The sequence below is a fragment of the Salmo salar genome, chromosome 02, assembly GCF_965601325.2.
Source record: "Salmo salar chromosome 02, fSalSal1, whole genome shotgun sequence".
NCBI lineage: Eukaryota > Metazoa > Chordata > Actinopteri > Salmoniformes > Salmonidae > Salmo > Salmo salar.
Window position 1 is genome coordinate 76,294,379 of NC_138292.1, and position 128,122 is coordinate 76,422,500.

General features: G+C 43.9%; 6 protein-coding genes across 8 annotated transcripts in view; 3 read left to right on the forward strand and 3 right to left on the reverse strand.

The window, feature by feature from the left end:
• Positions 1 to 47,650: 47,650 nt before the first annotated feature.
• Positions 47,651 to 51,312, reverse strand: LOC106592666 (GTPase IMAP family member 7). Its single transcript, XM_045709865.2, has 3 exons — positions 49,794 to 51,312; positions 49,110 to 49,178; positions 47,651 to 48,975 (listed from the first exon to the last, which is right to left on the reverse strand). The coding sequence occupies exons 1-3, from the start codon at positions 49,807 to 49,809 to the stop codon at positions 48,020 to 48,022; spliced, it is 1,041 nt and encodes a 346-aa protein (XP_045565821.2). The 5' UTR covers positions 49,810 to 51,312; the 3' UTR covers positions 47,651 to 48,019.
• A 93-nt stretch (positions 51,313 to 51,405) lies between these two features.
• LOC106592646 (GTPase IMAP family member 9) lies at positions 51,406 to 61,298 on the reverse strand. Of its 3 annotated transcripts, XM_082967137.1 has the most exons (4): positions 60,822 to 61,297; positions 57,718 to 57,817; positions 56,632 to 56,724; positions 51,406 to 55,929 (listed from the first exon to the last, which is right to left on the reverse strand). In XM_082967137.1, exons 3-4 carry the CDS (start codon positions 56,708 to 56,710, stop codon positions 54,872 to 54,874), a joined length of 1,137 nt encoding a protein of 378 aa, XP_082823263.1. In that variant the 5' UTR covers positions 56,711 to 56,724; positions 57,718 to 57,817; positions 60,822 to 61,297; the 3' UTR covers positions 51,406 to 54,871. The 3 variants fall into 3 exon arrangements, with proteins under 3 accessions (XP_082823263.1, XP_082823264.1, XP_082823257.1); XM_082967138.1 differs by lacking the exon at positions 57,718 to 57,817 and having other exon boundaries at positions 56,632 to 56,712; positions 60,822 to 61,298; XM_082967131.1 differs by lacking the exon at positions 57,718 to 57,817 and having other exon boundaries at positions 60,822 to 61,295.
• Positions 61,299 to 78,243: 16,945 nt separating this feature from the next.
• On the reverse strand, positions 78,244 to 80,251 carry LOC106592601 (GTP-binding protein Rhes). The gene is made up of 2 exons (XM_014183941.3): positions 79,332 to 80,251; positions 78,244 to 78,946 (listed from the first exon to the last, which is right to left on the reverse strand). Exons 1-2 carry the CDS (start codon positions 79,984 to 79,986, stop codon positions 78,408 to 78,410), a joined length of 1,194 nt encoding a protein of 397 aa, XP_014039416.3. The 5' UTR covers positions 79,987 to 80,251; the 3' UTR covers positions 78,244 to 78,407.
• Positions 80,252 to 80,833: 582 nt separating this feature from the next.
• On the forward strand, positions 80,834 to 110,310 carry LOC106592609 (MYCBP-associated protein). The gene is made up of 13 exons (XM_082969474.1): positions 80,834 to 81,237; positions 81,928 to 81,949; positions 83,116 to 83,194; positions 83,562 to 83,724; positions 86,516 to 86,640; positions 87,327 to 87,519; positions 87,723 to 87,838; positions 87,912 to 88,056; positions 88,714 to 88,832; positions 107,291 to 107,415; positions 108,410 to 108,518; positions 109,264 to 109,435; positions 110,187 to 110,310. The coding sequence occupies exons 1-12, from the start codon at positions 81,171 to 81,173 to the stop codon at positions 109,279 to 109,281; spliced, it is 1,281 nt and encodes a 426-aa protein (XP_082825600.1). The 5' UTR covers positions 80,834 to 81,170; the 3' UTR covers positions 109,282 to 109,435; positions 110,187 to 110,310.
• LOC145864225 (MYCBP-associated protein-like) lies at positions 109,313 to 119,843 on the forward strand. The gene is made up of 7 exons (XM_082969479.1): positions 109,313 to 109,334; positions 110,234 to 110,376; positions 111,402 to 111,548; positions 114,738 to 114,854; positions 115,039 to 115,190; positions 115,496 to 115,617; positions 117,673 to 119,843. Exons 1-7 carry the CDS (start codon positions 109,313 to 109,315, stop codon positions 117,801 to 117,803), a joined length of 834 nt encoding a protein of 277 aa, XP_082825605.1. The 3' UTR covers positions 117,804 to 119,843.
• A 3,724-nt stretch (positions 119,844 to 123,567) lies between these two features.
• LOC106592558 (epsin-3) overlaps positions 123,568 to 128,122 on the forward strand; it is a 22,976-nt gene continuing 18,421 nt past the window's right edge. Inside the window, exons 1-2 of the mRNA XM_082967150.1 lie at positions 123,568 to 124,856; positions 125,264 to 126,041. The gene's annotated coding sequence lies outside the window, so the exon portion shown is untranslated. The remainder of the gene's footprint in view (positions 124,857 to 125,263; positions 126,042 to 128,122) is intronic.

Consider the following 128,122-nt stretch of genomic DNA (forward strand, 5'->3'; position numbering starts at 1 on the left):
TTTTATGGTTTTGGTGACCCTGTCTTTGAATTGACAAAACATTACACACAACTCTTGTAAATGTATTGTCCTAACATACTCTAAATTTATGCTTTCGCTGTAAAACCTTTTTGAAATCGTAAAACGTGGTTAGATTAAGGAGATGTTTATCTTTCAAAGGGTGTAAAATAGTTGTATGTTTGAAAAATTTGAATTTTGACATTTATTTGGATTCAAATTTGCCGCTCTTGAAATGCCTCAGCTGTTGATGTAGTGCACCATGGGTAGCACGCTAGTGTCCCACCTAGCCCATAGAGGTTAACACTTTTTTGGTTACTACATGATTCCATATGTGTTATTTCATAGTTTTGATATCTTCACTATTAGTATGTAGAAAATAGTAAAAATAAAGAAAAACTCTTGAATGAGTAGGTGTGTCCAAACTTTTGACTGGCACTCTAGATGGCGGAGGCTCAATCAAGCTTGTCGTCTTGACTACTTTCTCATGTCATTCTCGATGGCACCAAAAGTAAAAAAAATAAAAAAATAAGTGTTGATGGGGTGCAGAATGCAGTCAGACCATCAAATAATTGGCACATACATTACTCTTACAGAATTTCCATGTTGGTGAGGATATTGTAAATTTAATCAAAGCCTATCGGATGACAACTTGTTTTTAACCAGGACAGAAGAATTCATAACTGACTTTTTCCACCATAACATAGGTACAGCAGATCCACTTATTGTATGGGACACTTCTAAATGTGCCTTTTGCAATTCAATACTCATCTTTAAAACTAAAGCAATTTAGGTCAAAATAATTCATATTAACAAAGGAAATTGAAGGACTAACAGTACAGATAGATAGTAATAAAACTGTACCATAGAGGCTCAGAATACATTAAAGGAAAACCCAAATGGAAATGGTGGAACTTATTCAAGAAAGATCAAGTGTAATGTATTAGAAAAAATAAAGCGAAATTAATGGAATATGGGGGAAAATGCACCAAATTATTTTTTTTATCTTCAACAGAGAAATGCTACCAAAAATAATTTCAGAGGAGGAATGTCTTCATGCAATTAAAGCCTTTAAGTCTGGGGAAACTCCAGGGCTGTTTGGCACACCAGTTGAGGTGTACCAAACCCTTTTTGATGTACTCATAGGACCATTATTAGCATGTTTTAACAACACCTATAAAAAATGTTAGATTATCATTATCATCATCAAGAAGTTCTGATTTCATATTTACTGAAACAGGACCCAACTGGTAAATATTCAGTCCATTTAAAAAATTGGAGCCCCCAGCCTTCCGAGTGGTGCAACAGTCCAAGGCACTGCATCGCAGCGCTTGAGACATCACTACAGACCCCGGTTCGATCCCAGGTTGTGTCACAACTGGCCGTCACCGGGAGTCTCATAGGGCGGCGCACAATTTGCCCAGTGTTGTCCAGGTTAGGGGAGGTTTTGGCTGGGGGGCTTTACTTGGCTCATCGTGCTCTAGTGACTCCTTTTGGCGTACCGGGCGCCTGCAGGCTGACCTCGGTTATCAGTTGATCGGCGGGTGATTAAGAAGCGTGGTTTGGCGGGTCATGTTTCGGAGGACAAATGACTCGACATTAGCCTCTCCAGAGCCCGTTGATGAGTTGCAGCGATGAGACAAGATCGTAATAGGATACAATAGGATATCACGAAATTTGGGAGAAAAAGGCGGTAAAAAAATATATAATAATAAAAAGTAATTTAGAGGCCTCTTACACTTCAGTGTTGTGATGATACAATTCTAGCAAAATGCATAGCGCACCGAATTACAAAGGTATTCTCGAATATTATTCACCCTAATCAGACAGGTTTGTTACATGGACAATACATTGGAGATAATATAAGACAAGTACGGGAAACAATAGAACCTTGTGAAAAATCTGGGAAACCAGGCCCGGAATTCATAGCTGACTTTGAAAAGGCTTTTGATAAAAAACGACTGGAATAAATATATAATTGCCTGGAATATTTACATTTTGGAGAAAGTCTTATACAATGGGTTAAAGTTATGTGTAGTAACCTAAAGTGTAAAATAGAAAAGGGTGTGTCAAGGTAGTTTTGGTACCAGTCTGTTTAGTTAACATTACACTGTTGTAAAAATGACATGGATTATAAGCCGGCCTCCTTCAGCTCTTTTGTATGTTTCACCGGTACCCAGGTGAAGTTGACTTTAAGAAGGATGTTTGTGTTGTGGAGGTACATTTTACATTTACATTTTAGTCATTTAGCAGACGCTCTTATCCAGAGCGACTTACAGTATTGAATGCATACATTTCATACATTTGGCGGTTTTCCCAAATAGCACCCTATATTCCCTTTATAGTGCACTAGGGTCCTGGTCAAAGTAGTGCACTAGGGTCCTGGTAGAAAGTAGTGCACTAGGGTCCTGGTAGAAAGTAGTGCACTAGGGTCCTGGTTAAAGTAGTGCACTAGGGTCCTGGTCAAAGTAGTGCACTAGGGTCCTGGTAGAAAGTAGTGCACTAGGGTCCTGGTAGAAAGTAGTGCACTAGGGTCCTGGTTAAAGTAGTGCACTACGGTCCTGGTTAAAGTAGTGCACTAGGGTCCTGGTAGAAATAGTGCACTAGGGTCCTGGTTAAAGTAGTGCAGCAGGGTCCTGTTTAAAGTAGTGCACCAGCATCCTGGTTAAAGTAGTGCACTATTAAGGGAACATGGTGCCATTTGTGAAGCCTCCTACATGTGCCGATGTCTCTTTAGATACTTATCTGATCTTTTACCACATGTCCATTATTATCCAATGGAACGATGATTAATTAGTTCTGCATGTTTCCACATGTCCATTATTATCCAATGGAACGATGATGAACTAGTTCTGCATGTTACCACATGTCCATTATTATCCAATGGAACGATGATTAATTAGTTCTGCATGTTTCCACATGTCCATTATTATCCAATGGAACGATGATGAACTAGTTCTGCATGTTTCCACATGTCCATTATTATCCAATGGAACAATGATGAACTAGTTCTGCATGTTTCCACATGTCCATTATTATCCAATGGAACGATGATGAACTAGTTCTGCATGTTTCCACATGTCCATTATTATCCAATGGAACGATGATGAACTAGTTCTGCATGTTTCCACATGTCCATTATTATCCAATGGAACGATGATGAATTAGTTCTGCATGTTACCACATGTCCATTATTATCCAATGGAATGATGATGAACTAGTTCTGCATGTTTCCACATGTCCATTATTATCCAATGGAACGATGATGAACTAGTTCTGCATGTTTCCAAACAGGGAAAGAGAAACTGTAGATAACTGCCATGATTAAAAACAGACATGAGATGTGCAGGGGTTATTTCAGGTCAGGCTCACTAGCATGGTGACTATAGTAGCTGCTTTTATTCATCCTATTTCACACTTGTACATGTGTGAGTTGGACATGTGTTTCTTGTATATCCCAACACCCACAGAGAACTGGGGTCTTTAGACAGGGTCAGACATTATTAACAGCATTCCTGGAGCCATTGAGGTTAAGTGCCTTGATCAGAGGCACAATGACAAATATTTTTGAAGGTGGTTTGGAGCCTACCCAAAAAGAAGGGGTTAAATATGTGTCCGAAATATCTATATCTATCTATATATTTCCTGGGCTTTATTATACTGTATAGTCTACTGCAAGATATGGGATAGACACTTCAAAACCTTGTTTCTTATATTTTATTTTTTGACTGTATTTTTGGCCATTTATGAATGTGTTATTCAATGCATTTCTATGGGCTATAGTAGTAAAGGCCAAATTCAATATATTTTTTAATAAATATATTTTTATGCTACTTAAAGGCATCCTAAAATTCCAAATCAAATAGCTAATTGATCCATAGTATGACATTAAAACAATTCCATATGTCACCTTAGAGAGACCATGCAAGTAGAGATAAGAAGTAAGAAACTAGCAGAAAGGTTACATTTGATCAACCAACTGATAAGGCACTGTCACGGGTGTCGTTGGGTAGAGACGACCAAAACGCAGCAGGAATGTGGATGCTCATCTTGATTATTTATTAAATAAGGTGAACACCAAAAACAACAAAAACGAAGAACGACAGAAGACAGTTTAACAGGCTATAATAACAACAGCAGTGCTAAAGATAACTACCCACAAAATCCCCAGGTGAAAACAAGCATCTAATATATGACTCCCAATCATACAAAACAAATACCCTTCTGCCACGTCCTGACCAAATTATAATACAATTACTCCCTCTGCTGGTCAGGACGTGACAGGCACAGCATTGTAGATAACAACTAGACCATATAACAGTTGAACAGGGCAGAGACACGGCGTTGTCTCTTCCTGGATTTGACTACAGGTGTGACCTGAAGTAGACTAAACACTGTAGCTGGTGTTGATGTAATGACTCCCTCTAGACTCAGTCCTTCTCCTCAGGAGGTGCGTTTCCAGTATGGAAGTATGGAAATTCCAGTATCTGGGTACTCAGATTCTATTTACCTGTGTAAAAGTCAGTTTAGCTTACAAAACATTTGCTTAGCAACCGCACACCAACGTGATCTGTTGAACCCCAAAAAATTATAGTTTCAATATTTGCATAACCCTTGTGATTTAAGGGTAAAGGTGAGGGTAATTAAATCAGGATCAAATCCTCTGATCTCTTCAAGCTCATTAACGATAGGTTCTAATGCAACGAAATAGGAAAAAATGCCAAGGGGGTGAATACTTTTGCAAGGCACTGTATGCTAAATGCTTCACTCTCTTGCCTTTCAGAAGGATGTTTGTGTTGTGGGAGGTACATGTGGTTTTCTTCCCAAATAGCACCCTATTCCCTTTATAGTGCACTAGGGACCTGGTAGAAAGTAGTGCACTATTAAGGGAATAGGTTGCCATTTGTGACTCATACTACATGTGCCGATGTCTCTTTAGATACCTATCTTATCTTTCACCACATCTCCATTATTATCCAACTGAATGATGATGAACTAGTTCTGCATGTTTCCAAACAGGGAAAGAGAAACTGTAGATAACAATGGAGCAGAACGTTCTGTTTTCTCTTTTCCAAACTGGTTGAATGTCTATTTTTACCCTGTAACCCAACAACAAGTGGCTGATACTAACTCAAAGTCCTGCTGACTTCAGACTCTCTCTCTCTCTCTCTCTCTCGCTCGCTCTCTCAAATGTGAAATTAATCATACACAGACCAGAACACAGACCAGGGAGGGAGGGTAGTTGGAAAGGATATTACAGGAATTCTGGTATTTATATAACATTTCCCATAGAATACTTTTTTTGGGGGGGGGGGGGGTAGCTGGTCTCTGTATTACAGTTCTACCAATAATTCATACCACTGATAGACTATTATGAGCTGTTTTGACTGCAACTAGGCATTTATATAAGGTCATTTTGATTTTATACATGGTCATCCCTAGTTATAACCACTTATAACCATAGGTGAGTACATAAGGTGCTTCATCTCTGCAGATGAGCTGTGTATCTGGTCAAAATCACTGATACAGGCCCCCCTCCACCCTCTGATGATATATAGAAAGAAGAAAGCTGGATTCATATAAAGGTCCTATTTACCAAATTACTATGGGCAGAATTAGGTGTTATTGTTTGGACTGTTTGATTTTTTTTAAGGTCAATATTGTTACAGAAACAGATTTGTTATAAGAACAAGTTGATTTGACAAACTCATTCGAATGTGAATAATTGAATAAAGGTACTTTACCTCTGGAACTCAAACGACCCCAGTCGATAGATTGATGCTGTAGCTCTGCCACTTCCTCTGTGGATGATGTGTACTGAGAAACAGATATCTCTAACTTAAACAGAAATATTTTTATGGGGATTTGTATTCTTATGCTAATTAGATAATACTAAAATAAATGTGTGAAGCTTGAATTTTATTGTGCACACTATACATCCATTCCCCCTGTCACGAAGGGATATATGGCTGATTTAAGATGAAATCGTCAACCCTGTGTCACGTCCTGGCCAGTATATAAGGTTAATTGTTTTGTAGTTTGGTCAGGGCGTGGCAGGGGGTATTTGTTTTATGTGGTTCGGGGTGGTGTGTTTGTGTAAAGGGTGTTTGATTTAGTATTTTCGGGTTTTGGTTTATGTCTAGGTAGTTCTATGTGGAGTCTAGTGAGTGTATGTCTATGTTTGGTTAATTGGGGTTGGGACTCTCAGTTGAAGGCAGGTGTTGTCTATCTGCCTTTGATTGAGAGTCCCATATATTAGGGTGTGTTTGTGTGTGTGATTTGTGGGTGATTATTCTGTGTATAGCCTTGTGCCTTACCAGACTGTTTATTTGTCGAGTGTTCGTTTTTCGTGTTTTGTTATTTTGTATGTTCATTTTTGAGAGTAATTAAAAATCAAGATGAGCATTCACGTACCTGCTGCGTTTTGGTCCTCATTCACCGACAACAACCGTGACAGAACTACCCACCACCAAAGGACCAAGCAGCGGAGAAGAGGACAGAGGCAAGTGAGGGAGGAATGTTGGAGGCAGCCCCAAGAATTTTTTAGGGGGGGGCACAAGGGCTATTTGGCGGGGCGAGATTACAGCCCCAGGCCAGCTCCCCGTACCCTTGTAGGGCAGACTGGACAGGTCCCGTGCTTTGGGGTTGGGGCTGTGGTGAGGCCTGGGATTTTCAGGCCGGTAGGCAAGGTACCAGCGCCCCGCATGTGCCAGGGTGAAGTAGGCATCGAGCCGGAAGGGGTGATGCCAACCCTGCGCTCAAGACCGCCAGTGCGCCCTTTCGGTCCGGTGTTTCCCGCCAGACGCACTAGCATGGAGGTGCGTGTACATAATCTGGTAAGCCCAGTACCAGCACCACGCACCAGGCTACAAGTGCGTCAACCCAGCCTCGCCAGTCAACAGTCTTCATCAGAGCTGCCCGCCAGTCAACAGTCATCATCAGAGCTGCCCGCCAGTCAACAGTCATCGTCAGAGCTGCCCGCCAGTCAACAGTCATCGTCAGAGCTGCCCGCCAGTCAACAGTCATCGTCAGAGCTGCCCGCCAGTCAACAGTCATCGTCAGAGCTGCCCGCCAGTCAACAGTCATCGTCAGAGCTGCCCGCCAGTCAACAGTCGTCAGAGCTGCCCGCCAGTCAACAGTCGTCAGAGCTGCCCGCCAGTCAACAGTCGCCAGAGAGGTCAGACTGCGGTGAACTGCCGGAGTGGTCAGACTGCGCTGAACTGCCGGAGTGGCCAGACTGCGCTGAACTGCCGGAGTGGCCAGACTGCGCTGAACTGCCGGAGTGGCCAGACTGCGCTGAACTGCCGGAGTGGCCAGACTGCGCTGAACTGCCGGAGTGGCCAGACTGCGCTGAACTGCAGGAGTGGCCAGACTGCGCTGAACTGCCGGAGTGGCCAGACTGCGCTGAACTGCCGGAGTGGCCAGACTGCGCTGAACTGCCGGAGTGGCCAGACTGCGCTGAACTGCCGGACTGGCCAGACTGCCCTGAACTGCCGGATTGGCCAGACTGCCCTGAACTGCCGGAGTGGCCAGACTGCCCTGAACTGCCGGAGTGGCCAGACTGCCCTGAACTGCCGGAGTGGCCAGACTGCCCTGAACTGCCGGAGTGGCCAGACTGCCCTGAACTGCCGGAGTGGCCAGACTGCCCTGAACTGCCGGAGTGGCCAGACTGCCCTGAACTGCCGGAGTGGCCAGACTGCCCTGAATTTCCAGACTGCCCAGACTGCCCCGAATTTCCAGACTGCCCAGACTGTCCCGAATTGCCAGACTGCCCAGACTGTCCCGAATTGCCAGACTGCCCAGACTGTCCCGAATTGCCAGACTGCCCAGACTCTCCCGAATTGCCAGACTGCCCAGACTCTCCCGAATTGCCAGACTGCCCCGACTGCCCCCCGGCGATGCCAGACTGGCCCGACTGCCCCTCGGCGATGCCAGAGTGGCCCGACAGCCTGGAACGGCCGGAACCAGAGCCACCTCCAGAAATAGGTGGGTTGGGGAGGGGGGGTGTAGCACAGTGCCGTCGTTGACGGCAGCCACCCTCCCTTCCCTCCCTTTAGAAAAGGGGACTTTTTGTTGGTGTTGCTTGGGGTTATTTTTTGTTAAGGTGCTTCTGGGGTAGCACCTTTAAGGGGGGGGGGGTACTGTCACGTCCTGGCCAGTATATAAGGTTAATTGTTTTGTAGTTTGGTCAGGGCGTGGCAGGGGGTATTTGTTTTATGTGGTTCGGGGTGGTGTGTTTGTGTAAAGGGTGTTTGATTTAGTATTTTCGGGTTTTGGTTTATGTCTAGGTAGTTCTATGTGGAGTCTAGTGAGTGTATGTCTATGTTTGGTTAATTGGGGTTGGGACTCTCAGTTGAAGGCAGGTGTTGTCTATCTGCCTTTGATTGAGAGTCCCATATATTAGGGTGTGTTTGTGTGTGTGATTTGTGGGTGATTATTCTGTGTATAGCCTTGTGCCTTACCAGACTGTTTATTTGTCGAGTGTTCGTTTTTCGTGTTTTGTTATTTTGTATGTTCATTTTTGAGATGAATTAAAAATCAAGATGAGCATTCACGTACCTGCTGCGTTTTGGTCCTCATTCACCGACAACAACCGTGACACCCTGGTTTAGTCAACCCTGTTTTAGTCAACCGTTACATTACTTAGCACTTAATAGGCACTTTGAATGTTAAAATCTAAAGTATTTTTTATTTATTTATGAAGTTACACTTCTCAAAAGGCACCAAATTGGTCTCCTCTCCTCCTCCATCTGCTGTTTCTTTCTCTCCTCCTCCTCCTCTCTCAATTTTCTCTGAATCTTCTGGTACATCTCATTGGTGTAGTGCTCTCCTCCATTCATCTCTACCATCTCTTCTATCTTCCTCAGCAGCTCTTTGACCTGAAGACGGTCATCCTTCTGATCATTATTGAGACAATGATACTTTCCCCCACAACAGCTTTTCTGAAGTGGAACACAATCTTTTATATACTCCTTAATTGTTTTCCCGTTTAACCTATCTTTCAAAGTGAACAGAATTATGGCATACTTTGAGTTCTCTTTTCCAAATAAATCCTGGATCCACTTCACAGTCTTCCTTTCCTCCTCTGTAAACCTCCCCAGACTGATCACCAGCAGGAAGGCGTGGGGTCCTGGGACTGACTGTGCTATACTCCAGTCTGATCACCGGCAGGAGGGCGTGAGGTCCTGGGACTGACTGTTCTATACTCCAGTCTGATCACCGGCAGGAGGGCGTGAGGTCCTGGGACTGACTGTTCTATACTCCAGTCTGATCACCGGCAGGAAGGCGTGAGGTCCTGGGACTGACTGTTCTATACTCCAGTCTGATCACCGGCAGGAAGGCGTGGGGTCCTGGGACTGACTGTTCTATACTCCAGTCTGATCACTGGCAGGAAGGCGTGAGGTCCTGGGACTGACTGTTCTATACTCCAGTCTGATCACCGGCAGGAGGGCGTGAGGTCCTGGGACTGACTGTTCTATACTCCAGTCTGATCACCGGCAGGAAGGCGTGAGGTCCTGGGACTGACTGTTCTATACTCCAGTCTGATCACCGGCAGGAAGGCGTGAGGTCCTGGGACTGACTGTTCTATACTCCAGTCTGATCACCGGCAGGAAGGCGTGAGGTCCTGGGACTGACTGTTCTATACTCCTGACTATTTCCCTTTTAATATTTTCTTGAGACAAGGTTGTGTCAAAGATCCCCGGGGTGTCGATGACATCAATCTTCCTCACTTTCTCAGTCTGAGCAGTCACAGACACTGGAGAAGCCTCCACTTTAAACACCTTTTTACCCAGGTTGGTGTTTCCTGTTGCACTCTTCCCTGCTCCAGTCTCCCCCACCAGAAGTATCCTCAGATCTGCTGGCTGCTCTGAATCTGTGGAAATGCAAATTGTAATGCGGTTTCATGATTATGTTGGGTTTTGAAAATGTGAAATATACTTATTCATGTCAATAAGTACGGGGGGAAAATGACTAAATGACTAAAATGTAAATGTAATGATGGAGTGCTAAGGTTTAGAGGGTCTACACCAGAAGTTAAGGGTTATAGGAGGAAGGTATATAGTGTGTGCAACTAAACTTGGAATGTGTTGAGTACAGGGAAGCGATCACATGTGGCAGGCATTGATAAGGGAAGACGGGTGGAGATCTGTCACTGAGGGAGAGAGGGTAATGTATAATGTTTACATTATGTCAGGATATGTTATTGTTAGCCATCAGGGATCCTCTGGGAGGAGAAGAGACACAGTCTGGTACCAATAACCATGACAGCCTTGAGTTGGGGAGGAGTGAGTACTTTGGGGTAGAGGTCAGGTTAGATGAAGTGAGGAAGAACAGATATCACTAAGGTTCTGTCTAGCAACAGAGATGCATTGGATGTTCAGTTATGGAGGAGGAGACACAGCCTAGGAGAAAGGGTAAAATATCAGTGCTTGTGTGAAATGTTTTTTGTCTGAATTACAGCTGTAACGACACTTTGGGAAGAATTAAACTTGGTTAAGCTTCTCTCAACTGATAATTGGAACCTAACAAGTATCAGTTACTAAAATAATTCAATTAGATTAACAGTGACATCTTTATTAGCTACCAAAGTAAAATAAATGAACTCCATCGCAGTAGTGAGTCCGTGAGCCACTTTGTAACATGGACCATTACAGTAGTGAGTCACTGAGCCACTTTAACATGGACCATTACAGTAGTGAGTCACTGAGCCACTTTGTAACATGGACCATTACAGTAGTGAGTCACTGAGCCACTTTGTAACATGGACCATTACAGTAGTGAGTCACTGAGCCACTTTGTAACATGGACCATTACAGTAGTGAGTCACTGAGCCACTTTGTAACATGGACCATTACAGTAGTGAGTCACTGAGCCACTTTGTAACATGGACCATTACAGTAGTGAGTCACTGAGCCACTTTGTAGCATGGACCATTACAGTAGTGAGTCACTGAGCCACTTTGTAACATGGACCACTACAGTGGTGAGTCACTGAGCCACTTTGTAACATGGACCACTACAGTGGTGAGTCACTGAGCCACTTTGTAACATGGAACACTACAGTATTGAGTCACTGAGTCGTTTTGTAACATGGACCATTGCAGTAGTGAGTCACTGAGCCACTTTGTAACATGGACCACTACAGTATTCAGTCACTTTGTAACATGGACCATTGCAGTAGTGAGTCACTGAGCAACTTTATAACATTGAACATTGCAGTAGAGTCACTGAGCCACTTTGTAACATGGACCATTGCAGTAGTGAGTCACTGAGTCACTTTATAACATGGACCATTGCAGTAGTGAGTCACTGAGCCACTTTGTAACATGGACCACTACAGTATTGATTCACTTTGTAACATGGACCATTGCAGTAGTGAGTCACTGAGCAACTTTATAACATTGAACATTGCAGTAGAGTCACTGAGCCACATTGTAACATGGACCATTGCAGTAGTGAGTCACTGAGTCACTTTATAACATGGACCCTTACAGTAGTGAGTCACTGAGCCACTTTGTAACATGGACCATTACAGCAGTGAGTTCTTGTGCAGCTTGTTGTTTGCTCTTTGCATGCACATATAGGGGAACACCCCCCTATCCACATTGACGGGACCGCAGTGGAGAATGTGGAAAGCTTCAAGTTCCTCGGCGTACACATCACTGACAAACTGAAATGGTCCACCCACACAGACAGTGTTTTGAAGAAGGCGCAACAGTGCTTCTTCAACCTCAGGAAGCTGAAGAAATTTGGCTTGACACCAAAAACCCTCACAAACTTTTATAGATTAACAATTGAGAGCATCCTGTATCACCGCCGGGTACCGCAACTACACTGCCCGCAATCGCAGGGCCCTCCAGAGGGTGGTGCAGTCTGCACAACGCATCACTGGGGGCAAACTACCTTCCCTCCAGGACACCTACCCGGTGTCACAGTAAGGCCAACAAGATCACCAAGGACAACAACCACCCAAGCCAATGCCTGTTCACAACGCTATCATCCAGAAGGCGAAGTCAGGACCAGTGCATCAAAGCTGGGACCGAGAGACTGAAAAACAGCTTCTATCTCAAGGCCATCAGACTGTTAAATACTGTTAAATAGCCATCACTAGCATGTTAAAGGCTGCTGCCCTATAAACATAGACTTGGAATCACTGGCTACTTTAACAATGGAACACTAGACACTTTATTGATGTTTACATGTTTGCATTACTCATCTCATATGTATACACAACCGGTCTAAAGTTTAAAAACCCCTACTCATTCAAAGGTTTTTCTATATTTTTACTATTTTCTTCACTGTAGAATGATTGTGTAGACATCAAAACTATGAAATAACACATATGGAATCATGTAGTAACCAAAAAAGTGATAAACAAATCAAAAGATTCTTCAAATAGCCATCCTTTGCCCTGATGACAGCTTTGAACAATCTTGGCATTCTCTCAACCAGCTTTACCGGGAATGCTTTTCCAACAGTCTTGAAGGAGTTCCCACATATGCTGAGCACTTGTTGGCTGCTTTTCCACTCTGCGGTCCGACTCATCCCAAACCATCTCAATTTGGTTGAGGTCGGGGGATTGTGGAGGCCAGGTCATCTGATGCAGCACTCCATCACTCTCCTTTTTGGTAAAATAGCCCTTATCCAGCCTGGAGGTGTGTTGGGTCATTGTCCTGTTGAAAAACAAATGATAGTCCCACTAAGCCCAAACCAGCTGGGATGGTGTATCGCTGCAGAATGCTGTGGTAGCCATGCTGGTTAAGCGTGCCTTGAATACTAAATAAATCACAGACAGTGTCACCTGCAATGCACCCCCACACCATAACATCTCCTCCTCCTCCATGCTTTACAGTGGGAAATACACATGCTGAGATCATCCGTTCACCTACATCGCATCTCACAAAGACTGGAACCAAAAATCTCCAATTTGGACTGCAGACCATAGGACAAATTTCCACCGGTCTGATGTCCATTGCTCGTGTTTCTTGAACCAAGCAAGCCTCTTCTTCTTATTGGTGTCCTTTAGTAGTGGTTTCTTTGCAGCAATTCGACCATGAATAGCTGATTCACACAGTCTCCTCTGAACAGTTGATGGTGAGATGTGTTACTTGCACTCTGTGAAGCATTTATTTGGGCTGCAATTGCTGAGGCTGGTAACTCTAATGAACTTATCCTCTGCAGCAGAGGTAACTCTGGGTCTTCCATTCCTGTGGCGTTCCTAATGAGAGGCAGTTTCATCATAGCGCTTGATGGTTTTTGCGACTGCACTTGAAGAAACTTTCAAAGTTCTTTACATTTTTATGGATTGACTGACCTTCATGTCTTTAAATAATGATGGACTGTCATTTCTCTTTGCTTATTTGAGCTGTTCTTACCATAATATGAACTTGGTCTTTTACCAAATAGTGCTATGTTCTGTATACCACCCCTACCTTGTCACAATACAACTGATTGGCTCAAACGCAAGGAAAGAGGTAACAATCCTAGATGTGTGGGGACTATAAAGAGAGTATTGATATTTGGTATAACTGTAGAGGTAACAATCCTAGATGTGTGTACTATAAAGAGATTAATGATATTTGGTATAACTGTAGAGGTAACAATCCTAGATGTGTGGGGACTATATCTTGTATAAGGATGAAATAGTATGAAAAAATTCATCAAAATAACTTTTTTTATGAAAATATTTCAATCATTATTTTAATATGTTGGTAACACATTGTATGAAAGTGATAATGCCCTCGAAGCCGGTGTTTGAAGGATATATTGGCACTGTGACATGATTTACAACACCTAACAACACCCATGCCAATAACACTGGCTTGTCTGGGATTATCACTTAAATCAAAAAAAATTCGCAGCAATTTTACTTAAAAAAAATCTAAACTATAAGATAGTAATGCTATGTGCTATAACTGTCGTTAAACACAGTACATTCCCTTCTCAGGTCAACATAATGTTCCCATAAAATGTAAGGTAAGATGTAAAATCCAATTATATTCTAAACATGGTTATTTATGCATGAAGGTCAACAGACCTGGTATCAATTAAATATTTACTTAATGTTGTGCTATAGATGTTAATAAACTGTAGATTGTTGTACAACATTTAATTAGTAAGGTAGTTAAGCTGAATACTCACTTTTATGATATTTGACTCATTATACATCTGCCAATGTCTCTTAAGATACCTATCTTATCTATTACAACATGTTCATTATTATCCAATGGAACGAGGATGAACTAGTTCTGCATGTTTCCACATGTCCATTATTATCCAATGGAACGATGATGAACTAGTTCTGCATGTTACCACATGTCCATTATTATCCAATGGAACCATGATGAACTAGTTCTGCATGTTACCACATGTCCATTATTATCCAATGGAATGATGATGAACTAGTTCTGCTTGTTACCACGTGTCCATTATTATCCAATGGAACGATGATGAACTAGTTCTGCATGTTACCACATGTCCATTATTATCCAATGGAACGATGATGAACTAGTTCTGCACGTTACCACATGTCCATTATTATCCAATGGAACGATGATGAACTTGTTCTGCACGTTACCACATGTCCATTATTATCCAATGGAACGATGATGAACTAGTTCTGCACGTTACCACATGTCCATTATTATCCAATGGAACGATGATGAACTAGTTCTGCACGTTTCCACATGTCCATTATTATCCAATGGAACGATGATGAACTAGTTCTGCACGTTACCACATGTCCATTATTATCCAATGGAATGATGATGAACTAGTTCTGCATGTTACCACATGTCCATTATTATCCAATGGAACGATGATGAACTAGTTCTGCACGTTACCACATGTCCATTATTATCCAATGGAACGATGATGAACTAGTTCTGCACGTTACCACATGTCCATTATTATCCAATGGAACGATGATGAACTAGTTCTGCACGTTACCACATGTCCATTATTATCCAATGGAACGATGATGAACTAGTTCTGCATGTTTCCACATGTCCATTGTTATCCAATGGAACGATGATGAATTAGTTCTGCATGTTACCACATGTCCATTATTATCCAATGGAACGATGATGAACTAGTTCTGCATGTTTCCACATGTCCATTATTATCCAATGGAACGATGATGAACTAGTTCTGCATGTTTCCACATGTCCATTATTATCCAATGGAACGATGATGAACTAGTTCTGCATGTGTCCACATGTCCATTATTATCCAATGGAACGACGATGAACTAGTTCTGCATGTTTCCAAACAGGGAAAGAGAAACTGTAGATAACTGCCATGATTAAAAACAGTCATGAGATGTGCAGGGGTTATTTCAGGTCAGGCTCACTAGCATGGTGACTATAGTAGCTGCTTTTATTCATCCTATTTCACACTTGTACATGTGTGAGTTGGACGTGTGTTTCTTGTATATCCCAACAGCCGCAGAAAGATGGGGTCTTTAGCCAGGGTCAGACATTATTAACGACATCCCTGGAGCCATTGAGGTTAAGTGCCTTGTTCAAGGGCACAATGAAAAAAAAATCAGGAAGCCGTACAGAACAACACAATGGCCTGGATTCAATCCAAGGTGTGTTACACAGCAATATACTAGAAAGCTGACAATTCCCCCAAGGCAATTTCCCAATTCACAGAGATCACATTTATGGTAAATGCATACGAATGTCTGCAGAAGTTGCATTGTCAGCTGTCTGGCTCTATACCACGCCTTGTATTGAATCCCAGCCTATGTGTGTCTATACGGTATTGGATTGAATCCCAGCCTATGTGTGTCGATACAGTATTGGACTGAATCCCAGCCTATGTTTATTTATTTGTATTTTTTATTTCACCTTTATTTAACCAGGTAGGCAAGTTGAGTACAAGTTCTCATTTACAACTTCGACCTGGCCAAGATAAAGCAAAGCAGTTCGACACATATAACAACACAGAGTTACACATGGAGTAAAACAAACATACAGTCAATAAAACAGTAGAAAAATAAGTCTATATACAATGTGATCAAATGAGGTGAGATAAGGGAGGTAAAGGCAATAAATAGGCCATGGTGGCGAAGTAAATACAATATACCATTTAAAACACTGGAATGGTAGAGTTGACAGTAGATGAGTGTGCAAAGTAGAAATACTGGGGTGCAAAGGAGCAAAATAAATAAATAAATAAATACAGGAGGGGAAGAGGTAGTTGTTTATAGATGGGCTATGTACAGGTGCAGTGATCTGTGAGCTGCTCTGACAGCTGGTGCTTAAAGCTAATGAGGGAGATAAGTGTTTCCAGTTTCAGAGATTTTTGAAGTTCGTTCCAGTCATTGGCAGCAGAGAACTGGAAGGAGAGGCAGCCAAAGGAGGAATTGGCTTTGGTGGTGACAAGTGAGATATACCTGCTGGATCGCATGCTATGGGTGGGTGCAGCAATGGTGACCAGCGAGCAGAGATAAGGCGGGACTTTACCGAGCAGGGTCTTGTAGATGACCTGGAGCCAGTGGGTTTGGCGACGAGTATGAGCGAGGGCCAGCCAACGAGAGCGTACAGGTCGCAGTGGTGGGTAGTATATGGGGCTTTGGTGACAAAATGGATGGCACTGTAATAGACTGCATCCTATTTGTTGACTAGGGTGTTGGAGGCTATTTTGTAAATGACATCGCCAAAGTCGAGGATCGGTAAGATGGTCAGTTTTACGAGGGTATGTTTGGCAGCATGAGTGAAGGATGCTTTGTTGCGAAATAGGAAGCCAATTCTAGATTTAACCTTGGATTGGAGATGTTTTATGTGAGTCTGGAAGGAGAATTTCCAGTCTCACCAGACACCTAAGTATTTGTAGTTGTCCACATATTCTAAGTCAGAACCGTCCAGAGTAGTGATGCTGGACTGGCGGGCAGGTGCAGGCAGCGATCGGTTGAAGAGCATGCATTTAGTTTTACTTGTATTTAAAAACAGTTGGAGGCCACGGAAGGAGAGTTGTATGGCATTGAAGCTCGTCTGGAGGGTTGTTAACACAGTGTCCAAAGAAGGGCCAGAAGTATACAGAATGGTGTCGTCTGCATAGAGGTGGATCAGAGACTCACCAGCAGCAAGAGCGACATCATTGATATGTAAAGAGAAGAGAGTTGGCCCAAGAATTTAACCCTGTGGCACCCCCATACAGACTGCCAGAGGCCCAGACAACAGGCCCTCAGATTTGACACACTAAACTCTGTCGGAGAAGTAGTTGGTGAACCAGGCGAGGCAATCATTTGAGAAACCAAGGCTGTTGAGTCTGCTGATGAGGATGTGGTGATTGACAGAGTCGAAAGCCTTGGCCAGGTCAATGAATACGGCTGCACAGTATTGTTTCTTATCGATGGCGGTTAAGATATCGTTTAGAACCTTGAGCGTGGCTGAGGTGCACCCATGACCAGCTCTGAAACCAGATTGCATAGCGGAGAAGGTACGGTGGGATTCGAAATGGTCGGTGATCTGTTTGTTAACTTGGCTTTCGAAGACCTTAGAAAGGCAGGGTAGGATAGATATACAGTGAGGGAAAAAAGTATTTGATCCCCTGCTGATTTTGTACGTTTGCCCATTGACAAATAAATGATCAGTCTATAATTTTAATGGTAGGTTTAGAAATGTCTGACCTCTGTGATTGCCAACAAGGGTTTTGCCACCAAGTACTAAGTCATGTTTTGCGGAGGGGTCAAATACTTATTTCCCTCATTAAAATGCAAATCAATTTATAACATTTTTGACATGCGTTTTTCTGGATTTTTTTGTTGTTATTCTGTCTCTCACTGTTCAAATAAACCTACCATTAAAATTATAGACTGATCATTTCTTTGTCAGTGGGCAAACGTACAAAATCAGCAGGGGATCAAATACTTTTTTCCCTCACTGTGGGTCTGTAGCAGTTTGGGTCAAGAGTGTCCCCCCCTGCTTTCCAATCTTTGGGAATATCAGACAACACGAAAGAGAGGTTGAACAGGCTAGTAATAGGGTTGCAACAATTTCGGCAGATAATTTTAGAAAGAAAGAGTCCAGATTGTCTAGCCCGGCTGATTTGTGGGGGTCCAGATTTTGCAGCTCTTTCAGAACATCAGCTGACTGGATTTGGGAGAAGGAGAAATGGGGAAGGTTTGGGCGAGTTGCTGTGGGGGGTGCAGTGCTGTTGACCGGAGTAAGGGTGGCCAGGTGGAAAGCATGTGTGTCTATACAGTATTGGATTGAATCAATGGAGCGGAATGTTGCGTTTTCTCTTTTCCAAACCTGTTGAATTGCTACAGTATGTTTACTCTGTAACCCAGCAACAAGTCTGGCTGAATCTAGCTCAAAGTTCTCCTGACTTTTTTTGATCTCGGCACGATGACAAAGCATATTTCTCTCGCTCGCTCACTCTCTCTCAAATGTGAAATTAATCTGTTGTAAAGATTTTTTTCTTTGAAAGAAATGTGAGGAAAGGATTTTCTGGATTTCACATTGTTGAAATCTGGCGAAATCATACATGCAACAATGAGCTAACACTAACGACTAAAGGTTGTTCATCAAATGTCCATCAAAGGTTGTCCATCAAATGTTGTACATCAAACGTCCATCAAACGTCCATCAAATGTCCATCAAAGGTTAATAAATCAGGAAATATTATAGAGCACAAGCACTACACAAAAAATACTAATAATCACATTGATACTCATCTATATTTATACAATATATAATCCCTCTAAATCCCTTTCAGTAGGTATACAATACAAAATTCCTCTGTAAGTATACAAAATAGAAATTCCTCTATTGTAATTGTTAAAGTAATGAAAATACTCCCGAGTGGTGCAGTGGTCTAAGGCACTGCATTGCAGTGCTAGCTGTGCCACTAGATATCCTGATTCGAGTTCAGACCCTCTGTCGCAGCCGGCCGTGACCGGGAGACCCATTGGACGACGCACAATTGGCCCAGCGTCATCCAGGTTAGGGGAGGGTTTGGCCAGCAGGGATGTTCTTGTCCCATTGCGCACTATTGACTCCTGTGGCGGACATGGCCTTACTGCACACTGACATGGTCGCCAGGTGCACGGTGTTTCCTCTGACACATTGGTGCGGCTTCCAGGTTCGGCGGGGATTGTGTCAAGAAGCAGTGCGGCTTGGCTAGGTTGACCTTCGCCTCTCCCGAGTCTGTACGGGAGATACAGTTACAGGACTGTAACTACCAATTGGGGAGAAAAAGGGGTACAATTTTTTTTTAAATAAAAACAGTTAAAATATATATAATAATAACAAAATAGGAGTTTATTGATTTATTTTATTTAACTAGGCAGGACTAGATGGAGATGTAGTTCCTCTAATGTAATTGTCCTTTTGTTCTGAGACCCCATCCCTTCCCCTGGATTATGAAGTACAGTAGAAATACAGTAATGAAGTACAGTAGAGATACAGTAATGAAGTACAGTAGAGATACAGTAATGAAGTACAGTAGACATACAGTAATGAGGTACAGTATACATACAGTAATGAGGTACAGTAAAAATACAGTAATGAGGTACAGTAGAAATACAGTAATGAGGTACAGTAAAAATACAGTAATGAGGTATAGTATAAATACAGTAATGAGGTATAGTAGAAATACAGTAATGAAGTACAGTAGAAATACAGTAATGAGGTATAGTAGAAATACAGTAATGAAGTACAGTATATTACAACATTACTTACTGTGTTAATCATGTGGTGTTTTACACTAACACACACCAGGGAGGGATGGTAGAGGGAGTACAAAGACCAGAGAGGGAGGGTTGAGGGAGAACACAGACCAGGGAGGGAGGGTAGAGGGAGGGTAGAGGGAGAACACAGACCAGGGAGGGAGGGTAGAGAAGGAGAACACAGACCAGAGAGGGAGGGTAGAGAGGGAGAACACAGACCAGGGAGGGAGGGTAGAGGGCGTACACAGACCAGGGATAGAGGGTAGAGGGAGAACACAGACCAGGGAGGGAGGGTAGCGGGAGGGTAGAGGGAGAACACAGACCAGGGAGGGAGGGTAGAGGGAGGGTAGAGGGAGAACACAGACCAGAGAGGGAGGACAGAGGGAGGGTAGAGGGAGAACACAGACTAGAGAGGGAGGGTAGAGGGAGAACACAGACCAGGGAGGGAGGAAAGAGGGAGGGTAGAGGGAGAACACAGACCAGAGAGGGAGGGTAGAGGGAGAACACAGACCAGGGAGGGAGGACAGAGGGAGGGTAGAGGGAGAACACAGACTAGAGAGGGAGGATAGAGGGAGTGTGGGGGGGAGAACACAGACCAGGGAGGGAGGATAGGTTGAGAACACAGACCAGGGAGGGTAGAGGGAAAATACAGACCAGGGAGGGACGGTAGAGGGAAAGGATATTATAGGAATTCTGTTATTTATATAACATTTAACAATAAACAGAATAATAACAATTCTTTGGAAAATACACCCCAATTCAGCACTATGTGTACATTCAGAGGGTAGCTGGTCTCTGTATTACAGTTCTACCAAGTATTCATACCACTGATAGACTAGTATGAGCTGTTCTGACTGCAACTAAGCATTTATATAAGGTCATTTAGATGTTATACATGGTCATCCCTAGTTATAACCACTTATAACCATAGGTGAGTAAATAAGGTGTTCCATCTCTGCAGGTGATCTGTCTATCTGGTCTAAATCACTGATACAGGTCCCCCTCCACCCTCTGATGATATGTAGAAAGAAGTAAGCTGGATTCACTAAATACTTCTTAGAGTTCAGGTACTAAATACTTCTTAGAGTTGCCTTAGAGTTCAGGTAATTTTGGTTTTGTACACAGTCATATGATACATGGTATAGAAAAGTACAATCTGAGGTGAGTACACGGGGAACTATATCTCTGCAGATGATCTGTCTATCTGGTCTAAATCACTGATACAGATCCCCCTCCACCCTCTGGTGAATAACTTGTCATTATGTCTCCAGAGAAACCTAGATTCAAATAAAGGACCTATTTACCAAATGACTATGGGCAGAATTAGGTGTTTTGGGATTCATTTTGTTAAATCCATATTGATACAGAATCACTTAACAATGATTTAGATTTGTTAAGAACAAGTTGATTGACAAACTCATGAAAAATGTGAAAAATTGTATGAACCACCTTTGGGCTATGATCACTAATATACAGTATCTCACAAAAGTCAGTACACCCCTCACATTTTTGTAAATATTTGAGTATATCTTTTCATGTGACAACACTGAAGAAATGACACTTTGCTACAATTTAAAGTAGTGAGTGTACAGCTTGTATAACAGTGTACATTTGCTGTCCCCTCTAAATAACTCAACACACAGCCATTAATGTCTAAACCGCTGGCAACAAAAGTGAGTACACCCCTAAGTGAAAATGTCCAAATTGGGCCCAATTAGCCATTTTCCCTCCCTGGTGTCATGTGACTCGTTAGTGTTACAAGGTCTCAGGTGTGAATGGGGAGCAGGTGTGTTAAATTTCGTGTCATCGCTCTCACACTCCCTCATACTGACTGGTCACTGGAAGTTCAACATGGCACCTCATGGCAAAGAACTCTCTGAGGATCTGAAAAAAAGAATTGTTGCTCTACATAAAGATGGCCTGGGCTATAAGAAGATTGCCAAGACCCTGAAACTGAGCTGCAGCACGGTGGCCAAGACCATACAGCGGTTTAACAGGACATGTTCCACTCAGAACAGGCCTCGCCATGGTCGACCAAAGAAGTTGAGTGCACGTGCTCAGCGTCATATCCAGAGGTTGTCTTTGGGAAATAGACGTATGAGTGCTGCCAGCATTGCTGCAGAGGTTGAAGGGGTGGGGGGTCAGCCTGTCAGTGCTTAGACCATACACTGCATGAAATTGGTCTGCATGGCTGTCGTCCCAGAAGGAAGCCTCTTCTAAAGATGATGCACAAGAAAGCCCGCAAACAGTTTGCTGAAGACAAGCAGACTAAGGACATGGATTACTGGAACCATGTCCTGTGGTCTGATGACACCAAGATAAACGTATTTGGTTCAGATGGTGTCAAGCGTGTGTGGCGGCAACCAGGTGAGGAGTACAAAGACAAGTGTGTCTTGCCTACAGTCAAGCATGGTGGTGGGAGTGTCATGGTCTGGGGCTGCATGAGTGCTTCCGGCACTGGAGAGCTACAGTTCATTGAGGGAACCATGAATACCAACATGTACTGTGACATACTGAAGCAGAGCATGATCCCCTCCCTTCGGAGACTGAGCCGCAGGGCAGTATTCCAACATGATAATGACCCCAAACACACCTCCAAGACGACCACTGCCTTGCTAAAGAAGCTGAGGGTAAAGGTGATGGACTGACCAAGCATGTCTCCAGAACTAAACCCTATTGAGCATCTGTGGGGCATCCTCAAACGGAAGGTGGAGGAGTGCAAGATCTCTAACATCCACCAGCTCCGTGATGTCATCATGGAGGAGTGGAAGAGGACTCCAGTGGCAACCTGTGAAGCTCTGGTGAACTCCATGCCCAAGAGGGTTAAGGCAGTGCTGGAAAATGATGGTGGCCACACAAAATATTGACACTTTGGGCCCAATTTGTATATTTTCACTTAGGGGTGTACTCACTTTTGTTGCCAGCGGTTTAGACATTAATGGCTGTGTGTTGTGTTATTTTGAGGGGACAGCAAATTTACACTGTTATACAAGCTGTACACTCACTACTTTACATTGTAGCAAAGTGTCATTTCTTCAGTGTTTTCACATGAAAAGATATACTCAAATATTTACAAAAATGTGAGGGGTGTACTAACTTTTGTGAGATACTGTAACTAGCTAAATTATCAAATACAATCTTAGTGTTAGGGTTTCACAAGGCAATTCAGAGAAGGAGATTGTAATTTTGGTGCTCATAGAATTAAGTCATGAGTGCATTCAGATGCGTTGTCCACTGTAAAACAGTGTTCAAAAACGTTGACATGAGTTTAATGATATGGAAATGTGAAGTACACATTTGGACTAACAGATGTTTGGCTTGCTTGTAAGACATCAAAGTGGTATTTATTATAATCCTCAGCATCTCATCTTTCAAAATACATCGAGTCCTCATAATTTACAGGATTTCCTTCACTCTGACAAAAATGACAGAAGTTGCCCAATTAGCGGGAGGGATGGGGGCAACTTCTTGTCATGCTGGAGTTCAGAATGGCTGACAGTTATGGTGGAAATATTACAAGACTATATTCTATACTGCTTATGCATTTAATGATCGGACCAGTACATTTCTATTTTGACTGTGTGCCTGACTCATGTCTCTGGTCTTTAGGCTAACAGCCATTTGGGGGTAATCTTGTGATAAGGCTAAATCCTGCCTTTCTGTATACTGAGGGCACAGCTGTGTGGAAAGGTACAGGAAGAAGAGAACCATTGTATAGCAACAGCAATAAGCTTTCACACTTCTGCTGACTGCTACATAGACAAAGGTTGTACTTTTTTATGAAAACTGAGACCCAACTTTGTTCGTTGGGCTCTTAACTCTGCATCATTGAGTGATTTTGTTAACCGCTCCAGAATTGCAATTCTTATAATAAAAGTTGTTGTTTGAAGAATGTACAGTCTCTCTTCCTTTTGATTAGAATTTCCACGACAGTCAAAATCTATACAGATCTGTGAAGAGGAGACCCTGAACTCTGTCATGTAGCCTATAGCATGTTACTGTACAGAAACTGCCTTCCACTTTAGGTGTTTACCATTTTCAACCTATATATGAGTACTGAGTGTAAAGGGCTAGCCTATAATGTATATGGGTACTGAGTGTAAAGGGCTAGGCTATAATGTATATGTGTAGTGAGTGTAAAGGGCTAGCCTATAATGTATATGTGTACTGAGTGTAAAGGGCTAGCCTATAATGTATATGTGTACTGAGTGTAAAGGGCTAGGCTATAATGTATATGTGTACTGAGTGTAAAGGGCTAGCCTATAATGTATATGTGTACTGAGTGTAAAGGGCTAGCCTATAATGTATATGTGTACTGAGTGTAAAGGGCTAGCCTATAATGTATATGTGTAATGAGTGTAAAGGGCTAGCCTATAATGTATATGTGTACTGAGTGTAAAGGGCTAGCCTATAATGTATATGTGTACTGAGTGTAAAGGGCTAGGCTATAATGTATATGTGTACTGAGTGTAAAGGGCTAGGCTATAATGTATATGGGTACTGAGTGTAAAGGGCTAGGCTATAATGCCCGAGGGGGTGTAGTATATGGCATGAGCAGTAAACTTGCATAACAGTTAAATACTCTCAATTGACATAATAGATATGTATGAAAGCACAATAGTAGTACTCACTTGGAAGATCACTTCTTGCCCTTCTGTTCATCTTCTTCCTTGCGTATGCACTTGTAATAGCTGCAATCTGTAGTTTGCCAGCTCCAGTGGTTTTTCTGTAAGTCTTGAAATGGCTGCACTCTATAGTTCTTATTGGCTACTTCAACGGGTGTGGCCTGAAGTACATCATCTTGTTTATGTAATATTAGGTTCTCTTATTGGCTAGCCTACTTCTACAGGTGTGGCTTGAAGAACAGTAAACACTGTAACTGGTTTTGATGTAATGACTTCATCTATTCTAGACTCACAGTCCTTCTCATAATGAGGTGCATTTCCAGTAAAGGGCGTGGCAATGTAACTTTGGTACCAGTCTGTTTAGCGAACATTATACTCTTGTGAAAGAAGTTATACAAAAAAATGTATTTGCTTAGAAACCAAATATACTTCTCCCATGGGCAAAGAAACTCAACAGGGGTAATACGAATGTTCAAATTGTTCAAACAGATCCACAAGGTTGATGGCGTCATTGAGCCAAAAGTGTTTAACATATTTAAATCTATACGGTCCACGCTTCTTTGAAAATAAATGTAGTAATTGATCAAGACTACAAGACTATTATTATGGTGGGAGATAATTATTCGGTTTTAAATACCTTGTTAGGGTTCGTTCCTTGGTCCTTGTCAATCATAGGCTCCTTGGTGAAATTAGCATTATGACAATATATTTAATTAAATCATTCAAAAACCTTTAATGCAATTGCAGACAGAAGTTGACAATCAGGAACATAGCACGCATGTTTCCGAGTAAGTTCTGCATCAAAGAAAAGGTCCCATGTTATTTTATCAAACCCGAAGTGATGTCATTATCTTTTACTCATGAGACCAAAACCATGCCTAAACAGCTATATAAACAAGGCTTTTAGTGTGTTATCTAAAAGCTTAGCAGTAAATGTCCACGTTGATGTATTGTGGAATATCTGACTAGTCTCTTATCTCCTACACTCCCCTGCAGAGTTCTGTCTCAGTCACACATTTCTCAGAGGGGTCTCTTTATAAGAGGCAGAGAGAGAGAACTAGAAACAACTGTGGAACAATATTAAAACCTCAATGTGTATATATATTGTTAATCTGTAGTCTAGGACCCTATACATGTAAGGAAGGGTCTTATATCCCCTCCCCTTCTATTAATATAACATAAGCATAATCAATTATTCTAATACATCAATAATTATGTACAGCCCCAATCATGACCCCAACCTCAATGGACCGTAAAAGGAAATCACCCTACAAACTATCACCCTTGTGCACTTAAGGAAATCATGAATACCATTGATATAAAGGAATTTGTGGATATATGGAGGCTTAAATACCCTGACCTAGTGAGATATACATGGCGGAGGCTTAATCAAGCTAGCCATCTTGACTACTTTCTTATGTAATTCTCACTGGCACCAAAAGTAAAGTGTTGATAAGGGGCAGAATGCGGTCGGACCATCAAATAATTGGCATATACATTACTCTTACAGAATTTCCATGTGGTTGAGGATATTGGACATTTTATCAAAGCCTATTGGTTTTTAAACAGGGCAGAGGAATTTATAACTGACTTTCCGACATAACATGGGTACAGCAGATCCCCTTATTGAATTGAAAACTTGTCCTGGTAGAAAGTAGTGCTCTAGGGTCCTGGTAGAAAGTAGTGCTCTAGGGTCCTGGTAGAAAGTAGTGCTCTAGGGTCCTGGTAGAAGGTAGTGCTCTAGGGTCCTGGTAGAAAGTAGTGCTCTAGGGTCCTGGTTAAAGTAGTGCTCTATGGTCCTGGTAGAAAGTAGTGCTCTAGGGTCCTGGTAGAAAGTAGTGCTCTAGGGTCCTGGTAGAAGGTAGTGCTCTAGGGTCCTGGTAGAAAGTAGTGCTCTAGGGTCCTGGTAGAAAGTGGTGCTCTAGGGTCCTGGTTAAAGTAGTGCTCTAGGGTCCTGGTAGAAAGTAGTGCTCTAGGGTCCTGGTAGAAAGTAGTGCTCTAGGGTCCTGGTAGAAAGTAGTGCTCTAGGGACCTGGAAGAAAGTAGTGCACTAGGGTCCTGGTAGAAAGTAGTGTTCTAGGCTCCTGGTAGAAAGTAGTGCTCTAGGGTCCTGGTAGAAAGTAGTGCTCTAGGGTTCTGGTAGAAAGTAGTGCTCTAGGGTCCTGGTAGAAAGTAATTTTATTAACGGTATATCGGGCCATTTGTGACTCATCCTACATGTGCTGATGTGTCTTTAGAAACATTATCTTTTACCGCGTCCATTATTATCCAATGTGTCACGGTTGTCGTCGGGAATGGAGGACCAAAACGCAGCAGGAATGTGGATGCTCATCTTGTATTTTGTTTTAACCAAGAAAACACCAAAATAACAAAAGAAGAACGAACGATCAACAAAACAGTCTTGTCAGGCTCACACACGCAAAACATGAAACAATCTCCCACAAACACTAAACCAAACAATTACCCATATATAGGACTCTCAATCAGAGGCAACGAGAAACACCTGCCTCCAATTGAGAGTCCTGCACCCAAACCTAAACATAGAAAACCTAAACTAGACAACATGCAGAAATACAACCTAGAACAACTAACCTAGAACATACACCCAAAACCAAGGAACACATAAATCAAACACCCCTCTAACACACACACAAAACCCCCACCATACAAAACAAACATCCCTCTGCCATGTCCTGACCAAAATACTAAACAACTACTCCCTCTGCTGGTCATGACACAATGGAACTATTATAAACTAGTCCATTATTATCCAATGGACCGATGATGAACTAGTTCTGCATGTTTCCACATGTCCATTATTATCCAATGGAACGATGATGAACTAGTTCTGCATGTTACCACATGTCTATTATTATCCAATGGAACGATGATGAACTAGTTCTGCATGTTTCCACATGTCCATTATTATCCAATGGAACGATGATGAGCTAGTTCTGCATGTTACCACATGTCCATTATTATCCAATGGAACGATGATGAACTAGTTCTGCATGTTTCCACATGTCCATTATTATCCAATGGAACGATGATGAACTAGTTCTGCATGTTACCACATGTCCATTATTATCCAATGGAATGATGATGAACTAGTTCTGCATGTTTCCACATGTCCATTATTATCCAATGGAACGATGATGAATTAGTTCCGCATGTTTCCAAACAGGGAAAGAGAAACAGTCATGGAATGTGCAGGGGTTATTTCAGGTCAGGCTCACTAGCATGGTGACTATAGTAGCTGCTGTTATTGGTCCTATTTCACACTTGTACATGTGTGAATTGGACATGTGTTTCTTACATATCCCAACACCCACCGAGAGCTGGGGTCTTTAGACAGGGTCAGACATTTTTTTTCACCTTCATTTAACCAGGTAGTCTAGTTGGCCAAGATAAAGCAAAGCAATTTGACACATACAACAACACAGAGTTACACATGGAATAAACAAAACATACAGTCAATAATACAGTAGAACAAAAGAAAACAAAAAGTCTATATACGGTGAGTGCAAATGAGGTAAGTTAAGGCAATAAATAGGCCATGGTGGTGAAGTAATTACAATATAGCAAGTAAACACTGGAATGGTAGATGTGCAGAAGATGAATGTGCAAGTAGAGATACTAGGGTGCAAAGGAGCAAAATAAATAAATAAATACAGTATGGGGATGAGGTAGGTAGATAGATGGGCTGTTTACAGATGGGCTATGTGCAGGTGCAGTGATCTGTGAGCTGCTCTGACAGCTGGTGCTTAAAGCTAGTGAGGGAGATATGAGTCTCCAGCTTCAGAGATTTTTGTAGTTCGTTCCAGTCATTGGCAGCAGAGAACTGGAAGGAAAGACGACCAAAGGAGGAATTAGCTTTGGGGGTGACCAGTGAGATATACCTGCTGGAGCGCGTGCTACGAGTGGGTGCTGCTATGGTGACCAGTGAGCTGAGATAAGGCGGGGCTTTACCTAGCAGAGACTTGTAGATAACCTGTAGCCAGTGGGTTTGGCGACGAGTATGAAGTGAGGGCCAACCAACGAGAGCGTACAGGTCACAATGGTGGGTAGTGTATGGGGCTTTGGTGACAAAACAGATGGCCCTGTGATAGACTACATCCAGTTTGTTGAGTAGAGTGTTGGAGGCTATTTTATAGATGACATCACCGAAATCGAGGATCGGTAGGATGGTCAGTTTTACGAGGGTATGTTTGGCAGCATGAGTAAAGGATGCTTTGTTGCGATATAGGAAGCCAATTCTAGATTTAATTTTGGATTGGAGATGCTTAATGTGAGTCTGGAAGGAGAGTTTACAGTCTAACCAGACACCGAGGTATTTGTAGTTGTCCACGTATTCTAAGTCAGAGCCGTCCAGAGTAGTGATGCTGGACGGGCGAGCAGGTGTGGGCAGTGATCGATTGAATAGCATGCATTTTGTTTTACTTGCATTTAAGAGCAGTTGGAGGCCACGGAAGGAGAGTTGTATGGCATTGAAGCTCGTCTGGAGGGTTGTTAACTCTTTTAGGTATAGGGGGCAGTATTTTCACTTTTGGATGAAAAGCGTGCCCAGACTAAACTGCCTAATACTCGGGCCCAGAGTCAAATATTTGCATATTATTAGTAGATTTGGATAGAAAACACTCTAAAGATTCTAAAACTGTTTGAATGATGTCTGTGAGTATAACAGAACTCATATGGCAGGTAAAAACCTGAGAGGTATCCAACCAGGAAGTGGGAACTCTGAGGGTTGTAGTCTTTTCAAATGATTGTCTATCCAAACTACAGTGTCTGTGATGTCATATTGCACTTCCTAAGGCTTCCACTAGATGTCAACAGTCATTAGAACCTTGTTTGAGGCTTCTGCTATGCAATTTGATTGAATAACACCCAGAACAGTAAGTGGTCTGGCTGGGGTCACTTACTTACCTCATGCGCGGTCACGCAGGGCTAGCCATTTTCTTTTTCTTCTGTAATGAATACGCTATTGTCTGGTTGGAATATTATCAAAGTTTTATGTTAAAAACACCCTAAAGATTGATTGTGAACATGGTTTGACATGTTTATACAAACACTGAGCGAACTTTATAACTTTCGTCTATGCTGGATGGACGCGCATCATGGATTTTGGAATGGTGATCTGGACGTGCCAACAAAACGGATTTATTTGGACATAAATTATGGACTTTATCGAACAAATGAACATTTCTTGTGGAAGTGGGAGTCCTTCCGAGTGCATTCCGTCGAAGATCAGCAAAGGTAAGAAAATATTTATAACATATTTTAGAGTTTTGACGACACCATGGCTCGACGGCTAACTATATAGCTTGCATTGATGGCCTAGCTCTGTACTCAGAATATTGAACAATGTGCTTTCTCCGTAAAGTTATTTTGAAATCTGACACAGCGGTTGCATTAAGAAGTAGTGTATCTATAATTCTTAAAATAATTGTTATATATTTTGTCAACGTTTATGATGTGTATTTCTGTAAATTGATGTGCTCATTCACCTACACTTTTGGGAGGAAAACATTTTCTGAACATCACACGCCAATGTAAAAAGGGATTTTTGGATATAAATATGAACTTGATCGAACAAAACATACATGTATTGTGTAACATGATGTCCTATGAGTGTCATCTGGTGAAGATTGTCAAAGGTTAGTGCTTAATTTTAGCTGTATATCTGGTTTTGTGACGCCTATCCTTGCTTGGAAAATGGCTGTGTTGTTTTTGTTGTTGCTGGGGTGCTATCCTAACATAATCTAATGTTTTGCTTTCACCGTAAAGCCTTTTTGAAATCGGACAATGTGGTTGGATTAATGAGAAGATTATCTTTAAAATGCCATATTATTCTTGTATGTTTAAGGAATTTTAATTATGAGATTTTTGCTGTTTTGAATTTTGCGCCATGCTATTTCACTGGTTGTTGTCAAATCAATCCCGTTAACGGGATTCTATCTCGAAGGGGTCCACAACAGGTTACATTTTATTGAAGTAGTTTTGTGCAAACAAAAATAATGGGTTAAATATTTAAAATGTTTACAAATATTTTGTGATCTTTCTTATATCTCCTAAATATAGGACAAACACTTCACAACCTATATTACTTATTTTTTAACAGTCTGTTTTGACTAAAAGCCTGAAACACCATGGTCCCAGGTCTGTTTGTGCTCTTTCCAACTACATTCATCATTATCAAGCCATGAAGATGAGTGACAAGTAGTTGTAATGAGCACAAACAGACTGGTACTCAGGTTAATGGTTGCCTAGATCCTCTAATGTAAGAGTTTTAGTCATAATTATACTGCTCAGTGGTCAGCCTCTACCTCTGTCCCTGCAGTAGATCTACCCTACAGACACCCCTACCCTAATCCTAACCCTAACCTTAACCTTAAACGTTTTAAATGTCAACTACAATGGGGTGATGTCAGAGTTGGACGTCCCAAGGATGCCTCTTAGCATTTATCATAACAGAGCTCACTTTTCTTGTCTAGTGTTGCGTTCACCACTAGAGGGACCCATCAGACCAGAGAGTGTTGTGTTCAAGGTCACCACTAGAGAGACCAATCAGACCACAGTGTTGTGTTCAAGGTTAAGAATTACCAAATGTATTCTTTTTTATTTTACATACTCTCACAGTGACTGCCAATACTTTGTGAATTTTATTGGGAAAACGTTTCATCCATAAAATGAGTAAAAAAAAACATTTAAATATTTTTGTAATTGATTTACAATATTATATAACATACCTTAAATATATAAATACCAAAATATCAAAGAAGTGTCTATAGTATTTGTCTAAATGTACCTTGTCTATAGCTTAATATACTTGTTTTGTGTCTCCTGGATACATTTTTTGTTGATTTCTTTTATTTATGAATACAGTTTTTTGTTATGTGTGATATCTGTATATGGTTTTGTACAATGTTTGTGTAATGCAATAAAAATATATATAATAAAAGCCTATGTCGTACTTCCGCATCTGCGGTGAAAGATGACAGAGCTAGAGCAGTGTTTGTCAGACCATGAGACGTCCTGAAAATCAGTCTTCTCACAACACCGTCTGTAGTGTCCGAACAAACAACAAACTATTATGAAAGGTGAGACTCTCACTCTGTTTTTCTCTACGACCCCACAAGTGTCTTGGGACTTGGTACAGCCGGTCTGCCAACTCATATCTGTAGCGTCCGAACAGTTTGGGCTACACACTAATATGACCCCCCTGTGGAAAGGTGAGACTTTCGTGAACACATACATGTTAGTTGGTTTGCTCTAGGTCTCCCACAGGCCTCACAAGCCTCATCTGAACGTCCCCTGGAACAAGTTGAAAAAATTAATAGAAGTATATATGGATACTGTATAGTGCCAAAAATAAGGGTTTAAAGACATGTAATAATATATATATATATGTTTCCTGATCTTTCTCATATCTCTCATATGTAGAACAGACACTTCAGAGCAAACTTCCTTTCGATTTTTTGGGAGGGACTATCTGTTGTGGCATGTAGTGAATCTCTTTTTCATTGCATTAGTATGGGCTAATAATATCTTTGGGTTGTTTGAGTGTACTTCAAGGGTTCGTAAAATTCTAAATGAAATAGTTAAATGATCCATTGTGTGATATCTTTAAAACAATTCAATATGACTTAGTAGAACCAAGAAGGGTTCCAGGAATTGGACCTTATTGGACAGAAATGGGCACTTCTCTCCACGCCCACAAGTAAAAGCTGAAGAATTTTGGGCATTTGTTTACAATTCAAAGTGTGGCATCAGAATTAGCAATCAAAAATCAACCATAACTGCCCTGCAGTTTTACTTATTGTCCTGTAGATGGCGATGATGCAGAAGATGAGAAGATGAGATAGGAGGAGGGAGGTGGTGGTGCACAGAATATGAGGACAGAATAGAAAAGGGGGCCAGTAGTGGACAGAATATAAGGAGAGAATAAAGGAGGAGGAAGGTGGTGGACAGAACAGGAGGAGGGAGGGGGTGGGCTCTTTTACCATAAAATATTTGTTAGAACTTTCTGACTAGTTTTCAATGGGAGGTCAGATAAATTGTTTTTATCAAAAACAATCACTTTTGCATGTGAAAATCCAGAATTCTTCTAATTACTCTCCGTGCTTAACCTACATCGCCTTTGTTGAAAGTGAGGCCAGGGAGGCACATGGTTCCAACGCTTATGCAATCACTTTTCACCCGGTGCAAACTCCTCCCACCAGCGCAACCCGGGCCAGATAATCTAATCCCCTCACTGCAAAGGGAGAAAAACCCATTGGATGAGAAGGTAACAGGTCCCTCCCCTCTGAACTTCTCATCCAATTGGTATTGCGAAGGAGGTAAGGAGAGAGGGTGCAAGGAAACAAAGAAATGCCATTAAGATTCTCCCTAAGGGCTATGAGTACATCAATCAATCAAATGTATTTATAAAACCATTTTTACATCAGCCAATATCACAAAGTGCTACACAGAAACCCAGCCTAAAACCCCAAACAGCAAGCAATGCAGATGTAGAAGCACGGTGGCTAGGAAAAACTCCCTAGAAAGGCAGGAACCTAGGAAGAAGCCTAGAGAGGAACTAGGCTCTGAGGGGTGGCCAGTCCCCTTCTGGCTGTGCCAGGTGGAGATGATAAGAGTACATTGCCATTAAGGCCAGATCTTTCTCCAAGATATTCAAATGTTCATAGATGACCAGCAGGGTCAAATAATAATCACAGTGGTTGAAGAGGTTGCAACAGGTAAGTACAGAGAGTTGAAAACAGCAGGTCTGGGACAAGGTGGCTTGTCCGGTGAACAGGTCCAGGTTCCATAGCAGCAGGCAGAAGAGTTGAACCTGGTGCCACAGCATGACCAGGTGGACTGGGGTCAACAAGGAGTCATCAGGTCAGGTGGTCCTGAAGCATGGTCCTAGGGCTCAGGTCCTCCGGGAAGGGAGGGAGAGTGGGAGAGAGAATGAGAGGGAGCATACTTAAAATCACACAAGACACCAGATAATAACACCTAATAGAACAAATTGATACTAGCCCCCCGGCACATAGACTATTGCAGCATAGAAACTGGGGGCTGAGACAGGGGGGGTCGAGAGACACTGTGGCCCCGTCCGACAATTCCCCGGACAGGGCCAACCAGGCAGGATATAATCCCATCCACTCTGCCAAAGTACAGCACCAACACCACCAGAGGGATATCAACAGACCACCAACCTATTACCCTGAGACAAGGCTGAGTATAGCCCACGAAGATCCCATCCACTGCACAAGACTGAGGGGGCCACAAACTGGACAGGAAGATCACGTCAGTGACTCAAGTGACGCACCCCTCCTAGAGACGACATGGAAAGCACCAGTAAACCAGTGACTCAGCCCCCGTAATAGGGTCAGAGGCAGTTCGCCGCTCCAGTGCCTTGCCGTTCACCTTCGCACCCCTTGGCCAGACTACATACAATCATAGGACCTACTGAAGAGATGAGTGTTCAGTAAAGACTTAAAGGTCGAGACCGAGTCTGCGTCTCTCACATGGATAGGCAGACCATTCCATAAAAATTGAGCTCTATAGGACAAAGCCCCGCCTCCAGCTGTTTGCTTAGAAATTCTAGGGAAAATAAAGAGGCCTGCGTCTTGTGACCGAAGCGTACATGTAGGTATGTACGGCAGGACCAAATCGGAGAGATAGGTAGGAGCAAGCCCATGTAATGCTTTGTAGGTTAGCATTCAAACCTTGAAATCAGCCATAGCTTTAACAGGAGGCCAGTATAGAGAGGCTAGCACGTGAGTAATATGATCACATTTTTTGGTTCTAGTCAAGATTCTAGCAGCACTAACAGAAGATTATTTAGTGCTTTATCCGGGTAGACGGAGAGTAGAGCATTGCAGTAGTCTAATCTAGAACTGACAAAAGCATGGATTAGCTTTTCTGCATCATTTTTTGACAAAAGGTTTCAGATTTTTGAACTGTTACGAAGATGGAAAAAAGCTGTCCTTGAAATATTCTTGATATGTTCATCAAAAGAGAGATCAGAGTCCAGAGTAACGCCGAGGTCCTTCACAGTTTTTTGAGGGACGACTATAAAACCATCAAGATTAACCATCCAGAACTTGTCCTTGTAGACCAATTATTGTTTCCAATCTCTCCAATAGAATATGGCAATCGATGGTGTCAAAAGCAGCACTAAGGTCTTAGAGCACAAGGACAGCTGCAGAGCCTTGGTCTGATGCCATTAAAAGGTCATTTACTACCTTCACGAGTGCAGTCTCAGTGCTATGATGGGGTCTAAACCCAGACTGAAATGTTTCGTATACATTATTTGTCTTCAGGAAGGCAGTGAATTGCTGCGTGACAGCTTTTTCCCGAATTTTTGAGAGGAATGGGAGATTTGATATAGGCCAATATTTTTTTACATTTTCTGGGTCAAGGTTTGGCTTTTTCAAGAGAGGCTTTATTACTGCCACTTTTAGTGAGTTTGGTACACATCCGGTGGATAGAGAGCCGTTTATTATGTTCAACATAGGAGGGCCAAGCACAGAAAGCAGCTCTTTCAGTAGTTTAGTTGGAATAGGGTCCAGTATGCAGGTTGAAGGTTTAGAGGCCATGACAATTTTCATGAATGTGTCAAGAGCAATATGATTTAAAAAAAACTTGAGTGTCTCCATTGATCCTAGGTCCTGGCAGTCTTGTGCAGAATCAGGACAGCTGAGCTTTGGCGAAATACGCAGATTCAAAGAGGAGTCCGTAATTAGCTTTCTAATGATCATGATCTTTTCATCGAAGAAGTTCAATTATCTACAAATTCTATGTTTTGGGAGGGGCAGAAAACAGTTTTCAAGTAGCAACAAACAGCACAGCAGCACAGAGACAAGGGACGCACTCAAAACGTAAGTGACACAATGAGAACCTTGTCTTGGCTGTGTACATGTGTACATGTGTTTATCGATGGAAAGAAGATTGATTGTCAGGACGTCAAGTGAATGTCACGAGAGTACTGAATGTTTTGAAAACTCTGTGCTCAGGTATATAGCTACACTAACTTAAAATTGATGTACTATTCTTTCTAAGTCAAATGAAAACGTTAAGAGTTAACTAAATGACTGAGTTAATAAGTCGATTGACATTTTTACATTCACCCCGTTTTATATCACCAGGTTCGTAAATATGAATACGGGTTCATCATATTGATCATAACTACCTCGGTTTTGTCACATCCTGACCATAGAAAGATGTTATTTTCTATGGTAGAGTAGGTCAGGGCATGACAGGTTTTTTTTCTATGTTTTCTATTTCTATGTTGTCAGGGTCTAGTTTTGTATTTCTATGTTCTATGTTGTTGTCTCTAATTGGAAATCATACTTAAGTAGGGTTTTTTTCCCACCTGGGTTTGTGGGAGATTGTTTTTGTGTAGTGTATGTTTCACCTCTGCGTCACGGTTTGTTGTTTTGTTCTTTAGTTTACGTTTATGTATCGCATAGTTTCACAGTGTAAATAAAATGTGGAACGACACACACGCTGCACTTTGGTCCGCTTCTCCTTACGACACCCGTGACAGGTTTAGGGTAGTCCAGTTCTTTTCTCTAAGCTCAGGCTTCCTTATTAGCTACCTAGCTTACCAGTTCAACTAGTTAACCAGTTATGCATATCACTACACTGTATTTGTCTTATTTTTATTTGATTTTAGTCAAGTTATGCAACGTTTTGAATTCAATGCACTAAACATTGTATCCATAAATGCCAGGGGCTTACGAAACATAACTAAAAGAAAATCACTTGTTTTATTTTGTAAACACTCTAATGCAGATTTCATCCTAGATCTACTCCAGGAGGCTCAATCTTGCGATTCAGATTCTGGTTTTTGGAAATCACAATGGGGAAATACTGTTTGTTATAGTCTCGGGTCTAACAACTCAGCTGGTACTACTGTTTATTATAGTCACGGGCCTAACCACTCAGCTGGTACTACTGTTTATTATAGTCACGGGCCTAACCACTCAGCTGGTACTACTGTTTATTATAGTCACGGGTCCTAACCACTCAGCTGGTACTACTGTTTATTATAGTCACGGGCCTAACCACTCAGCTGGTACTACTGTTTATTATAGTCACGGGCCTAACCACTCAGCTGGTACTACTGTTTATTATAGTCACGGGTCTAACCACTCAGCTGGTACTACTGTTTATTATAGTCACGGGCTCTAACCACTCAGCTGGTACTACTGTTTATTATAGTCACGGGCCTAACCACTCAGCTGGTACTACTGTTTATTATAGTCACGGGTCTAACCACTCAGCTGGTACTACTGTTTATTATAGTCATGGGTCTAACCACTCAGCTGGTACTACTGTTTATTATAGTCACGGGTCTAACCACTCAGCTGGTACTACTGTTTATTATAGTCACGGGCCTAACCACTCAGCTGGTACTACTGTTTATAATAGTCACGGGTCTAACCACTCAGCTGGTACTACTGTTTATTATAGTCACGGGCCTAACCACTCAGCTGGTACTACTGTTTATTATAGTCACGAGTCTAACCACTCAGCTGGTACTACTGTTTATTATAGTCATGGGTCTAACCACTCAGCTGGTACTACTGTTTATTATAGTCACGGGTCTAACCACTCAGCTGGTACTACTGTTTATTATAGTCACGGGTCTAACCACTCAGCTGGTACTACTGTTTATTATAGTCATGGGTCTAACCACTCAGCTGGTACTACTGTTTATTATAGTCACAGGTCTAACCACTCAGCTGGTACTACTGTTTATTATAGTCATGGGTCTAAAATCTCAGCTGGTACTACTGTTTATTATAGTCACGGGCCTAACCACTCAGCTGGTACTACTGTTTATTATAGTCACGGGCCTAACCACTCAGCTGGTACTAATGTTTGTTATAGTCACGGGTCTAACCACTCAGCTGGTACTACTGTTTATTATAGTCACGGGTCTAACCACTCAGCTGGTACTATGAGGTGATATTTCAGAGTCTTGTATGTCCAAAGATGGGAGATGGGTTATATTGATCTCAAAACTAGATAATGCTTGTTTTATTATATGCAATGTATATGGGTACAACTATTAAACCTCAAATAATCCATTTTTTGGGATCTTGCTGATAAGCTTACTGAGCTGCAAAACAAGTATACAAATGCATAGCTTATAATAGCTGGAGACTTTAATGAATCACCTGATAACTCTTTAGATAGATTTCCACCTGGAATAGCTCAGAGATCTCAGGATAGTGACATCATCACCTCCTTTTGCAGTAAACTGACAGTGATCGATACATGGCGCTTCTTTAATACGAACTTATTAAACGAATACACCTGGTGTAATGGGTCAATGACGGCCAGATCCAGAATTGATCTGTTTCTCCTTTCTCCCCCACTGTTACAGTATGTACAGGAAGTAAATCATAAACATGCTCCTTTGACTGATCATAAAATGATATTATTGAAGTTAGAATGTTCTGATAAATCCAGTGGCGTTCAAGGATACTGGAAACTTAATAATTCACTCCTAAATGATCCAGTCTTTAACAACGGCATATAGAACTTGATCATAAATTCGTTTAACTCAAATGATTTAGAAACAAAAATGGAAGTATCTGGGAAATATTTAAAGTCAAGGTAAGATCTATCACCATTACACGCGGTAAGGAACTAAAGAAGCAAAAATGTTTGGAAGAAGGTGAACTTATGAATAAATTGGGATTGAATGTGAATTTTTTATAAAACATGTCCATGGTCATGTTCCAATGATTTCTGATGAGTTTAAGTCCATATGTGAAGAGGAGTTTTCTATAGTAGAGATTAGAGATGCTCTGAAATCTATGAAGAATGGCAAAGCACCTGGAACAGATGGTCTTTCTGTGGAATTCTATTTACACTTTTGGGAACATTTAAAGTGACCAGTATTCCACATGTTCCAATAATGCCTAGCTAAGGGTGAGATGATTACTACCATGAAACAAGGGGTTATTTCCTTAATACCAAAACCTGATAAAGATCCCCTTTTCATAGATAATTGGAGACCTATTACATTATTAAATACAGATTATAAATGGAAAACTTTAGCATATGCTAATGGACTTAAAATGGGCCTAAACACATCAGCTGTAACATTAGGTTAGTTTTAGACTTGATTGATTACTCTGACTCAGTTGATTCAGACGCTATTATTTTATTCCTTGACTTTTATAAAGCATTTGATACAACTGAACACAAATTGCTAATACATTCGTTGTACACTTTTGATTTCGGGATTAACTTTGTCTCTGTTATCAATATGTTTTATAAAGATATTAATGGTTGTATTATGATTAATCGTAACACATCTAAAATATTTCATATTCATCGTAGTGTAAGCCAGGTTTGCCCTATTTCAGCATTCTTATTCCTTTTAGTTGTAGAATTACTATCTATTAACATTTTAAACAACCCTGCATTAAAAGGTATTTCAATATTTGGAAAATAAATAAAAATATCTCAATTAGCAGACGATATAGCTCTATTTCTAAAAGACAAGGATCACGTTGATATGGCACTTAATACTAACAAATCATTCTCTTCTGCTTCAGGTCTGGAACTTAATTTAAATACATGTGAAATATTGTCCCTGCATGACTCAAATTACCAACCTGTTGAGAATATTCCAGTGAAAGATAATATGACATATTTAGGGGTTTACATGGTGAAAAACCATAATGTCCGTCAACATCTCAATTTCTCTCAGAGATGAAAGAAACAATCTTTAATAACTGGCTCCAACGTGAGCTCTCTATTACTGGAAGGTTTTTATTGTCCAAAGCAGAGGGTCAGCAAAATTACCCATCAAACTGTCCAAATTTCAGGAACAAGCCCTTTTAGCCTAATACTATGTTATGTCCACAACTTCTCCCCACACAAGACACTTCTGTGGAACAAAATAGGTATTGTTGTTAAAAACACGTCTTTGTTCTTTCCTAAGTGATTCGATAGAAATATTGTATTTGTGCTTGATTTATTTGATAAAGAAGGGAATATACTCTTTTATAGAAAGTTCTTAGAAACCTAGAATTTCCCAATACATTATAAAGAATTGAATTCTACATGCAAAGCAATACCTTCAGGACGTACTCAATTAATGAAATCTCATTTGTGTTTTGGCGAACATGTCACGATAGATGCACAATTTATGTTAGAAGGTTTCCCCCTGCTGGATCAGACATGTAATAAAACATTCATAGAGAACTTTTTAACTCCAAGAACCAGATTTCTCCTGGAGGGAAATTCTTCTGGAACTCACATATTACTGAAATTGAATGGAAGAAAGCTTGGTTGCTCCCTCACAGATTTTGTATATCAAATAAAGTAAAAGAGATTCACTTTAAAACATTGCAGAAAATATATCCTTGCAATAACTTGTCTAAATTCATGGATTTAGAGGACATATGCCTTTTCTGTGATAAAGAAGGAGAAACTATTATACACATTTTTATGAGTGTGACTCTGTGAAGTTATTTTGGAGCGAGTTAAGTATTTACATTTTTTATTTCATCAATGAGACCCATATATTTACAATGAAAGATGTAATATGTTCTTATTCAAATGAAAACTAAACCACTGAATTAGTCATTAATCTCTTAATTCTCTCTGGTACATTTTATATACACAAAAACAAATGTTTGAACTCTGTCCCTAACTGCAATATATTTTTACTTTTTAATATATCTAATAAAATCTAATAAAATCTCTAGAATTAGTCAATACCAAAACAAACACTGGATTGTTACAATCATAAGTTTATTCAACTGTAACCCCTGGCTTTTTATCTGTTTTTTTTAATGTAAAAAATATTTTAGGAACTTTAGCTTTTGAAAGTCAATCCTTTATTTTTACTTTTAATAATGCTATTTTATGTTTATTCTGAAAAAAATGTACATGTTGTGATGTATTGTGTTTGTATTGTAATTTGAAATGTTATATATAAAAAAAGAAGGAAAAAATATATATAAATAAAAAATACATGTGATTAGAATGACACAGCAGAGCAGAATACATACCACTACATGATCACATTCACTGTCTGTCTGGATACTAACTAACTGTCTAACTATCTATGAGGAGAGACCACTGTCTGTCAGGATACTAACTATCTAACTATGAGGAGAGACTACTGTCTGTCTGGATACTAACTATCTATGAGGAGAGACCACTGTCTGTCTGGATACTAACTATCTAACTATGAGGAGAGACCACTGTCTGTCTGGATACTAACAATCTATGGGGAGAGACCACTGTCTGTCTGGATACTAACTAACTATGAGGAGAGACCACTGTCTGTCTGGATACTAGCTATCTATGAGGAGAGACCACTGTCTGTCTGGATACTAACTATCCATGGGGAGAGACCACAGTCTGTCTGGATACTAACTATCTACGAGGAGAGACTACTGTCTGTCTGGATACAATCTATGAGGAGAGACCACTGTCTGACTGGATACTAACTATCTATGGGGAGAGACCACTGTCTGTCTGGATACTACCTAACTATGAGGAGAGACCACTGTCTGTCTGGATACTAATTATCTATGAGGAGAGACCACTGTCTGTCTGGATACTAAATATCTATGAGGAGAGACCACTGTCTGTCTGTCTGGATACTAACTATCTATGAGGAGAGACCACTGTCTTTCTGTCTGGATACTAACTATCTATGAGGAGAGACCACTGTCTGTCTGGATACTAAATATCTATGAGGAGAGACCACTGTCTGTCTGTCTGGATACTAACTATCTATGAGGAGAGACCACTGTCTTTCTGTCTGGATACTAACTATCTATGAGGAGAGACCACTGTCTGTCTGTCTGGATACTAACTATCTATGAGGAGAGACCACTGTCTTTCTGTCTGGATACTAACTATCTATGAGGAGAGACCACTGTCTGTCTGTCTTGATACTAACTATCTATGAGGAGAGATCACTGTCTGTCTGGATACTAATTATCTATGAGGAGAGACCGCTGTCTGACTGGATACTATCTATCTATGAGGAGAGACCACTGTCTGTCAGTCTGGATACTAACTATCTATGAGGAGAGACCACTGTCTGTCTGGATACTAACTATCTATGAGGAGAGACCACTGTCTGTCTGGATACTAACTATCAATGAGGAGAGACCACTGTCTGACTGTCTGGATACTAACTATCTATGAGGAGAAACCACTGAATGTCTGGATACTAACTATCAATGAGGAGAGACCACTGTCTGTCTGTCTGGATAGTAGCTATCTATGAGGAGACACCACTGTCTGTCTGTCTGGATACAAACTATCTATGAGGAGAGACCACTGTCTGTCTGTCTGGATACTAACTACTATGAGGAGAGACCACTGTCTGTCTGGATACTATCTATCTATGAGGAGAAACCACTGTCTGTCTGGATACTATCTATCAATGAGGAGAGACCACTGTCTGTCTTTCTGGATACTCTCTATCTATGAGGAGAGACCACTGTCTGTCTGGATACTAACTATCTATGAGGAGAGACCACTGTCTGTCTGTCTGGATACAAACTATCTATGAGGAGAGACCACTGTCTCTCTGGATACTAACTATCTATGAGGAGAGATCACTGTCTGTCTGGATACTAACTATCTATGAGGAGAGACCACTGTCTGTCTGGATACTAACTATCTATGAGGAGAGACCACTGTCTGTCTGGATACTAACTATCTATGAGGAGAGACCACTGTCTGTCTGGATACTAGCTATCTATGAGGAGAGACCACTGTCTGTCTGGATACTAACTATCTATGAGGAGAGACCACTGTCTGTCTGGATACTAACTAACTATGAGGAGAGACAACTGTCTGTCTGTCTTGATACTAACTATCTATGAGGAGAGACCACTGTCTGTCTGGATACTAACTATCTATGAGGAGAGACCACTGTCTGTCTGTCTGGATACTAACTAACTATGAGGAGAGACCACTGTCTGTCTGTCTTGATACTAACTATCTATGAGGAGAGACCACTGTCTGTCTGGATACTATCTATCTATGGGGAGAGACTACTGTCTGTCTGGATACTATCTATCTATGAGGAGAGACCACTGTCTGTCTGTCTTGATACTAACTATCTATGAGGAGAGACCACTGTCTGTCTGGATACTAACTATCTATGAGGAGAGACTACTGTCTGACTGGATACTATCTATCTATGAGGAGAGGCCACTGTCTGTCTGGATACTAACTATCTATGAGGAGAGACCACTGTCTGTCTGGATACTAACTATCTATGAGGAGAGACTACTGTCTGTCTGGATACTATCTATCTATGAGGAGAGATCACTTTCTGTCTGGATACTAATTATCTATGAGGAGAGACCGCTGTCTGACTGGATACTATCTATCTATGAGGAGAGACCGCTGTCTGACTGGATACTAACTAACTATGAGGAGAGACCACTGTCTGTTAGTCTGGATACTAACTATCTATGAGGAGAGACCACTGTCTGTCTGGATACTAACTATCTATGAGGAGAGACCATTGTCTGTCTGGATACTAACTATCAATGAGGAGGGACCACTGTCTGACTGTCTGGATACTATCTATCTATGAGGAGAGACCACTGTCTGTCTGGATACTAACTATCTATGAGGAGAGACCACTGAATGTCTGGATACTAACTATCAATGAGGAGAGACCACTGTCTGTCTGTCTGGATAGTAGCTATCTATGAGGAGACACCACTGTCTGTCTGTCTGGATACAAACTATCTATGAGGAGAGACCACTGTCTGTCTGGATACTAACTATCTATGAGGAGAGACCATTGTCTGTCTGGATACTAACTATCAATGAGGAGGGACCACTGTCTGACTGTCTGGATACTAACTATCTATGAGGAGAGACCACTGAATGTCTGGATACTAACTATCAATGAGGAGAGACCACTGTCTGTCTGTCTGGATAGTAGCTATCTATGAGGAGACACCACTGTCTGTCTGTCTCGATACAAACTATCTATGAGGAGAGACCACTGTCTGTCTGTCTGGATACTAACTATCTATGAGGAGAGACCACTGTCTGTCTGGATACAAACTATCTATGAGGAGAGACCACTGTCTGTCTGGATACTAGCTATCTATGAGGAGAGACCACTGTCTGTCTGGATACTAACTATCTATGGGGAGAGACCACTGTCTGTCTGGATACTAACTATCTACGAGGAGAGACTACTGTCTGTCTGGATACTATCTAAGAGGAGAGACCACTGTCTGTCTGGATACTAACTATCTATGAGGAGAGACCACTGTCTGTCTGGATACTAAATATCTATGAGGAGAGACCACTGTCTGTCTGTCTGGATACTAACTATCTATGAGGAGAGACCACTGTCTGTCTGTCTGGATACTATCTATCTATGAGGAGAGACCACTGTCTGTCTGTCTTGATACTAACTATCTATGAGGAGAGACCACTGTCTGTCTGGATACTAACTATCTATGAGGAGAGACTACTGTCTGACTGGATACTATCTATCTATGAGGAGAGACCACTGTCTGTCAGTCTGGATACTAACTATCTATGAGGAGAGACCACTGTCTGTCAGTCTGGATACTAACTATCTATGAGGAGAGACCACTGTCTGTCTGGATACTATCTATCTATGAGGAGAGATCACTGTCTGTCTGGATACTAATTATCTATGAGGAGAGACCGCTGTCTGACTGGATACTATCTATCTATGAGGAGTGACCACTGTCAGTCTGGATACTAACTATCTATGAGGAGAGACCGCTGTCTGACTGGATACTAACTATCTATGAGGAGAGACCACTGTCAGTCTGGATGCTAACTATCTATGAGGAGAGACCACTGTCTGTCTGGATACTAACTAACTATGAGGAGAGACCACTGTCTGTCTGTCTTGATACTAACTATCTATGAAGAGAGACCACTGTCTGTCTGGATACTAACTATCTATGAGGAGAGACCACTGTCTGTCTGTCTTGATACTAACTATCTATGAGGAGAGACCACTGTCTGTCTGGATACTAACTAACTATGAGGAGAGACCACTGTCTGTCTGTCTTGATACTAACTATCTATGAGGAGAGACCACTGTCTGTCTGGATACTAACTATCTATGGGGAGAGACTACTGTCTGTCTGGATACTATCTATCTATGAGGAGAGACCACTGTCTGTCTGTCTTGATACTAACTATCTATGAGGAGAGACCACTGTCTGTCTGGATACTAACTATCTATGAGGAGAGACTACTGTCTGACTGGATACTATCTATCTATGAGGAGAGACCACTGTCTGTCTGGATACTAACTATCTATGAGGAGAGACCACTGTCTGTCTGGATACTAACTATCTATGAGGAGAGACTACTGTCTGTCTGGATACTATCTATCTATGAGGAGAGATCACTGTCTGTCTGGATAGTAATTATCTATGAGGAGAGACCGTTGTCTGACTGGATACTATCTATCTATGAGGAGAGACCACTGTCTGTCAGTCTGGATACTAACTATCTATGAGGAGAGACCACTGTCTGTCTGGATACTAACTATCTATGAGGAGAGACCACTGTCTGTCTGGATACTAACTGTGAATGAGGACAGACCACTGTCTGACTGTCTGGATACTAACTATCTATGAGGAGAGACCACTGTCTGTCTGGATACTAACTATCTATGAGGAGAGACCACTGTCTGTCTGGATACTAACTGTGAATGAGGACAGACCACTGTCTGACTGTCTGGATACTAACTATCTATGAGGAGAGACCACTGTCTGTCTGGATACTAACTATCTATGAGGAGAGACCACTGTCTGTCTGGATACTAACTGTGAATGAGGACAGACCACTGTCTGACTGTCTGGATACTAACTATCTATGAGGAGAGACCACTGAATGTCTGGGATACTAACTATCAATGAGGAGACACCACTGTCTGTCTGTCTTGATACAAACTATCTATGAGGAGAGACCACTGTCTGTCTGTCTGGATACTAACTATCTATGAGGAGAGACCACTGTCTGTCTGGATACTATCTATCTATGAGGAGAGACCACTGTCTGTCTGGATACTATCTATCAATGAGGAGAGACCCCTGTCTGTCTTTCTGGATACTCTCTATCTATGAGGAGAGACCACTGTCTGTCTGGATACTAACTATCTATGAGGAGAGACCACTGTCTGTCTGTCTGGATACAAACTATCTATGAGGAGAGACCACTGTCTGTCTGGATACTAACTATCTATGAGGAGAGACCACTGTCTGTCTGGATACTAACTATCTATGAGGAGAGACCACTGTCTGTCTGGATACTAACTATCTATGAGGAGTGACCACTGTCAGTCTGGATGCTAACTATCTATGAGGAGAGACCACTGTCTGTCTGGATACTAACTAACTATGAGGAGAGACCACTGTCTGTCTGTCTGGATACTAACTATCTATGAGGAGAGACCACTGTCTGTCTGGATACTAACTATCTATGAGGAGTGACCACTGTCAGTCTGGATACTAACTATCTATGAGGAGTGACCACTGTCTGTCTGGATACTAACTAACTATGAGGAGAGACCACTGTCTGACTGGATACTAACTATCTATGAGGAGAGACCACTGTCTGTCTGGATACTATCTATCTATGAGGAGAGACCACTGTCTGTCTGGATACTAACTAACTATGAGGAGAGACCACTGTCTGTCTGGATACTAACTATCTATGAGGAGAGACCACTGTCTGTCTGTCTGGATACTAACTATCTATGAGGAGAGACCACTGTCTGTCTGGATACTAACTATCTATGGGGAGAGACTACTGTCTGTCTGGATTCTAACTATCTATGAGGAGAGACCACTGTCTGTCTGGATACTAACTATCTATGAATTATCAGCATCAACCAATAGGAAGATCTTGGAAAATAACTTACTGGTGAAAATGTATGAAACATTACAACTATAAAATGGAAATAATGTGATTGAAATTTTACACCAAGAACATTGCATTCTCTGTCCCACAATTTACTATACACCGAGTGTACAAAACATTAGCAGCACTTTCCTAATATTAAGTTGCAGCCCATTTTGCCCTCAGAAAAACCTCAATTTGTCAAGGGCATGACTCTAGGTGTCGAAAGCGTCTCAATCCACTGCATCCCCCGATTTTGCCATTCTGCGTCTGTGGTGTAAGGTGGCCGAGATACAACAGTGTACAAGATACAACAAATTCTATGTAGGGAGGAAGAGTAGAGGGAGAACAGACCAGGGAGGTTAGAGGGAAAGGATATTATAGGAATTCTGATATTTATATAACATTTCCCATAGAATAACAATTATTCGGAGACACAACACCAATACACCACTATGTGTACATTCAGAAGGTAGCTGGTGTCTGTATTACAGTTCTACCAAGTATTCATACCACTGACATACTATTATGAGCTGTTCTGAATACAACTAAGCATTTATGTAAGGTCATTTAGATGTTATACATGGTCATCCCTAGTTATAACCACTTATAACCATAGGCATAAGGTACACAAGGTACACCTTGTGTACCTTATTTTGTTCCGAACAAGTTGGTTGACCTAGTCATGGAAGTTTTGAACAATTGAACAACTGAATATCGCTGTCATAATCGTGTATGTAGGTGGCAGGGAAGTCAGGCGCAGGAGAAACCAAATTTCTTAATCTGGAGTATTTAATGAGAAAACAAACTCCAAAACCAAAGTACAAAATAACATGGGTAAACAAAACCCATTTTACACCGATACAAAAAACACACGTAACATAACATCACAAACAATCACTGACAAGGACATGAGGGGAAACAGAGGGTTAAATACACAACATGTAATTAATGGGATTGGAAACAGGTGTGTAGGAAAACAAGACAAGACCAATGGAAAATGAAAAACTGTTCAATGATGCCTAGAAGACCGGTGACGTCGACCACCGAGCACCACCCGAGCAAGGAGGGGCATCGACTTCGGCAGAAGTCGTGACAATCTCTGCCACTTCCTCTGTGGATAATGTGCATTGAGAAACACATATCTCTACCTTAAACAGGATTTTGTATTCTTATGCTAATTAGATAATATAAATTAAATGTGTGAAGTTTGAATTCAATTGCACACACTATGCATGCATTTCCCCTGTCACAAAGGGATTTATGGCTGATTTAACATGAAATTGTCAACCCTGTTACTTTATTTGGCACTTAATAGGCACTTTGAATGTTAAAATTAGGTGAAATATAAAGTCGTTTTTTTTTACCAAGTTGCACTTCTCAAAAGGCGCCAAATTGGTGGAACTACCCAGTTACAGTATCAAGTCATAAAGATTGAATGAATTAATTGATTTTATTTGACAAATGTAAAATACATTGAATATTTCCTTAGCCGAGTAGAATACATGTATATAAAAAAATCATAGATGATTAAAAACACAATTGTCTAACAAAATGTCCATATTTCCATGTACATTAGAAGTTTACCTCTTTAACCCTTTTTGAATCACAAATAGATTAATTAAATTACCCCAAAACGTTTGATCAGATTTTTTTATTCATAATCACCTACAGTATACATGTTATTATTTATCACCTAATGTGTTTATAAATTCATCAAGGACCATGTTTAACATGAATATTGTAAGTATTGTACTAGTTTCTGAAGATGTGTATAGTAGCTCATTTCCATCTGTGGTACTGTTTTCTTACCGTCTTCTCTTCTTTACCCAAATGACAATAGCTGCTATACCAAAACCAGCTCCCCCAACCAACATAATTGGTCTTGCTACCACAACCACTGGGATTACAACAAGTACTGTAGTCCCAGCTACTATTGCCCCAACAGCTGCTGCTGAAGTTAAACCTATTGCAATATTTTCTCTTGTTGCTCTTTCCCATCTCCTCCTTTCTTCCTCCCGTCTCCTCTTTTCTTCTTCCTGTCTCCTCCTTTCTTGCTCCTGTAACTCCTCCTCCCTTCTCCTCCTCTCCTCCTCCATCTCCTGTTTCTTTCTCTCCTCCTCCTCTCTCAATTTCCTCTGGGCCTCCTGGTACATCTCATTGGTGTAGTGCTCTCCTCCATTCATCTTCACCATCTCTTCTATCTTCTTCAGCAGCTCTTTGACCTGAAGGCGGTCATCCTTCTGATCATTATTGAGACAATGGTACCTTCCCCAACAACTTCTGATCAGTTCCTGGAGTGCAACACAAGGATTCAGAAACTCCTCAACTGTTTTCCCCTTCAACTGATCTTTACCAGTGAACAGCAAGATGGTGTACTTTGAGGCTTCTTCTCCAAAGTTCTCCTGGATCCACTTCACAGTGTTCCTCTCCTCCTCTGTGAACCTCCCCAGTCTGATCAACAGCAGGAAGGCGTGGGGTCCTGGGACTGACATATAGATGGCCTTTTCTATTTCACTTTTCATCTCTTCTTTAGACATTGTTGTGTCATAGAGCCCCGGGGTGTCGATGACATCAGTCTTCCTCCCATCCACCACTCCTCTCTGTTTCTCACACTCTGCAGTTACAGACACAAGGGAGGCCTCTTCTGTAAAGGCATCTTTCCACAGGATGGTGTTTCCTGTTGAACTCTTCCCTGCTCCAGTCTTTCCCACCAAAACTATCCTCAGATCAGCTGGCTGTTCTGAATCTGTGGAAATACAAACTGTAACGCAGTTTCATCATTGTTAGTTACTAAATTCATTAAATTAGATTCACAGGAATCATATTCAGCTAACAACAGCAGTGAAGACTCACTATTGCATCACTAGTTTTATTTATCCGATACTGTTATCTTACCTGCATGGCTGTCATTCTCAGCGGGATAGGGTGACGATCTTTCATGTAGGTAGATTCCTTCTACAGAACCTGAAATGAAATGTTTTGTCCTAATATCTTTGCAACATTGATTCAAGGATTACATAGTACACTGAAATATGTATAATTAATGAGAGAATAATGTGTTGTGGATTTCTGTACATTGGTTGGCTTGGTGACGCTGTGTATATACTGTTTGCTCTAGTATAAACATTTTTTAACCGGAATTGTGGTTTATTAATTATCTGTCCATCTTGCTGACCATAAAGGAATGGAGCCATGCTCACTGAAGTCTGATGTCTCTGCCTCCTTTAGTAAAGGAACTGTAGTTGACATAAAACAATACATGTATAATTGTATAACTGTTTTTCTTATTTATTGGACTATATAACCATATGAACATGTTATGAAGTACTATATAACCATATGACATGTTATTAAGTACTATATAACCATATGAAGCAGGTATTAAGTACTATATAACCATATGAACCTGTTATTAAGTACTATATAACCATATGAAGCTGTTATTAAGTACTATATAACCATATGAAGCTGTTATTAAGTACTATATAACCATATGAACCTGTTATTAAGTACTATATAACCATATGAAGCTGTTATTAAGTTCTATATAACCATATGAACCTGTTATTAAGTACTCACCACATTCATCTGCCATGCTGGTTTTTCTATCTCATGTTTGAGGAATTAAGTTCATCCCATGAAAGGTACTTCAGCTCTCTTCTCCGCCTCACAGATGTCCAGGTGAAGTTGAATGCGTCACTCTCTTGCCTTTAAGAAGGAGGATTGTGTTGTGGGAGGTACATGTAGGTTTCTTCCCAAATGGCACCCTGTTCACTTTATAGTGAACTACAATAAAGGGAATAGGATGCCATTTGTGACACATCTCACATGAGTCGATGTCTTTCCTTCTTTCTCTTTAGATACCTATCTGGACTTTTACCGGAGCTGTATGGAATGTATTTTGCTGTTGTTTTGAAGACAACATGTCTAAGCATGTTTCCTAACAGGGAAAGAGAAACTGTTGATACCTGACATGATGATAATAGATTAAAACAGTCCTGAGATCATTCAGGTCAGGCTCACTAGCATGGTGACTATAGTATGATATTTGTCTTATCTAACTCTTGTAGTGTGTACTTGAGGGAATTGGAATGTGTTTGTTGCATATCCCAACTCCCCCTGAGACATCTTCGGAGAGTGGGGTCAAAGCCATGGTCAGACATTTTTCTGGCTGACCAATGAATCCCAGCCTATGTGTGTCTATACAGTGTTTGATTGAATCCTAGGCTGTGTGTCTTTACAGTATTGGATTGAATCCCAGTCCATGTGTGTCTGTGTCTATACAGTATTGGATTGAATCCCAGCCTGTGTGTGTCTATACAGTATTTGATTGAATCCCAGGCTGTGTGTGTCTTTACAGTATTGGATTGAATCCCAGTCCATGTGTGTCTGTGTCTATACAGTATTGGATTGGATCCCAGCCTATGTGTCTATACAGTATTGGATTGAATCCCAGGCTGTGTGTGTCTATACAGTATTGAATTGAATCCCAGCCTGTGTGTCTATACAGTATTGAATTGAATCCCAGCCTATGTGTGTCTATACAGTATTGGATTGGATCCCAGCCTGTGTGTCTATACAGTATTGGATTGAATCCCAGTCCATGTGTGTCTATACAGTATTGGATTGAATCCCAGTCCATGTGTGTCTATACAGTATTGGATTGAATCCCAGTCCATGTGTGTTGATACAGTATTGGATTGAATCCCAGCCTGTGTGTGTTGATACAGTATTGGATTGAATCCCAGCCTATGTTTGTTGATACAGTATTGGATTGAATCCCAGCCTATGTGTGTTGATACAGTATTGGAATTAATCCCAGCCTGTGTGTGTCTATACAGTTGACCATCATTTCTTATTTTGATAGTGGAGTCTCTTCTAGTTCTAAAGTACAGTTGTGTTCTAATACAGTATAATGGAACCCTTCCACTTTACAATGGGAGTGTAACAATGGAGCAGAACGTTCTGTTTTCTCTTTTCCAAACTGGATGAATGGCTATTTTACCCTGTAACACAGCAACAAGTCTGGCTGATACTAACACACAGTCCTGCTGACTTCAGTCTTGAAAGGCTATTTTGATGTTGTCGGTACGATGACAAAGCAAATTTCTCTCTCACTCGCACACTCTCTCAAATGTGAAATAAATCTGTTGTAAAGATTTTGTTCTTTGAAAGAAATGTGAGGAAAGGATTTTCTGGATTTCACATTGTTTAAATCTGGGGAAATCACACATGCAACAATAGCTAACACTAACAACTAAAGGTTGTCCATCAAATGTCCATCAAAGATTGATAAATCATGAAACATTATACAGCACAAGCACTGCACAAAATACTAATAATCAAATTGATAGACTATATTTATACAATATATAATCCCTCCATATCCCTTTCAGTAGGTATACGATACAAAATCCCTCTTTGTAATTGTTAAAGTAATGTTCTTTTCCAAGAACAGTAGAAATAAAGTAATGAAGTACAGCAGAAATATAGTAATGAAGTACAGTAGAAATACAGAAATGAAGTACAGTAGAAATACAGTAATGAGGTACAGTAGAAATACAGTAATGAGGTACAGTATGAATACAGTTGTGACGTACAGTACATTAAAACTGTGTTAATCATGTGGTGTTTAACACTAACTCTGACACTAGAGGGAGAACACAGACCAGGGAGGGAGGTTAGAGAGAGGCTAGAGGGAGAACACAGACCGGGGAGGGAGGGTAGAGAGAGGCTAGAGGGAGAACACAGACCAGGGAGGGAGAGTAGATGGAGACCACAGACCAGGGAGGGAGTGTAGAGAGAGTCTAGAGAGAGAACACAGACCAGGGAGGGAGGGTAGAGAGAGACTAGAGGGAGAACACAGACCAGGGAGGGAGGGTAGAGAGAGACTAGAGGGAGAACACAGACCAGGGAGGGACGGTAGAGAGAGGCTAGAGGGAGAACACAGACCAGGGAGGGAGGGTAGAGAGAGACTAGAGGGAGAACACAGACCAGGGAGGGAGGGTAGAGAGAGGCTAGAGGGAGAACACAGACCAGGGAGGGAGGGTAGAGAGAGACTAGAGGGAGAACACAGACCAGGGAGGGAGGGTAGAGAGAGACTAGAGGGAGAACACAGACCAGGGAGGGAGGGTAGAGAGAGGCTAGAGGGAGAACACAGACCAGGGAGGGAGGGTAGAGAGAGACTAGAGGGAGAACACAGACCAGGGAGGGAGGGTAGAGACTAGAGGGAGAACACAGACCAGGGAGGGAGGGTAGAGAGAGACTAGAGGGAGAACACAGACCAGGGAGGGAGGGTAGAGAGAGACTAGAGGGAGAACACAGACCAGGGAGGGAGGGTAGAGAGAGACTAGAGGGAGAACACAGACCAGGGAGGGAGGGTAGAGAGAGGCTAGAGGGAGAACACAGACCAGGGAGGGAGGGTAGAGACAGACTAGAGGGAGAACACAGACCAGGGAGGGAGGGTAGAGACTAGAGGGAGAACACAGACCAGGGAGGGAGGGTAGAGAGAGGCTAGAGGGAGAACACAGACCAGGGAGGGAGGGTAGAGAGAGACTAGAGGGAGAACACAGACCAGGGAGGGAGGGTAGAGAGAGGCTAGAGGGAGAACACAGACCAGGGAGGGAGGGTAGAGAGAGACTAGAGGGAGAACACAGACCAGGGAGGGAGGGTAGAGAGAGACTAGAGGGAGAACACAGACCAGGGAGGGAGGGTAGAGAGAGGCTAGAGGGAGAACACAGACCAGGGAGGGAGGGTAGAGAGAGACTAGAGGGAGAACACAGACCAGGGAGGGAGGGTAGAGAGAGACTAGAGGGAGAACACAGACCAGGGAGGGAGGGTAGAGAGAGACTAGAGGGAGAACACAGACCAGGGAGGGAGGGTAGAGAGAGACTAGAGGGAGAACACAGACCAGGGAGGGAGGGTAGAGAGAGACTAGAGGGAGAACACAGACCAGGGAGGGAGGGTAGAGAGAGACTAGAGGGAGAACACAGACCAGGGAGGGAGGGTAGAGAGAGGCTAGAGGGAGAACACAGACCAGGGAGGGAGGGTAGAGAGAGACTAGAGGGAGAACACAGACCAGGGAGGGAGGGTAGAGAGAGGCTAGAGGGAGAACACAGACCAGGGAGGGAGGGTAGAGAGAGACTAGAGGGAGAACACAGACCAGGGAGGGAGGGTAGAGAGAGGCTAGAGGGAGAACACAGACCAGGGAGGGAGGGTAGAGAGAGACTAGAGGGAGAACACAGACCAGGGAGGGAGGGTAGAGAGAGGCTAGAGGGAGAACACAGACCAGGGAGGGAGGGTAGAGAGAGGCTAGAGGGAGAACACAGACCAGGGAGGGAGGGTAGAGAGAGACTAGAGGGAGAACACAGACCAGGGAGGGAGGGTAGAGAGAGACTAGAGGGAGAACACAGACCAGGGAGGGAGGGTAGAGACTAGAGGGAGAACACAGACCAGGGAGGGAGGGTAGAGAGAGACTAGAGGGAGAACACAGACCAGGGAGGGAGGGTAGAGAGAGACTAGAGGGAGAACACAGACCAGGGAGGGAGGGTAGAGAGAGACTAGAGGGAGAACACAGACCAGGGAGGGAGGGTAGAGAGAGACTAGAGGGAGAACACAGACCAGGGAGGGAGGGTAGAGAGAGACTAGAGGGAGAACACAGACCAGGGAGGGAGGGTAGAGAGAGACTAGAGGGAGAACACAGACCAGGGAGGGAGGGTAGAGAGAGACTAGAGGGAGAACACAGACCAGGGAGGGAGGGTAGAGAGAGACTAGAGGGAGAACACAGACCAGGGAGGGAGGGTAGAGACTAGAGGGAGAACACAGACCAGGGAGGGAGGGTAGAGAGAGACTAGAGGGAGAACAGACCAGGGAGGGAGGGTAGAGACTAGAGGGAGAACACAGACCAGGGAGGGAGGGTAGAGAGAGACTAGAGGGAGAACACAGACCAGGGAGGGAGGGTAGAGAGAGGCTAGAGGGAGAACACAGACCAGGGAGGGAGGGTAGAGAGAGGCTAGAGGGAGAACACAGACCAGGGAGGGAGGGTGGAGAGAGGCTAGAGGGAGAACACAGACCAGGGAGGGAGGGTAGAGAGAGACTAGAGGGAGAACACAGACCAGGGAGGGAGGGTAGAGAGAGGCTAGAGGGAGAACACAGACCAGGGAGGGAGGGTAGAGAGAGGCTAGAGGGAGAACACAGACCAGGGAGGGAGGGTGGAGAGAGGGTAGAGGGAGAACACAGACCAGGGAGGGAGGGTAGAGAGAGGCTAGAGGGAGAACACAGACCAGGGAGGGAGGGTGGAGAGAGGCTACAGGGAGCACACAGACCAGGGAAGAAGGGTAGATACATCAATATTGTAGATATCCAGAAACCTAGAATGTCTTTACCCATTCTAACTTATTATCTATCTCTGAGTTGATGAAACACGATTTCAGATATTTCTGTCTGTTTGTTTTTGTTGACTTATAAATATCATCCTACAGTATGTTATTATCTCTGATCCTTTGAATGATACACATGTTAAATGTTAAATAACTGATCGTATTAGAAAGTGATGAACAATCCCTGATGGTTGTCATTGTACAGTATTAATCTACTGCTACTACTTGACATTAAGATGAGGAAGAGAGTGGCACTTCACACTGCCTCCTCTTCCTCATTTAATCAGAATCATCTAAATCTTCAGCTACTTCATTTGCAAGGAAAGCAGCTCCAACTGGAATTGCTAATGGTCCTGCTACCACCGCTGTGATAGCAGTTGCTAAAAATCCCAAAAGGCCATTTGACGACGACTTCCTCGTCCTCTGGTGTCTCATCCTCTCCTCCTCTCTCGCCTTCGCTACCTGTTTTCTGATCTCCTCCTCATGTTTCTTCTTCTCCTCCTTTCTCTTCTCCTCCTCCTGTCTCTTCCTCTCCTCCTCTCTCACCTTCTCTACCTGTTTTCTGATCTCCTCCTCCTGTTTCCTCTTCTCCTCCTGTCTCTTCCTCTCCTCCTCTCTTGCCTTCTCTACCCGTTTTCTGGTCTCCTCCTCCTGTTTCCTCTTCTCCTCCTCCTCTCTCTCCTTCTTCTCCTGTTTCTTCCTCTCTTCCTCTTCTTTGATCTTCCTCTGGACCTCCTGGTACATCTCATTGGTGTAGTGTTGTCCTCCATTCTTCATCACCATCTCATCTATCTTCTTCAGCAGCTCTGGGACCTGATTGTGGTCATTCTTGTTTTTATTATTGAAGACATGATTTCTGCCCTTAAAGACCTTGACGAGTTGCATAATCTCCTCACTCTCACTTAGAAAGTCCACCATTGATTTGTCCTCCAGCTGGTCTCCACCAGTGAACAGAATGATGGTGTACATTGAGGCTTCTTCTCCAAAGTTCTCCTGGATCCACTTCACAGTGTTCCTCTCCTCCTCTGTGAACCTCCCCAGTCTGATCACCAGCAGGAAGGCGTGGGGTCCTGGGACTGACATATAGATGGCTTTTTCTATTTCACTTTTCATCTCTTCTTTAGACATTGTTGTGTCATAGAGCCCCGGGGTGTCGATGACATCAGTCTTCCTGCCCTCCACCACTCCACTCTGTTTCTCACAGTGATCAGTGACAGACTCAGGGGAGAGGTCTTCTCTAAACACCTTTCTCCCAAGGATGGTGTTTCCTGTTGCACTCTTCCCTGATCCAGTCTTCCCTATCAGAACTATCCTCAGGTCAGAGGGCTGCCCTGAATCTGTGAAAACAGACAAGAAGTGCTTGAGTTGATAGTGATTGTCCTGATGAAAACCTAATGAAATGTGTGTGTGTGTCAGACTCTAACCGTGCAGAGCACATGCCCCTTTGTCCTTCCAGTCTCTAAAGCACCCTTTTGGGTGGTGGTATAATTTCCCCCCCAATTTTTTGTTGTTGTACTTGTTCAGAACCCACTGCTCACAAGTTGTCGTCAAGTTCACCCCCCTCCACCCCGTCTTTTGGTTGCGCCTGTTTCCCAGTCTGACCTGTAAAGAGACACCCAGCTTGAAAGACCTTAACATCTGTCTAACACTTTATAAGACTTGATTTAGCCTACGTCATCATCCATATTCAGTCTAATTGGCTGATAGGTTCAGAGAGGGTAAGACAAGACAAAGGTAAATCACAATCAGTAAAATAATTAAAGTTAACAAGCAGATGAACATCAATCATCCACATCAATGATCAGCTGATAGCCCGCCTTCTTTACCCCATGTCAATCATGTCTTTAGGAGGCACTGAACTAGTTTGTAATGATGAGTGTGTTGCATACATAAATAGGCCTATTTAAAAGTGTAAAAGTTCTCTACAGAGGCATTTGGTATTTTCTAGATTTCGCCCTTTTTTTCATTTTGAGCACCTGCCCCCTGCATGGCCCTGGTGTGTGTACGTGCATGTGTGTGCACGGGTGTGTGTACTGTACCTTGGCATTGACCAGTGAAGGCTTGAAGACAGAGTGTCAACAGCAACAGAATCTTCAGAGTCCCTCTTCTTCGTCCCATATCTGTTACAGTGGCTAATCAAAAACATGGAATTAGACGATGATCTCATTACAAATAACAAATTCCACAAAATAAAATGAGAATTTCTTCTCAGCTATTTCACTTTCAAACAATGTAAACCAGGGGCGTAAAACTCACGGAGGGCCTAATGTCTGCAGGTTTTAGTTTTTTCCTTTCAATTAAGACCTGGACAACCAGGTGAGGAGAGTTCTTTACTGATTAGTGACCTTAATTCATCAATCAAGTACAAGGGAAGAGGGAAAACCTGTAGACCAGGGCAGCTCAACCCTCTTCCTGGAGATCTACTTTCCTAAAGGTTTTCAGTCCAACCCTAATTTAGCATATCTGATTCAGCTAGTTAAGGTCTTATTGAGCAGCTAATTAGTAGAAGCAGGTGTGTTAAATTTGGGTTGGACTGAAAACCCACAGGACAGTAGATCTCCAGGAAGAGGGTTGGACTGATAACCTACAGGACGGTAGATCTCCAGGAAGAGGGTTGGACTGAAAACCTACAGGACGGTAGATCTCCAGGAAGAGGGTTGGACTGCCCTACTGTAGACACTAGGCCCTGCATGGAATGAGATACCTGTGATGTGAACTATAAAAAGAGTAATCCCCCAAAAATGCAATAATAATAACTAGAATTGAGTAATGCTATGTGGTATAACTGTTGTAAAACGAAGTACATTCCCTAACAATGTAATTGTACAATAAAATGTATGTTACTGGCTCCAACAGTGCAGTAGAAGGTCACGCAAAATACAATGCCAATACACAAGTAATCAAAAGAAGAAATCAAGAAATGATAGAACTAATTACTAAGGTAGTTAACTTCTTTGGGAATATTGAATACTGAAGTCACTTTTAGTGTGGTTGTACTGATCTGTTAATTGTTGTCCCCTGTTGTGACTGTGAGAGGTGAGGCTATGTGCTGCACCTTATAGTCGGAGTTAAGTTTTGTTTCACCTGTAACTAGTCATTTCTAGCCAATGAGAGAAATAATTCACCTCAGGACAGGCAGAGTCTGAATTCTGATTGGGTGTCACAATTACACATCGCTGACTTCAACATCTCTGAGTAAAATGTCAGACACATAGACGTCTCCTTCTGGTAAAAAAAAAAAGGTTAAAAATGAAATAACAAATAAAACATAATTTTCAAATGTAACTTTGTTGTTGCCTAGTCTGGTCCTAGATCTGTTGGTATTATTTCCAACTCCATTGATCACTACATACTGTAGTTGCCTAGCCTGGTCCCAGATCTGTTTGTGCTCTTTCCAACTCTATTGCTTACTATCAGGCCAAAGACGATGAGAGACATGAGATGGAAAGATAGCACAGGAGAGCCACACACTCTAGGAGCTCAGATGCAATAATTGAATAACCAACGTTTGGACAGACAAGCTGTCTTCATCAGGGTATAATGACAAACACTGCGGGTCACTTAAGCAATAAGGCGTGAGGGAGTGTGGTATATGGCCAATATACCACGTCTAAGGGCTGTTCTTAGGCACAACGCAACGCATCTATTATAAACTGGTTACCAATGTATTAGCGCAGTACAAATATTATGGATTCATACCCATGTTATATGGTCTGATATATCACCAATCAGCATTCAGGGCTTGAACGACACAGTTTATAATAGTTTATATAGTTTGAAAGGACACACACAGGTGTCTATAATCATGGATGGTTGTGGTTTGATTTCATTGGTCGATTTACAAATATAAATAGAACATATAAAGATGATCTCTCTCTACTGGTATCATGAGGACAGCTGTCTCCCTCATCTCTCTACTGGTACCATGAGTACAGCTGCCTCCCTCATTTCTCTACTGGTACCATGAGGACAGCTGCCTCCCTCATCTCTCTACTGGTACCATGAGGACAGCTGCCTCCCTCATCTCTCTACTGGTACCATGAGGACAGCTGTCTCCCTCATCTCTCTACTGGTACCATGAGGACAGCTGTCTCCCTCATCTCTCTCTACTGGTACCATGAGGACAGCTGCCTCCCTCATCTCTATACTGGTATCATGAGGACAGCTGTCTCCCTCATCTCTCTACTGGTACCATGAGGACAGCTGCCTCCCTCATCTCTCTACTGGTACCATGAGGACAGCTGTCTCCCTCATCTCTCTCTACTGGTACCATGAGGACAGCTGCCTCCCTCATCTCTCTACTGGTACCATGAGGACAGCTGCCTCCCTCATCTCTCTCTACTGGTACCATGAGGACAGCTGCCTCCCTCATCTGTCTACTGGTACCATGAGGACAGCTGTCTCCCTCATCTCTCTACTGGTACCATGAGGACAGCTGTCTCCCTCATCTCTCTACTGGTACCATGAGGACAGCTGTCTCCCTCATCATTCTCTACTGGTACCATGAGGACAGCTGTCTCCCTCATCTCTCTACTGGTACCATGAGGACAGCTGTCTCCCTCACCATTCTCTGCTGTTACCATGAGGACAGCTCAAATTGAAACTTAATCCCATAGTAATCTTATAGTAGACCAGCCAACCTGAAAAAAGTGCTGGGATTTGATTTTGCTTATTACAGACTGTCATCAATGCTAGATAAAACATGTTTGCTGTGATACAAGGTCATTTTGGTTTTCTAATACCATTTTCAACAGGTCAAAGGTCAAATGTGTTGAAAATTGTTAAATGTATATATATTTAGGTGGAATGTTCAACAAAAACGGAGTGGATTATCAAACAACACTTAGACTATAGAGTTTCTGCATTAGTAGTTGCTTTACATTGTAATGGCTTGGTAGTCGTGGTGAAGGAATGAGGCACAGGAAGCAGCGAGCACAGGGTAGTGGCGTATTTAATGTACACTCACACACAAAACAAATATTCCCAAACACAGGGGAGAAAACACACACGGCGTAACACAGCGCCGACACGAACAATGAGCCGTCAGTAACGAAATAATCCCGCACAACACGGAAGCGGACCAGCTAAATTAAATAGCCCCGCTAATTACCCAAACTAAACACAGGTGCACAAAACCAAAAAAAGGGAAAACCAAAAAAGAGAATCAGTGGCAGCTAATTGGCCGGTGACGACGACCGCCGAGCGCCACCCGAGCAGGAGGGGGCGCCACCGTCGGTGGGAATCGTGACATACATACAATTATTATGCTTTCAGACATGCACATCCAGCTCATCAAATGCTTTAGAAATGGTGTATTTGTGTGTCATAAGGAACATTAATGGTATTTTAGTCTTTTTTTTAAAGGCCTTTTTCAATACATTTGTAAATGCCCATAAACCCATTGCATACCTGCAGCAGCTGGAACTGGAACAGCTGCCGTTTAGTAAATACTGTTTGACTGTACCACTGAGACCTTGCTTTCCTTATTTTAATACAACTACAGGGCGACAGGTAGCCTAGTGGTTTGAGTGTTGGGCCAGTAACCTAAAGTTTGATACACTCTTAGCTCCTTTTTTTCTATCTAGAACCTTGAAGGGTTCTTCGGCTGTCCCCATAGGAGAACCAATTGAATAACTATTTTAGGTTTCAGGTAGAACCCTTTTGGTTCCAGGTAGATCCCTTTCCACATATGGTTCTGTATGGAACCCAAAAGGGTTCTATCTGGAACCAAAAAGGGTTCTGCTATGGGGACAACCAAAAAACCCTTATGGAACCCTTTTCTCTAAGAGTGTAGTCCTAATCCCAGAGCCGACAAGGTGAAGCTAGGCAGTTAACCCCCCCACAACAACTGCTCCCCAGGTGCCCAATGTGGCACGTCCTCAGAGGGGTCGGGTTAAAAGTGTTTCGGTTGGACCTTGTGTGTAATTTATGATGAAAATATATATATTTTTTTTTTAATCAGTGATAGAGGGAAGTTGTATCATTATGCCATTTTGTGGTCTAGTCATTTAATCTCAGTAAGGACAGACATGGGAACGACAAGCTGTCTCATCATTTCTTTGCCGTTCAACAGTAAAAGTTGTGTTTTTGCATTTCTGAGTAAAAGTCCCTTTAATATTTATTGTTTCCGTGGCATTGCTATTACATCTTTATGGTGCTGCTGCTAGAAATGTGTTCACATTTTAACTCAGAAAGATATGTAAATACATTTTTGAATAAACGTTCTTACCGGTTTTTTTCTCTTCTTCCTGGATGTACTTAGAAAAGCTGTGTTCTGTAGTTCATCAGCTCCAGTTCTCAATGAAACTCTGGTTAGTTGGAGGAGATGAAACTCTGGTTAGTTGGAGAGGAAGACAAAGAATGATCTCAGAACCAACTATTCAGTCAGCTTTAACATTGCCTCAAACTAGTGACTACACCCTCTACTGCTGTTTACCAGAACAGAGACGTGTGTGTGTGTGTGTGTGTGTGTGTGTGTGTGTGTGTGTGTGTGTTGTTTAAGGCTTTCAGCTTAGTCATAGGGTCTCAAAAAACAGGATATGGTACTACCAGAACAGGCATTCTGTGGGCATTTCAGAGAAACATGTGGGTGTGTATGTGCAATTGTGCCTGTTACTATGGAGGCAAAGTATGTGCCAAAAGGACACATTTTAAATGAAAAGTGGACACTTGTCATAAACCAGTAGGCTGCCTTTCTGTTAAGAGTTTGGTTGGACCGCAGTACCCTTGAGATTTCACTCTCTATCGCTGGTTAATGGTTTTCCTCATGAATCTTGTTCACTAGCTGGCACAGACACAAAGTCATCTGTCTTGAACCTTAACTCTAACCTTGATCCTAACCTTAACCAAACTCCTAAGGCCTAACCCTAACATTTCATTCAGAACAATTTTTTTTGTTTTTGTTTTCATTCATTTTTACAATGTAGCAACATTTGGACTTTGCAGCTGGCCTATCTAGCAGAAATCCAATGCCTCTCCATCCCTCCTCCCACTCTCTCCTGTCCTGATCTCTTCTTTTATTCTTTCTCCTCACTTTCTCCATTTCCCTTCCTTCTCCTATACATATGCTCTTCCATCACTCCTCTCTTAGTGTGTACTGTGGGTATCTCTCGTCTATATCCATCCTCTCTCCATCTCTTTAGTGTGTACGGTGGGTATCTTTCCTCTCCATCTCTCCTCTCTTGAAATAACGTTTATTTGTCACATGCGCCGAATACAACACCTTACAGTGAAATGCTTACTTACAAGCTCTTAACCAACAATGCTTTAATAAGTTAATAAAAATAAAAGTGTTAAGTAAAAAATAGAAAATTAAAGTAAAAATTAAAGAGCAGCAGTAAAATAACAATAGGGAGGCTATATACAGGGGGTACCGGTACATTGTTAATGTGCAGGGGCACCGGTTAGTCGAGGTGGTTGAGGTAATATGTACATGTAGGTAGAGTTAAGGTGACTATGGATAGATAATGAACAGAAAGTAGCAGCAGCGTAACAGAGGGGTCTGGTGGCCCTTTGATTAGCTGTTTACGAGTCTTATGGCTTGGGGGTAGAAGATGTTTAGAAGACTTTTGGACCTAGACTTGGCGCTCCGGTACTGCTTGCCGTGCGGTAGCAGAGAGAACAGTCTATGACTAGGGAGTCTTCAACAATTTTTAGGGCCTTCCTCTGACACCGCCTGGTGTAGAGGTCCTGGATGTCAGGAAGCTTGGCCCCAGTGATGTACTGGGCCGTACACACTACCCTCTGTAGTGCCTTGCGGTCAGAAGCCGAGCAGTTGCCATACCAGCCAGTGATGCAACCAGTCAGGATGCTCTCGATGGTGCAGCTGTAGAACCTTTTGAGGATCTGAGGACCCATGCCAAAACTTTTCGGTCTCCTGAGGGGGACTAGGCTTTGTCGTGCCCTCTTCACGACTGTCTTGGTGTGTTTGGACCATGATAGTTTATTGGTGATGTGGACACCAAGGAACTTGACGCTCTCAATCTGCTCCACTACAGCCCCGTCGATGAGAATGGGGGCGTGCTCGGTCCTCTTTTGCTTGTAGTCCACAATCATCTCCTTAGTCTTGGTTACGTTGAGGGATCGGTTGTTATTCTGGCACCACACGGCCAGGTCTCTGACCTCCTTCCTATAGGCTGTCTCATTGTTGTCGGTGATCAGGCCTACAACTGTTGTGTCATCGGCAAACTTGATGGTGTTGGAATCTTGCCTGGCCATGCAGTCATGAGTGAACAGGGAGTACAGGAGGGGACTGAGCACGCACCCCTGAGGGGCCACCGTGTTGAGGATCAGCATGGTGGATGTGTTGTTACCTACCCTTACCACCTGGGAAAGACCCGTCAGGAAGTCCAGGATCCAGTTGCAGAGGGAGGTGTTTCGTCCCAGGGTCCTTAGCTTAGGGTGTACTGTGTGTATCTCTCCTCTCCTAGTGTGTACTGTGGGTATCTCTCCTCTATATCCATTCTCTCTCCATCTCTCCTCTCTTAGTGTGTACTGTGGGAATCTCTCGTCTATATCCATCCTCTCCATCTCTGTACTGTGGGTATCTCTCCTCTATATCCATTCTCTCTCCATATTTCCTCCTGTCCTTATCTCAGTTCTAATCTGTTCACTGCCCCTGTGAACCACTGCCCTGATTGCAATGTTGAGTAACATACACCTACCTTACTTTCACTCTCAACACCTTGCCTTGCGTGCCAGCAAGGCTTTTGCCCATACACACATGCACGTACACACAAACACACATGCACGCACACTAACACAGACTCATACAAACACATACACTCACAAAGAAAGGGCCATGTCCCAGATCAGGGTTAGGTCTCTCTAATGGTAGTTTGTCAGGATCAGAGGCATGAGGGTCAGAGGCATGAGGGTCAGAGACATGAGGGTCAGAGGCATGAGGGTCAGAGGCATGAGGGTCAGAGAAGGTGAAATTATTGAGAGGGCAAAGAGATTACAATGAATATTGCATACATTTACTGTTGAGTATGTTCAGTTAACTCCACAAAGTGAAAGTTGAAAAATGAACTTTCTCTGAGCTAACTTTGCCCCTTCCCCCTCCCCCTCTTCCTCTCGAAAGTACCACAAAGTCAAACAGGAAACTCAGTGAGTCACAAGGTTGTGCTAAACACCGTAGTGTTGAGAAAAAAAACATCAGTCACAATAACAAATAATGTGGTTTAATGTAGATAGAAAACAAGCTTAATAAACTATGTAGAATGTGGACTAGTTGTCCATAGTTGTCTATATCATGAATGTGGACTAGTTGTACATAGTTGTCTATATCATGAATGTGGACTAGTTGTACATAGTTGTCTGTATCATTAATGTGGTCTAGTTGTCTAGTTGTCTATATCATGAATGTGGACTAGTTGTCCATAGTTGCCTATATCATGAATGTGGACTAGTTGTACATCGTTGTCTGTATCATTAATGTGGGCTAGTTGTCTTGTTGTCTGTATCATTAATGTGGGCTAGTTGTCTTGTTGTCTGTATCATGAAAGTGGGCTAGTTGTCCATAGTTGTCTATATCATGAATGTGGGCTAGTTGTCCATAGTTGCCTATATCATGAATGTGGGCTAGTTGTCTTGTTGTCTGTATCATTAATGTGGGCTAGTTGTCTGGTTGTCTATATCATGAATGAGGGCTAGTTGTCCATAGTTGTCTATATCATGAATGTGGGCTAGTTGTCTAGTTGTCTATATCATGAATGTGGGCTAGTTGTCTGGTTGTCTATATCATGAATGTGGGCTAGTTGTCTAGTTGTCTATATCATGAATGTGGGCTAGTTGTCCATAGTTGCCTATATCATTAATGTGGGCTAGTTGTCTTGTTGTCTATATCATGAATGTGGGCTAGTTGTCTAGTTGTCTATATCATGAATGTGGGATAGTTGTCCATAGTTGCCTATATCATTAATGTGGGCTAGTTGTCCATAGTTGTCTATATCATGAATGTGGGCTAGTTCTCCATATTTGTCTATATCATGAATGTGGGCTAGTTGTCCATATTTGTCTATATCATGAATGTGGGATAGTTGTCTAGTTGTCTATATCATGAATGAGGGCTAGTTGTCCATAGTTGTCTACATCATGAATGTGGACTAGTTGTCCATAGTTGTCTACATCATGAATGTGGGATAGTTGTCTATATCATGAATGAGGGCTAGTTCTCCATAGTTGTCCATATCATGAATGAGGGCTAGTTGCCCATAGTTGTCTACATCATGAATGTGGGCTAGTTGTCCATAGTTGCCTATATCATGAATGTGGGCTAGTTGTCCATAGTTGCCTATATCATGAATGAGGGCTAGTTGTCCATAGTTGCCTATATCATGAATGTGGGCTAGTTGTCCATAGTTGCCTATATCATGAATGAGGGCTAGTTGTCCATAGTTGCCTATATCATGAATGTGGACTAGTTGTCTAGTTGTCTATATCATTAATGTGGGATAGTTGTCCGTAGGTCTATATAATTAATGTGGGCTAGTTGAAAAATAGTTGTCTATATCATTAATGTGGGCTAGTAGTCCATAGTTGTCTACGTCATGAATGTGGACTAGTTGTCCATAGTTGTCTACGTCATGAATGTGGACTAGTTGTCCATAGTTGTCTATATCATGAATGAGGGCTAGTTGTCCATAGTTGTCTATATCATGAATGAGGTCTAATTGTCCATAGTTGCCTATATCATGAATGAGGGCTAATTGTCCATCGTTGTCTATATCATGAATGAGGGCTAGTTGTCTATATCATGAATGAGGGCTAGTTGTCCATAGTTGGCTATATCATAAATGTGGGCATGCAAGATGAGCAGGGATATACAGTCAAATATAACATGTAAAGTAACCCAGGTTAGTATGGTTGTTATCAAAGACAGGTTAGTATGGTTGTTATCAAGGACATGTTAGTATGGTTGTTATCAAGGACAGGTTAGTATGGTTGTTATCAAGGACAAGTTAGTATGGTTGTTATCAAGGACAAGTTAGTATGGTTGTTATCAAGGACAAGTTAGTATGGTTGTTATCAAGGACATGTTAGTATGGTTGTTATCAAGGACAGGTTAGTATGGTTGTTATCAAGGACAAGTTAGTATGGTTGTTATCAAAGACAGGTTAGTATGGTTGTTATCAAAGACAGGTTAGTATGGTTGTTATCAAGGACAGGTTAGTATGGTTGTTATCAAGGACAAGTTAGTATGGTTGTTATCAAGGACAAGTTAGTATGGTTGTTATCAAAGACAGGTTAGTATGGTTGTTATCAAAGACAGGTTAGTATGGTTGTTATCAAGGACATGTTAGTATGGTTGTTATCAAGGACAGGTTAGTATGGTTGTTATCAAGGACAAGTTAGTATGGTTGTTATCAAGGACATGTTAGTATGGTTGTTATCAAGGACAGGTTAGTATGTATGGTTGTTATCAAGGACAGGTTAGTATGGTTGTTATCAAGGACAGGTTAGTATGGTTGTTATCAAGGACAGGTTAGTATGTATGGTTGTTATCAAGGACAGGTTAGTATGGTTGTTATCAAGGACAGGTTAGTACGTATGGTTGATATCAAAGACAGGTTTGTATGTTTGCTATCAAGGACATGTTAGTATGTATGGTTGTTATCAAGGACAGGTTAGTATGGTTGCTATCAAGGACAGGTTAGTTTGGTTGCTATCAAGGACAGGTTAGTATGGTTGCTATCAAGGACAGGTTAGTATGGTTGCTATCAAGGACAGGTTAGTATGTATGGTTGCTATCAAGGACAGGTTAGTATGGTTGCTATCAAGGACAGGTTAGTATGGTTGCTATCAAGGACAGGTTAGTATGTATGGTTGTTATCAAGGACAGGTTAGTATGTATGGTTGTTATCAAGGACAGGTTAGTATGGTTGTTATCAAGGACAGGTTAGTATGGTTGCTATCAAGGACAAGTTAGTATGGTTGTTATCAAAGACAGGTTTGTGTGGTTGTTATCAAGGACAGGATACCAATCATGCTTCTGAATGCTTCACTTTTCTGTGTGAATGAAATAGGACCTCACATATCTGTGTGTGTGTGTGTGTGTGTGTGTGTGTGTGTGTGTGTGTGTGTGTGTGTGTGTGTGTGTGTGTCTGTGTGTGTGTGTGTGTGTGTGTGTGCTCGCGTTTCCATGCTCACTCGTGTGTATGTCGGATATGTGTGTGAATGCCTGCCATTCAATCCCACATTGTGTGGTTGTGCATTGTCCCACATTGTGTGGTTGTACATTGCCCCACATTGTGTGGTTGTGCATTGTCCCACATTGTGTGGTTGTGCATTGCCCCACATTGTGTGGTTGTACATTGCCCCACATTGGGTAGTTGTGCATTGCCCCACATTGGGTAGTTGTGCATTGCCCCACATTGGGTAGTTGTGCATTGCCGCACAGTGTGTAGTTGTGCATTGTTGCGCAGTGTGACGTTGTGCATTGTCGCACAGTGTGACGTTGTGCATTGTCGCACAGTGTGTAGTTGTGCATTGTCGCGCAGTGTGACGTTGTGCATTGTCGCGCAGTGTGACGTTGTGCATTGTCGCGCAGTGTGACGTTGTGCATTGTCGCGCAGTGTGACGTTGTGCATTGTCGCGCAGTGTGACGTTGTGCATTGTCGCGCAGTGTGACGTTGTGCATTGTCGCGCAGTGTGACGTTGTGCATTGTCGCGCAGTGTGACGTTGTGCATTGTCGCGCAGTGTGACGTTGTGCATTGTCGCGCAGTGTGACGTTGTGCATTGTCGCACAGTGTGACGTTGTGCAGTGTCGCACAGTGTGTAGTTGTGCATTGTCGCACAGTGTGTAGTTGTGCATTGTCGCACAGTGTGACGTTGTGCAGTGTCGCACAGTGTGACGTGCATTGTCGCACAGTGTGTAGTTGTGCATTGTCGCACAGTGTGTAGTTGTGCATTGTCCCACATTGTGTGGTTCTGCATTGTCCCACATTGTGTAGTTGTGCATTCTCCCACATAACGAATCAGACAGTCTATCTATCTATACCAGAGAAGCTGTGTGGCCGAGTAATTGTGCCGTTTCTAAAGCCTATCTCTGTGAGAGGGGTCATAGGCAGACAAACATTCCAACAAAACAACCCAGCAGTCACGTGCCTTCATGTGGCAAACGGTTTCCTGCAATGTGAACCTTCCAGCACGTGACTGACTGCACAGCGGTGGGGGCCAAAATGGAGGGTGGTTTCCTGCAATGTGAAGCCCCAAGCAGGGAACTGTGAAGCGGTTGGGGCCAAAATGGAGGGTGGTTTCCTGCAATGTGAAGCCCCAAGCAGGGAACTGTGAAGCGGTTGGGGTGGGGTTAAGGAGGAGACAGCCCCAGAAACCTACAGGGAAATAAAGAGAGAGAGACATCCCTTTTACTCAGTGGTTGTTTAAAGGGTCAATCTGCAGTGGCGGTTTTAGCATGTAAATCTTGGTGGAGCAAACTCAACCAATTTTATTAGATGCATGCCAGCAAAGCCACTATACAACACAACACAGCACTATACCGGTGACAAATTCTGCCCACAAACTGTTAGGGCCTACATAAAGCTGTCCCAACAAACTACATAAAGCTGTCCTGTCAAGGCTGTCTGAAGAATGGGACCAAGGCGCAGCGTGTGTATCGTTCCACATTTTGGAACGAATCTATGCAAGACATACAAATAAACTTAATAAACAAAACAACAAACCGTGACAAAGAGGTGCAACATACACTTACACAAAATAATCTCCCACAAAACCTAGTGGGAAAAACAACAATTTAAATATGATCCCCAATTAGAGACAACGATGACCAGCTGCCTCTAATTGGAGGTCATCCCCCCCAAAAAACATAGAAATACAGAAACTAGAACCCCCAGACAAAACCCCCTGTCACGCCCTGACCTACTCTATCATAGAAAATAAAAGCTTTCAATAGTCAGGACGTGACATGTCCCGACAGACTACATAAAGCTGTCCCGACAGACTACATAAAGCTGTCCCGACAGACTACATAAAGCTGTCCCGACAAACTACATAAAGCTGTCCCGACAAACTACATAAAGCTGTCCCGACAAACTACATAAAGCTGTCCCGACAAACTATATAAAGCTGTCCCGACAAACTACAAAAAGCTGTCCCGACAAACTACATAAAGCTGTCCCGACAAACTACATAAAGCTGTCCCGACAAACTATATAAAGCTGTCCCGACAAACTATATAAAGCTGTCCCGACAAACTACATAAAGCTGTCCCGACAAACTACATAAAGCTGTCCCGACAAACTATATAAAGCTGTCCCGACAAACTACATAAAGCTGTCCCGACAAACTACATAAAGCTGTCCCGACAAACTACAAAAACCTGTCCCAACAAACTACATAAAGCTGTCCCAGCAAACTACATAAAGCTGTCCCAGCAAACTACATAAAGCTGTCCCAGCAAACTACATAAAGCTATCCCGACAGACTACATAAAGCTGTCCCGACAGACTACATAAAGCTGTCCCGACAGACTACATAAAGCTGTCCCGACAGACTACATAAAGCTGTCCCATCAGACTACATAAAGCTGTCCCGACAAACTACACGAAGCTGTCCCGACAAACTACACGAAGCTGTCCCGACAAACTACACGAAGCTGTCCCGACAAACTACACTAACCTGTCCCGACAAACTACACGAACCTGTCCCGACAAACTACAAAAACCTGTAAACCTGTCCCGACAAACTACAAAAACCTGTCCCGACAAACTACAAAAACCTGTCCCGACAAACTACAAAAACCTGTCCCGACAAACTACATAAAGCTGTCCCGACAAACTACATAAAGCTGTCCCGACAGACTACACGAAAGCTGTCCCGACAGACTACATAAAGCTGTCCCATCAGACTACATAAAGCTGTCCCGACAAACTACATGAAGCTGTCCCGACAAACTACATGAAGCTGTCCCGACAAACTACATGAAGCTGTCCCGACAAACTACATGAAGCTGTCCCGACAAACTACATAAAGCTGTCCCAACAGACTACATAATGCTGACCCAACAGACTACATAATGCTGTCCCAACAGACTACATAATGCTGTCCCAACAGACTACATAATGCTGTCCCAACAGACTACATAAAGCTGTCCCAACAGACTACATAAAGCTGTCCCAACAAACTACATAAAGCTGCCCCAAAAGCAGAGCTTATCCTTTCAGCAACATGGAGTGAATCCTTACCACAGCTACACCTGGCTATCATCGGAGCCTCGTCTGATGTACTGCCTTTTTAAAAAACCATAGCTGATATGTCTGACTTGCTTAAACAAATGTGGTTTCTACTGACTCCTTGTGGATTTGTGTAAGTCGATAAGAACCGCATTGTCCTTCAATAATAGCGAACGCCAACATGAGTTGTGACTTTTGAACCATACACAAACATTAGGCTGTTACATTTATGTTCAGTGAATTTATGTTTGTTTTTATATCATTATCACTTAGCTCTAAGTATACGAGGTAGGCCTATTCGTTCAGCACTTTCAAAATGGACAAAGACAGAAATTCAGATAGATGTTAGTTCAGATAAATTCAGCAAGATTTTGTGGCCTTAACTTTACTCTTCTTTAACCTGTCTGGGCGAGGTGGGACGTTAGTCAACAGCCAGTGGAATCGCGTGGTGCGAAATACAAATACCTCAAAAATGCTAGAACTTCAATTTCTCAAACATATGACTATTTTACACCATTTTAAAGACAAGACTCTCGTTAATCTAACCACATTGTCCGATTTCAAAAAGGCTTTACAGCGAAAGCAAAACATTAGATTATGTCAGGAGAGTACCCTGCCAAAAATAATCACACAGCCATTTTCAAAGCAAGCATATATGTCACAAAAACCAAAACCACAGCTAAATGCAGCACTAACCTTTGATGATCTTCATCAGATGACACTCCTAGGACATTATGTTATACAATACATGCATGTTTTGTTCAATCAAGTTCATATTTATATGAAAAAACAGCTTTTTACATTAGCATGTGATGTTCAGAACTAGCATACCCACTGCAAACTTCCGGTGAATTTATTAAATTACTCATGATTAACGTTCACAAAATACATAACAATTATTTTAAGAATTATAGATACAGAACTCCTTTATGCAATCGCGGTGTCAGATTTTAAAATAGCTTTTCGGCAAAAGCACATTTTGCAATATTCTGAGTACATAGCCCGGCCATCACGGCTAGCTAATTTGACACCCACCAAGTTTGGCCCTCACCAAACTCAGATTTACTATAAGAAAAATTGGATTACCTTTGCTGTTCTTCGTCAGAATGCACTCCCAGGACTTCTACTTCAACAAAAAATGTTGTTTTGGTTCCAAATAATCCATAGTTATATTCAAATACCTGCGTTTTGTTGTGCGTTCAGGTCAGTATCCGAAGGGTGACACGCGAGCGCATTTCGTGACAATTTTTTTTTAAATATTCCATTACCGTACTTCGAAGCATGTCAAACGCTGTTTAAAATCAATTTTTATGCTATTTTTCTCGTAAAATAGCGATAATATTCCAACCGGGCCACGTTGTATTCATTCAAAGGCTGAAAGAAAAAAAATGGAGAATTCTCATGAACGCGCTTCTCAGTCTCACTGTTCCCAGGCTGACCACTCACAAACAGAGCTGCTGTACTTCGCCCAGAGACTGTAGACACCCCATTACACTTTCTGGCGCCTTCTGAGAGCCAATGTAAGCCTTAGAAAATGTCACGTTACAGCAGATATGCTGTATTTTCGATAGAGATGCAACTGAAGGACAACAAATTGTCAGACAGGGCACTTCCTGTATGGAATCTTCTCTGGTTTTGGCCTGCCATATGAGTTCTGTTATACTCACAGACACCATTCAAACAGTTTTAGAAACTTTAGAGTGTTTTCTATCCAAATCTACTAATTATATGCATATTCTCGTTTCTGGGCAAGAGTAGTAACCAGTTTTAAATCGGGTACGTTTTTTTATCCGGCCGTGCAAATACTGCCCCCTAGCCCCAACAGGTTAAGTCACCATAAAGACAGAGAGAGAGGCAGTTACCATTTTAGGATAGTATTAGACCTATGTGGTCAAAAAAGGAAGGGAAATACAAAACCACCTATATAGACAATATACCGACGCACAGACAACACATTGCGCAAACAAAAACAACCTTCGGAATAGCAACAGGAATTACATGGTTCTATTAGTGAACCTTTTGCTGAAAAACATACTGTATATTTCAATGGGAAGAGACTGTCACTGGCAAACATGGTTACAGACCCAACAACAGTATATAGTATCCCCTCCTCGTGGAGAAAAGCACATGAGCTAATTATAATACACAAAGTAAGCAAAACAATGGAATCATTCTAACCTTGCCTAAAATGATGAATAAGATACTAATGAGATAGACCTATGTAAGCAATACAACAATTGAGATTAACAAACTATGGCATAAGGGAATGATGAGCAGATAAGAGTCAAGCCATAATTTCGATTAAGATCAAATCAAATGTATTTATTTAGCCCTTCTTACATCAGCTGATATCTCAAAGTGCTGTACAGAAACCCAGTCTAAAACCCCAAACAGCAAGCAATGCAGGTGTAGAAGCACGGTGGCTAGGAAAAACTCCCTAGAAAGGCCAAAACCTAGGAAGAAACCTATAGAGGAACCAGGCTATGAGGGGTGGCCAGTCCTCTTCTGGCTGTGCCGGGTGGAGATTATAACAGCACATGGCCAAGATGTTCAAATGTTCATAAATGACCAGAATGGTCAAATGATAATAATCATAGTAGTTGTCGAGGGTGCAACAAGCCAGTAACACAAGAGTAAGTGTCAGTTGGCTTTTTCATAGCCGATCTTTGAGAGTATCTCTACCGCTCCTGCTGTCTCTAGAGAGTTGAAAACAGCAGGTCTGGGACAGGTAGCATGTCCGGTGAACAGGTCAGGGTTCCAGCAGGTCTGGGCCAGCAGGTCTGGGACAGGTAGCATGTCCGGTGAACAGGTTAGGGTTCCATAGCCGCAGGCAAAACAGTTGGAACTGGAGCAGCAGCACGGCCACGTGGACTGGGGACAGCAAGGAGTCATCAAGCCAGGTAGTCCTGAGGCATGGTCCTAGGGCGCAGGTCCTCCGAGAGAGAGAAAGAAAGAAAGAGAGAAAGAGAGAATTAGAGAGAGCATATTTAAATTCACACAGGACACCGGAAAAGACAAGAGAAATACTCCAGATGTGACAGACTGACCCTAGCCCCCCGACACATAAACTGCTGTAGCATAAATACTGGAGGCTGAGACAGGAGGGGTCAGGAGACACTGTGGCTCCATCCGATGAAACCCCCGGACAGGGCCAAACAGGTAGGATATAACCCCACCCACTTTGCCAAAGCACAGCCCCCACACCACTGGAGGGATATCTCCAACCACCAACTTACCATCCCGAGACAAAGCCGAGTATAGCCCACAAAGATCTCCGCCACGGCACAACCCAAGGGGGGGGGCGCCAACAATTAAGATATTAATGTGCTCTTCCCTGTGGCTCAGATGGTAGAGCATGGTGTTTGCAACGCCAGCATGGTGTGTGCAACGCCAGGGTTGTGGGTTCGATTCCCACGGGGGCCAGTAATTTATTTTTTAATTAAATGTATGCATGTACTACTGTAAGTCGCTCTGGATAAGAGCGTCTGCTAAATGACTAAAATGTAAAATGTAAATGAGCGAGCTAGGACGGATGTAGTCCATATAACTATTTGTTCAGTACTTTTGAAATGTACAGTGACATAATTCAGCACATGGGCTATGCTTACAGTATTCTCCCTGTACACCAAGTCAGAACCGTAAGATAAATAACGGGGCCATATGAACAGACAATGAAAGCTTTTACAATTTTCAGTTATGCCATTTCTCTACAACAGGCTATAGGCTACATGTACACCACCAAGTCTGAACAGTAGGCTAAGTTTTGATGGGGAAAGGGACCAAATTATTAGGGTGAGACACATGGGCTCCTTACAGCTTACCACACAACATACACTTGTATTACTTTCTTAGCTACAGTATACATATCTCCCTGGCATATTACATCATTTATGCAGCAGTATACAAGACATATATTTGGACTAACCGTTGTTGTGCTGTGCTCACTTGAACAGGAAGGTGGAGCAGCGGCCCTTCTTGTTGGCAAACTTACTCAAGTTGCACCCTGATCTGTTTCACCTGTCTTTGTGCTTGTCTCCACCCCCCTCCAGGTGTCGCCCATCTTCCTCATTATCACCTGTGTATTTATACCCGTGTTCTCTGTTTGTCTGCGGCCAGTTCGTTTTGTTCGTCAAGCCTACCAGCGGTTTCCCCCCCTTGCTCCTGTCTGTTTCTAGTTTCTGTTTTCTAGTTTTCCTAGTTTTGACCATTCTGCCTGCCCTGACCCTGCCTGCCGTTCTGTACCTTGTCACACAACCCTGGATTATTGACCTCTGCCTACCCTGACCCTGATACTGCCTGCCGTTCTGTACCTTTTGGACTCTGACCTGGATTACTGACCTCTGCCTGCCCTTGACCTGTCGTTTTTCCTGCCCCTGTTCTAGTAATAAACATTTGTTACTTCGACACTTTCTGCATCTGGGTCTTCCCTTAAACGTGATGATAACGCATCAAACTTTGTCATGGAAGTCAGGCATTCTCTTGATGATGTCATGCTGGATTGACAGCGTAGCCAATGTATTCAACCTTTTCTGGCCCATGGAATTGGGTGTGAATGTTTAAGCTTGGAAAAGAGACCCTTTCAGACAGTGATTGCTTTGTGATGCTCACAGTTGGCCTCTGATTCCTTCCAAACCACTCGTTGTTGAATTTGCGATTTCCGACATGTTGTGTAATGTTTATGTCCAATGGCCGATGAGGACCGAAACGTTTTATCTATAATTTCTCTTTATATGTCAAGGATAGATTGTCGATGTGATTCATGATTTTAACTTATTGTCTAGCTAGCTTGCTAGATAAGATTTAGAAAGTATGATGTTGACATGATCTGTCCAATCAAAGCTACGGTAGATATAACATGATATAACATAATTTTATCTGTGGCCGATGACCTTGAGCCTTCTTGGACGGGCACTTCTATTGTAAATCTATGGCAGCACCCATAGAATAAAAATAAAATTACTTGTGTCATGCACAAAGTAGATGACCTAACCGACTTGCCAAAACTATAGTTTGTCAACAAGAAATTGGTTGAAAAACAAGTTTTAATGACTCCAACCTAAATGTATGTAAACTTCCGACTTCAACTGTATCTTTTGTTTGTTTTTAGTCCCATCATTCAGCTCCACTCAACCCCTCCCATCTATCTCTGAAGACCATAATGTCCCATCCTTCAGCTCCACTAAACCCCTACCATCCATCTTTGAAGACCATAATGTCCCATCCTTCAGCTCCACTCAACCCCTCCCATCTATCTCTGAACACCATCCAGGTTTGATTTATATTTGCTAAATATATATTTCCACTGTGCTGTGATGTTTCACAAAAGTTCTGAACCTTTCTATTCTCATAGTTTCAACCGATTGTAAATTAAAGATAAACATTTTTGCTAAGACTATTATTATATTATTGATCGATTTGACTATGACTTTTCAAATCACCCAACAGTGCAATTTGCAGAGTAATTTTTCAGCCGTTCCTAAACCTGCGACCAAAAACTAAATATGGGCAATACCAAAACAAGTGATCTAATGATTCTGTCTCTTTGCAACAAAATCTGCGGAGATGGGATGGATGTATCCCCCATATATATATACGAATTAAGTCTGATTTTTTTACACACACATACATCTGTAACTCCATACTATAGGCCCTATTCTATATATTCAGCATGATGATGATGATAGTAATGATGATGATGATGATGGTGATGATTAGTACATGTGATTGATGGTCTGTATCTGATGTTCAGTCTTATCCCTAAATAACATCTACAGTGGCGTTGTGCTAAATGGTCCACAGCATCATCTGGATAATGTGTGCAACAAAAGTTCAACATTCACCTTCTGCTACCATTTCTGTCAAGCTGACTACTTATACAACTTGACTCATACATTTGCAAAAAAAAACGACCTAACGCAGCGCAACTGCCTCGGCAATGCTGCGAGGCAAACGCAGAGTTCCATTGGAAATGGATGCACTTCTGGTGTACCAAAACACAATGAGGTTGTCGGTGTGGTCGACGTGTGATCATGCCCAATGTCCACCAGATGCATATAGGTTTTGTTTTGCCAGATGTCTAACCCGCATTTTCCGTACTTGACGCACAGGTGCTTCGCTTTTCAACTAGCTAAAATCTAGCTAGTTGCAGTATGTGTGTGTACTTCTGTATGTACCACTACATGGTAACGCAACACACAAGTTTAAAATATTGAACGCATGTGGTACATAGAACGCAGCCTACTGCAGCACCCCTAACGTAGTGTCGCGGACTGTTCCATAGACAATGAATGACTTCCGCTGGAACACAAAGTGTTTGACGCATTTGGTGGACATGAGGCGTAATGCTTCAAACACACCAACTGTATTAAGGCGCAAAATAGTATGCAGCATCGTCTAGATGTGTGCGCAACATTCACCTTCTGCTACCATTTCTGTCAACCTGTTTACGCATACAGTTTGACGCATATGTTCGATAAATCCAACGTGTGCACCACACAGAACGCATTGCCACTGCCTCTGGAACGCAATGCTGCGAGGCAAACGCAGCGTTCCATAGGAAATGAATGCACTTCTGGTGTACCAAAACACAATGACACAGTCGGTGTGTTCGAAGCGTTAGGGGAGTGAGAGCAGCGTCTGTCCCTCCCGCTCTCCCTCCCTCCACTCTGAAAAGGGGACATATTCTTCCAGCTGATGACGGAATTCAAGTCCCACTGCATTATTTCATGCACCAATTCATGTTGTTACTCCTATGACCAGAGAAAGTGAAATATTCCTTGATATTAAAAAAGACTCAAGCCGCTAATAACGCAAGATTATCAGAATACTTTGCTATTGTCATTCACTGCAGCTGCAGTGCTGGTTGAGTGGACAGACCGGAGAATGCACATTTTGTTTTATAAAAGTGTTGAACAAAGTGACAGTGCTGAATAACAACTTAAACATTAACTTACTCATAAAAACAGCAACTATTTGCTGTATTCCTTGGGTATCTCTCTAGTGATGGTTTTAAAAGTTTTGCTATTTCACAGTACCCACTTTACTGTTCATTCGAGGCTTATTTTTTTACAGTCTATGGCTCGAGAAAGCTGTTCAGACACGTGCCTATGGGTGCACTTGATTTGCTCTCTGGGCCTTCCTGGAAGGTGGAGTTCAACCTTCAGACACATGAAATGGTTCAAAATGGGAAAACTTTGCCTTCCCGGTTCCAATTCGAATTAATTATAATTCATAATTCTATGGTTATAACTATCTCATGGATGGTAAATCCTTGCATCCATAGCTTTGTAAAGTGGTTACATTGCTCCAGACCCATCGGTTTTTCAAATCCCAGGTTGGCCCTTTAAGCATGTGGAACAGCCAGAGGACTCACACAGGTTATGAGAACAGAGGTTATAATGTTTGTACTAGGGGATAAAGAATCCCATTTACGCTACACAATAGCCATAATAACACCTAGTTTGGACACACACACACATATTCGCACACGTACACACACACACACACACACACACACACACACACACACACACACACACACACACACACACACACACACACACACACACACACACACACACACACACACACACACACACACACACACAGGTAAAGGGAAATATCCAGGCTGAGATTATACGAGTGGAAATCTAAAAAACAAGTAGCTGTTGTTTTATGGAAACTCAGAAACTCCCAGCAGCCTCTGTTGTGTTGAAAGGCTTTCACCGGCCCTGCAAGAACACACACACTCTCACAAAGGACACACACACACACCCTCATTCATGGAACAACGGTGCACTGATTGTGGTTGAAAAAATATCCTATGACTCTTTTGTCAGTGTCATTACGCCTATTCATCATCATCAACAACTTCATCGTCACCTTCGTCATCATCATCACCATCATCATCATTACCGTCATCATCATCATCACCATCATCATCATCATCATCATTACCACCATCATCATCACCATCCTCACCATCATCATCATGCTGTATATATAGAATAGGGCCTATAGTATAGAGTTACAGATGTATGTGTGTGTGAAAAATCTGACTCATAGACAGAATGTAAAGAGTCTACTGCAGACAGTGAGCTGTGTAGGCTAGTTAGTACAGTACAACCCTCTGGTTGATCACGACTCTGCTGCAGTCAATACTGCTCTGCCTTTCTGTCTGACGCACACTCACACACACAAGCACACACACTTTCACTCTCTTTCTCCACCATTCCCTCTCTCTCTCTTTCTCTCGCTCTCTATTTCTGTCTGTAGGACTCATGAAATGTGTTATGCAATAAAGTCAATGAAGTCAAGTCCCTGACTCAATGTCCTCTTACTCCCGCTCTCTCCTCTTCCGCCCCTAAAGGAGACGCACACTATAATACATGATCAAAAATGCTTTTTATTCATTTCAAAAAAATATATTTCACATTAGATTGAGACACACAATTGCACAACTTCTGCACATTTAGTAGGCTATTAGTAGTGTTCAAGTCCCTGGTGCAGATACTATTCACAGTCATATCTACATTTAGCAGAACGCATTTGTGGAAATCAAACATGATTGTTTTTCCTCGCTCCACACACCCTTATAAACCAGTCCTGTCTGTCTTTGGCTCCTTCACTGAATCTGACATTTCTCCAGCGGCTTGCCCGGCTTCCGTGCGGAGTTGGGGCCGAGGACTTGACGGAGATCACTACTGAAACTCGGCCGTCGTGCGAGTGGATACAGCGCCCCACACGGAGCCTTACAACCAGGCGCCTGGCTCCCTCTCCCGGCCACGCTGCCCTCCTTCAGCGCCTGATACGACCGAATCGAGACTTTACGGTGCTGCGACGGACTAGTTTCAGTTGGCAACCCGCCCCGTTTAGCCAGAGCCTCGAATACCTCCTCTAGATTAGTACGGTCTTTGGCAGAGGTCTCGAAGTAGGCGCAGTCCTCACCGAGGGCTCGGAGCACCTCTGCCCGGGAAAGTTCTCTCTCCGCTGGGGACAGGTCCACCTTGTTAGCGCAGACTACCGTGGGGACCCCTGCGCTCTGGCCCAGCCTGGTGGGCTTGAGGAGCTTGGTCTTGGCCGCGAGGATCTCAGTGCGCAGGGCACACACCTCCTCGAAAGAGCTCCTGTCGTCCAGGGTGAAGACCAGAAGGAATATGTCACCTATACAGAACACAGGAGGAGACCGAAATATTATAGCCTATTATAGCCTATATTTTCATTAGCCGACATTGTCATATTCTCATTAGCAATATGAACTGAAGTTCCTTCTGGGATAAATATTATATTATGTTTTATTCTATTCTATATGCTATTCTATCCATAATGTATACGTCAATATACACATATTTATATTATCTCTCAATCGTTTAAAAAGCAAGCATGTCTACTTGGACTTATACACACACCACAAAGAGACACTTATTCATTTGCATGCATTTACATCTTTAACACTGCGATAACAAAAACTATTGAGGCACCTCCAGCACCCTCCAACATAGAGACCATGATAAGGACTCCCGTTATAGCCTACATTCCCATTACGCACCGGTTAGTATGGAGAGCCTGCGTTTCGCCGGGAAGCTCCTCTCTCCAGAGGCGTCCAGTACGTCGATCTGATACGTCTCCCCGCGGATGTGGAACACTTTCCGGAGGAAATCCTCGGAGGTGGGCTGGTACTCCTCCGCGAAGCCGTCCCAGAGGTACCGTCGCAGGATTGAAGTCTTGCCCACCCGGGGCGCACCCAGAACCACGATGCGCCTGCAGTTCTGTGGCTTGGTGGAGCTCAGCGGGTCCTGCCGAGAGTCCTGGGCGAGCCTTGGGTCGTCCTCGCCGAGCTGACGGAGCCGGATCTGCCCCTGGAGAACCAGAGTAGATAGCTGGTCCAGTGGCGACCTCTTGCAAGAGTGCCCATCGGAGGGAGGTGGAAGCCAGCTAGCTGTGCTTGGGGACCGCACCACCCTCCCCTTCTTTTCCTGGTGCTTCCACTGAGACGTGGCCATTTTAAGGAAACCCATGCTGGCTTTGAGCCCCGGTGAGTTCAGGTGCTGGGTTGCGTTTTTGTATGCCAGCAGGACCTTGGAGGAGCCGGGGCTCAGGGCTCTGGTCCCGGGGAACTGAGAAGGTTCAGCCCGCTGATGGGCGACGGGCATGTTGGTTGTGGTGGTCGGTGGGCTAGTGGAGGAGTTACCTTTTACCTCCATAATGTTGTCTCACTTAAGTGGCATGTGAAATGTAGCCTATGATAGCCTGTAGGGCAGTGTGGATGCCTGGGTGGATCCTGTAATATTCCAACCTGTGAGGTTTGGACACTACATGTGGTCCTCGTGACACCTGTGGGTTTGCGCACGTCTAGTCTGGGTGGTACAGAAACAGATGTCTTTTGGTGTTGTTTTTATACACATGCATGCGCCTAGCTCGTCCGCGTCACACGGCACGGGTCATCTGCTCGTCTCTCCCTACAGCTAGTTGCCAGAACTGCAGATTGACAGAAGCAGAGAGATTGTTATGTTCTCCGGGAGAACACGGAATGTTCGCTGATTCTGGAACAATGGAAGTGGCCAGGCCCAGTTCTACTTCAAGGTGCACGGCCAAGACAGGCATTTTGGGTTTTTTTGCGTACGTTGTGGTGGTTGGATAAATTGAGGCTATGGGAGATTGTGATGATCTGGTGTTTTTAATTCAATATCAACATACAAATAAGCCATATGTATTTGTTTACCTACTGCTGGCACACGGTGACACATCTGGCCCTTAGCCTTTTTGTATGAGCAAAAATAAGCCTTATAAGGCTATTCATTATTGGCCAGATCAATGTCATTTTCTTTACTTTTCATTACATTTTGTGATGAAATAGTCCAACAAATAAAGGCCTAATGTATTGAGGAACAAAGCATGAGAGCACCGTCAACACATATATATATATACGAGCATCACCAAAGTGCCATAGTTGCAATTTTATACAAATAGTATGTGTTACTTTGTGCTGCCGACTGCCTAGAATTAGGCTTGATTAATTTTCTTCGAGGGAAATTCTTATTCGGCGCTGTTGGATTTGACTGTTGTCCGACAGAAAGTGAGCATCCCTTTAAGAGCAACCAAGCGTCCGTTGCCATGGGTACAGCGAGGCAGCGGGGAGAAAGAGACATGAATGACAAGGCTAGATGCTTGCTATCAAAAGTTTACTCAACGACGAAGTTGCTTTTGTATACATTTTATAAATGTCACTGTTTAGGGACAATTGTAACTTTCTTGTCTCCCTGCGTGACACCAATTAACTTTAGCTAAAACGACTCACTCAGCTGCCGAGTTGACTAACTAGCTAGGCTACAACTAACTAGCTAGGCTACAACTAACTAACGTTACCTTAGCTAGCCTAAGCATTGAAATGGCAAGTCTAGGCAAATCCACTGGCAAAACTCCCAAAAAGGAGGCGAGACCTCGGACCCCGCCAGGTATGTAGAATATAGCTAGCTAACATAGCTGTAATACTATTGCTAGCTAACTAAACACACACACACACACACACACACTTAACATTATCCTCCTGACCCCTCCCGTTCCTCTGTCTGTTCGTTAACGTTAGTCCATACGTGTGTGTTTGTGTGTGGGGGGGGGGGCTAGATAGTCATGAATCATGTAAACGAGAATTTGTTCTCAGTCAACTGAAATAAAATTAAAATAAAAAAGAGAGAGAAAGAAGAGAGATAAGGAACAAGACCTCCAATCTAATTTCCTGTCTTTACTCTGTAAAATACATTCTCGAGGCATAGGCGTGTATTTGTTTACGTGGGGCTCTGTCGTTGTGTTTGTGTTTATCTGTGTGTGTGTTTATTTTTGTGTGAACGCTGTTGTGTGTGTATGTTTATCTGTGTGTGTGATTGTTTTTGTGTTAATGCTTGTGTGTGTGTATGTTTATCTGTGTGTGTGATTATTTTTGTGTGAATGCTGGTGTGTGTGTGTGTACATTAACAGGATACAGTCACAAAGAGAGTGCATGTGGAGCCTCAGTATCCCCGTTGCCTTCCATTGTGTACCAAGGTCACCCACTATGAAGGATGAGACTCCTGCAGTTTTTCTTTTATCCCTTCTGTGGCCTTCTCTCACTCTCCGCAAGGTGCTACCCTCCTCTGAAAACCACACAGAATGCACCGAGCCTCAGAACAGGTGGCAGGGAGGGGGAGGGGGGGGGGGGGGGGGTAGAAGAAAAGGATAGAAAGCAAAAGGTAGAGAAGCAAAAGTTGTGGTCATGGTAACCAGGGGCAGACTCAAAAGATGAGTGGTGGGTTGTGTGGTGGTCATGGTAACCAGGGTCAGACTAAAAAGATAAGCGGTGGGTTGTATGGTGGTCATGGTAACCAGGGACAGACTCTGTTGCAGTTGGAGCGCTGAGGACGGACAGAATTGCGTAACTATGTGTGTGTGTGTGTGTGTGTGTGTGTGTGTGTGTGTGTGTGTGTATGGATATTCTGCTCCACTCTTTCTCTCATGGTCAGGAGGTGAGTGATGTGATGTAACAATAGCGTTGCTAACAGCAAATAATGGTCTTAATTTCAGATGTAGCCTGGTCTATGAGGTAGTGTTTGTTAAGTCTGATGCTGTTGGGTCAGTAGTTCAGATGTAGCCTGGTCTATGAGGTAGTGTTTGTTAAGTCTGATGCTGTTGGTTCAGTAGTTCAGATGTAGCCTGGTCTATGAGGTAGTGTTTGTTAAGCCTGATGCTGTTGGTTCAGTAGTTCAGATGTAGCCTGGTCTATGAGGTAGTGTTTGTTAAGTCTGATGCTGTTGGGTCAGTAGTTCAGATGTAGCCTGGTCTATGAGGTAGTGTTTGTTAAGTCTGATGCTGTTGGGTCAGTAGTTCAGATGTAGCCTGGTCTATGAGGTAGTGTTTGTTAAGTCTGATGCTGTTGGGTCAGTAGTTCAGATGTAGCCTGGTCTATGAGGTAGTGTTTGTTAAGTCTGATGCTGTTGGTTCAGTAGTTCAGATGTAGCCTGGTCTATGAGCTAGTGTTTGTTAAGCCTGATGCTGTTGGGTCAGTAGTTCAGATGTAGCCTGGTCTATGAGGTAGTGTTTGTTAAGTCTGATGCTGTTGGTTCAGTAGTTGGCTGTATGTGTCATCACTGGAAACTTGGTTTTCCCCATATGAGTGCAAGCCAAAACAAATACATTCAGAAATGGGGAAGCTTGGTTTATTATTCCGAATTTGAACAGGTGCCATGTTGGCCCCATGTGCTTGCAATGAAACAGTTGGTTCTCTCCTCTCCTCATCCTGTCCTCTCATTTCCAGAGAAGAAACGTCTGAAAGTGTCAGAGGATTTCTAGTCGTGTCTGAGTGAAGAGCAGCCTCAGAGCCCCACTCTTAAAGGAGAGGACATCCAGGCCCTGGCCATCAGACCTGAGGACCTGGAGAAGGTGTGTGTGTGCATCTGTACATAATGTGTGTGTGTGTGTGTGTGTACATAATGTGTGTGTACATAATGTGTATATGTGTGTGTGTGTGTGTGTGTGTGTGTGTGTGTGTACGTAACGTGTGTGTATGCATACATGACGTCCACGTCATCAGCGACGGGGGAGCAGTTCATGTTGGAGATTAACTGGGCCGATTTTTCCACCTTGCCGGCTCGGGGTTCGAAGTAGCAACTTTATAGTGACTGTCCCAGCGCTGTAATCGCTTGGCTACCTGCCACCATTGTGTGTGTGTGTGTGTGTGTGTGTGTGTGTGTGTGTGTGTGTGTGTGTGTGTGTGTGTGTGTGTGTGTGTGTGTGTGTACGTCCATAGTTGCGGGTGCCCCAGCCCCCTAAAGAACCCCAGAAGCCTGCAGCAGTGACCCGAGTGCTGGTGCGTAAGACCCGCCCACCTGATGACATCAGAAAGGGGGTGAGGGTAGCGGTGGCCCGCCCCCTGGCCCAGGACACCACCACACAGCCACTGGACTACACAGGTGAGCTGGCTACACTGCCCCTTCTGTCCGGAGGTGTGGAGTACAGGTGGGGTGTATCACGGTTGTGGTCACTCAACACAATACAGTGGTCACCAATCCTGGTCCTAGAGAGCTACCGGGGTGTGTGGGATTCTAGAGTCTGTAATTAGTTCAATCAGGTGTGTGGGATTCTCAAGTCCGTGATTAGTTCAATCAGGTGTGTTTTAGAGCTGGGCTGGTGCAAAAGCCTGCAACACACTGTAGCCATCCAGGACCAGGTTTCTGTGACCAGTGGTGTAGACATCCAGGACCAGGTTTCTGTGATCAGTGGTGTAGCCATCCAGGACCAGGTTTCTGTGACCAGCAGTGTAGCCATCCAGGACCAGGTTTCTGTGACCAGTGGTGTAGGTATCCAGGACCAGGTTTCTGTGACCAGCGGTGTAGACATCCAGGACCAGGTTTCTGTGACCAGCAGTGTAGCCATCCAGGACCAGGTTTCTGTGACCAGTGGTGTAGGTATCCAGGACCAGGTTTCTGTGACCAGCGGTGTAGCCATCCAGGACCAGGTTTCTGTGACCAGTGGTGTAGGTATCCAGGACCAGGTTTCTGTGACCAGCGGTGTAGACATCCAGGACCAGGTTTCTGTGACCAGCAGTGTAGCCATCCAGGACCAGGTTTCTGTGACCAGTGGTGTAGGTATCCAGGACCAGGTTTCTGTGACCAGCGGTGTAGACATCCAGGTATTCCCTAACTGGTGTACGTGCAATGCCGTCGGGGCTATACATTTGGGTGAGGTTTTTTTCTCGCCTGAGTAGCCTCGTTACACTGCCCAAAAAAAATGTAACCATCTAGTGTTCGGCGAAATAACAACACAATGTTGGTAGCCTAGTCAAATAATTAACATCCAATCACATTAACCGTTACTCTCTCGCGGGAATTCCACTAACGGTCAGTATGTAGGCAAACGTAGCTGCTGCTCATGTTGGTATCTGTACTGATGGCATAGTGGAGTGGTAACGTGCGTGCAAGCAGTTGCTCCCGACGCCACTTGGGTAAACTGCAGTTTCCACCGAGAGGCTCTTGCTGCCAAGGGAATGCCTGACAACTTGAAAGACATTTTGGACACTACAGTGAAAATGGTTAACTTTGTTAAAACAAGGCCGCTGAACTCTCGTTTATTTTCTGCACTATGCAATGATATGGGCAGCGACCATGTAACGCTTTTACAACATACAGAAGTGCGCTGGTTATCAAGGGGCAAAGTATTGACACGTTTTTTTGAATTGAGAGATGAGCTTAAAGTTTTTATTACTGACCATAATTTTCACTTGTCTGACCGCTTGCGTGATGATGAGTTTCTCACACGACTGGCCTATCTGGGTGATGTTTTTTCTCGCCTGAATGATCTGAATCTAGGATTACAGGAACTCTTCGCAACTATGTTCAATGTACAGGACAAAATTGAGGCTATGATTAAGAAGTTGGTGTTCTTCTCTGTCTGCAATAACAAGGACAATTCAGGTCTTTCCATCATTGTATGATTTTTTTGTGTGCAAATGAACTCAAGCTTACAGACAATATCAAATGTGATATAGCTAAGCACCTGAGTGAGTTGGGTGTGCAATTACACAGGTACTTTCCTGAAACGGATGACACAAACAACTGGATTCGTTATCCCTTTCATGCCCTGCATCCAGTCCACTTACCGATATCTGAACAAGAGAGCCTCATCGAAATTGCAACAAGCGGTTCTGTGAAAATTGAATTGAATCAGAAGCCACTGCCAGATTTCTGGATTGGGCTGCGCTCAGAGTATCCTGTCTTGGCAAATCGTGCTGTTAAGACACTGATGCCCTTTGCAACCACGTACCTATGTGAGAGTGGATTCTCGGCCCTCACTAGCATGAAAACTAAATACAGGCACAGACTGTGTGTGGAAAATGATTTAAGACTGAGACTCTCCAATACAACCCAACATTGCAGAGTTATGTGCATCCTTTCAAGCACACCCTTCTCATTAACCTGTGGTTAGTTTTATATGTAAGATGGCTAAATAAAGAGCAAAATTATTGATTATTATTATATTATTATTTGTGCCCTGGTCCTATAAGAGCTCTTTGTCACTTCCCACGAGCCGGGTTGTGACAAAAACTCACACTCATTCTTATGTTTAATAAATGTATCGTATAGTGTGTGTGTGTGGCAGGCTTACAATGATGGCAAAAAAACAACATTTGCGAGTGCGCTGACCCTGGTGCTAGAGGGGGTACGCAGCTGGAGGTTGAGTGTTTGAAGGGGTACGGGACTATGAAACGGTTGGGAACCACTGGTGAAGACAAACAAGGAAAGGGGCTCAGAAATGAATGTCGAAAATCCACTTCACCTTTATATTCTTGTTCATGTGCAGTTCATCTGTTTTGACAGTTATTTAGTAACCTAGAATGTTATCATTCATCCTCATGCTGTGTAGAACTAGTGGTGCTGTCTGTCGTTATGTTGTGTGCTCTTCAGTGGAGGCTGGTGAGGGGAGGACGGCTCATAATAATGGCTGGAAGGGAGTCACTAGAATGGTATCAAACACATAAAAGATGTGGTTGATACGGTTCCATTCACTCCATTCCAGCCATTATTATGAGCCGTCCTCCCCTCACCAGCCTCCACTGGTGCTCTTCTATGTTGTATTTCTACTCTCCTGCCTACGTAATGGCCCCCCGTGGGATGAATCAACTATTTACAATTTGAATTTGAATCGTGTTTTGTGTAGTTAATGGAGAGGTGATGTTGACGTGATGTTGCGGTGTGGTTTTGTCAGGACCGGGGGGACCTCGCTTCGACGCCCAGGGGATGGTCCTCCCCCACAGCATTCTGGGTAGTCTGGAGGACTTCAGGACAGAGATGCAGGCCAGGGGAGAGACTGAGGTGAGAGAAGATACCATGGTTGAAAATCCCTTCTAACAAAAATAATGGTTTTGGTTATAATTCTCTGTTCTCTGCTGCCAATGACTGGAACGAACTACAAAAATCTCTGAAACTGGAAACACTTATCTCCCTCACTAGCTTTAAGCACCAGCTGTCAGAGCAGCTCACAGATCACTGCACCTGTACATAGCCCATCTATAATTTAGCCCAAACTACTACCTCTTCCCCTACTGTATTTATTTATTTTATTTATTTTGCTCCTTTGCACCATATTATTTATATTTTATCTTTGAACTTTCTTCAAACTACAAATCTACCATTCCAGTGTTTTTCTTGCTATACTTTATTTACTTTGCTACCATGGCATTTTTTTGCCTTTACCTCCCTTATCTCACATCATTTGCTCACATTGTATATAGTCTTATTTTTTTTTTTATTATTTTTTTTTATTCTACTGCATCATTGATTGTATGTTGTTTTACTCCATGTGTAACTCTGTGTTTTTGTATGTTGTCGAACTGCTTTGCTTTATCTTGGCCAGGTCGCAATTGTAAATGAGAACTTGTTCTCAACTTGCCTACCTGGTTAAATAAAGGTGAAATAAATAAAATAAAAATAAAATAAATAATGCTCTTCAATCAATGTTACAATGACAATGTTTCTCTCTCTATCTCTCTTTCTCTCTGATGGGTTCTGACTCTTAACTTGAAATATTGTTAACCTTTCCCTCCCCCGTATCTCTCTCTCCGAGAGCCGTCTCCCAGGTGTTGGGGGGTCAGAGGGGTGCAGAGAGACCCCCTCCAGTCCTCAGGGGTCAGAGAGACATCCAGAGCCACGCCCTGCAGCACTGGCACACACATATGACCCAGAGACGACACCAGCAGGACCTTATCTCCAGTAGGTCTAACAGAACTACAACTACCACATAAAGGACTACAACTACCATCAGCATTATCTCTCTCTTTCTCTTTTCTCCCATCTCCCTCTCTCTCTTTTCTCTTTCTCTTCTCTTTTCTCTTCTCTTTTCTCTTCTCTCTCTCTCTCTCTCTCTCTCTCTCTCTCTCTCTCTCTCTCTCTCTCTTCTCTCTCTCTCTCTCTCGACTTGCTCCAGAAGCCAGTAGAGAGGCTGTTGATGAACCAGTCCAACCGTTTCAGAGAGACTCAGGAGCAGAGAGAACTGATCACCCGAGGCCTGCCAGCCATACATTCTGGACAGGTAGGAGTCACCTGGAGGGGGGTGTCTATTGCTACTCTAGCCATTTAGAACTAACCTGTGTGTGTGTTGCCAGGGTTACCGTGTAGGCAGTGAGTTCTGGAGCCTCCCTCAGAGGTTTGGTGATGAGCTGAGTGGTATCTCAGCCACCCAGACACAGAGAGGACAGCAGGAACCTGTCACACACATCGCACAGCCACACAGCATCCGCATGGAGTCAGGTAAACACATACACACATCTCACAGCCACACAGCATCCACATGGAGTCAGGTAAACACATACACACATCTCACAGCCACACAGCATCCGCATGGAGTCAGGTAAACACATACACACATCTCACAGCCACACAGCATCCACATGGAGTCAGGTAAACACATACACACATCTCACAGCCGCACAGCATCCGCATGGAGTCAGGTAAACACATACACACATCTCACAGCCACACAGCATCCACATGGAGTCAGGTAAACACACACAGAATGAATGCAGATACACACACACATCTCACAGCCACACAGCATCCGCATGGAGTCAGGTAAACACATACACACATCTCACAGCCACACAGCATCCGCATGGAGTCAGGTAAACACATACACACATCTCACAGCCACACAGCATCCGCATGGAGTCAGGTAAACACATACACACATCTCACAGCCACACAGCATCTGCATGGAGTCAGGTAAACACACACAGAATGAATGCAGATACACACACACACACGCACACATATGAATGAATGCACTCATGCACACCCACACGAATGAACACAAATCAAAAACAGACACACACACACACACACACATACGAATGAACGCACACACACAGACAGTTTCTAAAATAAAGAACCCCTCATTGTGTGTTGTAGGTAATGTTCTCCCAGAGACCTGTGGTTCACCTAGCAGGACCTGGGACCAGAGTCTCTATCTGCAGCACCGACGACATGAGCTCAGAGATGTTCTCAAAGACCTGGACTTCAACCATCCTGTAAGACTCACACACACACAACACACGCACGGCATGGCACCTCACGACACACAGACGCACAGCATTCCAAGTTTCTCCACAGGGAGATGAACTGATTTTTGTACGGTTAAGTTGAGTCATTCATTCTGAATGGTTAAGGTAATGATTAAGGTTTGCCTGGGGACATGGACACACACATCTACCACATAACTTTGACATCACTACGCTACGACAACCCTAAAACATTAAATACACTCTACCTCACTCCATAATACTGTTTACCTCACTCCACAATACTGTCTACCTCACTCCACAATACTCTATACCTCATCTTGGCAATACTCTTTAATTCACTCCACAATACTATTTACCTCACTCCACAATACTTTCTACCTCACTCCACAATACTCTAAACCTCACTCCACAATACTGTCTACCTCACTCCAATACTGTCTCCCTCCACTCCACAATACTCTCTACCTCACTCCACAATACTTTATACCTCACTCCACATTACTTTGTACCTCACTCCACAATACTTTATACCTCACTCCACAATACTGTCTACCTCACTCCACAATACTCTCCACCTCACTCCACAATACTTTATACCTCACTCCACAATACTGTCTACCTCACTCCACAATACTCTATACCTCACTCCACAATACTTTATACCTCACTCCACAATACTCTCTACCTCACTCCACAATACTTTATACCTCACTCCACAATACTCTCTACCTCACTTCACAATACTTTATATCTCACTCCACAATGCTGTCTACCTCACTCCACAATACTTTATACCTCACTCCACAATACTCTATACCTCACTCCACAATACTGTCTATCTCACTCCACAATACGTTATACCTCACTCCACAATACTGTCTACCTCACTCCACAATACTGTCTCACTCACTCCACAATACTCTATACATCACTCCACAATACTTTATACCTCACTCCACAATACTCTCTACCTCACTCCACAATACTCCTGTGTCACGATTCCCACCGACGGTGGCGCCCCCTCCTGCTCGGGTGGCGCTCGGCGGTCGTCGTCACCGGCCTATTAGCTGCCACTGATTCCCTTTTTTGGTTTTCCCTTGTTTTGGTTTTGTGCACCTGTGGTTAGTTTGGTTAATTAGCGGGGCTATTTATTTTGGCTGGTCCGCTTCCGTGTTGTGCGGGATTGTTTTGTTGCTGACGGCTCATTGTTCGTGTCGGCGCTGTGTTACGCCGTGTGTGTTTTCTCCCCTGTGTTTGGGAGTATTTTTTTGGTGTGTGTGTGTAAATTAAATACGCCACTACCATGTGCTCGCTGCTTCCTGTGCCTCATTCCTTCACCACGACTACCAAACCGTTACAGAATCCCGCACCCCAAAAAGGCATGGAATCAGCAGGAGCAGCGGCCACCCTTCTTCCCTCGACGGAGGAACGCGTCCTCCACCACACTACGGTCCTCCACCGCATCGGATCCACGATGGACCAGATGATGGAGAGGATGGACCGATGGGAGAGAAGTGGTCTCCTCTCTCCACCTCCGGCTCCTCCGATGCAGCCACCTCCTCCTCCCACTAGGTCTGGCTCTGGCGCGCTTCGTTTGGCGCTCCCGAGGGAGTATGATGGGGCGGCGGCTGGATGCCAGGGATTTCTGCTCCAGTTCGAGCTGTACCTGGCCACCGTCAGACCGGCTCCCTCGGGAGAGGAGAGCGTGAGTGCCCTCGTTTCATGCCTGACGGGCCGAGCTCTGGAGTGGGCTAATGCGGTCTGGAATGGTCCAGACTCGGCGAGGGACCACTATCCAGGAACGGCTGTTCCACCTCAGGCAGGAGACGAGGAGCGCTCAGGACTTCGCGTTGGAGTTCAGGACCTTGGCTGCTGGGGCGGGGTGGAACGACAGGGCCCTCATAGACCACTACCGATGCAGTCTCCGGGCGGACGTCCGCAGGGAGCTGGCCTGTCGAGACACCGCTCTATCCCTGGACGAGCTCATCGACATGTCCATTCGTCTGGAGAATCTGCTGGCTGCCCGCGGGCGTTCGGAGAGGGTCCTGCCCGTTCCACCTCCGTGCACCCCCGCCCCTACCCCTATGGAGGTAGGGGGGGCCGTGCCAAGGGGCGCCGGAGGAGCTGGCTCCTCCTGCACCAGCTGTGGTCGGAGAGGACACACGGCCGACCGGTGCTGGAGGAGCCAGTCTGGGAGTCGAGAGGGCAGGCAGAACACTTCTCGGTCACCCCAGGTAAGTCGGCACCAGATTCACCCAGAACCCCCTGTTGGTCACGTGTTCTTACCTGTTTTGTTTTAAAAAAAATGTCCCTCTTCCCAGCATAGGGCGCTAGTCGATTCAGGCGCAGCTGGGAACTTTATGGATCGTGGACTTGCCATCAAGCTGGGCATTCCGCGGGTGCCGATAGATCCCCCCTTCCCCGTGCACTCCCTAGATAGCCGACCATTAGGGTCAGGGCTAGTCAGGGAGTCTACGGTGCCACTGGACATGGTAACGCAGGGGAATCATAAGGAACGCATTCGTTTTTCCTTATTGATTCGCCTGCGTTTCCGGTGGTGCTGGGGGTCCCCTGGCTGGCTGGTCACAATCCCCGTATTTTGTGGAAACAGGGGGTTCTCCAGGGGTGGTCAGAGGAGTGTTCAGGGAGGTGTCTAGGAGTTTCCATAGGTGCCACGTCGGTGGAGAGTCCAGACCAGGTGTCCACCGTGCGCATTCCCCCTGAATACGCCGATTTGGCGAATGCTTTATGTAAAAAGAGGGCGACTAAATTACCACCCCATCGACAGGGGATTTTGCGATAGATCTCCAGGTTAACGCTGCGCTTCCCAAGAGTCACGTGTACCCCTTGTCACAGTGGCGGCTATGGAGACATATGTCACGGAATCCCTGGGACAGGGGTACATTCGGCCCTCCATCTCACCCGCCTCCTCGAGTTTCTTTTTTGTGAAGAAAAAGGAGGGAGGTCTGCGTCCGTGCATTGATTACAGAGGTCTAAACGCTATCACGGTGGGGTTTAGTTACCCACTACCTCTCATCGCTACGGCGGTGGAATCATTTCACGGAGCAAAGTTCTTCACAAAACTGGATCTCAGGAGCACGTATAACCTGGTGCGTATCAAGAAGGGAGACGAGTGGAAAACCGCCTTTAGTACCACATCGGGCCATTATGAGTACCTTGTCATGCCGTATGGGTTGAAAAATGCTCCAGCCGTCTTTCAATCCTTTGTTGACAAGATTCTCAGGGACCTGCACGGGCAGGGCGTGATTGTCTATATCGATGACATTCTGACATATTCCGCCACCCGCTCCGCGCATGTGTCCCTGGTGCGCAAGGTGCTTGGTAGACTGCTGGAGCATGACCTATACGTTAAGGCTGAGAAATGTGTGTTTTCCAAACGAGCCGTTTCCTTTCTGGGTTATCGCATTTCCACCACGGGGGTGGTGATGGAGTGTGACCGCGTTAAGGCCGTGCGTAATTGGCCGACTCCAACCACGGTGAAGGAAGTGCAGCGGTTCTTAGGCTTTGCCAATTACTACCGGAGGTTTATCCGGGGTTTTGGCCAGGTAGCGGCTCCCATTACCTCACTGCTGAAGGGGGGGCCGGTGCGTTTGCGATGGTCTACGGAGGCGGACGGAGCCTTCAAGAAGTTGAAGACGATGTTCACCGACGCACCCGTGTTGGCGCACCCGGACCCGTCTCTAGCATTCATAGTGGAGGTGGACGCATCCGAGGCTGGGGTGGGTGCCGTGCTATCACAGCGCTCGGGTATGCCATCGAAACTCCGCCCCTGCGCTTTCTTTTCGAAGAAGCTCAGCTCGGCGGAGCATAACTATGATGTGGGGGACAGGGAGTTGCTAGCGGTGGTAAAAGCCTTGAGGGTGTGGCGGCACTGGCTTGAGGGGGCTAAGCACCCCTTTCTCATCTGGACCGACCACCGAAACCTGGAGTACATCCGGGCAGCGAGGAGACTGAATCCATGTCAGGCAAGGTGGGCCATGTTCTTCGCCCGGTTTAGGTTCACTATCTCCTATAGACCGGGTTCCCTGAACACTAGAGCCGACGCGCTGTCCCGTCTCTATGACACGGAGGACCGGCCCATCGATCCGACTCCCATCATTCCAGCGTCTAGGCTGGTGGCGCCGGTGGTATGGGAGGTGGACGCGGACATCGAGCGGGCATTAGTGTTGGAACCTGCGCCTGCGCAGGTTCCCGTGGGTCGCATGTATGTGCCGCTCGGTGTTCGTGATCGATTGATTCGATGGAGCGGCTGGGGGTCTTGGCTGGGGGTCTCGCTCATTGTTCGTGTCGGCGCTGTGTTACGCCGTGTGTGTTTTCTCCCCTGTGTTTGGGAGTATTTGTTTGGTGTGTGTGTGTAAATTAAATACGCCACTACCCTGAGCTCGCTGCTTCCTGTGCCTCATTCCTTCACCACGACTACCAAACCGTTACATCCTGCTAGCTGAATAAGTTTTGCCTCACTATAAATACAGTGTTAATTTATTTCCACTTCAAAGACCTTCCTACACACCACTAAATAGCCTACTCTAACCACTCCACCTCCTCCACAAACCCCCATCCTTCCCTGTTCCCTCCCCGCTCAGGGTGAGCTGCCCTAACTCTTGATGTCCTGAATACGTTTAATGACAGTGTACAAGTTAACAGAGAGAGAGGCACACTGTGTGTCTGATGTGGATGTCCTGTACACTCCTGATCCGTTCAGAACATGACACACACACACACACACACACACACAACTTGTACGGTTAATGAAGCGTGTACCCAGTGCCTGCCCATACATACATTTACATTTACATTTAAGTCATTTAGCAGACGCTCTTATCCAGAGCGACTTACAAAATGGTGCATTCACCTTATGATATCCAGTGGAACAACCACTTTACAATAGTGCATCTAAATCTTTTAAGGGGGGGGGGGGTTAGAAGGATTACTTTATCCTATCCTAGGTATTCCTTAAAGAGGTGGGGTTTCAGGTGTCTCCGGAAGGTGGTGATTGACTCCGCTGTCCTGGCGTCGTGAGGGAGCTTGTTCCACCATTGGGGTGCCAGAGCAGCGAACAGTTTTGACTGGGCTGAGCGGGAACTGTGCTTCCTCAGAGGTAGGGGGGCCAGCAGGCCAGTGGTGGATGAACGCAGTGCCCTTGTTTGGGTGTAGGGCCTGATCAGAGCCTGAAGGTATGGAGGTGCCGTTCCCTTCACAGCTCCGTAGGCAATCACCATGGTCTTGTAGCGGATGCGAGCTTCAACTGGAAGCCAGTGGAGAGAGCGGAGGAGCGGGGTGACGTGAGAGAACTTGGGAAGGTTGAACACCAGACGGGCTGCGGCGTTCTGGATGAGTTGTAGGGGTTTAATGGCACAGGCAGGGAGCCCAGCCAACAGCGAGTTGCAGTAATCCAGACGGGAGATGACAAGTGCCTGGATTAGGACCTGCGCCGCTTCCTGTGTGAGGCAGGGTCGTACTCTACGAATGTTGTAGAGCATGAACCTACAGGATCGGGTCACCGCCTTGATGTTAGTGGAGAACGACAGGGTGTTGTCCAGGATCACGCCAAGGTTCTTAGCACTCTGGGAGGAGGACACAAGGGAGTTGTCAACCGTGATGGCGAGATCATGGAACGGGCAGTCCTTCCCCAGGAGGAAGAGCAGCTCCGTCTTGCCGAGGTTCAGCTTGAGCTGGTGATCCGTCATCCACACGGATATGTCTGACAGACATGCAGAGATGCGATTCGCCGCCTGGTTATCAGAAGGGGGAAAGGAGAAGATTAATTGTGTGTCGTCTGCATAGCAATGATAGGAGAGACCATGTGAGGATATGACAGAGCCAAGTGACTTGGTGTATAGCGAGAATAGGAGAGGGCCTAGAACAGAGCCCTGGGGGACACCAGTGGTGAGAGCACGTGGTGCGGAGACAGATTCTCGCCACGCCACCTGGTAGGAGCGACCTGTCAGGTAGGACGCAATCCAAGCGTGGGCCGCGCCGGAGATGCCCAACTCGGAGAGGGTGGAGAGGAGGATCTGATGGTTCACAGTATCAAAGGCAGCAGATAGGTCTAGAAGGATGAGAGCAGAGGAGAGAGAGTTAGCTTTAGCAGTGCGGAGAGCCTCCGTGACACAGAGAAGAGCAGTCTCAGTTGAATGCCCAGTCTTGAAACACATAGAGTGACAGTGTTCAGGTCTGGTGGATTGGAACCCCAGAAGACATGACCAGTCTTGTTCTACTGTTCTACAACATAACAATAACCCTATCCCTGAGACAGTCCTGTTCTACAACATAACAATAACCCTATCACTGAGACAGTCCTGTTCTACAACATAACAATAACCATATCACTGAGACAGTCCTGTTCTACTGTTCTACAACATAACAATAACCCTATCACTGAGACAGCCCTGTTCTACAACATAACAATAACCATATCACTGAGACAGTCCTGTTCTAGAACATAACAATAACACTATCACTGAGACAGTCCAGGGGCCTGTTGCACAAAAGTAGAATTAAGACATCCGGGATAAATGACTCAGCTGAGCTCAATGAAGCCAAAACATGTGCGTCCAGGCTTAATTGGTTGCACAAAGACCAAGCCAGGATGAGCAGACACGGATTCATTAAGCCAGGTGAAACCAATCCTGGATAGGTGCGCGCTCACGGCTCACTCAAATAGACCCCGCCACAGATCACAGATTAACTGATTTACCATGGCAACTAGAGCCGCGTACTTTTCCCCGTCGGAAGCACAAATCCTCATGGAGGCATACGAGGAGGTAAAATATATAATTAAGAAGAAAGGCAACACCGCCACAGTGATAAAGCAAAGAGAAAAAGCGTGGCAAAGTATTGCAGACCGCCTGAATGCGTAAGTAGTGCACAATTACACAGTCACCGCTCCGCTGAAACATCACAATTACAATTCAAATATTTAATTCACATCTCCAAAAATGCAGTTGTACTGTAATTATGAAACGGTTAAATTTTTAATTGAAATGCACTGCAGATATGAGTGAAATTGTGTAAAGTAACTCCATCACACTGTATAAAGCTATGATAGATTTTTTGATATTTTTACTGAAAACAAGACAAAAATACCAAGTAATTTTTTGCAGTGTGACTCCATTAAATGTGTGTGTGTGTGTGTGTGTGTGTGTGTGTGTGTGTGTGTGTGTGTGTAGATTAAACATGAACGGGCCAAAACGGACATGGCAGCAGGTCAAAATCAAATACAAGAACATTCTGCAGAATGGTATGGTCCCTGACTAATATTTAACAAAGCACAAGCATATATTGTACCCAGAAGGTGCCTGCTCACACATTGTCTGTACTGTTTTAGCAGTGAAAAAGAATACCCACAGACAAGGCACGGGTGGTGGGTCACCAAAGGCTGACCTTACCCCAGCAGAGGACATGGCCTTGGAGCTAAATAAAGGCAGGCCCGTCTTAGAGGGGATCCCTGGGGGGAAAGAGACGAGCATAGGTTCCTCCCAAGATGCCACCCGCTTCATTCAAGGTATGTCCTTCCATCTCTACATGGGATACAACCACATTCATATTGAATCAATTTGGACTGTCTGACTTTGGTTTACCTATTGCCTTGCAGTGTCTGGCAGCACTGTGTTCCTGTTAGAGCCACCAGCACAAGCACCAGACGATGCTGATCCAGTGAGTACTCCATCAAAGGCATACTGTAGGCCTGGCATGTCTTGTCTACTAGCTTCAATATGAATCCGATTAAATGTGATAGGGTGAAGGCCCCAGTGCAGCAGCAACAGCACATGATGGAGACGATGATGAGGAGGAGACCATCTCTCTGGATTCCAGAAGGCATGAGGTATCATGTTAAGACTGTGAAAGTACTATTTACTCTACAATGGTGAGGAGTCCTCATCAAAATCAAAAAATCTAATTTCTTTTACAGGACCCAGATGCTATACAGTGGGAAAACCAGCCTGGCAACATAGTGCGTATTAATAAAAGGACACCACATCCTGCCAAATTCCAGCTGCGCTAATTGTATTGTGTTCACAGAGCTCACAAGCTATCAGAAAGTTGTATGGCAACCACCTCCGGCGCCAAATAGAACTGGCAGACATAGACATTCAGTACAAGAAGAAAAAGATGGAAAATCTTGCACTGGAGTCCGAAATAAAAAAGAGGACAATTAGGAAACTGGACCTTGAAATAAAAAAACTTGAGAGGGAGGTGAGATATGCCTTCAATGTACACTGTATGCTAACTGTAACACAAATGTATTAATCATTATTTTTCTTTCCTCCCCCAGCTCCAAGAAGATGACACAGCTCAAAATAAAAATTAGGTATATTCTCGTAAAGTCAAGTGAGCCATGACATATGAGCTCTTATTGTGAGCACACAGGACGGTGGCATCTTTCTAAGGTTTTTTTTATTTTCCCAGCAATCAGTACAACCAAGTCATCGTTATAAGGCATCGCCCTCTTTTGCCCACCCCCCCAGCACCAGGTGTGGCCACTAGCCTATATGAAGGCCCAAAATTGTGTGTTCCTTTCTGCTCTGACAATGGCATGCCCATTCGTGCGAGATGTGGTGGATGAAGAAGCACTTGTGCTGAGGAGAGCCTTCAGGCGAGAAAGGGTCTTCAGGGACCGGTTGGACCCACTGGCCTTCCCTGATGACCATCTATATGAAAGATACAGGTTTTCTGCAGATGGCATCAGGTATCTATGCAGACTACTGGGTCCCAGGATTAAGCACCGCACTGCACGGAGCCATGCACTGAGTGTGGAGCAAATGGTTTGTGTGGCCTTGCGCTTTTTTTCTAGTGGAGCCTTCCTGTACTCAGTGGGGGATGCAGAACAGCTGAACAAGGCCACAATTTGCCGCACAATAAGGAGTGTGTGTCTGGCTATCAAAGCATTAGCAGATGTCTTCATCTCCTTCCCTGGCCACAGAAGACTCTGTGACATCAAAGAGGAGTTCTATAGGATTGCAGGTAAGAGGATCTACAAATTACAGGACAACTGTTAACACATAGTAGGATACTCATTACTTTGTGTGACAGGTTTCCCCAATGTCATTGGTGCAGTGGACTGCACACACATAAGGATAAAAGCCCCCTCAGGTGCCCATGAGGCCGATTTTGTGAATAGGAAATCCTTTCACAGCATTAATGTTCAGGTGAACATAACTTTTTGATATTGTCCATTGACGAACACTCTGCATTGCCAGTGATGTGCATTGATTGGTGTAATATTCCTCATCTTATGATTTCAGATGGTCTGCAATGCTGACTGTGTGATCAGCAATGTTGTGGCAAAATGGCCTGGCTCAGTCCATGACTCCAGAATCTTTCGGGCCTCTGAAATCTATCAGTGCCTATCACAAGGTAAGCCACACAACCCCTATTTATAACCATCATGGCTGTGTCAAGAATATCACTGTGTTTATGAGGTAGTAATGATGAGATTTTGTGTTGACAGGTGAATTCTCTGGTGTGCTGCTGGGAGACAGGGGGTATGGCTGTCAGCCTTTTCTCCTGACACCTTTCACAGACCCCCAGGAAGCACAGCAGGCCTACAACCATGCCCATGCCAGGACCAGGGCCAGAGTTGAAATGACCTTTGGCCTCCTGAAGGCACGCTTTCACTGCCTTCACAAATTAAGGGTCAGCCCTGTTAGGGCATGTGATATTACTGTGGCTTGTGCTGTCCTCCACAATGTGGCCTGCCTGAGGAAGGAGAGGGCCCCCAGAGTGCCACCAGCCATGGACTGGGACAATCCGGCAATCTTCCCTGATGACGACAGTGGTCGGCTGCTGAGGGACCAATATGTGTTGAATTATTTTAGTTAGTATGTGTGCTTTCAATTTTGGTTAAATATGTCCTGCGGTGGCAGAGGAATTGGGGTTTTTTTGGGTTCGTTTTTTTACGAATTTGGCCTCTTATGATGTTTGTGCGGTATACTGTGTGTAATACAAGGCTGCAGGGAGGCTACTGCATCCATTCATTTGTCTGTTCAGTTGATGTGTATGGATTTGTCCTGCATTTATTTTAGTGTGCAGACATGCAGGGTGTGTTATATACAGACCTTTGAATGTGTATGTATCATTTTGTATAATATGCTTGGATTCTGTGCTTTCCATCTTGTAGTCACTGTGACTTCAGTTTCGAAAGGAGCTGATGGTTTACCTGCTTTGTTTTGTCCTTATTCAATAAAGGAACATAATGTTACACATTGTGTTTTTATATTCATATGGAATGTGTATTTGTTTATATGACAGAGTACTAGGGCCACACTGAAGAAAAAGGATAAAGTCATACATTTATGAGGCTGGTTCTTTCTGCAGAAAAGCTACATATTGTTTTTACAGTTTTGATACTTATGACAATGTGATACTTAATATTCTGGCACATCAGCATGTCTTTGTTTATGAAACCATACTGAAGTACAATTTCACGAAATGCCCCACATCTGTCATTTTAACAACTGTCCTCCTTTAAAACAACCGGTTACAATATTATTACTTGTGTTTTTTTCCCCTCTGTGGCCCTAATATTCTATCATTTTATATATAGCCTTATAGTCTATGGGAAACTGTAAATTATCTAATGATAGCAACATAATCTAAAAATTATTTTTTATCCAAAATCATTGAAATTAATGATCACAAACGTTTAAATAATGACAGTGGGTCTAGTTATGTGATAACAATGTATAGTGAGCAGTGAAATAACTATTGGTTTCCATTTGTGGTGACTGCTGACTGACATTAGGGATGAGATTAAATAGATCCTGGAATTTAGCCTGGTCTGGAGCAGGCTAGCTCCACAGAATAAATCTCCATGGTAATTTATACCATAACATATCCTCCTGCCCCCTATCCATCTTTAGTGCAACCGGATTACGGATCAATTGAGCCAGGATCACCAAGATATCCTGGCTTAATCCCTTATCCTAGTTTTGTGCAACAGGCCCCTGTTCTACAACATAACAATAACACTATCACTGAGACAGTCCTGTTCTACTGTTCTACAACATAACAATAACCCTATCACTGAGACAGTCCTGTTCTACAACATAACAATAACCCTATCACTGAGACAGTCCTGTTCTACAACATAACAATAACCATATCACTGAGACAGTCCTGTTCTACTGTTCTACAACATAACAATAACCCTATCACTGAGACAGCCCTGTTCTACAACATAACAATAACCATATCACTGAGACAGTCCTGTTCTACTGTTCTACCACATAACAATAACCCTATCACTGAGACAGTCCTGTTCTACAACATAACAATAACCCTATCACTGAGACAGTCCTGTTCTAGAACATAACAATAACACTATCACTGAGACAGTCCTGTTCTACAACATAACAATAACACTATCACTGAGACAGTCCTGTTCTACTGTTCTACAACATAACAATAACCCTATCACTGAGACAGTCCTGTTCTACAACATAACAATAACACTATCACTGAGACAGTCCTGTTCTACAACATAACAATAACCAAATCACTGAGACAGTCCTGTTCTACAACATAACAATAACCCTATCACTGAGACAGTCCTGTTCTATAACAATAACACTATCACTGAGACAGTCCTGTTCTACAACATAATACCCCTATCACTGAGACAGTCCTGTTCTATAACATAACAATAACCCTGTCACTGAGACAGTCCTGTTCTATAACAATACCCCTATCACTGAGACAGTCCTGTTCTACAACATAACAATACCCCTATCACTGAGACAGTCCTGTTCTATTACATAACAATAACCCTATCACTGAGACAGTCCTGTTCTACAACATAACAATAACCCTATCACTGAGACAGTCCTGTTCTACAACATAACAATACCCCTATCACTGAGACAGTCCTGTTCTATTACATAACAATAACCATATCACTGAGACAGTCCTGTTCTACTGTTCTACAACATAACAATAACCCTGTCACTGAGACAGTCCTGTTCTACAACATAACAATAACCCTATCACTGAGACAGTCCTGTTCTATAACATAACAATAACCCTATCACTGAGAGAGACCTGTTCTACTGTTCTACAACATAACAATAATCCAATCACTGAGAAAGTCCTGTTCTACAACATAACTGTCACGTCCTGACCAGTAAAAGGGGTTATTTGTTATTGTAGTTTGGTCAGGGCGTGGCAGGGGATGTTTGTTTTGTGTGTTTCGGGGTTTTTGGTGTATGTTCTGTTTTCTATTTCTATGTGGGTTTTCTAGTTTTTCTATTTCTATGTTAGTTTTGGGAACAACCTCCAATTAGAAGCAGCTGGTTGTCGTTGCTTCTAATTGGAGGCCATATTTAAGTGGGTTTATTTTCTCTTGTGTTTGTGGGTAGTTTTTTTTTCGTATAGTCCTTGTGTCCTTACGGAACTGTTAGTTTACATCTATTTATTTTGTTTGTGTTCACTTATATAAATAAAAGAAGATGAGCACGATACCCGCTGCGCCTTGGTCCACTTACTACGACGCACCTGACAATAACAATAACACTATTGAATCAGTTGCACCTACATCCGGTTTTCAGTTGAGTTTGTGTGTTTAACTCTGCCCGTAAACACGCTGGATGATTCAGAGTCCATTGAAGAGCTTGAACGATTCATTGATGAGAGATACTTACGAACTCAAAGAAACATGTCGCTGGTTTCGGAGGATTCAAGCATTGTTAAGGACAGCCAACCCAATCAACAAAATAAACCAAAACCAGGTTGGCAAATAGTTATCAACAATGGAACCAAACCATCCCCTAGTAAGAGTGTGGCGAGTGGGGAGAGGTTTACTGATATGGATGTTGACTTGTTAAAATCCATCAATGAAAGGCTTGCCAAACTTGATATCTTGGATATATTACGAGAGGACATCAATGCATTATGTGCTAGTCTAGAATTCAGCCAACGTCAGATTGATGATCTAAGGAAAGAGAACACGGTGCTGAAAGATACTGTAGACTCTATTCATAGCAAGGTGGAGGTGGTGCAAAGGGAGAACAAACAACTTAAAGAAACCTTGCTTGATGTACAGTGTCGATCAATGCGGGACAATCTAATATTTTCAGGGATACCGGAGAATGACAACAGCAGAGGCTGTGAGGACACAGTCCGAGACTGTATGTCAACTCAACTAAAACTGCCCACTGATGTTGTGCGTAATGTCACTTTCTCCAGAGTCCATAGAATAGGTAAGGCCTCTGGAAATAGGCCATGGGCTATTACTGCATGTTTTGACAAATTTAAGCAAAATGAAATGACAAAGAACATGGGCAGAGAACTCAGAAACACTGATTTTGGAATGAATGATCACTTCCCCACCGAGATCAATGAAAGGAGAAAAAAACTATATCCCATCATGAAGGAAAAGCGTTGCCTGAGTCAACGAGTCTCCATGGTGATGGATAAACTTTATATCATCGGGCAATTGTATCGGGACCCTAGAGTAACTCCCCGGCTATTTTAATTGAATGTTCAAATTTGTGTGTTGTAGTGTATCATGACAACTTCAACTATAATGAATACATGCTCTATTGATCTCCACTTGATAAGGAAAGGGTTGCATATAGCTCAGGTTAATGTATGTAGCCTTCCTAACAAAATACATGAGGTTTTTAACTTGGTCAACATTAATAATATTCATATTTTGGCTTTGACTGAAACGCATTTAGATGCATCTGTAAATTATGGGCAAATTAACATTCCTGGATATAGTCTACTGAGAAGGGACAGGAATAAGAATGGTGGGGGTGTAGCACTGTACATTCAGAATCATATACCTTTTAAGAGGAGGGATGACCTTAATATATGTCAAGTAGAGGCACTATGGGCTCAAGTACATCTGCCTCACCAGGCAGCCATATTGGTGGGATGTGTGTATAGACCTTCTAGCTCTAAAGTGTCCTATTTGGATGACTTATGTACTGGGTTTGACCAGGCCACAGATAGCAACAGAGATGTATTTATGTTGGGTGATTTTAATATAAATTGGAAGGATCACAATAATTCGAATAGAACAAAATTGATGAGATATGCCGAGAACTGTGGTTTGAAACAAATGGTTAATGATACTACTAGATCATCAATTAAGTTGGGTCATCGTTCAGACACATGCATTGATCTGATTTTCTGTAATATACCATTGCAATGCTTAAAAGCCAGATCAATGCCAGTGGGCTGGACAGACCATAATATTGTGACCATAACCATCAACACCAAGGTTCCAAAGAAACCCCCTAGGATTGTGGTCAAGATAAATTTTAAAACATTTAATCATGCGCTATTTCTAAATGATTTGGCTGCTGTACCCTGGGAGCTGATTTATCTAGAGGATAATTTAAATCACGTTACAGAATGTTTTATTGATTTGCTCACTGAGGTAATGGACCATCATGCCCCTATAAGAAAGAGTACAGATGGTGCTCGTCCATCTCCATGGATTGATGATGAACTGCGTGAGGCTTTTTCTCAAAGAAATATGGCAAAAGTCTTAGCAGCCAAATCAAAATTAGAAATTGATGAACAGAATTATAGAACATTACGTAATTGTGCAGTTAAATTGAATCGAAAGAAAAAAAGTTATTTTACAACAATGCTTTTATTGATTGTAAAAATTATTCTAAAAAGGTATGGAACACAGTTACTTGGTACATCTATCTCATCATGCCCATCTAGTGTGGAGGTTGACGGGAGAATAATAACTAAACCAGTTGATATTGCCAATCATTTTGCAGATTTTTTTACAAAGAAAATACATTTACTGAGCAACACTGTAAACATACATTCTTCCAAGCAAGCTATTGTCCAATGGATTGATGATCATATTATGAGCAACAAGACCTGCTCTTTTAGTCTGCAAACGGTGTCAGTGAAGGAGGTGTTAAACCTATTGAAGTCATTACCTGATGGTAAATCTACAGGTTATGGTCTTATGGACAATTTTTTGCTACGCTGTGCTGCTCCCCAGATTGCAGTTCCACTGAGATACATATTTAATTAGTCACTGGAAAAGGGGATGTTTGCAAATGTATGGAAGCATGCCAAACTGTGTCCTATTCCGAAAGACTGCAAAGAACCCATTACTCCTGCCAATAGTCGACCAACTAGTCTACTCCCTACACTCAGTAAGACATTGGAGGGTATTGTGAGTAGACAAATATGGGAGTACATGGAAAAGAATGATCTGATTATAGCCAATCAGCATGCTTATCGCAAAAACCATTCCACTACCACTGCATTGGTTGACATGACTGACCAGTGGCTCAATGCTATGGATAATGGCAAGTTTGTGGGTGTACTATTTTTAGATTTCAGTGCAGCATTTGATTTAGTGGATCATGAAATAATTTTGACAAAATTAATGCATTATGGTTTTAAGGAGGTAGCATTGAATTGGGTACAGTCATATCTAACTGACAGGAAACAGTCCACCTATATCAATGGTTCATTTTCTTCCCCTCATGCTTTAAACTGTGGAATACCGCAGGGCAGCTGCCTTAGGCCACTTCTTTATTTAATATATACCAACGACCTTCCCTATGCCTTAGCTGAAACTCAAGCTACTATATTTGCAGATGATACTACAATTTATGCAGCAAGACAATCGGTTCAATAGGTACAGCAAGCTTTGCAAGGAGATTTGGAGAATATCAGGGAGTGGGTTTGCCAGAACAAACTTGTTTTAAACACCAAGAAAACCAAAGTTATGTTGGTCTGTTCCACTAGGAAAAGGCCAAAACAGCATGGGATACAATTAAGTATGGGAGGAGTACAAATTAAAGAAGTGGCAGAAACCAAACTATTGGGAGTGCAGCTAGACAACTGCTTATCATGGCCATCTCAAATAACTAATCAATGTAAAAAAAATAAATGCATGCATAATCAGAAGGATAGCTAAATATTTACCAGGAAAAATTCTTAAGCAGATAACACAAGCATTAATTGAGAGTCAGGTGAACTACTGTTCTGTGGTCTGGGGAAATGCATCATCAAGTGAAGTTAGGAGGCTGCAGAATACACAGATCAAAGCAGCAAGGATTGTTTTAAGGTGGAGACATGGTTCTTCTGTTGCAGTCATGCGCAATGTTCTTGGTTGGTCATCAATCGACAAGATAATTGAAAAAAACATGCTTATTTTATTTTATAATATACATAATTTAAAACGTCCAAGTTCTATTCACAACGGTATTCAGTTGGTAAGAGACAGACATTCCGTAAATACTAGGAATAGATTGTCCACCATTTATGCGTTATCCAGACAGAAAAGAGAAATAGGCAAAAGAACATTTCGATTTAGAACAATAAAGAAATTGAATAAATTAACTAAGCAAACCAGAAACCTTTCAATATATACATTTAAACATTATTTTAAAACGATTTAAATATAATACATAGAAATGTTGTGGGACTATAGTAGATGAAGAATCAATATTTTTTAGATTGAGTATTTATTGGGTCATTATGTTAGTATATTATGTATGTTTGTAATAGTGTGTTATATGTGAAAATGTGTTTGTATTATAAATTGTATTTTAATGTTTAAGGACTCTTGGAAGATTAGTCCAAATGGGGACTAAATGTCACATCCTGACCAGGGATTATTTGTCATTGTAGTTTGGTCAGGGCGTGGCAGGGGGTGTTGGTTTTGTGTGTTTCGGTGTTTTTGGGTTTAGGTTCCATGTTATCTATTTCTATGTTTATATCTAGTTTTCTATTTCTATGTTGGGTTTTTGGCAATGACCTTGAGAGAGACCTGGGGCACCGTCAGACACACACACACACTGGTCCAGAAACACACACTAGCACACGTAACACACATACATACAACAGACACCCACAGCTTTGCCTCTCCTCACCCTCTGTGCATAGTCATTGTCAATTAGACCTGATTAGCAGCTTAAGTAATAGGCGCTTATTATGGGGGAGTTCATTCACACACACATAGACACACACACTCATTAATAATGAGAATGGTGTAAGGCAGTGTTGTAATGAACCTGTATGTTCTGGTCTGGCGGTGGTGTGTGTATGTGTGTTTGTATGTGTGTTTGTGTTCATTCAAGTGTGTGGATGTCAGTGTGGTCTGACTGGGAGTTTGATGTGTCCAGAGAAACAGACAGAGACAGAATGTGCTGTCAGATAGATGATGGAGAGAGAGAGAGCGTGAGACAGAGAGTGAGAGAGAGAGAGCTGAGAACAGATTGAGAGGGAAAGCGAGAAATGGTCAGAAAGAAACAGAGACTACATATTGAGACGGCTGAAGACAGTGGGTAGAAACAGAGACTACACATTGAGACGGCTGAAGACAGTGGTAGAAACAGAGACTACATATTGAGACGGCTGAAGACAGTGGGTAGAAACAGAGACTACATATTGAGACGGCTGAAGACAGTGGGTAGAAACAGAGACTACATATTGAGACGGCTGAAGACAGTGGGTAGAAACAGAGACTACATATTGAGATGGCTGAAGACAGTGGGTAGAAACAGAGACTACATATTGAGACGGCTGAAGACAGTGGGTAGAAACAGAGACTACATATTGAGACGGCTGAAGACAGTGGGTAGAAACAGAGACTACATATTGAGACGGCTGAAAACAGTGGGTAGAAACAGAGCCTACATATTGAGACGGCTGAAGACAGTGGGTAGAAACAGAGACTACATATTGAGATGGCTGAAGACAGTGGGTAGAAACAGAGCCTACATATTGAGACGGCTGAAGACAGTGGGTAGAAACAGAGACTACATATTGAGACGGCTGAAGACAGTGGGTAGAAACAGAGACTACATATTGAGACGGCTGAAGACAGTGGGTAGAAACAGAGACTACATATTGAGACGGCTGAAGACAGTGGGTAGAAACAGAGACTACATATTGAGACGGCTGAAAACAGTGGGTAGAAACAGAGCCTACATATTGAGACGGCTGAAGACAGTGGGTAGAAACAGAGACTACATATTGAGATGGCTGAAGACAGTGGGTAGAAACAGAGCCTACATATTGAGACGGCTGAAGACAGTGGGTAGAAACAGAGACTACATATTGAGACGGCTGAAGACAGTGGGTAGAAACAGACTACATATTGAGACGGCTGAAGACAGTGGGTAGAAACAGAGACTACATATTGAGACGGCTGAAGACAGTGGGTAGATGTTCATATTATGTTGTGTTACCTGTCACTTTGATACCCTGATACTCTGTTCATGTTATGTTGTGTTACCTGTCACTGATACTGTTCAGCCATATTTCAGTGAACAATTACTGTCTGGTTTGTTCCCTAGTTATAGGATGCATCCCAAATGGCAACCTATTCCCAACATAGTGCACTACTATTGGCCAGAGCCACATGACCCTATTCTCTCTCTCTCTCTCTCTCTCTCTCTCTCTCTCTCCCTCTCCCAGTCTCTCACTATACTGTCCTCTCCCCGCCTCTCTAGGAGATAGATGGCTTGGAGGTGATTGGCACAGGCCAGCCCTTCACCTCTGTCACTGTGAAGCGGAGCCCCATATTGGAGGAGGAGGAGAGGGAGGAGCTTAGGGAGGCAGAGCAGAAGGAGAACCAGTAAGAAATGCCGCCCTCATCCTAAATCACTGACAAACAGTTTATCTAGTGGCTCATTGATTCTGATGATATCCTCATGTTGGTCCATTGTAGCGTTGCCAATAGTGACCGTGTGTATTGATTCTGAAAATATCCTCATGTTGGTCCATTGTAGCGTTGCCAATAGTGACCGTGTGTATTGATTCTGATGATATCCTCATGTTGGTCCATTGTAGCGTTGCCAATAGTGACCGTGTGTATTGATTCTGAAAATATCCTCATGTTGGTCCATTGTAGCGTTGCCTATAGTGACCGTGTGTATTGATTCTGAAAATATCCTCATGTTGGTCCATTGTAGCGTTGCCTATAGTGACCGTGTGTATTGATTCTGAAAATATCCTCATGTTGGTCCATTGTAGCGTTGCCAATAGTGACCGTGTGTATTGATTCTGAAAATATCCTCATGTTGGTCCATTGTAGCGTTGCCTATAGTGACCGTGTGTATTGATTCTGAAAATATCCTCATGTTGGTCCATTGTAGCGTTGCCTATAGTGACCGTGTGTATTGATTCTGGGGGCGGCAGGTAGCCTAGTGGTTAGAGCGTTGGGCCAGTAACCGAAAGGTTCCTGGATTAAATCCCAGAGCTGACAAGGTAAAAATCGTTCTGCCCCTGAACAAGGCAGTTAACCCGCTGTTCCCCGGTAGGCTGTCATTGTAAGTAAGTGACTGACTTGCCTAGTTAAATAAAGGTAAAATAAAATAAATAAAAAATATTCTCATGTTGGTCCATTGTAGCATGGCCGATAGTGACTGAGTGTACATCCCAAATGTACACTCATATGGCCCTATATGCCCTATATAGTCCTAGTGCACTACTTTTGATCAGAGCCTTATGGTACAGAGGGCACCTTATTCACTATGTAGGGCCCATAGGGGCCTCTGTTCAAAAGTAAGGCACTATATAAGCAATAGGATGCCATTTGAGACACGACCTGTCCCTCTGTCTGTTCCCAGTGACCCTCTGTCGCAGTTTGATGATGTCATGCTGGACGCGGTGCTGGTGCCTGCCCTGAGGTTCTGTGGGCAGCCCGCCCGCTGGACAGGCAACTCCACCTCTCACAAGGTACACACACACACACACACACACACACACACACACACACACACACACACACACACACACACACACACACACTGTTAACCTGTAGAGCCACCACGTATACACAGTAGAATGATAAAACTCTTGTTCATATGGTCTATTGTTTGGTGAGTGGAGGAGAAATGATTTCAACAACAGGTTTTAGTCATAGTACTCTTTCTTAGTTACAACACTGAAAAACAGCATATTATCTCCCCCTCCTCCCTCCCTCCCTCCCTCCCTCTCTCCTTCTCCATCATTTTCTCTTTCTCTCCCTCCCTCCCTCTCTCCTTCTCCATCCTCCTCTCAACCCTCCTCTGTCTCTCCACCTCCCTCCCTCTCTCCTTCTCCATCATTTTCTCTTTCTCTCCCTCCCTCCCTCTCTCCTTCTCCATCCTCCTCTCAACCCTCCTCTGTCTCTCTACCTCCTCCCTCCCTCTCTCCTTCTCCATCCTTTTCTCTTTCTCTCCCTCCTCTCTCTCTCCTTCTCCATCCTCCTCTCAACCCTCCTCTGTCTCTCTACCTCCTCCCTCTTATCTCCCTCTCTACCTTACCCCCTCTCCCTCTCTCCCTCTCTCTCTCTCCTCCCTCACACTCTCCTTCTTCATCCTCCTTTCAATCCTCCTCTCTCTCCCTCCCTCCCCTCTGTCTGCCTCCCTTCTCTCAACCCCTATCTCTCTCCCCTCCCTCTTATCTCCCTCTCTCCCGTACCCCCTCTCCCTGGTATCAGTGCCAGGGTAACGTTTGAGGCCCTGTCAGGAGAGAGAGCCAGTTCAGACATGGAGGTGCAGAACGAGGGCAGTACAGCAGTTTACTACAGCTGGCAGCGCCTGGCTGTACCACACAGCTTCCCTGACGCCAGGACACACACACACAGCACTTCTACTTCAACACCTCCACAGGTACACACACACACTACACATGTACGCGCAGACACACTATGAACGTACACACACGCTGTGCTTTTGTTCACACAGCTGGCAGCATTCACGTCAATGCATGTCATAATTACAACCTGCTTTGTCCTCCTTTCTCTTTCTCTGTCCCTCTCTCCCCCCATTCCTCTCTCCTTCTCCCCATCTCTCTCTCTCTCTCTCTCCCCTTCTCCCCTCCCCATCTCTCCTTCTCCCCATCTCTCTCCTTCTCCCCTCCCCATCTCTCGCTCTCCTTCTCCCCATCTCTCTCCTCCTTCTCCCCACCCCATCTCTCTCTCTCTCTCCCCTTCTCCCCTCCCCATCTCTCTCTCTCCTTCTCCCCATCTCTCTCTCCTTCTCCCCTCCCCATCTCTCTCTCCTTCTCCCCATCTCTCTCCTTCTCCCCTCCCCATCTTTCTCTCTCCTTCTCCCCATCTCTCTCTCCTTCTCCCCTCCCCATCTCTCTCTCTCCTTCTCCCCATCTCTCTCTCCTTCTCCCCTCCCCATCTCTCTCTCCTTCTCCCCATCTCTCTCCTTCTCCCCTCCCCATCTCTCTCTCTCCTTCTCCCCATCTCTCTCCTTCTCCCCTCCCCATCTCTCTCTCTCCTTCTCCCCATCTCTCTCCCCTTCTCCCCTCCCCATCTCTCTCTTTCTCTCTCTCTCCTTCTCCCCTCCCCATCTCTCTCTCTCCTTTCTCCCCTCCCATCTCTCTCTCTCTCTGTATCTATCTCTGTACCAGGTGTGATTCTACCAGGTGACAGCCAGCGTGTAGAGTTTATATTTAAGTCGGAGGTCCCAGGCGTCAGGACAGAGGTGTGTGGCGTCTCAACACACACCCTGTCCTGCTGGGCAGAGCTTCCATCCAGGTGACACTGAGGGGCGTGGCTCTCTACCAGGACAAGACCACCGACCAGAGACACGCCCTAGAGGTCTGTGTGGAGTGGGGGGAGGGAGGAGAGGGAGGGAGGGTGTGGGGGAGGGAGGGTGGGTGGGGGGGAGGGAGGGAGGGAGGGAGGGTGGAGAGGGAGGGAGGGTGGGTGGGGGGGAGGGAGGGAGGGAGGGAGAGTGTGTGGGGGAGGGAGGGGGAGGGAGGGTGGAGAGGAAGAGTGTGTGGGGAGGGAGGGAGGGTGGGGGGAGGGTGTGTGTGAGGAGGGAGGGTGGGTGTTGGGAGGGGGAGGGAGTGTGGGGAAAGGGGAGGGAGGATCTGGGAGGGAGGGAGGGTGTGGGGAGGGACTGTGTGGGGAGGACTGTGTATGTGTGGGGAGGGGAGGGTGTGTGGAGTGGGGGGGGGGGGGGAGTGGGAGGGAGGGAGGGTGGGTGGGGGGGAGGGAGGGTGGAGAGGGAGGGAGGGAGGGGTGGAGAGGGAGTGAGGGAGGGTGGGTGGGGGGAGGGTGTGTGTGAGGAGGGAGGGTGTGGGGAGGGAGGGTGTGTGTGAGGAGGGTGGGGAGGGGAGGGAGGGTGTGTGTGGGGAAGTCTGAGGGTGCGTGGGGAGGGAGGGAGGGAGGGTGTGGGGAGGGAGGGTGTGGGGGGAGGATGTGGGGAGGGAGGGAGGGTGTGGGGGAGGGGAGGGAGGGTGTGAGGAGGGAGGGAGGGTGTGTGTGAGGAGGGGAGGGAGGGAGGGTGTGAGGAGGGAGGGAGGGTGTGAGGAGAGAGGGAGGGTGTGGGGAGGGAGGGTGTGTGTGAGGAGGGAGGGTGTGAGGAGGGAGGGAGGGTGTGTTTGTAACTTCACAGTTGTATTAAGCATAATTGTGTTTGTTTGTGTATTCATGTGTTTATGTGTGTCTCTCTCTGTCTCTCTCTGTGTGTGTGTGTGTGTGTGTGTGTGTGTGTCTCTCTCTCTCTGTGTGTGTGTGTCTCTCTCTCTCTCTGTGTGTGTGTGTGTGTGTGTGTGTGTGTGTGTGTGTGTGTGTGTGTGTGTGTGTGTGTGTGTGTGTGTGTGTGTGTGTGTGTGTAGAGGGAGCTGCAGCAGAGAGAGGCTGCGTCAGTGTGTCGGTCGTTGGTGTGTGACGTGTTACGAGGCGTCCTCACCCCAGAAAGACCCAGCTCCCCTGCGGAGCTCTACACCACCGAGGAAGAACACTTCCACAACAGGAACCCAAAGGTACACTACACCTGGAAGATAGACTCAGAGAAATGACGTCGCATGCACCAAGTAAACACAATATCCCGTAAATTTCCACCACAACTAAGAAGCATCACCTCTCCGCTGTTGTGGTTCCCGTGGCTACCACGTCGTAGGAGCGAGAAGTGCACCTCTGTGAGAGCAAAGTCTTGCATTGAGCTCATCTTAATATCTGCGATGCTGCTCGTTGCCATTTCACTGAGTCTACCTTTAAGAAAGACGGGGGGGGGATGCCCCGCAAAATTCATAAACTGTCACGACCACAGACTCCTAAGCACAGGGGGTCAGAGACACTAAAACAGCTCTGAACGTCCATTCTCTCAGTTCCACACAGCCAGCATCATCACTCTGAACGTCCATTCTCTCAGTTCCACACAGACAGCATCATCACTCTGAACGTCCATTCTCTCAGTTCCACACAGCCAGCATCATCACTCTGAACGTCCATTCTCTCAGTTCCACACAGCCAGCATCATCACTCTGAACGTCCATTCTCTCAGTTCCACACAGACAGCATCATCACTCTGAACGTCCATTCTCTCAGTTCCACACAGCCAGCATCATCACTCTGAACGTCCATTCTCTCAGTTCCACACAGCCAGCATCATCACTCTGAACGTCCATTCTCTCAGTTCCACACAGCCAGCATCATCACTTTGAACGTCCATTCTCTCAGTTCCACACAGCCAGCATCATCACTCTGAACGTCCATTCTCTCAGAATCCACACAGTCAGCATTATCACTCTGAACGTCCATTCTCTCAGTTCCACACAGCCAGCATCATCACTCTGAATGTTCATTCTCTCAGTTCCACACAGCCAGCATCATCACTCTGAACGTCCATTCTCTCAGTTCCACACAGCCAGCATCATCACTCTGAACGTCCATTCTCTCAGTTCCACACAGCCAGCATCATCACTCTGAACGTCCATTCTCTCAGTTCCACACAGACAGCATCATCACTCTGAACGTCCATTCTCTCAGTTCCACACAGCCAGCATCATCACTCTGAACGTCCATTCTCTCAGAATCCACACAGCCAGCATCATCACTCTGAACGTTCATTCTCTCAGTTCCACACAGCCAGCATCATCACTCTGAACGTCCATTCTCTCAGTTCCACACAGCCAGCATCATCACTCTGAACGTCCATTCTCTCCGAATCCACACAGCCAGCATCATCACTCTGATGTGCCTCTCAAATGGAACCCTACATAGTGTACTATGTAGGGAATAGGATGCCATTTGGGACACACACGGATTCATCCTTAACAATCAAATGAGTTATGTTGACAATAATTGGTCAAAAGATCAGAATTGGCCTGCCTGTGTAAAGATCAGAATTGGGCTTCCTGTGTAAAGATCAGAATTGGGCTTCCTGTTTAAACATCAGAATTGGGCTTCCTGTTTAAACATCAGAATTGGGCTTCCTGTTTAAACATCAGAATTGGGCTTCCTGTTTAAACATCAGAATTGGGCTTCCTGTTTAAACATCAGAATTGGGCTTCCTGTTTAAACATCAGAATTGGGCTTCCTGTTTAAACATCAGAATTGGGCTTCCTGTTTAAACATCAGAATTGGGCTTCCTGTTTAAACATCAGAATTGGGCTTCCTGTTTAAACATCAGAATTGGGCTTCCTGTTTAAACATCAGAATTGGGCTTCCTGTTTAAACATCAGAATTGGGCTTCCTGTTTAAACATCAGAATTGGGCTTCCTGTTTAAACATCAGAATTGGGCTTCCTGTTTAAACATCAGAATTGGGCTTCCTGTTTAAACATCAGAATTGGGCTTCCTGTTTAAACATCAGAATTGGGCTACCTGTGTGAGACAGAAAGAGCTAGGAGCTTGTCTCTGTTGGGACAACACAGGATGCAGCCTCAGCTAGACATTGTGGGTGTGTCCAAAATGGCACCCTATTCCCTATATAGTACAGTGTGCACTACTTTTGACCAGGGCCCTGGTAGTAGTGCACTATATAGTGAAGTGTCCAATCAAAACACATATTTTGACCAATGGGTAAATATGTGCATTGTGTAGATAGTCCTCTGAGAAAACCAATGGTCCAAACCTCAAGTCTCTATGATAATCTGTTCAACGGTTATTGGAGTTTTTACCCTTGTAGGATGGCCAGAATTAGGGCGACTAAATCAATGAAGGCCAGATAAATGTTTTTGTCCTGAATCAGGTTAATAGCATCGCGTCAGAGAATTAAGGCTAACTGACAGGTTCACCGTTGAACTCACCATCTTTCTTCTTGAATCCGCAGGGCATAAAACAATATCGAGGTAAAATAGATATTGATTTCGAGACATGACGTGTAGTATTTTCAAATTAAGTTTTGTATACACTTTTTAATTATTCATGTGAGATTTCTCACAAAAAAACAAGAATATCTCTGCGAAATGCAGACGGAGCACAAAGCTTTTTATTTTCAAAGACTTTTACATTTAATTCAGCTCATGTCATGCTACTTGAGCTTTTTGCGACCTGCAGAAACGACCACCACAAGATGTAAAATCCTCTAAAGTCACTAGGAGAAATCGGCACCACTATGTCAACAGAGCTCGGTGCTTATTATGGGATGTATTAGGTAACGACATCCAGCTTCTTAGATATAACGATAATGATGAGAGAAAGACCCCACTGAACGATTCAGGACATGAAGAATCATATTTGTCTTGGTAAAAATGTATTTTCTAACGTAAGGAAGTGAAATTTCAAAAACAAAGGGTGTTTTCACATGCTCTCTAGGCAGAGTGGGTAGACACCCTATATATAGGGGATAGGATGACATTTCAGCCACTGTCATTATCAACATTATCAGCCATTACTATAATTATGTGTGATCATGGCTTTTGTCATTGAACATGAATGGATTCTCTCTCAATATGTAAAAACAGACCAACAGAAAAAAGGACAAAGACTTAAAGGAGTCCTCAGTGATTACTATGATGACGATGATTTAGGTTCATTCATGGTTCTAGCTGATTTCTGAATAGAATAACACCTTCCTCTTTCTGTTGGGTTGTTTAGTCACACACACACACACACACACACACACACACACACACACACACACACACACACACACACACACACACACACACACACAACTGGCCCATACTGTGTTTGTAACAGTAAACTGTTGGTCCATCTCGGTCCTAGCTGCAGTACCGTTATGAGACAGTGGAGGCGCTGAAGAGCCTGTGGCAGCAGGTGACCGCAGAAACAGGAGGAGACAGAGAAACAGCCTGGGACCTCTCTGTGTCTACACTACGACAGGTACACACACACACACACATACCTCACGTGCGCAGCAGAGATGCAACAGGTCCCATTCACAGAGTCTCAACTGGGGATGGAACCCCTAACCTTCCCATCTCCTCCTCTCCTCCCTCTCCCTCTCCCTCTCCCTCTCCCTCTCCTCTCCTATCCCTCTCCCTCTCCTCTCTGTTCCCCTCTCCAGGCGGTGCTGGCTCTGCCCCAGGGGGACGGGGAGCAGGATGGACCCCAGGAGAGGCTCACCAGAGAGTGGGCTCTGGGCCTCTATAACACCCTCCTGCTGGAACTCACCCAGCCACTCATACAACACACGCCACTACCACTCAACGCTATAGGGTGAGGAGGGGAGGGAGGGAGGGAGGAATAAATAAATATAGAGGTGGGAGGAGAGAGAAAGAAAGAGAGACAGGAAGGGAGACAGAGCTGCAGCACCGGTCTGGAGAAAAGAGACGAGGGAATATTGATGGGGAAACGAAAGAATGAAAGGCTACCACAGAAATTGATCAACAGTGCAGTTCATTATTAAAAAAAAGTGTGTGTGTGTGTGTGTGTGTGTGTGTGTGTGTGTGTGTGTGTGTGTGTGTGTGTGTGTGTGTTGTGTGTGTGTGTGTGTGTGTGTGTGTGTGTGTCAACCCCTGCAGGTTGCAGCTGTGGAGAGAGCTGTTGGACGGTCTGGTCAGTGCAGCTCTGTGGCTCAGACATCTACTGGGTCTCCCTGAGACAGACACATGGGAGGAACACACACAGGACCACCACCACAGCTGTGAGTCTAACACACAGGACCACCACCACAGCTGTGAGTCGAACACACAGGACCACCACCACAGCTGTGAGTCTAACACACACAGGACCACCACCACAGCTGTGAGTCTAACACACAGGACCACCACCACAGCTGTGAGTCTAACACACAGGACCACCACCACAGCTATGAGTCTAACACACAGGACCACCACCACAGCTGTGAGTCTAACACAAACAGGACCACCACCACAGCTGTGAGTCTAACACACAGTACCACCACCACAGCTGTGAGTCTAACACACACAGGACCACCACCACAGCTGTGAGTCTAACACACAGGACCACCACCACAGATCTGAGTCTAACACACAGGACCACCACCACAGCTGTGAGTCTAACACACACAGGACCACCACCACAGCTGTGAGTCTAACACACACAGGACCACCACCACAGCTGTGAGTCTAACACACACAGGACCACCACCACAGCTGTGAGTCTAACACACACAGGACCACCACCACAGCTGTGAGTCTAACACACACAGGACCACCACCACAGCTGTGAGTCTAACACACACAGGACCACCACCACAGCTGTGAGTCTAACACACACAGGACCACCACCACAGCTGTGAGTCTAACACACAGGACCACCACTACAGCTGTGAGTCTAACACACACAGTACCACCACCACAGCTGTGAGTCTAACACACACAGGACCACCACCACAGCTGTGAGTCTAACACACAGGACCACCACCACAGCTGTGAGTCTAACACACACAGGACCACCACCACAGCTGTGAGTCTAACACACACAGGACCACCACCACAGCTGTGAGTCTAACACACACAGGACCACCACCACAGCTGTGAGTCTAACACACAGGACCACCACCACAGCTGTGAGTCTAACACACAGGACCACCACCACAGCTATGAGTCTAACACAAACAGGACCACCACCACAGCTGTGAGTCTAACACACACAGGACCACCACCACAGCTGTGAGTCTAACACACAGGACCACCACCACAGCTGTGAGTCTAACACACACAGGACCACCACCACAGCTGTGAGTCTAACACACACAGTACCACCACGACAGATGTGAGTCTAACACACAGTACCACCACAACAGCTGTGAGTCTAACACACAGGACCACCACCACAGCTGTGAGTCTAACACACAGGACCACCACCACAGCTGTGAGTCTAACACACAGGACCACCACCACAGATGTGAGTCTAACACACAGGACCACCACCACAGCTGTGAGTCTAACACACACAGGACCACCACCACAGCTGTGAGTCTAACACACACAGGACCACCACCACAGCTGTGAGTCTAACACACAGGACCACCACCACAGCTGTGAGTCTAACACAAACAGGACCACCACCACAGCTGTGAGTCTAACACACAGGACCACCACCACAGCTGTGAGTCTAACACACACAGGACCACCACCACAGCTGTGAGTCTAACACACAGGACCACCACCACAGCTGTGAGTCTAACACACACAGGACCACCACCACAGCTGTGAGTCTAACACACACAGGACCACCACCACAGCTGTGAGTCTAACACACAGGACCACCACCACAGCTGTGAGTCTAACACACAGGACCACCACCACAGCTGTGAGTCTAACACACACAGGACCACCACCACAGCTGTGAGTCTAACACACACAGGACCACCATCACGACACACACGACACACACAAGCATGTACACTGACATACACACAAACACACACACTATCAGCCTGTCTACCACTACAACCCACTATCAGCCCGTCTACCACTACAACCCACTATCAGCCTGTCTACCACTATAACCCACTATCAGCCTGTCTACCACTACAACCCACTATCAGCCTGTCTACCACTACAACCCACTATCAGCCTGTCTACCAGTACAACCCACTATCAGCCTGTCTACCAGTACAACCCACTATCAGCCCGTCTACCAGTACAACCCACTATCAGCCTGTCTACCAGTACAACCCACTATCAGCCCGTCTACCAGTACAACCCACTATCAGCCCATTCCTTTCCAGGGGGAAAGATGAAGAAAGAGGAGAAGTTTGAGAAGAAGGCAGGAGCAACCCTGAAGGAGGAGAAGAAAGGAGGGAGCGTCAAAGAGAAGGAGGAGAAGAAGGGAGCAGCCAAGCCTGCTGTGAAGGCTTAACCTCCTACCCCCTCACCTCCTACCCCTTAACATCCTACCCCTTAACCTCCTACCCCTTAACCTCCTGCCCCCGAACATCCTACCCCTAATTCCTACCCCTTAACCTCCTACCCCTTAACCTCCTACCCCCTAACCTCCTACCCCCTAACCTCCTACCCCTTAACCTCCTACCCCCTAACCTCCTACCCCTTAACCTCCTACCCCTTAACCTTCTACCCCTTAACCTCCTAACCTCCTACCCCCTAACCTCCTACCCCTTACTCTCCTACCCCTAGTCACTTTGTGTATATGTTATCAAGCTCTATTCCTAACCAGAGATACTATGTTTATCTGAAGGATCAAATAGGTGTTAGTAATATAGTGTAACTCCTAGTCTATCAGAGAGTGGGGTGGAGCTATTACCAGATGATGTATACCTATCCAATCAGAGAGTGGGGTGGAGCTATTACCAGATGATGTATACCTGTCCAATCCCTTCAAACCTCTAAAGTGTCTAGATCAGGGCTCTCCAACCCTGTTCCTGGAGAGACACCCTCCTGTAGGTTTTAACTCCAACCCTGTTCCTGGAGAGACACCCTCCTGTAGGTTTTAACTCCAACCCTGTTCCTTGAGAGATACCCTCCTGTAGGTTTTAACCCCAACCCTGTTCCTAGAGAGATACCCTCCTGTAGGTTTTATCTCCAACCCTGTTCCTGGAGAGGTACCCTCCTGTAGGTTTTAACTCCAACCCTGTTCCTGGAGAGACACCCTCCTGTAGGTTTTATCTCCAACCCTGTTCCTGGAGAGATACCCTCCTGTAGGTTTTAACTCCAACCCTGTTCCTGGAGAGATACCCTCCTGTAGGTTTTATCTCCAACCCTGTTCCTGGAGAGACACCCTCCTGTAGGTTTTATCTCCAACCTTGTTCCTTGAGAGAAACCCTCCTGTAGGTTTTCACCTCCTGTAGGTTTTCAGGGATGATTTTAAGTTAAACCTACAGGAGGGTTTCTCTCCAGGAACAGGGTTGACACCAACACCAGATGGCAGCAAACACCTGTCTGTCTGTATGTTTGTCTGCTTGTCTGTTTGTTTGTCTGCCTGTATGTCTGCCTATCTGTATGTCTGGCTGTCTGCCTGTTTGTCTGCCTGTCTGTCTGCCTGTATGCTTGTCTGTCTTCCTGCTTGTCTGTCTGTCTGCTTGTATGTATGTCTGCCTGCCTGCCTGTCTGCCTATTTGTCTGCTTGTCTGTCTGCTTGTCTGTCTGTTTGTCTGCCTGTCTGCCTTTCTCTCCTCTTTCTCCTCACTCTCTCTCTCTCTCTTTCTCTTCCTCCTCTCTCTCTCCATCTCTCTCCATCTCTCTGATGGTTAGTTGAGTCATAGGTGAGCAACAGTTTATTTGTCACCAGGTGCCATGGTAACCGAACACTGTGTGAATATGTGCATCTGCTCTCAAACTGTGTCCAGGTTGTGAGTTATGACACCTGTACCGGCCACACACACACATTACACACACACTACACACACTACACGCACGTAGGCGGCGCGCACACACACACACACACACACACACACACAGCTAGAGGCATGTCCATCTGTACACCAACAACTATGAACAGAACGTACGGCAGAAATATCACAATCACAAGGACACGACTACCAGCACACCCACTCTCTCTCTATCTATCTCTCTTTCTGTCTGTCTGTTTTTCTTTATCTCTCTCTCCCCACCTGGGTTCATTCTCTCTAACTCTCTCTCTAACTCTCTCTTTCTCTCTAACTCTCTCTTTCTCTCTCTCTCTCGCTCTATAACCCACCATCTCCCTCCCTCCACCATCCCCCTCTCCGCATCCCTCCCTCGCTCTCTAACCATCTCTCTCCCTACCCCCATCCTTCTCTCCCTCTCTCCCTCCCCCTTCCCTCTCCCCCATCCCTCTCTCCCTCCCTCACTCCCCCATCCCTCTCCCCTCCTCCCCCATCCCTCTCTTCCAGGAGCATCCTGGCAGTAAGAAGATGTGGTGGGGGGGTGTCCTGCTCTCACTCTAACCCATCCCTCTCTCTCCCTCCCTCCCTCCCTCCCACATCCATCTCTCTCCCTCCCTCCCTCCCTCCCCCATCCCTCCTCCCCCATCCCTCTCCCCTCCTCCCCCATCCCTCTCTTCCAAAGGAGGTTGGTGGCACCTTAATTGGGGAGGACTGGCTCTTGGTAATGGCTGGAGCGGTATACGGTGGATTCGGAAAGTAATCAGACCTCTTTTTTGCTACGCATTTTGTTACGTTACAGCCTTATTTTTCTTCTAATCATCTACACACAATACCCCATAATGAAAAAGCAAAAACAGGTTTTAAGAAATGTTTGTATATGTATTAAAAAGAAAAAAACGGAAATATCACATTTACATAAGTATTCGGACCCTTTGCTATGAGACTTGAAATTGAGCTCAGGTGCATCCTGTTTCCATCGATCATCCTTTAGATGTTTCTACAACTTCATTGGAGTCCACCTGTGGTAAATTCAATTGATTGGACATGATTTGAAAAGGCACCCACTTGTCTGTATAAGGTCCCACAGTTGACAGTGCATGTCAGAGCAAAAACCAAGCCATGAGGTTGAAGGAATTGTTTGTCGAGCTCCGAGACAGGATTGTGTCGAGGCATATATCTGAGGAAGGGTACCAAAACATTTCTGCAACATTGAAGGTCCCCAATAACACAGTGGCCTCCATTAATCTTAAATGGAAGAAGTTTGGAACCACCAAGACTCTTCTTAGAGCTGGCTGCTCTGATCAATTGGGGGAGAAGGGCCTTTGTCAGGGAGGTGACCAACAACCCAATTGTCACTCTGACAGAGCTCCAGAGTTCCTCTGTGGAGATGGGAGAACCTTCCAGAAGGACAAACATCTCTGCAGCACTCCACCAATCAGGCCTTTATGGTAGAGTGATGTCGTGTTGTGACTTTCATTAATCTGATGACTGTTATTCATTTAATCCACTAACTATGTTTAATTGTTACCCGATTAAATTAATCATGTAACAATTAACTCATTAGGAAGTTGGGGCACCACGGAAGAAGTTGTTTAATGAGTTACCATCTCCTGAATTAAACTCTAGAAGATAAAAATGATAAATCGATAACGGTCACTTATTAATATTTACCTCATCAGTCTCATTCTGATCGGTCGCAACCTTCTTGGATCCGCAAGAACCCCAGTCAAGCTCATTATTCAATACTACACAAATTGATTGAATTATTTATTTACTAGCTAACTAAATAATAACAGAATAACATACACACTTACTTGAGACAAAGGTCCCTAGTGGACTGACAAGATATGACGGCTTGTTACAACATGACATTAGATGGAGAGAGGGAAAGAGAGAGAGGAAAGGGACACTTATCGTGGACACATTCTAGGACTGTTTTCACATGAATCATATACCTTGCACACGAACCACCGCCCGTTTGGGATAAGAAAAGAATGAATGCATTTACGTGTTGAATGCCTTCGTTCGTCGTCCATCTCGGTCAGGACCAAGCCCTCTCAGAAAGTTGTTTCGGTGGGCTCTCCCGGGGGTGTAAGGCTCTGATTGTCCCCCAGAGGTTACGATGTCCTCCTTATTAGTTGTCTGTGGCTTCAATGATTCACCAGTAATTGTCTGAGGTGAACTTATCCTTTCTTCCTCGGATAGATAGTTAAAGTTCCAAACTCACTTTACACGCGCAGGTGCAGACTGGCGGGGTCCTGGTCTGGTAAGTTCATTTTCTTCACCTCTTGTTGAGAGTTTCAAAGTTTCTAACCATTTCAACGTGTGGTTCACGGTCTCACGTATTTTGGTCTGGTATGTTAATTCTTAGCCAGTCATTTTAAGCATTTAAGGGTGGTTCCATCACACTGACACGCTCTTCTGACCTCATTCGGGCCGTGGCTATTTAATGTGCAAAGGACATGAAAAACCATTATCTTATTAGAAAACCAAAATCACATTCCTATCTTAACACTATTTTCATCGTTCTTCATATTGTATTCACAATGTATTGGATATAAACTTGACAGCCAAAAGGGGGCTTGTTCCTAAGTTTCAGTATTTGGTTCATGGAGTTTTTAACCTCTTACATCTAGATGTGCCGCTAGCGGAATGCCTCGCCAATATCCAATGATAGAGCGTGGCGCGAATTACAAACACCTCAGAAATCCCAAAACTTCCATTTTTCAAACATATGTCTATTTTACACCATTTTAAAGACAAGACTCTCCTTTATCTAACCACATTGTCCGATTTCAAAAAGGCTTTACAACGAAAGCAAAACATTAGATTATGTCAGGAGAGTACCCAGCCAGAAATAATCACACACCCATTTTTCAAGCTAGCATATAATGTCACAAAAACCAAAACCACAGCTAAATGCAGCACTAACCTTTGATGATCTTCATCAGATGACACTCCTAGGACATTATGTTATACACTACATGCATGTTTTGTTCAATCAAGTTCATATTTATATCAAAAACCAGCTTTTTACATTAGCATGTGATGTTCAGAACTAGCATACCCACTGCAAACTTCCGGTGAATTTATTAAATTACTCATGATTAACGTTCACAAAATACATAACAATTATTTTAAGAATTATAGATACAGAACTCCTTTATGCAATCGCGGTGTCCGATTTTAAAATAGCTTTTCGGTGAAAGCACATTTTGCAATATTTTGAGTAGATAGCCCGGCCATCATGGCTAGCTATTTTGACACCCACCAAGTTTGGCACTCACCAAACTCAGATTTACTATAAGAAAAATTGGATTACCTTGCTGTTCTTCGTCAGAATGCACTCCCAGGACTTCTACTTCAACACCCAATGTTGTTTTTGTTCCAAATAATCCATAGTTATATACAAATAGCTGCGTTTTGTTCTTGCGTTCAAGACACTATCCGAAGGGTGACGTGCCGGCGCGTATCGTGACAAAAAAATTCAAAATATTCCATTACCGTACTTCGAAGCATGTCAAACGCTGTTTAAAATCAATTTTTATGCAATTTTTCTCGTGAAATAGCGATAATATTCCGACCGGGAGACCTTGTTTTTTTTCAAACACTGAAAATAGAAAATGGAGTCTTCACATGCACGCGCGCGCCCGTGTCATTGTTCTCAGAACGACCACTTTCCAAAACCCCTACTTTTTTTCGCCCAGGGACTGCAGAGTCATCATTCCCCATTCTGGCGCCTTCTGAGAGCCTATGGGAGCCTTAGAAAATGTCATGTTACAGCAGAGATCCTCTATTTTCGATAAAGAGGCTATAGAAGGACAAGAAATGGTCAGACAGGGCACTTCCTGTGTGGAATCTTCTCAGGTCTTGGCCTGCCATATGAGTTCTGTTATACTCACAGACACCATTCAAACAGTTTTAGAAACTTTAGGGTGTTTTCTATCCAAAACAAATAATTATATGCATATTCTAGTTTCTGGGCAGGAGTAATAACCAGATTAAATCGGGTACGTTTTTTTATCCGGCCGTGAAAATACTGCCCCCTATCCTAAACAGGTTAATAACATCACAAAATGAAAAGAAATATGACATGATTATTCTTTAGATCCCCACTGACCATTCTTAACATTCCTATCTTAGAAATATTGTTCCAATATTGACTTTTTTGGGACGTTATAGTTTTGGCAGAAAAAGTATTCTGTAGACAAAAGGGACATTTCTTTACCAATACTGAAGAGAAAGAGGGAGATTCCCCTCCTGCCTAATTTACAGTGTTAGGGTGTCAACCCCCCCCCCCCCCCCCCCCCCTCCTCTTCTGCGAGTGATGAGAGGGGTCTGGTCAACGTCAGCCATTTGCCAAACTGATCTGAGGCCTTGGATCGGATCATCAACCAGGAGAGTCATGATAGTGGCAAAACGATAACCACTCCTCAGTAAAAGGCACATGACAGCCCGCTTGGAGTTTGCCAAAAGATACCTGAAGACTCTCAGACCATGAGAAACAAGATTCTCTGGTCTGATGAAGCCAAGATTGAACTCTTTGGCCTGAATGCCAAGCATCTCCTCTGGAGGAAACATGGCACCATCCCTACGGTGAAGCATGGTGGTGGCAGCATCATGCTGTGGGGATGTTTTTCAGTGGCAGGGACTGAGAGACTAGTCAGGATTGAGGGAAAGATTAACGGAGCAAAATACAGAGAGATCCTTGATGAAAACCTGCTCCAGAACGTTCAGGACCTCAGACTGGGGCGAAGGTTCACCTTCCAACAGGACAACAACCCTAAGCACACAGTCAAGATAACGCAGGAGTGGCTTTGGGACAAGCCTCTGAATGTCCTTGAGTGGCCCAGCCAGAGGTTGGACTTGAACCCGATAAAACATCTCTGGAGAGACCTGAAAACAGCTGTGCAGCGACGCTCCCCATCAAACCTGACAGAGCTTGAGAGGATCTGCAGAGAAGAATGGGAGATACTCCCCAAATACAGGTGTGCCAAGTTTGTAGCGTCATACCCAAGAAGACTCAAGGCTGTAATCGCTGCCAAAGGTGCTTAAACAAAATACTGATTTTAAAGGGTCTGAATACTTATTCAAATGTGATATTTCAGTGTTTTATTTGTAATACATTTGCAAAAATGTGTCATTATGGGGTATTGTGTGTAGATTGACTAGGGGAAAAAATATTCAATCAATTTTAGAATAAGGCTGTAACGTAACAAAATGTGGAAAAGGTCAAGGTGTCTGAATACTTTCCGAATGCACAGTAAGTGGAATGGTATCAAATAGATCAAACACATGGTTTCCTGGTGTTTGATGACATTCCATTTGCTCCGTTACGGCCATTATTAAGAGCCGTCCTCCCCTCAGCAGCCTCCTGTGCTCTCTTCCAGGAGCGTCCGGGCAGTAAGAAGAAGGGTCGTGAGGAGGTCGTGGTAGGGGGCAAGCGTCCTGGAGGTAAACCTGGTAAAGAACCAGGCAGAGAGCCCTCCTCCACCACAACCAGCCCTGAGAGTGACTACCAGGACCACCACACTGACTCTACTGTAGAGCCTGAACTACAGGACAAATACAGGAGACAGCTGCACCAACAGGCTAGTACACTATACTATACTATACTATACTATACTATACTATACTATACTATACTATACTAACAGGACCACTAAACGGTCTCTACTGTACATCATGCTATACTATAGACACTACTAGTGTAATATTAGTACTTTTGTAATAACCATAATCCTTTATCCGAAATCGCTTACTAACACTGCTGTTATCTCCCCCCCTCTCTCTCTCTGTCGCTCTCTCCCTTTCTCCCTCTCTTCCTTCCTCTCTCTCTCTCTGTCGCTCTCTCTCTCTCTTCCTTTCTCTCTCTCTCTCTCTCTCTCTGTCGCTCTCTCTCCCCCTTCTCTCTCTTCCTTTATCTCTCTCTCTGTCGCTCCTCTCTCCCCTCCCCTCTCTCTCGGTCTCTCTTTCTCTGTCTGTCTTTCTCTTCCAGGTGTATATTCTAATGGAAGGCTTAGTGGACTCTCTGTGTGTGCTGTTGGATGAGTCTGCAGAGGGAAAGGCCTGAGCTGCACACACACACACACACACACACACACAGCTCTCTGATCACACTATAATAAATTCCACTCTTCCCTAACACACACATTTGTACAGAGAATCCATCACAGGTGCAGAGGTTTATTTCCTCACTATGACGTCAATAAACTTGCTTTGTGAACTTACTATCTTTGTTTACTTCCTATGACTGTGAGATGTGGTTGTCATACATAGCTACTTCACTCACACGCTGATTCTGCATCGGAGGAGCATGGGTTAAACGCTGACTGCATGCTACCCACTACCCAGTATCCACCCTCATCCCGCCCCCTCGCTCTCCCTCTCTCAGCTGTGTGTACGAGTACCTGCCATGCGTGCGTGTGTGAGTGGGCGCGTGAGTGTGCCATGCCGTTGGTTGTCCAATGCGGATTTCACAGTTGCTGCCCGCCTCGTGTCTCGCAACTTCACCCGAAAAGGAACAGACTACGAGTCCCTTCGGAATTCCACTGCCGTTCCACGCACGGGGCTGAAGCATGGCATTCTGCTTGTCTGTCCTCATTCGGGAATAGCCTACCGATAGCTCCCTTACTCGCTGCCTCTGTGCTACGGTTCAGTGCTGCTGATACCGGTGGTTTAGTACTGCTGGGGGAATACCGACACTGCAGAGAGAGGGAAGGAGCGGAGAGGAGGATGGTGCCTGGTGTAGGAGGAGGGAGGTGATCATGGCAGAGGTAAGCGGAACGGACAGAATGCGGTAAACTAAACACATAGGACACCTGGGTTTTTAGGCTACCGCGACATAAAAAAGAAAACAAAATACTGCGATTTTTAAACATAGCCAAAGTTTTTTATAACTGAAACTTGGATGATTTCGATAGGCTATTAGTTCGTTTGACATTAGTCGGCAGTTTATTTTTGCAACATAAGCGGTGTGTTGTATAGGTAGTGTAGGCAATTTGAGGGTGTATGTTGTGGTTAGTTAGTGTAGCCATGTTTTCTTGACAGCTCAGATTGGACGATGAGCACATCGCGTTGCATAAGAATATTTGCATGAGTGCTTTGGTAGTTTATTTGTCAATGCTTCCTCTAGCCTTTTGGGGGCCCTACGATAGATTTTGTCAGGGGGCACCTCCCCTCCTCGCAGGCAGAACGTTTTAGTGATATGTGTGGGAGTGACTAATAAAATCAATGGGGGCCCCCAGGTCAGGGCCCCTGAGCACATGCCCTGTGTCCCGGTCGGTAATTTGGTAATGATTAGGCCTATTACAAGGGTTAGATAGCTGGGTAGACTACCTTACCTAGCAATCAAAACAATGTTAGCTGACATTGGCTAATTGAGTGACGGACAGGGATTGACAACCAGTGGTGTAAAGTACTTTAGTCAAAGTAAAGGGGGGTATTATTTATATTTTTGACAACTTTTACTTCACTACATTCCTAAAGAAAATATTGTACTTTTTATTCCATGCATTTTCCCTGACACCAAAAAGTAGTCATTACATTTGGATTGCATAGCACAGAAAAAAAATGTATGAAATGTATGCATTCACTACTGTAAGTCGCTCTGGATAAGAGCGTCTGCTAAATGACTAAAATGAAATGAAAAAATAGCAGGACAGGAAACTAGTTAAATTCACGCACTTATCAAGAGAACATGTAGTCATCCCTACTGCCTCTGGCTTGGCGGATTCACTAAACACAAATGCATCTTTTGTAAATAATCTCTGAGTGTTGGAGTGTGCCCCTGGCTATCTGTACATTTTAAAAACAAGAAAATGGTGTCGTCTGCTTTGCTTAATCAAATGAATTTTAAGTAATTTTTTACTTTTGATATTTAACTATAATTGTGCAATTACATTTACATTTAAGTATATTTAAAACCAAATACTTTTAGACTTTTACTGAAGTAGTATTTTACTGGCTGACTTTCACTTTTACTTGAGTAACTTTCTATTAAGGTATCTATACTTTTACTCGAGTATGACAACTGGGTACTTTTTCCACCACTGCTGACAACAAGAGAAAAACTGCTGATGAACAAAAAACACATCTAGAAATTGTACTTTTCTAATTCTCAAGAGTAAGTTGAGACCCTGACTCAGTTTATATACAGTACCAGTTAAACATTATGGACACAACTACTCATTATTGGGTTTTTCATTATTTTTTACTATTTTCTACTTTGTAGAATAATAGTGAAGACATCAAAACTATGAAATAACACATATGGAATCATGTAGTAAGCAAAAAAGTGTTAAACAAATCAAAATATATTTTTGATTTTTTTAAAGTAGCCACCCTTTGCCTTGATGACAGCTTTCACACTCTTGGCATTCTCTCAACCAGATTCACCTGGAATGCTTTTCCAACAGTCTTGAAGGGGTTCCCACATATTTCTGAGCACTGTTGGGTCATTGTCCAGTTTAAAAACAAATGATAGTCCCACTAAGCGCAACCCAGATAGGGCTCTTGAGTGGCGCATCGGTCTAAGGCACTGCATCTCAGTGCTAGAGGCGTCACTACAGACCCTGGTTTGATTCCAGGCTGTATCACTACCTTGCCGTGATTGGGAGTCCCATAGGGTGGCGCACAATTGGCCCAGCATAGTCTGGGTTAGGGTTTGGCCGGGGTAGGCCGTCATTATAAATAAGAATTTGTTCTTAACTGACTTGCCTAGTTAAATAATGGTTAAATAAATAAAAACTTGGATGGTGTATCGCTGCAGAATGCTTTGGTAGCCATGATGGTTTAGTGTGCCTCTAATTTTTTTGCAGCAATTCAACCATGAAGGCCTGATTTACGCTTTCTCCTC

What these genes read in the sequence shown, in the direction of transcription:
- LOC106592609 (XM_082969474.1), top strand. Translation starts at nt 81,171, where the DNA reads ATGGCAAGTCTAGGCAAATCCACTGGCAAAACTCCCAAAAAGGAGGCG. An exon ending in GACCTGAGGACCTGGAGAAG is followed by an intron (nt 83,195 to 83,561) that starts GTGTGTGTGTGC and finishes GTACGTCCATAG; the next exon opens with TTGCGGGTGCCCCAGCCCCC. An exon ending in ACAGCCACTGGACTACACAG is followed by an intron (nt 83,725 to 86,515) that starts GTGAGCTGGCTA and finishes TGGTTTTGTCAG; the next exon opens with GACCGGGGGGACCTCGCTTC.
- LOC106592601 (XM_014183941.3), bottom strand. Translation starts at nt 79,986, where the DNA reads ATGGAGGTAAAAGGTAACTCCTCCACTAGCCCACCGACCACCACAACC. An exon ending in CAGGCTCTCCATACTAACCG is followed by an intron (nt 78,947 to 79,331) that starts GTGCGTAATGGG and finishes TGTTCTGTATAG; the next exon opens with GTGACATATTCCTTCTGGTC.
- LOC145864225 (XM_082969479.1), top strand. Translation starts at nt 109,313, where the DNA reads ATGGAGGTGCAGAACGAGGGCA. An exon ending in ACCAGAGACACGCCCTAGAG is followed by an intron (nt 110,377 to 111,401) that starts GTCTGTGTGGAG and finishes GTGTGTGTGTAG; the next exon opens with AGGGAGCTGCAGCAGAGAGA. An exon ending in CTACCACTCAACGCTATAGG is followed by an intron (nt 115,191 to 115,495) that starts GTGAGGAGGGGA and finishes CAACCCCTGCAG; the next exon opens with GTTGCAGCTGTGGAGAGAGC.
- LOC106592666 (XM_045709865.2), bottom strand. An exon ending in TGAGAATGACAGCCATGCAG is followed by an intron (nt 48,976 to 49,109) that starts GTAAGATAACAG and finishes ACTGCGTTACAG; the next exon opens with TTTGTATTTCCACAGATTCA.
- LOC106592646 (XM_082967138.1), bottom strand. Translation starts at nt 56,710, where the DNA reads ATGGGACGAAGAAGAGGGACTCTGAAGATTCTGTTGCTGTTGACACTC. An exon ending in CTTCACTGGTCAATGCCAAG is followed by an intron (nt 55,930 to 56,631) that starts GTACAGTACACA and finishes CTGTTTTCACAG; the next exon opens with ATTCAGGGCAGCCCTCTGAC.